Source organism: Nipponia nippon, unplaced genomic scaffold, assembly GCF_047370975.1.
Source record: "Nipponia nippon isolate SJK-2023a ecotype South Korea unplaced genomic scaffold, ASM4737097v1 scaffold_6, whole genome shotgun sequence".
NCBI lineage: Eukaryota > Metazoa > Chordata > Aves > Pelecaniformes > Threskiornithidae > Nipponia > Nipponia nippon.
Window position 1 is genome coordinate 47619628 of NW_028262380.1, and position 123020 is coordinate 47742647.

General features: G+C 39.0%; 4 protein-coding genes across 5 annotated transcripts; 2 read left to right on the forward strand and 2 right to left on the reverse strand.

The window, feature by feature from the left end:
• The first annotated feature begins 2038 nt into the window (after nt 1-2038).
• Nucleotides 2039-12891, forward strand: CTSO (cathepsin O). The gene is made up of 8 exons (XM_087736603.1): nt 2039-2497; nt 3764-3869; nt 5182-5315; nt 6540-6707; nt 7159-7280; nt 8508-8671; nt 9125-9217; nt 10922-12891. The coding sequence occupies exons 1-8, from the start codon at nt 2222-2224 to the stop codon at nt 10954-10956; spliced, it is 1098 nt and encodes a 365-aa protein (XP_087592729.1). The 5' UTR covers nt 2039-2221; the 3' UTR covers nt 10957-12891.
• Nucleotides 12892-13035: 144 nt separating this feature from the next.
• On the reverse strand, nt 13036-57402 carry TDO2 (tryptophan 2,3-dioxygenase). 2 transcript variants are annotated; one of them, XM_009474754.2, is made up of 13 exons: nt 25771-25956; nt 25446-25505; nt 24969-25074; nt 23737-23827; nt 22832-22902; nt 20930-21057; nt 19047-19233; nt 17567-17674; nt 16476-16587; nt 16294-16351; nt 15690-15769; nt 14991-15081; nt 13036-13772 (listed from the first exon to the last, which is right to left on the reverse strand). In XM_009474754.2, exons 2-13 carry the CDS (start codon nt 25478-25480, stop codon nt 13619-13621), a joined length of 1221 nt encoding a protein of 406 aa, XP_009473029.1. In that variant the 5' UTR covers nt 25481-25505; nt 25771-25956; the 3' UTR covers nt 13036-13618. The 2 variants fall into 2 exon arrangements, with proteins under 2 accessions (XP_009473029.1, XP_087592984.1); XM_087736858.1 differs by lacking the exons at nt 25446-25505; nt 25771-25956 and adding an exon at nt 57367-57402.
• ASIC5 (acid sensing ion channel subunit family member 5) lies at nt 39645-53555 on the forward strand. The gene is made up of 10 exons (XM_087736410.1): nt 39645-39729; nt 40706-41015; nt 43006-43237; nt 44384-44503; nt 45503-45652; nt 46218-46365; nt 47508-47564; nt 49689-49857; nt 52637-52728; nt 53356-53555. The coding sequence occupies exons 1-10, from the start codon at nt 39645-39647 to the stop codon at nt 53553-53555; spliced, it is 1563 nt and encodes a 520-aa protein (XP_087592536.1).
• Nucleotides 57403-72529: 15127 nt separating the features above from the next.
• Nucleotides 72530-118918, reverse strand: GUCY1B1 (guanylate cyclase 1 soluble subunit beta 1). The gene is made up of 14 exons (XM_087737231.1): nt 118835-118918; nt 118427-118500; nt 101355-101455; nt 100203-100321; nt 95088-95285; nt 86201-86431; nt 84651-84767; nt 83685-83818; nt 82690-82887; nt 80659-80896; nt 79665-79805; nt 78352-78506; nt 77908-78034; nt 72530-74540 (listed from the first exon to the last, which is right to left on the reverse strand). Exons 1-14 carry the CDS (start codon nt 118835-118837, stop codon nt 74517-74519), a joined length of 1860 nt encoding a protein of 619 aa, XP_087593357.1. The 5' UTR covers nt 118838-118918; the 3' UTR covers nt 72530-74516.
• Between the last annotated feature and the right edge of the window lie 4102 nt (nt 118919-123020).

Genomic DNA, 123020 nt, shown 5'->3' on the forward strand with positions numbered 1-123020 from the left:
CCATTCCACAGAAGGGGGAAGGCAAAGGCAGAGCTGGGTCACGATCCAGGTTTGTTCAACCCTGGACATGAGCTATTTGGTGTGATCAGTCCATAAACTTTTATTTATATTGCCAGGCTGTTCCTGAACCACCATGATTGTTTTATCATTAAAACTGCCACCATATGAGTGCCTTTAAACTGCCTCAACTTCTCAGTAATGACAGTACGTTAACTTCTCTCTTCACTACAGAAATATGTAGAACTCCAGCCTATAAAGCAGAAAAATGAGTTTTTCCTCCCATCAGTAAGAAAAGCTACCTGCATGATAAGCGTTCTGCAAATAAACACAAGTGCTCCTTTATCAGTGGGGTGGACAGGAGGGAACTGTTGTCATCTCATGACTAAAGCACTGGGTTTTGTTCTCTCTTCCCCTGACAGACAACAACTCTGGTACTGCAGTCTCACTCCAGAAAAGCTTTTTGCCATTGCTAGTTAGTAGCTCATTTAAAAAAAAAAAAAAAACAACAAAAACAAAAACAAAAAAACCTAGCAAATGCAGCATAAGCACTGCCAACAGGAAAATGCTTTTATTATTCTAGTTACAGAAAATAGCAAAAGGCCATTTTATGTGAGGGGGGAGAGGGTTAAATGCTTCTGTAACACAGAGGACTCCGGAGTGCTGCTGATAAAAATTATTTAAATCCTTCTCCAGTCACCAGTGGGGAGATGCCAGACATCAGTCAAGCACTCAAACTGCTGAAACTACCTGCCGCCTCCCCTCCCACCCCCCCAAAACTGGAGTCACCATCCCAGAGAGGAACGCTACAAAAAAGCCCAGCAAGCCCAGGCCCCAGAACTGGGGCGACTGGGCAGAGTGCGGCACGGCTCACCGAGCCACAGCCCAGCAGCCGGGCCGCCCTGAGCCACCCTCCACCCTCCTCAGCCATTAGTTTAACCCTTTGTCTTTTACTTTCCAAGTCTGTATATACCTACTGATCTAGAAATTAAAAATACATGGATCTGCTGCATTTCATACAGTATAATTTCTCTTTCAGACTTGTGTTATTGATAAAACGCTGCATGCCGCAAAAAAAAAAAAAAACAAACATGCACTGGCACAATTCTGCACCCCACCAAAGCACACACTCCGATACAAGTTTGCTGCTACACGACTCAGCAATGGTTGCAAAACTTCACACCCTGTAACTAAAAATTCCAGCCTGAGGAAAGCCTCACGTTTCCCAGACACAGCACTGCAAGGTTTGCTACCGGCACCACAGGACGGGGCACCTGTGCCTTCATGTTGTGGTAACAAGATAGCGAGGGGGAAACCACAGAGACAACTGAAGCATTGAGTAGGTGTAAACAAATATTCTACTTAGAAACATTGTGTAAAAACACCTGGTGATGGAAATTAACAAAAAGGACTGTGTTAGCTTATAGAGGCCTAATGAAGCTTTAAATGCCAAACACTAACCTGCTTGCTGGAGTCCCAGCACACGGCTAGTCTGTAAGGAAACCAATGAGCCACCTGCACACGCAGATTTCTCTCAAATACTTTCTTCTGGCATAACCTAATCGCACCGGACACCAGAGGCTGCAGACACCGACTGCGCAGCACAGGGTAGCTCTTCTCTCCCCACCAATGTCTTCTCTTGCTAAAACCTAAAAACTCTATTTCTGCTGCCCCCAAGAAGCAACTACACCTTCTCTTTCCTACTGACAGCCCAGTCTGCAGGTACCAACTAACTTTCCTCTCAGGGAAGGCCTGGCATTAACTTTTAACTTCATAGTTAACTGAGGGCTCAGCACCTCTTCTCCCCTCATTTGCAGCCCTGCGTGCCCCGCGGCGCATCTCCCACACGGAAAACACTGCCTGCAACATGGGCTTTTCCCAGGCGCTGCCGGGCACCCCGAAACACGGCGAGCAGGGCAGCCGGCGGCCAGCAGCAGCCGCGGCGGCCCGGCCCTGAGGGGCGGCGCGGGAGGCGCCACGGCCGGGCGGCCACCATTTCATGCCCCGCCTCGCCCCGCCCCGCCCCGCCCCGCCCGGCGGGGGCAGCCCAGCGGGGTGCCGGCCCCCCGCCCCGGCCTGCCCCCAGGCCAGCTGCAGGAGGGAGCGGGGGGCTGCCTCCGGGCAGGGGCTGGAAAGAAAGGAGGTTTCAGCCCCCTCTCCCCCACGAAAACAGCCCGGCCCGCAAGCTCCGCGCGGGAGGTGCGACCCCGGGCCCCACCCCGCCATGACATGGCGGCCAGGGGAGGGGCGGCGGCGGGGGACCCGGCAGGGAGCGGGCCCCGCTGCCCGCCGCGGCATGGCGCGACGCGTCCCTCGCCCCGGACTGTCGATGGGGGTGCTGGCGCTGGCGCTCCTCTGCTGCCTGCTGCGGGCGGGCAGCGCCGCCCTCCTGCCGCCCGCAGGCACCCGGTTTGGGGAGGAGGGCGGCGGCGGTGGTCCGGGCCGCCGTCCGTGGGACGGAGGCGGCCGGGAGAAAGAAGCGGCGGCGGCGGCCCTGCGGGTAAGTGTTCCTGCCCGCACTTACACTCGCGGTCCGCGCTACACAGCGGGCCTGCTGCTGCCGCGCCGGCTACGGGCTCCGCCGGAGGAGGAGGCGGGGTGGCGGCGTGCCGCTCTGCCGCTGCTGGCCCGGTGACTGGAGGAGGAGAGGTGGAGGAAAGTGGCACGGCGGAGCTCGTCAGCCCGGAGTACCGAAACCCGCTCCGGCATCCTTTGCTGTGTCGTTTTCCTCGGCTCTGCCTGCTCGGCTTCCCCTTAAGTTGCTGGGGTCGGGGAGTCGCTGCCTTTCTCCCCTTCGCCGTTTCTGACGGCAGGTGTCAGCCTCGGGCCGAGGAGCCTCGCACCCCGTGCCGGCCGCCGGGCGCGGCGGGAAGCGGCTTCCACCCGTCCCGCGCCTGGCGTCTCCGGCGGCACAGGGGCTCCTGTCAGAGCGGTGCCCCGGGGAAATGGGGCGACCGCGGGCTGTGGTGCCCCCCTTCCCGCGCCGTGCCTGGCGAGGGGGGCCTGGGGGGGCGGGCGGCTGCCAGCCTAACGGGGCAGTTACCGGGGCTTGGCCGTCGGTGGCCGCCTGTGGCGGTGGGAGCGCAGGTGGTGCTGCCCTGTGTCCCTCCCTGCGTGACAACCCAGCCTGCGCCGGCGGGCCGCGCCTGCCGAGGGGTGTGGGGCAGTCCTCCTAAACGCAGAAGGTGGCGTTAAGTTTTTTATTGTTTCCTGTTGAACTTTGTCGGCAGAAGAAGTTGGGGAGGGGGGTGTCAGATTGTCTTGCTTTCGTAGGTCAAAACCACGTTTTTCAGAGGTCTAGGATTCCGGATCATTTAAAGTTTATGGGTTTTAATGTCTTTAGGCCATTATACTGTTCTTTTGCTTTATAAGGACATAAAGCAAGACAGGGCTAACTCTTATCTGAAAACATTTTTACGTATCTCTGAACCACAAGGTTTGTTGTGCTGTCAAAGAAGGGCATCAGATGAGTTCGACACAATTTGTTCTCAGCTTGCCTGTTTTGTCTGTCTCATATCAGTTTTTTACCCTCTATGCACTTAAATGCTTTTTTGGTACCTTTTTTGGAGTTGAAATTAGTCTAATGGCTTTCAGATTGGTTTGATAGGAATCCACGATGAATCTGAGGTGCATCGGAGGTGAACAGCTATCTTGTCATCTGAGTTCATGTTTACTATTGCTAACCTTTTCTTTTTCTGCCCTTATGGTTTTGTCACTACTGCTAACTTAATAATGTCTACAATATTTTTTTTTTTTTTTCCTTCAGGAAAGCACTAAAAGAATTAGATTACTGAATTCATCATCAAAAGATAATACGACTGCTTTCTATGGAATAAATCAGTTTTCTCACCTGTTTCCTGAAGAGTTCAAAGGTACATTTTCTGGCTGTTGCTAATGTCTTTTCTGTTATTTTTCTTAATCTTTCCCAGAACCTTGTGTCTTTCACATTTACAGATTCTTCCAGTGCTGATAGTCAGCTAGTTTACAATGTGTGGTACCAAACTGTAAGTACTTCTGAAGGATACAACAATCCTCTTCATGTTTCTCTAGTCTTGCAAGGTTGAATTGCCCAGAGCCTGAATATGATTTAGTATACAGACCTTTCCTTGCTTTCCTTGCTTTCCTTGCTTTCCTTGCTTTCCTTGCTTTCCTTGCTTTCCTTGCTTTCCTTGCTTTCCTTGCTTTCCTTGCTTTCCTTGCTTTCCTTGCTTTCCTTCCTTTCCTTCCTTTCCTTCCTTTCCTTCCTTTCCTTCCTTTCCTTCCTTTCCTTCCTTTCCTTCCTTTCCTTCCTTTCCTTCCTTTCCTTCCTTTCCTTCCTTTCCTTCCTTTCCTTCCTTTCCTTCCTTTCCTTCCTTTCCTTCCTTTCCTTCCTTTCCTTCCTTTCCTTCCTTTCCTTCCTTTCCCTTTTTCTCCTCACTGACCCTTAAAGCCCTCTTCAGTTGCAACATTGGAAAACTGTTGTAACATTGGCAACGTTGTAAAATTGGAAAATACACAAGGTTCTTAAGTAGTCTAATTTCCTACTCCCTACCCTAAGACAAAATTGACTACAATCCAAACAATGCTTGAAGGTCCACGGCTGTACAATGAGAGCTATGACTTTCAGGAGCAATATGATGCACTTAATTTTTTTTACTAAGAAAATATGCCTGATACCTAACCTAATCTTCCTTTCTTGCTGTTGAAGTCTGCTGTTATATCTGCTATTCATTGGGGGATTTCACACCTTTTTTAATTTTAAATAATTAAGCAGCTTTTTTTTAGTGAAAAACTAGCAAGTTGCCTGTGTTTCAGAATTTTTGCATTATTCTGCTCTTATTTTTCCCTGTTTACCTGATTAAAATAAAGTAATATTTTTCCAGTAAGTAAAATGTTGTGAAAATTTTCAAACGAAACTTGTTTTATGGAATGGTTATTGATCAGCTTTAGTAAATCTTCATGCTTTGTACCCACATTGCCTACATGGAATATTTCTGTTCTTTCTAGAACTGTAGGAATATTTACATTCATTCTGGAGTATAATGATTATTTTAAAATACAAGAATTTTCTATGAATTTGAGAATGAGATGTAATCTCATGATTGTAACTACAGATCAAAGTTACCTCTATGGCTTCTAGTAAAACAGTTGTTTGTGGGGTTTTTTTAGTTAGTAGATTTATAGATGTTTGTATTCTGTGTTTAGCTATTTACTTAAGAAGCATACCTCACAAACTTCCCAGATACATAAAAGTGCCAAAGGGAAAGGAAAAACCTTTGCCAAAGAAGTTTGACTGGAGGGACAAGAAAGTCATTGCAGAAGTGAGAAATCAGCAAACAGTAAGTCCTGGTGTTTTCCTTTCCTGGTTCTCAAGCAGTGCTCAGAGTCAGTTCCAGCAGGTGCATCATAGAGCGCACTGAAGGTTTTGGAAGGGACCAGCACTGCCTCAAGATTCCTTGGAGTGCTGGCACAAGTATGGCCGGTTGAACATACACAAAATCACGCAGCATTTTATGCAAAGTGGGATTAGACTTAAAAGCATGAGATGTAAAAGTTGTGCATTTAGAAATTGTGCAGTTATAAACTGTGTGTAATACATTTTTTTGATCTAGTAACTAAATCTGCAAATATTTCGCACCATGTGTGTTTTGCATTTTTCTGAAGAGACTGAGGTAAGTTCAGTACCTGACCTCATTCCTCCATTTCACCTGGGTGGGTATAGATCCTTTGCTGCTGTTTTCTCTCACAATTGCATGCCCTTGGCTGGTCAAGACCCGTATCTTTACTGTTGAACACCTCAGGGGTTGCATTCATGATAGGAAGATAACCAGACCCCACACGATTAGAGTTTATCCCAAAGTGGTTATGATCACTGGTAAGAAACAAACAAGCTGTTAAATCCCCAATGTCTTTCCTTTCTGTGCTTCACATAGTGTAGCCTGGACCTTGCCTAAAGAATAAATTCTGCTTCCTATTTTAAATGCCACAGTTTAAAGAGCCTAGAACTGCAGTACAGATTCTGTTACTGTCTAAGAATTTTTCTATTACGTTTAATTTCAGTTTACTGTTTCTTAAAATGTAATCTCACATATTTCTATAAAATTTGTCCGACTGTAGAAAGTTGTAGACTCTCTCAAGTGCATCCTTTTCAAAAACTTACTAACTAATGTGGTTAAAAAATAATTTCATCCTGAGCCCAAATCCTTCTTTAGGAAAATAGATATCTCACAGTAAAAACCATCCTCAGACCTATCTTAAAGGGCAAAAATTAATCAGGAGGGAATCCTTAAATAAGACAACCACAATGCAGGAATCCTTAAAATAAGACATCCATAATGCATTTCTAGCTTTCAGAGAGCAGTACAGGGGAAAAAAACAGTTCAATATTCTAAATGGCTGATTAAATTTCTTTATTATTGCCTTAAAAACAAAGTTCAAGGATGATGTAGTAAATGAAGAGCATTAGAAGACCCTTTTGACTTTTTTTTCTTTTCATATCAGGCTTCAAAAACAAAGCTGACTTTTTTTTTTTTCTCCCCTGTTTCCCCTTCTCTTTGTACCAGTGTGGAGGCTGCTGGGCTTTCAGCGTTGTGGGTGGTATAGAGTCTGCCTATGCAATTAAAGGAAATAACCTGGAAGAACTCAGCGTACAGCAGGTTATTGACTGTTCATACAATAATTACGGCTGCAGCGGGGGATCCACTGTTAGTGCTTTGAGCTGGCTGAACCAGGTTTGAAACTTTTAATAAATCTCGAACTGTTCCTTAGCTTTCACATTGACATTCTTTTTTACTGAGAAAAAGTGATGGGGAAGGTGGAGTGTACAGCTCATCTGATATTTTTTTTTTTTTTTTGTATGTGTATATGGTCATTCATTAAATGAATGCATAGTCTCTGTCTTGAAATTGATGAGATTGCTCATGAGGCTTGTTTAAACCAGAGATACCTTTTAAATTTGGTCATTTATTTAAACACTTCTGAATCCCTTCTGCAGCTTTCTCTGCCAACAGGGAAACTGGAGATAGTAAATATCTTATTTCCCAACATGACATTCCTATTTCTAATCTCACCATGAACACACTGAATTTTGAGTGAGTTCTGTGGTCAGTTTCAATGTCTGTTTTGATCTGCATAGTGTTAAAGTCAAATGCATTAAATTCTTATTCATTTATCTTCTTGCAGACAAAAGTAAAACTTGTGAGAGATTCAGAATACAGTTTTAAAGCTCAGACAGGACTGTGCCATTATTTTGATCACTCAGATTTTGGAGTTTCAATAACAGGATTTGCTGCATATGACTTCAGGTAGCTACTATTGATTCTTTTTATTTGCTGTACTTTTCCTTCTGTGTTCACTAACTGTGGAGTAAGCTAGAGCCAATAGTGCATTGACCAGCCAAAGGTTATGAGGTTGATTGCATCAGTTCTGTAGCTGTGTACTGGATAAGAATTAATACGTAACATTTTTTAGGGTTATGGCTTGCCACAGTGAATCCACTCAACCTTACCATCACTAAGCTTGTTCAAATTAGAAAGCTTAAGTCAGTGTCTTGAAATTAGGTCTTTTTAGTTGGCTGTGTTTAAATTGGAACATTGAGTCAGTTACAATTTTAAATACGAGCTAAGTGAACATTACATTGCTTAAGTATCAGAAATGGTAAATCCTACCAATAATTGGAATTTGTTGAAAAATTTAGGAAGTATTCAGTTACTTCAGTATTCATCCATCTACATACCCACCCGCATCCTCCTCCCGTCCATGACTTAGCAAACAGTGCTGTCAACTGAATTTTGTAAAGGCAACTGGTAGCTTTTTAGGTTTCTGTACTAAGAAAGTTTTTTTCTAATATTTATCAGTACCATGCAGCTGCATGCTGAACTTCAAGACAAGAAATATAATTTTGACTAGGAATTGAATTACTGCCAGATATAAGTAACTAAAATCAATTATAGCTTTGCCAGTCTGTATTTGCCAAATTTAGTTATTGCACATACCATGCAGTGATAAAGATTTCCCGTTCCAGTATATGACATAAGTAAAACTGTATGAGAATGCTCATGGTAATGTCTGATAGTGATAATATCCTGTGTTTTGATATGTTTGAGATACATACTTTAGTGTATTATTATGTATGATATAAGAGGTACTTCTGCATGTTTAAAAAGCTAATGGGAAATAATAATATAGACTAATGGTTTGTCCAAAGGTGGTTTTTAATTGAGTGATGTATAAAAGGTACATAGTGCTCACCATTGCCCACTAACTTGACCCAGAAACCTGCTTCATTTTAATAGCACCATATCTTTGGATCTGCACCTTTCCTGTAGTCTATGTGCCCTATATTTTTATTACTGTGTTGTAGCAGATGAAATCCATATTTATTGATGTATGTTGCATGGTGTGTAGAACTCATAGGAAACAGCTGAATTATTTGATTTTTAAAATGTACTTAACAAGTAGATTACTACCTCTCAAATTGCTTTAGTGTGCTAACTTAAGTCACTCAGCACTATCACTCACTTCTTTCACAGTGGCCAGGAAGAAGAAATGATGAGGATGCTTGTTAACTGGGGCCCTTTGGCAGTAACAGTGGATGCGGTTAGCTGGCAGGATTATCTTGGTGGGATCATACAGTATCACTGCTCCAGTGGAAGAGCAAATCATGCTGTTCTAATCACTGGTTTTGACAGAACAGGTGTGTTTCCATCAACTGAACTTCAACCCAGTAGGTTTTGTGGTTTTTTTCTTACTTGCAGCTTGCCTCCTGTGGGGCAGGTGATTAAAATCCAGATCTGGGTGTTGTGTTGAGAACTGTTTGGTGTCACATCAGTTCTGAAAGCACAGTCTGATCCCAGGAGAAATACTCTTCTTGTCTGTGCTCCTTCAGCTCTGTGGGACTTCATGTCCTTGTAAAGTCACAAACACGACTATATGTGTCTTTATGCTAGTAGAGGATATATCCATTTTATTCAGCACTGAACGATTAACTGTCTTCTATGTGAACAGCAGTAGGTTTCACTGTACTATATCGTCAAACCGTCATAAACTATGACATGTTAAAACGGTAATTAACTCTGTAGAGTGTTAGAAGTTTTTTATGCTTTCCACATCTCATGTTGTCTCTTGTTTACGAAAATGTCTCTTCCAGGTAGTATCCCTTACTGGATTGTACAGAACTCTTGGGGGTCTACATGGGGAATAGATGGCTATGTTCGTGTTAAGATAGGCGGCAATGTCTGTGGTAAGTCTGACAAAAAATAATTAAAGTGGTAAAGGCCACATGCTGGGCTATGTTTCTCCATGTAAGTAAAGCGATATAAATGGGATCCTCAGAGAGGAAATAAAAATCATTGCTCTGTTTTAAAAGAGGTTAGATGAGTCCAGGTGGAAAAATAAAGAAAGTGGTTGCCAGTTCAGCCAAGCCATATAGTTGAATGGTTGAAAAACACTATGCAAAGGTAAAGCTATATAAGGCATAACAAATAAAGAGCTATTGTACCTTACCATGTAGAGGTAATGGCATTGTAAAGTGTACAGTCGTGTATCGTGGTTCTAGGTGAGTGCCATCGCTATACTCAGTGTAGGTAAAACAGCTGCTGTCCTTGTCTGGTGGATGCAATTATCTCTGTGCTCAGTTCAGAAAACAGTATGAAACATGGATCTGCCTGTGCCTTGGAACTGTGTACCCTGCTTTTGGCTTTTCCGGTAGGGTAGAGGTATATACTTTCATTGCTAGTTCCATCTTGCCTTCTTACCATTTACGTGAGATTTTTCTTGGTGTTTGAGGCGGTTTTGTAGTGTTAAATACCCAGTTTCTTCTGGGTTGCTGGATATGGAGGTAAGGCAGGGGAAGCTCCTGTTGACCAGCAAAGATTGCTGAGCCAAATTGCTGGGACTGGACTATTAGATAGTAAGTCAGTCTTGTGTGTCCCTTGACTTTTTGTGTTACGTTAACACTGTAGGTCTTCTGTTGGCTTTCCCTTCCATGTATGTTTCACAGCATCTCTCACAGTCATTGTAAAAGGTGTTAGATGATGTAAATCATCTGCAAATAAGAATAGACAACATTCAGTTTGCCTGCACTCGGAAAAGATCAGGACAATGTATCCAATCTTAACTTTTCCAAGTTGCTGAAGCTTTTGTTCTTATTGTTGTTGTATAAACAAATTCTTTGGAAAGAGAAATTTAGAAGTAGTGATAATTAAAGCAAGTCAATTATAGAAGTGGTCAGGAAGAACAGCTGTGTTATTTTCAAAAAGCAGGATCTTTCACATTTTCTGTAGCGTGTCACACGAGAACAATCCAGCGAAGGCCAGTAGTTGTTCTGTTTCCCCCACGGATGTTTTCTTCTGATTTAGAGGTCCTCTGACACCATTTTTGAGGGTATAAGAGCCATCACCCTTTGATACCTTTACAGGCTGTAGTCAGACTTTGCTATTCGGGCTTGAAGGAGTACAACAATGCAAAAAGAATTGAGCACGAACAAAAGCCTGGTTTGCTCTGTGTTTGTGTGTGTATCAGCATTCAAAAATGTGTTTTGTAATGGCATTTGTGATCTCTAGTCTCTTGGTGAGCTTTCAGAGCTACATAGCTTCATATTGTCTATCCATTGCTAATGAATATGATTAAAAGGGAAGAGGATATCAAGGTCTAGATTGCTTTTCAGCACCCAGATTGGACCAATGCTGCATCCTTGAGGATCTAAAGTTTTGAACATGAAAGCAAAGGAAGGAGGAGTGTAGAGCACAGCTATAAATAGTGTCAGACAATGAAGAAATAAAAAGGTTGCAGCTGATTCCCTGCCCACCCCCAGCCCCAGCAGTTCACCTACTGTTGTGGCGTGGAGGAGAGAGGGCATTGTATGAATGTGAATTCTGGGAAATTATTTCTGGCAAGTCTCCACTCCCAGTATTTATTAAAATTTTTTTTTTTGTTTCATTTGTAGGTATAGCAGATACAGTTTCATCAGTATTTGTTTGACGCATACTGGCCGAAGACCACAATTATCGTTTGGATAATAGCTTGGCACACACTTTATGTGAAGATTTACTTCAAAGCAACATTTTCTAACATAAGAATTGACTGTAAGGGCAATTCCTGCTTTTAGGCACTGCAGGAATGGGTTGGCTGGAGTTTTTAAAAGTCTTTTTATTTGGAATGCGTGTTGCGTATCAAATCCCTCATGGAATAAGAAGACTTGGAATCAACTGCAGAATATGCAAAAAGAAGTTACAAAGGTGGACTGAAGCTGTGAATGTGAACTCTCTCCAGGTGCTGAATACTACTTCATAAAAAAAAAAAATCTTACAAGGAAAAAAGTGATGAAAAATGATAAGGAATTTGGATCAAATAATCAATAGTATGACAGAATATAATCAAAATGCTCTGAATATAAGAAGAACCATGATTAGGTCTGCTTTTATTGGGTGGGGAGGAGGGGCAGTTGGAAGAAAATATTCTCTCTGTTTTGCTTTGATACCTGTCTTGGCTTTTCTAGCACCTCTGACGACACACACACTTTGTCTTCCTCCTGTTTGTGAAAACCTACTTTTTCTCTACAGCTAGAATAATAGAAGAAGGAAGTAGAGAGTCAAAGTTGTTTTCCTGAGCACCCACTGTCTCTGAAGTGCTGCGGTCCTTCAACTTCAGTCTTCAGACCTTTGTTGGGTAAATACAACTTCAGAGCTCTTCAGAGCAGGGAGTGTGTTTTGGAAAGTGCCTGGAATATCAGAGTCTTCTGGATTAATTTGTTAGATGGAGAGAAAAGTAAGAAGTAACTGTATTTATTTAGACAAACCGAGGCAGTTCTAGTGGTTTAACATCCTGTGTCCTGGCAGGACGTATGCGTTTGCAAATCAGCCTTTCCGTGCTTTGAGAGCTGTGTCAGTTCCATGCCTTCTCTCTTCTCTACTTCACAACGAACAGTGAAGCCAGTTGCAAAGCAGAAATTGAAAAACTTGCTTATTATAGAAAAAATTGTGAAGGTGGGGGTTGTTAATATATGTATTTGCCACCTTTAGAAAGTCAGCAATTGCAGAATACTCCAAATAGAGTGGATGTTAAATCTCCCTACATTAATTGAATTCATAGGTGGGACTTCCTGAGAATTAAAAGGTGGCTCCAGCTTTGCTGACCTGTAAAACTGCACTTGCAGGCAAGTGTAACTGGAATTCACAACCAAACGTGTCATCCTAAAACGCTCTGAATCTTTCATCTGGAATGCTTTACCTGTAATCTTTTATGAAGCACTACTATGAAAAGTATTGAAGCAGTTCTGTAATTTTTGCACTCAATTACTGTACCATGTTAATAGATCAGTGTATTATTATCTTTTTATGACAAATGCAATCATAATTGTCAATTGTAAGCATCGTCATCTTAGTCCTTCTACTTCTAAGTGTTAATATTTAAAATGAAAGGAAGATCAAGTGCTACGTTTCACTATTTCAGGTTTTGCTACTGACTGAATTTACTGGCCGAAAGCTTCAGATTAACAAAAGGGGAAGTCTTCTGTAGTCTTAGAGTCTTCTGTAGCATGGCCTGCCCTTAGCAGTTTACAAACAACAAATAGCACACTTCGTAACTGGAAAACAATAGCTAAAGTTCCTAATTGCCACTGAGAAGAGTAATGTTGTTGTAGTAGTGTCAAACACAGGCAGGCCACCGGTGTTTTTGAGGTGGTACTACCAGGTGTAAGTACTTAAAGCGCTAAGATACAGAGCAAATCAGCAGAAATTCAGGCCTACAGCATATGTGTATTTCCAAGGGAAGCATTTAAAAAGACGAGAGTCCATCTAATGAGAAGACAATGCAGCTTCATCAATGTGCTATGGCCAAATTTGCCTTGCTTTTATTATGTATCAATTTTATTGTTATTTCAATGATATTTTGAATAAAAAAAACACTTTAAATGCCTGTGATAATGTTGTTTGAACTTTATGCTTGCTTTAGAAGAAGTCTTAACAAAAGAAGAGCTTTAATACTGCTTTATTTGAAGTGCAAAGTAAGTACTTATTTATACTTGCTATTCTTAGTAAATATTTCTACTGAAGGGATTTACATGCATGTGTAACAACACATAGATAGCAACATTATTCTTGATGTATGTAAAAGTTCAAGAGGCTGGGGTGTCTATAGATTCAGGACTTAATAGTTTTTTAAATCTAGCTTTTGAAACTTTTAACCCAGAATTCCTGTTGAAATTCCACTAGAGCTCAGAAACTAATGCTCTTCTGAAGGTGATGAGACTAATTACATCCTCAACTAGAAGTAGTAAATTACTAACAGCCATTAGCCAAACAAACAAATACAAAAATATGTACAAATGATCATGATAATTCTGTATAATTTGCTCCCTCTCTCTAGGTGTAGGTTTTAAGAAGCCAACTAAGAGTTAAATTGGTCATTGAGTTGAATTGGGGTATCCTTTTAGTCTTTATATAGGCTAACTTGATACAGATTATTTTTTCTACAAACAATTAAGTTTCTTCCATAAACCGATCACACTATTCACATAGCTGTCATACATAAATACATATTTACACACCCACACTGCATGAGAATAGCTGTTGTATTTGAGGGATAGCACCACTCGAGGTGAAAGTCCTGAAGTTCTTTACAGCAACCAGTCTAGAAAGGCAAGCTAGTCAGAGTCGTCGCTGCTAAAGTAGGAGCTGTCACAGTATTCTGCCGTATAAAGGAATTTATGAATGTTTGGGTTCATCTTTGGTATCCAGTGTCTTGGCACTAGAAACGTTGAAAGATTGAACAAATCCACAAACACCTTGTATCTGTCGCTGAAAAAGACAATCAGGAGCAATTAATACTGCCATATTGGCATAGAAGGCCATAATTTCAAAACCCTCAGGAATCATTCCATCTCTTTTATGTATTTAATAAGGTTTCTGCACTAACCCTCCTCCTGAATATTCCAGAGTAAGAACCCAATCCTAGCTGTTTCTAGGGCACAGCAGATTAGACTTAAAACGGAAACATGGTTGCTATAGTCACATCTTTCTTCTGAAAACGCAAAGTATGTAGGCTATAATCTCCAGACCTCCACTATTGTGGTAGATAAAAAGTAGCATTTATCTAGGAATAACGTTAACCTGGAATTAAGGAAGAGTGAGAAGACTTGCTGCAAAAGACAGTGAACGTGTAATCTTTGAATTCAGTCTAACCGTCTGCTTTCTATTCCACCCTCTGTTAACGATGGCTGTCATGGGAATCGTTGCGCCCAGCCATACATGGCAGCTACCAGCTACCAGTTTCTCTTTGAAAACAAACCTCAAGGATGGCCCTCTTGGAAGAATCTGTTTTAAATATCCTTGTGCTTTTTGACATAATGTGGTTCAGGACTATCAGGACATAGTGGCAGCTAAAAATCTTGAATTGTCTAACTAGCTGAATCCACAAATTTGGTGTAAAAAAAAAGCTCTTCCTGTTCATCAGAGAGTTCTGTGCTCAGGCCCCAACTGTCCTTTTTAAATTCCTTTTCTGCTTCATCCAACAGCATGTTTCTGATTGTTGCTTGCACAGCTTGAGAGTATTAATTACTATCACCTTTAGGAAAATACTCCACCCTAAATGGAAGTACCTTAGGTTATCCGATTAGCAGTCATGCTGAGGAATAAAGGAACTACTGCCATCAGTTGCACAGTAGACAGGACTCACTTCCAGCCTGTATCACCTCCTTAACTTGGCCTAGCTTGCACACAAACGATGCAGGATTAATATTATCGCTATTACAGTAAGGCCTACATCCCTTGACTGAGAATTATAAATGGCACTTTGCATGAGCGATGAAAAGAAGTTCTTTTTGCCCCCAAAGGCTTGGAATCTATATATGTCAACCTGATGAGTAAATGTTCAACAGCCAGGAGGAAATGCTAGAGTCCCAAAAGAGAAACAACGGCCCTCTGGCCTCCAACGAGCTGTCTGAAATCTGTCTCCAGGCAGTACAGTGTCTACAAACTGCATTATTGCAGGTAATGGGGGAAATGCGTTATTCTTACCTCACTGTGGAGCGCAAATACTGGTAGCCTGACGAGCCTCCGGTGCCCGACTTGCTGCCAATCATTCTGTGCACCATGCAGACGTGGTTATCTAAGTAATACAAAAGAAGGACATGGCATGTGTTCAGTGTTAGGATATAACCAAAGGGTCACATCAAGGTGCCTTCAGTGAAATATTAAAGATCATACAGAGGTCTTTACAGGGATACAGAACTACTAGGTCTTCAGCAATGCAGGAGTTAATTACGCCACTCTTCAGTCAACTAATATAAAATTATTGTTAATACAGACTGAATACACTAATTATTATACATTGTTATGCTCTGTTAATACAGAATTAATACATTCATTTATGGATGTCTAGATAGGGAAGGAGCAGAAGGAATGTTTGCACATGAAGAGTTGTCACAATGTTTTGGCAGACATGGGAAAATATATACCTGTCCCTTAAATAAAATTGTTCACCTAACTGAAAGCATGTCGTAGAAGTGATAGCTATACCTATGTATCTAACGATCACAGAAGCAGCTGGTCATCTTTTCTCTTGGCTGCAATTCATGGAATCATAGAATCATTAAGGTTGAATGAACTGAGAAGCTCAATTCTAAAACTCCGGGTATAACTTGTCTAAAAGAGGGTGAAACAGAACAGTTTACTTGCATCTAAAAGAAAGTGTCACAGTCAAAAAGTGAAACTCACATCTCCATTTGGTCATGAGCACATCGATATCCATAAGGGAGGTAAGAAGTTGAAAGGGAACCTGAAAACGAGGCTCCTCCCTTGGAAAATGAAAGAGAAGATGGTGAGACCTCTTATGATACGCTGTATTTTTCAAAGTATCACTTCACCAATGCATAACAGTGACAATGTGTATTTTTCCAGAATTGGTATTGAAATGTCAGTAGATATTCTAACATATGCTTCTGCCATGTAAGTCTCGATCTGTGCCTCTTCCCTCATATTTGGAAAAATACTCTAAATCTTTCTAGGACACTTTGTAGAACAGTTGGAACAAGACATTTGCTAGTTCAATCTGAGGAGCAGCATCTGGTCAGACACGAACTGGCTGCCCGGAGAGGCTGTGTAATCTCCATCCTTGAAGATGCTCAAAACTCAACTGGACACAGCCATGAGCAGCCTAATCTGACCTTCACATTAGATCTAACTAACCTGGGTTTTCACGGAGGATTGGACTAGATTGCTTTCCAAGGCCTGTTCCAACCTAAATAAACCTGTGCTGCTGTCCTTAACCTTCACCCCTCCTCCTGCCAGTAAGCATTAAAGATCTATCTTCTAACGTTACCTGTAGAAGTAGATCATTAAGGCACCCTTCAGTGCTTTATAAGACAGTCGTCTTTCTCCTGCAAAATACAAGCGTCCTTAGTTTGTTACTGATTCTCCTGCAAACTTAATGCCATTATGTGACTATATGTATCATGTATAAAAAATTAAAAGTGCATATTGACATATATTAATACAATCTACCTTTACTAAGCAGGTGTTCATGGCGTTTTTCATCAAATAATGAAAGTAATGCATCTTTCTGTTTTTGGAATTCAGATAATAAGTCATCTTTTTCTTCTGATTCTGGTTTGGCCTTTGATAGTTAAAACAAAAACAGGTTTTAGAATTCAATAGGGAAAATTAAGCGCTTGAATAACCATAATGTAACTTCTATTTTCATCATAAATACTCTGTAAGTTTACATCTTAAATTTAAGAACTGTATTTTCAAACAAGGTAGATAAGTCACTGAGTCACTGTCCTTTAAAAAACACAATTACCACAAAATGTACAATTAAATAGCTGTCAACATAATTCAGATGAATGAATGTTCAAACAAACTGGCAGCTTATCACTTTTCTTTGGGACTAGAGGCCTTAAAAACACTTAATCTTCATTTGTTTGAAGTCTGATTATTATTTTTTTTTCTAAGGCAAAAAGATGACATCCTTGCACAGCTATGGGTAAGAAAATTGTAAATAAAAACCTTAGATAAGTTAGAAAGTTGTAAACAGAGATTCTCAGGAAATTTATTAATTCTTATGTTATGGTATTTTTTCCATTAAAAAATGTACTTAAAGCTACAGGTCTTATAATATTCGGGGATTTTCTTGTGCTTATTTGCAAGTGTAATTCAAATGATCACATAGCAGCAAATTGCGACATCCTGTTAAATAGAAATGGGCTGTTTATAGTGATGCTCCATACTCACAGCTCATGGGCCCAAGCTTTGTGGAGTTTTACTCTGAACTGTAGATGCGAGTACTAAACTAAAGGTGAAGTTGTTGTTTCAGTAAAATCAATTTCAACCCTTCCATTGATACCATCCCTTTCCTTTTGCAATCAAAATCATCCATGTATCACATGTTTTAAACCACCTTAGATGTCAAATTACAAACTTATTCAGATTTCCTGGAAGAGTTTGCAATTTTTTCTGCATCTTACAGGCAGAAGCTGCTGAAGGTTAAGTGAAGTGAGTGAGAAACTGTGACTGGGCCAAAAGTCAGATTTATGTCAGGATCTCATTTTGCCAGCTGTCGTTGCTTACAGCTAGATCAAAAGTACAGTATATACCTGCACCAAGGCAAATTCCTCTTCTAGACCTTTTAAAACATTCACTTCAAATTGTCCCCAGAAATCAAATTCTTCTGTGTTGAGTCCTGGAGTTCTTTCCAGCCATGCCTTTAATAATGATAATGATAATAATAATGATGATGATGATGATGATGATGATGATGATAATAATAATAATAATAATAATAATAATAATAATAATAATAATAATAATAATAATAATAATAATAATAATGTGTTCAAACATTAACAATGCAAGCACATTACCCTAGAATTACAAGTTATAGCAACATAAATTATACTGGTACAGTTGTTCTGGTTTAATATCCTGCAGAGGTGCTTATTGCTGGAGTAAGCACGTCCACGTGGAAGATTTATACCTGCATAATGGTGCTGTGCAAACACACCCACAGGTTCCAAGTTAAATGACCGGTGTTGGAAGACAAAAGCCGTCTCATTCTAAGAGTTATCTTTAAAACCAATGCTCTTGTAGGCACAGGAGAACAATCTGACTCCACATATATATATATAGCATAATTGTAAAGATAAATATCAGAAGGAAGATATAGAACCATCTACTTGTTCAATCAATTTTTATCATGTCAGACAGGCTGAATGCTGATCAAGCAGTCTGTCATTAGCTTACACAGAAATATGTGATAATACAAGACAAATGTACTTGGCACTTAGCAAAGCTTTCTCTTTGATTTCCTTTTAATAATGGGAATGAAATTAGGAGGGGAAAAAAATTAAGAATCTTTATGGTCAAACTCCCTTTAGAGATCACTTAATTTAGCTCCTCATCTAAAACATACAGGAGCATGAAGTCTTAACGAATGAAGAAAAGCTAAAGAAATTTCTTATATATTCTGTATCAGGTATCATTAGACAAATGGATAGGGCTATTAAGAGTGGATGCTTTTATTGAGGTTTATACTGCATTATTCTTTAGAAAGTTCTATTAATTTTGTGTATGAAAATGACAAGGGAGTTAGAGAAATTATTGTGAGTCATTCATAACTTTGAGACAAAGTCATTAAATCAAGGTAAGTGATAATGAAACATTTGTTAAACATCTTTTCTACATCTTTCCTCCTTTCCATTTCGGGTTGTCATTTTTCCTTTTCTTTTTTTTAACCTCTCTAATAGCCATCACTAACAGTGGAAGTACTTATGGTCATGAAAAACAATGCGAATTTAACAGTACATTTCTATTCTTAGCTCATACTTCCACAATGCAATTTACTGGTTTAACAGTCAGACTTTTCAGACAAGAGGAAATGCTGTGAAAAATCAATTGGTTTACTAATGACTAACTCTCTTTCATACAAAATTTGGTAAGAATCCAAAACACGACTGACTGGGAGATGGCCAGCATGCTTGCTTCTCTCAAGGAAGAAGAATTTGTCATTGACACTGGTGAAGGACATTCCTGGGAAATGGGGGAAAAAGAAGCAAGGTCTTGGACAGACATTGTTACCTCCACCAGTTGCAGTAGCGTTGGTTCTTGCTCTGATTTAAGCAGTAGTTCATAATCCTGTCCCTTGAAGTTGTCACGATAATGCCTTCTGTTATAGGGGACTCTCAGACTTTGGGGAACACCGATTTTATTCTCTAGCAAGCGAAACTGCAGGCTCTGAAAACCTGAGGCTGGGCTTAGGTAGTATCTTTGGGAACAAAAGAAAAGAAGATGCAAAAACACAGGATATTATTTTACAATGACAGGGTTCTCTGGTTCTCAACAAAATGAAAAAAAAAATACATATTTCACATTTGAAGAATATCAAATAGATATCTGAGCATTTTTATTGTGATTGCAGTTAAGAAAAAAAAAAGAAAAAAAAGAAAAAAAAAGAAAAAAAAGCTATTTTAATGCAACTATGCAATGTATATATAACATATTCTAATTTTCTAGCCATATATTGTTTGTGCATACACAGATATATACACACACTTATGTTTGTACTGTGTTTTAAGATGGCAGCTTTGCGTGTGTGATGTACAGGAGGAAACGTTAGTGAATATCATTTCCTTTCCAGACAGAATAAGCAGCTTCACCTCAAATAGCCATTACAAAAATTTCCACATCATTAAAGTGCCAACGAATGCATTTTAAATAGGCTTGTTATACAGAATAATTGCTATGTATACAATAGAATAATGTTCAGAAAAACATTTAGTGGGTTTCGTTTGAGGGATTCATTAATGGGATTCTTTCAGAGTTAAATAGCATGACCATGATGAAAAAAAAAAGATTAATAAAAGTAATCTGAAATCCCACACAGCTAGGTAATTGTAATGCACTTTGACTTGCAAATATAAGATTTGGCAGAAACAGATCATTGATTTGATCTCATGTTTGCTTATCAAGTGACAGTATGTTGTCGAAAAGCAGAAGCAAGCATGCATCAAAACAGATGATTAGCTCACGGATTTCCCCTGCTGTAGTATAATGCTAGACGACACAGATGTTTCAAACTTCCAAGAGAAGCAAAATTGTAGTTTCATGTGCTTTTTTGTTAGGGAACACTAAAAGACAGAAAGGAAAGGGTACTAAAACAATGCAGAAGCGGATGGGATGCTGGATGGCACCGAGGTCACAAGTCAGATGGGTCAGTGACACAAGCAGAACAAGAGCAGGAATGCAGACAGTGGATGAAGCTGTCACACGTGGTAGTGCAGTGGAAGGACCCAGCTGCAGTGAGGGAAGAGATAGAAATGCCATGGGAGAAGTGAGGCAAGCCAAGGGATCCCAAAGAAAGCCTGGGCAGAAGGCAGAAGAGTTACCAACCACTGGCCCAGCAATACATTGAGCAGCTACTGGAGAGCAGAAGTTACTGGGGAGAAAGAAGAAGAGACAGCAATGCTTCCTTCAGCCACAAGCCTCCAGCACTGCAGACCCACTGAAAACACGAAGCAAAGAAACACTATGCAAACCAAGACAGCTGAAATATCTACTTGAGAATCTACAGAAAGCGCATTTCTCTCACCCAAGCACTTCTATGAGTTGCCATAGAATACAGCTGCAACTGCGCCTGGTAAGTTTCAAGTAAATTCTTAATGGAACCATGAGCTATTTCTATTGTTTTAACTTTTTAATCTGAAACCATTCAGGACCACCACACATAAACATCAACAATTAACTTGTAGTTCTTGGCAGAGCACGTTGGACTCACACTCACGCTCAACTTCTTAATTGACCCTTGTGCTCTAATGTCGCGGTCGCCTCTCTAAGGTATGCTCTCCCCTTGCTGAATGATGCATGTAACACAAGCTGCCAGGGCACATGCAAAATTCACAATCAGTTCTAAGGATGGGAATTACCAGCTCGTGGACTACTGTGGAGGAATAGTATGCATTTACCTGAAATCAAAGAAGTCCAATGCAGTCATAGTTTCCAAAACTGAAAACTGTTCCACAAGTAATTTCAGAATCATTGAAATTCTGTTAATTCGAGTAATAACCTTCAGCATGTTCCTTTCATCTCTTACCTACAGAAAAAATAAAGTTCATAACCAGACAGAATGGTGTTCTCTTTATATCCTACCTATTTATTTTAGGTCTTGTCACTGTTGTGCATCGCTATAGTTCCAAAGTCCTTTCCATGTGAAACCCATAGCAGCAGAATCTCATATTGAACAGAGCGCCCTGTTTTTAACTAAAAACTGAAACTATAATTTTCAAAGATTGAAGTCTCTTTTTCTTTGACTGATGATACATTACAACTAGGCCAAACATATAGGATTTTTTTTTTCTCTTCTACATTTTTGACTGAAATAGAAGGCACCATAAGAAATTAAATTCTAGAACAAAATAATTCATATCATGATAATTTCCAATGATTACAATGTTATTTTAATGATATATGATATAATATGATAATTATATTATGTTTTCTATCATAATCACGTCTACAATCATTTCTATTATTGTGAAGGAACAAGTCAGAAGGCAGGTGTGGAAAGTACTTAAAAGCTGAGCAGCAGAATAATCCGAGAGGTACACGAGGAGAGCTCATCTAGAAAGACGTTCATCAGAGATGTGCATGAGCAAGCAGAGGAAAACAGAGAAAAGTGTGTGGGATAGGAAACAGAAAATATTAAATGGAAAACACAGAAGCTCTCTTCTGGCTAAGTTGGACACTTTGCCTGCAGAGGAGTCTGCTAAAATTCCTATTAGTTTCAATGGGATTAAACTTCTCTCTAAGACCTGGGCATGCAACCAGGAAATATCAAACTACAAAAATGAAAGATGACAACCATTTCCTTAATCGCCTGGCTGTGTACTTAACCTTAACATTGACATTTCAAATTCTGATTATAAGCAAAGTTTCATTTTTCACAAAAATAAATAAGGAAAAATTATTCTGCTTAATAACTGATTTTGATCACTTATAATTTGATATAATGTTCAACTAAAAAGCCAACAAAATTATGAATGTGGAGGACAACAGAGAACATTTTCATTGGACATTATGATAAAAAGGTTCCTTGTTTCAGTCTGGTCTAGTTTCATATTTTCTTTGTATACACATGTTCATTTCTCAAATTACATGCAGTCAGCCATTTTCTGTTGATGTAATACCAAGTCAGGAGTTTTCCTTTGTTATCTATTATTATGAGGTGTGTTTAGGTTTGGACAAATGTTTAAAGATGTTCAAAATATTCCTGTTACATTTGTAATTTTCAGAAATTCTCATATGATTGTACACTGTGCTTTTGATTATTGCTTTTCTATTGGATTTAATAATACACAACTACCAAAATGAGTTTTCCTTTCATATAGCACATATTGGATGGAAGAATATAGTATGTAAACTTCAAAAAATTGAATAAAGGCAGAAGTGACTTTTCAACATAAAAATACCCATGAGACCTCTGGGTTTCAGTTTTGCCTCTGAGTTTCAGTTTTGCCTCTGAGCATGCTTTTTCTGCAGTAGAATATTCCCAAGTTAAGTTTCTGCAGTTATCCAGTACTAGTAGGAGAGTATGGGAGCGTTTTGGCCACTGAAATTGCTCTTGGAGAGTGAGCTACGCAAAAGGCAGACTTCAGGGGGAAATAAGAGTTTGCTGATCAAATGTCTATACTATCAGGATATAAGTGCCACTCACCCAAATTTCATTGGATTGGTTTTTTTTTTTGATGCTGTTTTTAAAAACGAGCGCACATTGCTTTAGTAAACCCAAGTATATCAGGCTGGAAGGCAGGAGGCAAGAGTAAGAGAGGGCTGCATTTTCCCAAAATTAATATTTGCTTTTAACTTACGTGGCCATTTTGAAAGATCACCCGCACAGAGTCCATTTCCCACAGAATCTGCTTAAACCAAAGTTCATAAGCTACAACAAGAAAGGCATTGTTAGCATTAACTTCAACATTACTTTGTTTTTTCTTCATAGCATTGAAGAAGTAAAACTCTGACAATTTGATTTGAAATGAGTAGCCTACATTTACACTGCTGGTGTATAAAAAGATGCTGATACTCAACTGAATTTCCTGTTACAGTATGCTGTCCTTTACCTAAACTGTTACATGAAATCATCTAGCATCGAGAATGTTAACAGATTTTTTTACACATCAGATATTTGATGTACAGAATGTTCATTACAAAAGGGGGAAAGAGAAAATCTAGTTCTGATACTCCAATAAAAGCTAACCCCAGAGCTGCTTACAACCTTTATGTCATCTACATGTTTCCTGTCAATAACAGGAAAATATGCAGGCCAGTGCCTGCAAAACACGTGGATATTAGCAGTCAGGGAGCGCCTAACCAGTATGCTGGCTTCTAGACAGCCTCTAGATGGTTAAAATTGGATTGAAGTTTCAGAGAAGGCACAAGCCAACACACAAAGTTTGCCTACAATAAACTGCATAGCAGCCTATTACTCAGATGGGGAATGATTTTCACCACCTTAATTTCTCTAGAAACAGAACATCCAAATCTTGGTTTACCAAATCCAAAGGTTATACTTATGGCTTCATAAGCATAGAGTTGATTACAGCCTTACAGATGATATAGGGATAGATACAAATACGAATGCAGATAAAAGAGTAATTGTAGTGATTGTGTCTAAAATGAAAACAAATTGTGTATTGCATGTTTCAGCATTGCATAACTCCCTGTGGCAAAAATGCTGGTCTGAACCACCCCTGAACTCCTCCCAACCCCTTACCTTGATGCGTCACAATGAAAAGATGCTCATCATGGATTTTGTTTCCTTTCTTCTCACTCTGAAGTTCCTGAGCATTCAATATTTTGTTCAGCTTAAAAATAAAGATAAGATTGTTCTGTAAAGCTCTCAATTCTGCTATTAGCAATGGTAGTCCTACTGTGTAGGGCTAATATTTAAGGATAATATTAAAAAAAAAAAATATATATATAGGCCTCATATTCCAGGTTGTATGAGAAGTTAGACTAAATGGTCTCAGGTGTCACTTTTAGTTTTTAATTAAAAAAAAATCTTGCCTAAAATGGAATATTTTTCAAGTAATAAAGTTTGGAAAATCATTTTAAGGGTGTTTTTAATTATAAAAAAAGAGAAAACAAAATATGCAGCATGTTTTCCAGATCTTACATCTATACTGTTGTGTTCTGTGAAAACAGAGCTCCTATAGTAAAAATCTGTGTAATCATGCAATAACATCTGCACAAGAGCTCTGATTTGAGGCTGTGCTAGTTATTTCAGTTCTGGCATTACTATATTTTTTTTTTTTACTGAGTCAAATTTACAATCTAATCATAGTTGTTTAGAAAGAAATCTTTGCAAGATTCCATATAGTAGGTCAACAAATCAATCTTTTGTTCAAAAGCACAGAGTAATTCCACTCACTTTAGTTCATGCTGTCACCAAAAAAAAAAAAAGTCTGGATTCTTTTATTACTTATGGCATTTTATTTTTGCTTATTTCTTAATTACTTAGGGTTGTTGTGGTTTTTTGTGTGGTTTGTTTTTTTTTTTGTCCCCCCTAGTCATCATCCCACCCCCTAGATTTCTGCAATATATTTTTCCAGCCAAATATTCTGGGCTTTCATGCAATAATTCGGGGAAGTTGCACACGGCCTGCCGATGTGGAGAAATTGCCAAGTGGTGATTGTCAGGGCAAAGAAAGCCTTTTGTGGTGCACCACTTTACAGTTCAGGTTTACCAATATAAATAATTCCCGACCAAAACCCTCAAAATATCCAGCTTCCCTGCAGTTTGAGAAGCCATCCCACAGTCCCCCTGCATCATCCCAGTTGAGACAGGCACCTGTGCCCATGACTGCATGTGGAGAGTTCAGGTAGATGAAGGGCCCTTGGAGAACTGTCCTAGTGACTGGCTGACTGCTGGAGAAGCGTCAATCACAGGTCCCAGCTCAAGTCTTAAGAGTGACCAGGGCAGTAAACATGAAATCCTTAAACTTACTTGGAGGTAGTCTCCATAGACAAGTCCACCTTTGCTGGCTTTATTTATCCCTTCTTGTGATTTGTCATCTTTTTCATCTTCCAAAGATAGCTTGTTAAAATTAAATCTAAGAAGAAAATTAAGTAAATATATAAACTATTTAAAGAACTATGAATATACTTGCCTTTTTGCTAACAGATGTATCTACAATTCAAACAATGCTTTGTTTTGAGAAACTGAACCACTAAAGCAGGCTTTTGAGAAAAAGAGTACGCCTGAAATACCTCTTGTCACAGTAACAGCTGGCAGCATTACATCTAGTTCATCAAATAACAAGTGCTTGGACAAGTCCTTGTACAATCTCTTTTCCTTTAGCGATAGCTACAGCTGTCTATTTGTTGATAATCATTAATTCCTCTCTGAGCTTTCATATCTTACATTAATATTATATCATTTGAACAGACATTATGAAGCAAAACACAGGGACGAGGGACTCACAAGTAATTGTTCCCTTTGAAGGGGCATCCGTTCATGATTCCAGGATCCAAACTTGCTGAGCTGCACACCAGGGAATACACTCCGTTAGCGTTCCCAAATCTGCTGCAGCAGCCTTATATGTAACTGCCTTATCTCACCGCCTAGGCCAAGCCCCCAAATTCTCTTCCTTAGCCCTCAGCCCATCCCCGCTATTCAATAATTACAGAAACTATCACAGCACAAACGTCAATAAGTTCATGTGTTGTTGGCTTTCCAGTTTTTTTTTGTTTTGTTTGTTTTTGTTTTGTTTTTTTTCAATCAGTCAAAACAGGAATGGTTGGCATACTTGCTTTGTCCTATGGCACACGCTTTTTGTGCTTTTTACTGCAAGGTTTCCACCAGTTGCTTCTTTGGAGACCAAGGCTGGTGTAAGGGGTAAGTCAATGAGAGGTCTGCGTGTGAGTAAAAGACAATATTTAATAAATTAGGAATTGTTAAAGTAGCTTTTTAACTTGCAGCCCCTTCCACCAAGATATCAAGATACTTTTAAGTTTAAAAAATGAAACATATGGAAAAGGAAAGGGGAAGGGAAAGGAAGGAGAACACATTTCTATGGGAGACTAAATAATACTTGTAAGAGATTTCAGGTAATACACCTACTTTCAAAAAATGCACGCAGATTAAGTAAAAGAACTAAAAATAATTGTGTACATCTCATGCTATTTTCCAGTGGTTTAATTCATGACGATTTCTTAATTTTATTTCCTCTCACAAAAGTTTCACTCTCATTTATTGACAAATGTTACTCAATGCTATTTAATCGTCAGCTTAACACACAATGAAGAAACATGTAACTAGTGTGCACTTCTTTCCTGCCTGCCAGCCTTTTCTGAAAAAAAAGTTAATGCTCAGTTTTACTGCAAACAAAGCTACAGGGCCGCTGTGACCCCAGACCGCCTGCTCTCTGCAAGACTGACTCTGCTCAGTGGTGTCCATGTAGCGGTTTCGGCTGTTCTAGTCACCCATCACGTGGGTGATGGAATGTACGCCCTGCTCAGCCAGATGCTCTATGTCAGGCTATACAAATATTAGCTTAAAACTAAGCTGAGCCACAAGCAAAGTAGGACTCCACCGAGGCAACCCATCAAGCAAGGTCAAGGTGCTTCTTCCTTCATGATGTAAAACCTGACAGAGGAAAATAATTCTCTCACTACATACATCTACACATCTGCTCGGGATGCAGGCAAGTAGAGGTGAAAGTGAAGACTGTGCACTGGCATATACATCAGAAATTAAATGCTGAAAACTGCTTTTCACCATCCCATTTGCACTCAAACAGCTTGATTACACATATAACCATCTCTCACATCCACAGACCTCAAAGGCATGGACAAGGAAGGTTTATCTTGTCATTTCTATACACTTTCACCTGAAACATCCAGACTGAGCCTCCACAGTGAAATCAAACTTTGTTACCTTTTCTCATGGCACAAGCAAAGAAAGAGTGTGAACCTAGTAAAAATAAGGACAGTTGAAAAATATTGAACTCTTAACCTCACCAAAGAAGTTACTGTCTGTTTTCTTGTGCAGTTCTAGTTTCTTCTGTGCGACACAGAGAATAATAAACTTCCAGAGCAATGGTCTCTGACTTGCAACCTTTACATTGCCTACCCAGTAGGCGAAGGACTTTGAAGTATCAGAGCCCTTTTAAACTCTGTGCTTAACAAAACATTAACTCCCTATTTGGAAAGTAATGCTACCCTTAATCAGTTCAGGGTTACCAAACTCACTCGAAATCTAGCTGAGGATACTATCTGAACCAGGCACTAGACAAACTCCCCTTCTGATTCAGCAACAGACAAGCTTCAGTCAATTAAATAAATCAGCCAGACTACAACAATTTAGAAAGTTATTTCCAGTATTTCCAACATGTTCAAAATCTCTGTTTAGGGACCTCATAGCCGATTGGTCCCAAAGCACCTCCATCCTAAAAACAACCAGCCTAGTAACACTTGCGAAACTTGACAATCCACATGAAATGCATCCACTCCTCATTGCTCTTGCTTGATGACCATGTTCACTTTCTCCTGCTAAACCTTTTGTGCTGGTGCATTTAGAAAGCTTGGCTATCCCCAGGACCCCCCTGCTGAGAGAACATTCCCAAGTGTCTCCAAGTCCTTTATCACCCATATCTGCCTTTCCATCACTAGCAACCAAGAACCTTATGATATACCTGAGAGGATTCAAAAATATGATTCTCCAAATCATCAGAAAACTGCAAAGACATTGGACAAAAGAAACACAAGCAGTTTGTTTCAAGCCCACGCTTGGGCCACAAAAACATTCCTCTAACCATGTTTGTACAACATCATGCTTTGATTTAAAATAAGAAACAAAAATATTTTTTGCAGTGCTGTCAATACATGAAACACTATTATCAAAATATTCAGTCAGATCCTAGAAAAGCCCCAACAATTTAACAATTCCTTTCCATGGCAGAGATAATTAAAAATAAGTAAGCTGTTACTTCCATACACAATGCAGAATGAAGGTGGTAAGCTCAAGTTTTGTATTTTTATGAGAAGCAAAAAACAAGTATGTGTTTAAGAAAAAAAGACTACCTAGTGAATTAGTTTAAAAATGTTTTTATCATCTAAAATATATACTCTATACTTTGTATATACTTTGTAGAGCAAATACTATAGACTATATTCTTTGCATTAAATGCAAATCTGTGTTTACCAGGCAAAGTATATGAACTCTCTGATTTTGCACACAAACCAGAAATAATTTGCTCTCTCTTTTCTCTCTCTCATAGGTAACCCCAACTGAAAGAAATGTTCAATCTAAAATGTGCATAAATTCAATCAGTCTGATTTGATGCTGCAGTAATTTAAAAGTCCATGTTTCACTTTGAAAACTAGAAATGTTGGAAGTGGCTTCACGTTAACTTCTTGAGCAAAAGCCTTACCTCTCCCCTGCCCTGCCTCAAGAACAAGGAAGCAAAATGAGACCACTGTATTCATGTTTTATAGACAGAAGCAAAAACAAGTATGGGACTTAAAGTTGGTAGCTCCTACCTGCGTTGCATATCTAGCCAGGGCAAGCTCTATAGACTGACCGTTTCCTGAAAAGCTGGGTAATATTATGGATAATATTATCCTTGCAACCACTCATTTAAGGAAATTTAATCTCATGCTAGCTGAGTTCTGCTCTCGCAACATTCCGACTACAACAGACCTCAAATTATCCAAAATCAGTGGAAAAGAGAGGTCTTAATAAGGACTTGAAAACCCGTTGAAATAAAACCATAGACAATACAGAACTATCATTCATTCATCTTACTGTCTGCCTTCATCTGATCTCAGTAAGGCTTCACAAGTGTGTAATGAACTTGGTACTAAAAAAAAAAAAAAAGATTTAAAAAGTGACTTGTACTACCTGATTACGAAATTGTCTGTTGGCCGCGTATATGATAGCACAGCTTAGAAGAGCCCTCAGGTTTGGATCAGCTCAGAGCCTTAAACTCTGGCGTGGCTGCGGACACTCTTAGAAATAAATGTGCTTCTGCCATGCTGCTCAAATCTGGGGCTCACTGTAGGGACCTGATTTTGATTTGAGTGGTTTGAGTGGCCTTTATGCCCTGACAGAGATTTTACAGCTCCTTTGCCATCTCTTTATACTAGCATAATCATAAATGAGTCTTGATGAAAAAAAGACTTCCATGTGAATATATCTGAAAGCAAAACGTAACCTTAATTTTAATTGATGGTATTACTTTTTTCTCAAAATGCACCACCATTTTCCTTTTTCACCCTGAACACACAGAACCACTTAGAAGCAGACGTAACCACACACACAACTTGCTGTTCGTGCTGTGGATGACTGAGTAAGGCTATGAAAACCAAGCGTGTGTGTGTGCCCTTGAGCTTTTATTTAGTTATTTGTTTGTTTACTTTTAAAGTATGAAAGTCAGACAGAAAGACTTCTGTTCATCCCAGAAACATATCAGAGGACTCTAACCTTCAGCAGACAGTGAGAACGTTCTGTTTCGTGACTGGGCTGAATACAAGATAAACAGTGAAACATGGCAGGAAAAACTTGACAGCTTCCCAGAATTGCACTTTGTGGCCTTCAAACGAACTGTCGTGGCCTTCATGACCAAGCATGGGAATTGTTAAGCACCCTTCTTAATCCACCCTCATCCCCTTTCCGTTTACCTCCCCTTCCTCAGGTGGACATGGGGTGGCTGGGCTAGCTTTGCTCATCTCAGCTGCAACAGGGTTGCAGAGCAGAGAAAAACTGAACTGACTTGGACTGAGAGAAGTGATTCATATGGGCAAAAAGGGAGCCTCCCTCTAGCCTGGCCAAGGAGAGGTTTGATGTAAGCCAGAGGTGGTCTGTAGCATATTTTGTAGATAGAGCTGGAGCCAAGAGTCTGCATGTTCTTATTGTGTGGAGCTCTATGTCTGAAACATTAGTTTGATGAAGACAGGTAAGAATGACCTCCTATGTATTGTCATGAATCCAAAAAGAGTCTTCTCTCCTACTATATTAGAAGTGACCTGTTCACCCAAGCCAAATCTCAAATTATCCTACATGAAATCACTCATGAAGAAGAAAAAATGCACACACAAATGATTTGGACAGTGTCACCCATTCTTCTGCTCAAACTCTTATTCTGATTACAAAGTCATCACAGATCAATTTGTTTTTCCAATGTTCATTAACTTGAACAAGATCTCGGAGACCTTCTGGCTACAAACAAGTGACGCTTGAAGCGTCCCAACACTGTCGTCCCAGAATTACAGACTAGGAGTTATCCAGCACAGGTGGCTTCTACCTACGTAACAGTGGCTGCAGTGAGTTGGATAAAAGATCCAAAAGATCCACGCCATGCTGAAGAGTTTCTACTAGAAAGTAGCAGATGTCTTGGGAAGAGCTATTAGAACAAAACAAACAATCAAACATTTGAAACAAAAAACTAAAAAGCATGCTTACAGTTAGATAATTTCCCCGGTATATCCACCTAACTTTCCAATGTTGATAGTCCAGGACTTCCTAAGATACCCGTGTCCTTGCATTTGATAACACTTCTTCTGGAATCCACAGCCTGCAGCAATGAGTTCCGTAACTGAAGTGCATATCGTGTGAAAGAGTGCTAGTTTCAAACTTCCTGCCAAGTAATCAAGTAATTTTAATTTCCATTTGGTACTAAGTCATGGCTTATGAGAAATAACTGTACTATGCCTTTATAGTCCCAGTCACCCTTTTCTGCACTTGTGCAGATACTGTTGTGACCTTTTTGAGATGAAGCATTCAAAAGACAAAGGTCTTTTCGATGTATAGATGCGAGCATTGTTAGTTCCATAAAATTACAGTGATGAAAGAATTTCTCTCTTGGACAACAAACCCACAGCTATAATAGTGAAATGCAGTACGGCAGCTACTAGTAGGTTTTGGTTGACAAGGTACAACTCAAACTGCACAGGTGAAGCACCCAGTAGCCTAAGCCAGAACCTCACCGTGCTGGCTGCTACACAAGCACTGAACAAAAATCACTTACCCGCCAATTTCATAATATAACAAGAGACAGATAGGTGAATAAAGACACATAAAAGGAAGGTGAAGAGAAGAGAAATTTGGCACCAAAACATGTCTTCTGCTCAAATGAGTGCTTTGTGGTTTTCGAAACTGGACTTGCTACTTCACTAGCATTTGAAATTAACAGTTGGTTTTAAGAAAAATAAAATTTAGTGACTCAAGGCTAAAACAAACAAGCTTAAAGTTGATGCAATATTAATAATCCAATCAGACATTTGTACCTGGGGGAGGAACAGAGCTCAAAGTCTTGCAAACTACAAACAAAGAGAAGAGATAGTGCTGCAAGGATTTTATTTTTTTTTTAAATATTGTATTTGTTCTTAAACACAAAGAACTATGTCATCACTTCTCCGCATACCTTTAACTTCCATTTAAGTTTAACGCATCCCAGCACAGTCCCGCCCTGCTATCTATCATTTGTGGCTCAACAGAATGCAGCAGAATTTCATTCACATTGCACAGTATCTGACCCTGTTAATTCTGGTAACGAATCTCCTGCCCCAAGCTGTGCTTAAAAAGGAACTCTTCTTAGATTACCACCAGTTCCTCCTACACCTGTATTTTCTAAATATACAGCACTCATGCTGATTGTGCTTTCACAGGTTGTCTGTGAGCTGTACTCCAACGGTGAAGCTGCCTGTTCTCTGAATTGTCCCAGAGGAGCAATTTATCTTCCTCATGTTCTGACTGATAATTATTTCCCAAGTATGGAGAAAATGTTCTTTCACTGTTATTGCCAAAACTTCCTCCTTTCATCAACGAAATGTATCACTATCAGCCAAAACTATAAACTTAGGAAAAACAACATATCTTGAATACATGCCACAGAGTTGTCTCAAGGCAAACCCATCCTCTTTTAATGCCTTGCAGCCACACACTGCAAGGTGCAGTTCCTTAGTATAGGAAGGCTGTTGTTTTTTCCCCTCCTGAACACCTGAATCCTGGTTACCAGTCAGGTACAGTGAAGTAAAAATCTGGAGCTATAAGCTACTCCCATGCCTCCACATGGCTCAACATGTGCTGCAGTTTACTCCATGGTACAGTTGGCTAGCGAGTGCAAAGGGCTGGTTCAGGACAAACGCTGATAACAATTTGCTAATCTGATGCTATTCGGTATTATCATTAATGGCTTGGATGACACAACAGGTTGTATACTCCTTAAACTGACAAATGGGAACAGCCTGGAAGGTATAATAGCATGCTGGCAGATGGGGGCTAGAATTCAAAATTATCTTAATGCACTGAAATAAATAATGTGCAACTTCAGTGATGCAAAGAGCAGTACTTTTGATCCTTCAGCTGTGATAACCAAACTAGCAAATAAGAAATTCTTTGGAAATTATCTGGGTGTTTCTGTTTGTTATTCAAAAATAACACATTAAGCAACAAAAGGCAAAACTGTGAAAAGAGCAAATTTTGTACTGGAAATTGTAAATTGAAACTTTCTACACAGCATGGAAACCCTCCTTTCTATCCAGCATCAGGAGGAATTTGTCTGTTTTATTATGTCTTGGGCATCACTCTTCAAGAAAGATGAAGACCACTTGGAAAGGTCTCGGAAGAGAATGGCAAGAACAACGAATGTTTGATGTAGAAAATCATAGGCTTACTGTTCTCTCCATAAGAATAACTAACATCCCTTTTGGACTGAATTTTCTGAAAACACTGTCTGTGGCTGATTGATAGTTCAGTTGCATTTGGACTCTTAGATTCTTTTTGTAAAAAGCACTGCATGTAATTGTGTTTTGTCAGATGCCACTGGAAAGCTTTGTCTTTGCTGCAGCACGTCGTGTTCCTGATCAGACTGTACAGAACATCTAGGCAGTGGTCCGGAGGGAGCAGAAAAGAAGAAAGCTGAACGTGTCGGGAGTACAAAAAACACAATCACATGAGCTTCTCAGGCTGTAGCAAAGATACACAAGAGAATGGGTGACAGAAGTAAGGATCCCTGTATCTGCTACAGAAATGCAGGTGGAAAGTGTAGCAAAAGCACTTGCAATCTCTGAGATGAGACAGCACAGATAGCTTGAAAACACAACTGCCAGGAGGAGATAAAGGATACAGGAATGTCACATTGACTTAACCCTCCCTTGCAAGGGATTGTGAGTTCTTTCCCTCTTCAGTCCCAGGCTTAGTCAGCCTGCTTTCGCTTTACTCTTTAGCAGTGTAGAAGCTTGAGGTGTACCTCAGCCCAGCTCTTTTGTTTGCAAAGGACTCTGCAAAGAAGTCCCTGTCCCAAAGATCTCAAAAGCTCTCAAAGGCAGTGCAGCCAAAGATAGCACATGCCATTGCATGCCACAAAGCTGGCAGTGCTGCTTAACTACATGCTTCTGCTTACAGTCATCAGTGAAGCAGTTAACACTGTGACAGAAATGAGAAGGAAATGTTATCATTTAAAAAAAACAAACAAAAAAACAACCAAACAAAAAACCCCAAACAAACAACTTTTTGTCTGAGGGCAAATACTTCCAATAACCAAGGGGTGTGGTGGTGGAACAGGCTGCAGAGTTATAGGGAACAAAACACTTTATTCTTGATTTCTAACTGTATACCTCATAAAATGCAGTGGTAGCAGCTGGCAATCTGCTAAGTGACAGGATAAAGCGCATTCTGCATATATACAGTAGCTTGTTGCAGTTGATATATTTTTTCCGTAGAATTTTGTCTGTTCTAAATATGATGGCCCATTAAGAGAGATGGATAGAATTAGACTTGATCTGTATAACTAAGAGAAGATTGTGGGGGGAAAGTGATAAATACCTTTCCTTCAAAGGGAAGAGTAATAACCAATTTTCCATATACAAGGGAATGGGAAAAGGAGTAACCAGTTTAAATTATGGCAAGATAACACAGACATCAGAAAACAAAAAATAAAGAATTTTCTAGTATCTGTAGAGCAGTAGAAAATATTGATGAGAGCTTATAATTTCTCCAGTCATAGCTGATTCTGCCTCGATGCAGAAACAGACCCAATGAGTCCTCAAACTCGCTTTGAACTCCTCCTTCTGCAGCCCCCCGCCTCCATTGCTGAATCCACTGGCGTACCTGCTTTGAAGGAAGGAGCAATACAGATCCTCACATATACAATTGGTTACCATTTTCCACACATCCCAGCATTTGCCATGAAATAGCAATGACAATGCATTATAACAGTCCGGATGGTGGCCACTTCCTTTTTTTCTGCTCTGTTTTTTGGTTTTTTGCTAATATTTTTTGTATGAATTGAGTATAAGTATTTGCAGTCTGCTATATTAGCAAATGCATTACTTGCTCTGTCTTAAAAAGAGATAATATTTGAGATGCTTCTATTAAAAAAGAGAGCAAAGCAAAACATTATAAGAAGCATTAATGTCGATAAAGCACTTACAGAGCCTCATACAATGAGACAGAAGTTGGAAGGAAACACTTTGACATTTTCTGGGAAAAAAAAAGATGTCTAATGAAAGCTAAATATGCACCAAATACATATTTGAGTGTTTGTATGTATGTATTTTCTCTCAGCAGCCCATAAGAATTCCTACAAGACATTTTGCTGCAACTAGGGTATAAAGAAATAACTTTATCAGAAAAACATTATCTATTTGTCTCAGCAAATAGCTATGTTATGCTGGATGCAGCTTTTTTTTAAATTTAGCACCATAAGAGAAGAACTGAACAGCACTGAGGACTGACTTCAAATAACATTTTAAGTACAAAATTTACAATATGTATGAATACAAAAAGTCGTGACCATCTCTGTCATCGGTTGGTTTTCCTAACCTTTACCGCATTAAGTATCAGGGAACATGCTGTTTAGATAACCAGATACACGCTGCAAGGACTGAGCGGACAAACCAAGCTCCCTGTGACCAATTTATAATCTGAAAGCTATTTGTGCAAGCCATTTGGGAAAGATGAACAAATACAAGATGGTTGGTCTTCGCCCCCTAGTGTTTGCTTAAGAATTAAGTAAAACAACCATAAAAGAAAGAAAACTTTAAAAATTAATTTATTTTGTAAAACACAACCAGAGAACACAAGCCATGTTCGTCTGAAGTATTATATAAGCACAAAGACTCTTTGTAAGACATCAACTCACAGAATTTAAAAAAAACCCAACAAAACAGTATGATGAATTGTATTTGCTGTGTAGAGAGCAACTTACAGTTTGTACTTCTTAATCGCATGCACAGAGCAGTATAAAGGACCGACATAATTTGCTTTAAGAACTCAGGCAACTCAAGCAAGAAGTATTGTCTGAGTTCCATGAATTAGACTGGTTTGCACTAATAGGACTCAATGGATCTGCAAATAACTGCTCGGCAGTGCATTAGATGTGGCTGAGTTACATACAGATGTTGAAAAACAGTTTACTGTTAAGCACTTCACTGCTTGAGTGAACGCAAGTGCTGTGCAAAGCTTTCCTGAGCAGAGAGCCTCATCGGTGATGCAAAAGTGACAAACAGAGCCAGGATTTCCAAGAAGCTGAGTACAGAAATCTCCTGCTTGCCACACAGGAATGTCTAAATGGAGTTCAGCGCTTTACCTTGCAGCTCATAGCTTGAACAACACAGCCAGAAAACAGTCGGCAAACAACTGGACAGTGAGGCACTGAGGGACCAAGCTAATACACCTGATAACCCAAGAACACTGTGGGTAATCAACTGGACCACTACTAAGAGAGCGAAAGAAAGAAGCAGCAGCCATTCCCATCCCCTGCAGATCAGAGAGGGAATGTGAAGGGGTTTTTTATTATTATTATTTCCTAAAGCATTAATCAAGCACATCCCAGATTTGAATTTTCTAGTATTTCTTATTGCTTTTTATTAGATGCTTAGTTCTTTCCTTGAAACAAATTTCAAACAAGATCATACCGCACATCTAACACAAAAGCAGTCTCTGTCCTTTTTCATAAGGAGTTAATGGAATGATTGACTCCGCATGCGTTTCCATCCTCACCCACAGGGTCAGTTCTCAGGAATAACAGCTCATTTCTGCTAACACCCACAAGAACATGAAATCTGGAGCTGGTTATGAAGACTGCTGTTCAAAGTATGGATGAACTGCATCCTGCTGCTGGTGGGAACCTAGTGGCAGACATTTATTGCCCTCCAGAGCAGGAAGCGCTCCTTATCAACTTAAAGAGAATCTATTCAGTTCGGAACAGCACAGTATCTTAGTGAAGATAATTGGTCTTTCTAAAATAAAAGGAAAAAATACAAAAGAAATTTGCAAGGTGATACAACACAAAAGACAAGCCTGCACTTGTACTATTAGTATAATATGTACTTGAAATGTATATAAATATGCACATCTGATCCTGTCATAAAAATAATCTTCTCTTTTACATTGCAGACCATGTTATTTAAAGGCAAAACATAGCAACCCTGGCAGGTAAATTGCCCAGTGTTATGTGCCATCGAGTATCACCTCCCATTTAGTTTTCTATAAAAGCCATTACCTAGCAATGATCACAGTGATAAGGCAGCTTGTTATCCATTCCTTCCTTACTGAAATAAGCACAGCCTCATGGACCAGCTTGGGAGATTCATTCAATCAGATGCTAAAGGTATGTGACTAGACATATTAGAGTGCTTTACCAAGAGTTTTGTTACATTTTGGTAGTTTTTCTCAGGACTGACAAGCAAAATGAGAAAATCTGTCTCCTTTCTCTTGTAACCTTGTCCAAAAATAGCGGTAGTGTACATTTTCAAAATACAAAGAAGAAAGGAGAGGGGGAAAAAATCTTGTACAAAAAAAATTGTATGCTTAAGAAGTGAGGAAAAGTCTCTAGCTATTAGTACTTTATGTATTTAGAATAAAGCTAACACAGTTTTAACTAGGCAATTACTTCTCTGAATGATACCACACTTTAATGATTTTTAGATTAAGACAACGAGGAAATCACAAATCTATCTAGACTAACTAACCCTTGCACAGGGGCCACAGATAATTTTCCTGAAATACCTCCTTCCAGGTAAGAGCTCTGGCTGAAGATAAGCTATCTTTTAAAAAGCCATTTTTTTTAATGCATTCATTAATGAAAATCCAATCACAATTAAACATTGGGAATACAAAAATAAAAATGTTCTACCTTATTTCTGCTATGCAAGAGCTTAGCTTCCAGTTCTTCCCACTGGGTCCTGTTACATCTTTTTCCTCACTAGATCAAAGAGCCTATTATTATTATCTATCGGTTTCCTATACAAGTAGTTATAGATTGTGATCAATTACCTACTGACTGAAGTTAAAAAAAACCCTTTAAATTCAATTTACAGTGTTAACATTAAAGATACTGTGAATTTCTGAGGTTTTTATATAAGCTCATAATAGTATGTCCCTGGCCGTGTATCCCTGGTTATACATGCAGGGAAGTAATTTCTTCTTTAACAACATTGACTGGAAAATCAGATTTATCTGACTAACCATGATGGTTCTCGGGGCTTCTCCAGTAATCAGTGTTTCCTGAGGCAAAGCATCTGCAGCCCATCCCAAAGGTATGAGCTACCTTACTAGTTCTTACATGCATGTTCGATATTTGACTCCAAACATGCGGTTTGCTCCTGGACCTGGATTCCTCTCATTTAGTTACCTCCTTGCTTTTTTACTTATCCATCCTCTACTCTTTGGATCTTCTATAAATATTGGTTTTATTCACATCTTCGACAAAAGTATTTTTTATTGTAGTGCCTACATTAAATGTACTTTGTATTGCCACTAAAAGAACATAGCGCTCTCAAGACCTTATTGTCTAATATGTCTAAGGTCTTGCAAGACCTTACTGTGTATCTAGCAGCAGCTTGGATACTCTAACTCACTTACAGCAAGTTCAGCTGTGTTACTTACACAACCTTAGTCCCGATACACACAGCCTAAGTTTTGCACAGCATAGGATGAAGGGTTAATCAGTTATAATCTCACACCCACCCATTATTGTGGTGTATTATTTTACTATTCATTATCCGAGACCTGAAATAACCATTCTATTATTAATTATATATCACTGGAACGTACCTATTCCTCATAAACAGACCAAATTCCCAAATAAATTGCTAGTCCCAATTTACACATTTCATACTATTTTCCAATTCAACACATGAGAAATTTCATACTAGAAATTTACTGCTTGACCCTACATAGAGTAGTTAAAAATCTTATTTCTTTCTTTCTATTTTTTTTTAATTATAGCATTTTCTAATGAAATTTGAAAGTAGAGTAAGTATTCTTAAAGACACTCACCTAATAGTGCTAATTCCTCTGGTGAAAGACAGTAATGAAAGAAGCAGTATGATATTAGATAATCTTATGCATTAATAGCAAAACTTTCACAATCAGATAAAACATCATGTATACTTACTGTAGTAGCTATGCACAAGAGCTGAAATACAGTTTAGTTACATATTTGCATAGATTCTAAGTTACCCTTCTGCTGATTAAGCTAACTAGTGGTTTTTGATAGCAATGGACTTTTATAGAATCATAGAATCATTAAGGTTGGAAAAGACCCTTAAGATCATCGAGTCCAACTGTTAACCTATCACTGCCAAGTCCACCACTAAACCATGTTCTCAAGGACCTCATCTACCTGTCTTTTAAATACCTCCAGGGATGGGGACTCAACCACTTCCCTGAGCAGCCTGTTCCAATGCCTGACTACCTTTCGGTGATGAAGTTTTTCCTAATATCCAACCTAAACTTCCCCTGGCGCAGCTTGAGGTCGTTTCCTCTCATCCTATCGCTTGTTACTAGGGAGAAGAGACCGACCCCCATTATGTAGGGATATGCTATCATTCTCTTACTAGCACAGCATGTATAGGAGAAATAGACACACACAGCACTTTCCCTGGAGAAAAGGGTCTGACCTGCTTGTGGTCTCTTGTTGGAGTCTATAGGCAGCAGATACCAGGAATGTACTTTGCTGTTATTCGGGAACACACAGAGTGCTTGTCCCACTGCACACGCACTGGTGAGAGAGAAGCCTACAGCAAAACCAGAAATCCACTGCATTCCAGTGCGATGTACAAAAGCGCATATGGCTGAACAGCTTTGCAATGGGATCCAATAGTCACTAGAGCTAGGAGAGAAACTTTTGAACAGTTATCCAGCAGAAAACTGATGGATGATAAAAAGGGGTCACAGTAAATTATATCAGTATTGATCAAAGTTCTTACATAGATCCTTAAAGAACAATATAAAGAAAATTCTTTCCCTTCAGAAATATTTTGAAATTCAGCACCATCTGGGATTTCATTATCACAGTTCAGAGGCTGTGCAGAGACCAAAGCAACATCCCAGAGTGCTGATGTGGTCACGATAGCTTTGGCAGATGACTCTTACATCCCTTTGTTCCTTTGCCCAACTGTAGTAGCCTCACGTAAATCAGTCTTATAAAGGGTATATTCTCTTCCTACCACGCATGCCACACTATTAAATCTATTTTTTGATTAAAAAATGGAATTAGGGAAGCATTCAATTGATGTTAAACACTGATCTAAATAATATATTTTCAGATCCTAATTATTATTGTCTCACAAACTTTCTTTGATTCACTGTTCTTATGGACTTTCTTAATGACAGGATAAAGTAGCGGAGAACAATCTGTAAATGAAGCACTTTTTGCAAAAAACTGGTCCAGCTATGACTAGATACAGGAAAGGTCTTATTAAGTTTCCCTCATTTGGATGTTTTGAGAGAGAACACTCTGTTCAAATCCATGCTCAAAAGATCATTCAGCAACAACCATAAGAAAGTGACTACATTTCCAGGTATTGATTACATTCGTAACTGTTAGAGCTCTTAAGATTTAAAAATGGTTTGGTTTGGTTTTTTTAACATCAGTTTGTAGAAAACATGGGGTAAATGAAAACTAAAAACATTCTTTTTTCAAAGCTATGGAATCAGACAAGTATGAACCTACAAAAAAGAGAGTAGATTTCCTTTTCAACCTAGAATCATAGAATCGTTAAGGTCCGAAAAGACCATTAAGATCATCAAGTCCAACTGTTAACCTAACACTGCCAAGTCCACCACTAAACCATGTCCCTAAGCACCACGTCTACCTGTCTTTTGAATACCTCCGGGGATGGAGACTCAACCACTTCCCTGGGCAGCCTGTTCCAGTGCCTGACTGCCCTTTCAGTGAAGAAATTTTTCCTAATATCCAACCTAAACCTCCCTTGGTGTAGCTTGAGGCCGTTTTCTCTTGTCCTAGTAACCTGTAACCTTTCAAGTTTTACCCAGAAACTTTTAATAGGGAAAGAGTGAAATTCTCTTTCATATCATTCCATATCATGCCCTTTTTACCTTATTTCTCAGAGCAAGTATGAAGGACCAGGCCTTTAATAGGATGTTACTGTAAAAATCAGATGCTTAGCTTTTTACAGTAGGTTCACAGCATCCTATGGTTTTAGATCACTGAGGTATGTCAAAACCCAATCTCTTCCACAGAAGTGGAGCTATTCTTTTATATTAACGTGCTTAAAATATTGCAAGATACAGTCTGTTCTCAGGCAGCACTGAGCTCATCTCTTAGCACACAACTCTTTCATCCTCAGAAGCAAGTTCACTACTTAAAGAGAGAATTTACAATTAAAGAGAAATTTTACAACTGCTTTCCAATATCAAAATTATGTGGTTTCCTTTCTTAAGTGCCTTTTAAATGCTAATTTTAAAAATGTGTTTTCACTCTGTTCCATATTAAGGAATATTGGAAAAGATACGATTGTACTTAATCAAGAAACTGCTGCCACATTTGGAAGACAGAAGGAAGTACCATCAGGAGTTTGCCTCATCCACTTCATTTCACGGAGTGCATAATATTGTTCAAACGCAGAGCAAGACTCGCAAAGTGCTGTGGCTGTTAGTAGTCGCGGGCTGTCTTGCCATTGTTATTTGGCAAATCTGCAGTCGCTTCATCTACTACTTCAGCTGGCCAACCACAACTACAGTGGTAGTTCAGTATGTGGAAAATGTCAAATTCCCTGCTGTGACTTTTTGCAACTTGAACAGGTAAAAGTTGTTTGTTGTTTGCTCTTGAGAGGCAACACCTCTTTATCTGAAAGCAGTCAGGTTCCACAACTTGCTTGAGCAAATCACATCAAACAAGGAAAATATGGGTCTGAGGGGCACGTCTTCCATATCATCACATGAGATTTAAATGAAGAGGAAAATACAAGAAACAAGGAAAGGAGGTTGTTTTTTTAATCTTCCCCCTCTTTCAGATGAACAATTGCACTACAGACTTTTAAGTTTCAAAACATAAGTCGGAGTAGAAAAACCTCCCTGGTGCTGTTCTTCTATGTATGAGTGTTGCTTCTACAGGGTAACTAAGGGACAGTCATCAGTCACATCCAAGTTAAAAATAAAAGACAAGATTTGCAAATAGATTCAAATAGAAACCTCACACAAATGTAGAAATCTTACGCAAAGTAGATGATACTTTTTTTTCAGAGGTGCTCAGCCCTTACAGTTCCAGCTGAGGTCAGTGGGATTTGCAGGAAGGAAGCATTTGGTTTGCTTGGAAGTCATGTATCTGAGCAGGGACTTCACTACAGGTTTCCATTATTTGAAGATAAGATTCAGATGCAGCCACTTTGAAAATAATGTAACAAATCTACGGCCTGATTTTTAGAGCAAATATGTAATTTAGAAACAATTTTAGAAATACAGAAAGTTTACCCACATTGCTTCCTCAAGAATTGTAAGTTTTCTTATCTTCTACTTTTTGCTGTCAGAATCAGCCAGAAGTCCAAGTCTCAGATATCTGGAGCCATTCTGCCTCATTATGCCTCCTTCCCATTGCCCTGCATGAAGCCATCCTGGGTTATATTGCACAACATGCACTGTGGATAGAAGTCCCTCTTGATTACAGTGGGCTGTCTGTTATAAAAATGCTTCACTTCTTGTAACTATAGCGGCAGCACATTATAAGTAAATAGTCAGCTCCTGAGCATGGCAGTTGTCTGCCTAAGTGACAGTTTGCTGCCACATCCATCTGTTGTTCATGCTGTGCTTATCCTTCCCTCCTGTTTTTAGTAACCAGTTTTTCTGTTGGCAAGACAAAGAGGCACAGATCTACCTTTGCCTTTATTTTTTGACTCAGCTTCAGTTGTGAAGAGTTGTTCCTACCAAACTTCCATAAGTTGGGGCATTAAGATTTATTATACAAATACATTTGTATGTTTTATATAATATATATGTTTTGTATTATATTTTTAGGATACAATAGTATTACACAAAATGGCAATTCTAAAGAACACGGTATTGTAGTTTCATTTGTGTTTATTCTCTTTTCAAACTTATAACTGTTCTGCAAACCCTTACTTTACTTCAATAAAGGACTTCAATGATGTACATCAGGAAAGCACCTCCAACGCCTCATTATGTTTTTGAGATTTTTCAAGTGGATTCTAAGAGTAAGGATCACCCTTGGTTTACATCATCGTGTCACCAGCCACAGAGCTCGTGGGAAGGCAGACTGTCTCTACACTGGGGTGTAGTGCCTTAGTATAGCAGGTATATGAGATTACTGCAAATGCACTTAGAAATCAATTTTCTAAATGATGGAAGACAGGTTTTTTTAAAAGGAACAGCTCCTCCCAGCTAGTTTCCCACATGTAAATGCAATTGTTCAGCTTGTCATCAGTTCTACAGATCTGGTTGTTGGCTTATGCAGATGACTAATCTACTCCGGTGTTTTTGGGCCTGTTTTGTTTTTAATAAACAACGACACACAACAGAAATGCTTCCAATATGACTGACCAGAATAGCCATGGGAAGGTGTCCATCTTCTGTTTTCAGATATGGAAAATACCTTCCTAGAAATGTAGACTATATTGTTTATTCTTGTTGTAGAAATCAAAGTGCAACACGGTGGGCAAGAAACACTTTGAATTTGCAAGCAGACAATAAATCATGTCACAGATTTGGCAAGAGCAGCCTTGAGATCAGTCCTATAATTGCAGAACTCCAAGCAATTCTTTCTCTTTCTCACTGACAGGTTCCAAGCTCATGCAGTTAGCAACCTCAAAATAATTTTTTTAATTTGGAACATTGTGTCTGGAGTTCTCCAAAAATTTGTTATGGAAGATAAATATTCTCAAGAGCTAAATGATTTCCTTCTTGGGAACCGGAACTTCAGCATCCAAGAGTTTACAAGGAAAAATGGGTTTTATCTGAACAGCAGCACATTGCTAGAATGTGAATTTTTTGGAAAGCCGTGTTACCCACAGGTAAAGATGTTTATTCTACTAAAACAGTAGCATGGAGGGGAAGGGGATGTATTCTTACCACTCAACTTGAGACATCTAGCTTTGCCAGCTACTCCCCCCTGCTTTCCCTTTAGAGTCAGCCAACGGAGAAAAAAAGCCCTGCTCTAAATCACACTGAGGATTACGATTCTCCTATTGAGTGCAGAGACAGCCTGCTGGACTCCCTGAGCTGTAAAATGGGATTTCAGTCTAAATTGCGCTCTGCCTAGCGCCACTTCTGCACAGATAGCAGCCCTTGAAAGCTGTCATACCTCCAGGCTGTATCTAACAACCTTTTCCATAAATGGCCTATAACGAAGGTCAGTTTGAACGGAGTTTTTTGCATGACATGATTGCATAGTTTTGTTCTTGAGGTCAAGAATATAGACAGCCAGGGTATCTATATGCAGAGTCCACAGGAATTTTAAATAATGAGGTGAAAATAGCCCATCTTTGGGAATTTTGGACAACAGCCAAAGAATATGATCGTGCCATTTTTATGTCGATTCTTCCATAGAGCAATTCCCAACTTAAATAGAAAACATGAAAAGAAAAGTCAAGCCTATATTCTTTCAGATAATCTAACCTTTGGATGTGCTGTAGCTTCTAAAATTAGGCATTGGAGAGTCCTCTTAACTGAAAGACACTAGTGCTAATAACTAAAACTAAAGCAATGAGATGCAGTCATACTAAATTATGAGGTGGCTTTGGGAAAAAATGCAAATATTGTACTTTCATATGTAACACATCATTTAGTTTTGAAACAGTCTTCACTAAACATCTACTGGAAAAATTAAACAATTTGGTTTTGAATATATCGTTTCTATATAAAGTAACAGGTATAGAAAAACAACAGGACCTCATTAAATGATTCTGAGTAGCTCGTACGTATTAATAAACAATGTGAAATTTCTCCTTTAAACTACATTTTCTGTAGAAAAGGATGAAATCCTTCTGAATATTTCCATCAATTACCACTTTTCTGATTGTAATATTTAGCACTGCCTTTGGGGGGGAAAAAAAAAAAAACAAACACCCCAGTAGTCCATCTCTTGCATTGTAATTCACTCAGGAAACTTCAAGTGATCTTGCTTTCATTTTACTCTTCCCTATTTTCCTTTACTGAAGGATTTTGAACATGTTTTCACTGAATACGGAAACTGCTTTACTTTTAATCACAATGACCTTCCAGCAAGAAGAGTGAGTTTGTCTGGAAGAGGCTTACATTTGCTTTTTGATGTCCAACAGGTACAGCTATCCTAACGATTATAAACAATAAATCATGTAATAACTTACAGATGAGTAGAGGTGTTTGGGTTTGGGTTTGGTTTTTTGTTTGGTTGGTTTTACACAGACCTTCAGAATTTCATGCACAAAATTTTGTATCAAGACTATTTCTGAGTGTGAGGGTATTTTAAAGGAAAGATCTATTACAGATTTTAAAAGTCAGAATTAGTATTGACTGTGCCGGCTAAATGATTCTGAAAGCTGTGAGTGAGCGTGTGTGTGTGTGTGTAGATGTATACACACACATACACAGTTCACCTACAATTGAAACATGTCATCAGAGCAGTAATTTAATTTTATACAAGCACTTTGGGATGACATAATTTCATTTTAATAAAAGGCCCAGTAGTGAAGGTCATATGGTGCCAATTTCTAAGTAGTACTGAATTATTGTTGCAGCAGCTCTAAGTGCTCAATGCCAGCTAAGATCTGGTCTTTGCACTGTAAATAGTCTCTGACCTTATTAGAATTGTCTTTGACCAACAAAAAACCAGAAAACTCAGGGAATATCACCTTGTGAGATCACAGAAGAAAACTAAAATCTAGAGTGATAAATGACTTAGACATTCACTTTTGTTCTCTAGGAATTATGAGACAGGAGTGACAGGTTCTGGAGAGGGTAATGGAAAGTTTGCTGAAATGTGATGGGTAGTTGCAAGTAAAAGGAACGAATATCCAAGTTATGAGTAAATGTTTATCTATGCCTTCTTGCTTTTGAAACTGGGAGATGACAGAAGGAATTAAAAACATGCAAGTTTATAGTAATTGGAAAGAGACCCACAGAGGTAATCAACAAAAGGAAATTCGAGTCAGTTTGCTTCTATACTTTTCTGTAAATGGCCAAAAATGTGACTAGAGATACAAGACCAAATAAAAAAGCATAGTACCATTTTAAATGTAGCTAAAGCTTCAGATGGTAAGCAAAGCCAAAATGATTTTAAATAATTCTTTTTGTATCAGGAACAATTCACTGATGAACCTGCTCTTGGTTACACTGATGCTGGTATAACTTTTGTTATCCATTCACCCAAAGAGCTTCCACGCTTTGATGGTTTAGGTTTACTAACACCGGTTGGCATGCATGCACAGGTCGCAATCCGCCAGCTGAAGGTAAGGACTTTGTCCTTCAAGTGGAAATATTGGTCTTTACTGTCTCTAATTCTCTTCTGAAGCGTGACAATGAATTAGACATTTGGGAAGTTAAAATATTTATCATGCCAAAGCGACTCCTAAAAATAACATTTCCTCCAGACACAAACTCCTATTTTGGGGAGGGATGTCATTGGTCTTCATAATCTGTATTATTAAAGTCAGCCTTTCTTTCCTAACATCTTACAGTCTCACTGACATATAATGATACAAGGACACCACAGCATTTCCCCATCAACACATTCTGTTACCATTAAGGTTGTCTCAGATTACTAGTGGAATCCAAGTGGAGTGGACTACCCTTCTGCTCTAGGTTGTTTGATCAGGTCCTACTTTTGCTGTGAGAGAGAGAGGAGATGATTTTATAATCCCAAAAGTACAAACTGTAATTGCCTCCAATTAAATCAAAATGTTACTGCTTATGTCTTCAACAGGTTTCCTTCAGCACTTTAAAGTGTGAGAAAATAATATCTAAATTTAAAACAGAGACAAAAAAATTATATCTTCTGTTATTATTACCCTACAGTCAATTATCCAAGAATACCCATGGGGAGAGTGCAAGCCTGATATAAAGCTTCAGTACCACAAGATTTATAGTACTAATGGATGTTTGCAGGAATGCAAAGCCCAGTACATACAGGACCGGTGTGGCTGTTTGCCATTCATTCTTCCAGGTATTTCTCAGGAATATCATCATACCATACACTGATCATCTTGCTAGGAGATCTCACCTGTCATTGAACAGCAAAGGAGATGGGGCACATGCTTAAGGGATATCTACAGCTGGGATTAATTAAAATTATATAAATTTGTCTTTTTTTTTTTTTTTAATTCAGAGAAAACAAGCAAGATATCTGGTCAGCTCTAGACCTAGCATCTGGGTCATTGGCTATTCTTAGGATACAGACCAAAAAACTTGAAATAAAAGATTATGCCTCAGGGCTGTGAGACAAGTCTGTAGTCTTCTATCTGACTTCCTAAAGAGCTGGAACTGAATCCATAAGAAGTCATAGATTTTCACATGTTGCATGGAGCTATCTAATCAGCCCGAAACGCAGAGTACAGGTGTATGCTGTAATATTCCCCTCAAGCATCCAGGCAGCTTAATCACTCTAGAAATGTAAAGCAGTAACACTGAGCCCTGACCAGTCTCCTCCCTCCCACCTTTTCAGCATTAAAAGTAATGATAATACTGTCACCTCTCTCCAAAGCAAGAGCTGGAACCCAAATCTCTGCTCTCACAGCTCTTTTTTCACAATTAGCACACAAGAAAGCTACTGTCATTCCTGCACAATGTATTTTTAAATATCCCCAAGCAAGGCAGCATGTTTTCAGTAAGGGAGACCCATTAATGAGTAATCTCTAGCCTGTTTGTTTGACAACCTCTTGGAAAGGAGGCTGGCAACCTCCTGGAAACTCTCATGAAAAAGGGTTTGAGAAGGAAATTAAGTCTAGGTCTCCCATCTACACTACTTTGTTTTTTTTCATTTCCACTAGGAAAAAACAGAAATTCCTGGCTTTAGCAAGCTAACACAAAGAGTGAGTCACAAGCCTAAAGGCAGTTCTGGCTGGCACACATAATAAAGATATTTGCTCCAACAGCAAGCCTCCTGGCTTGGTCTGTTGTCTCTTCACTGTGTTCCCCTTTTGGTGTTGGTAAGTGCACTGTGCCCGACTGAATTGATTTCTCAGTTGTATAATGATAAACATGAAGTTGTGAGCAGGCTTTGATGACATTACATTTCAGTTTAGTACAAACAGAGCTAAGGGTTAGATTGTTAATTGAAGTTCCTAAAGTTTGTTATTTGTTTTTAAGGAAATGGAACAGAATGTGATTTGCTGAAGTTTTATAATTGTGTTTATCCAGCAGTCTGTAAGTAATAACTTTACATTTATATTTTCTAAGTCAATTCCAAATAGTAGACAATATCAATTAAAACAAAATACTGAAAGTAGTACTGAAATGGAGTACATCCCAGTCCATTTAATATTCTGAAAATAGAGACCAGACAGAGCATTAAATAGATACTAATTAAAAAAAATAACAATTCATGTTAGTAATCAGAAATAGTTTAAAATGGAAGAATGTTCAATTAATCTGTTTTCCATTATCAAGCCTCTGGCTTGCATTTTTGCATCTTCATGGTATTATCCTCCTAGCTCCAATGTTGTATTCTTTTTGTTTGTGACAGAAAAGCGAACAGCACAGTAATAACAGGTTTGTTTATTGATAGAAAATATAATTCAAAATCACGGGACTTCAAGGTTTTATCTTTTCAAAAGTAAAATGAATTGTATATTTTCAAAGTGTTGCAAATACAATTCATTCCCATAAGCAAATAGTCTGCACACAGTAGATATAAAATTTGTAAGTCACTACAACAGACTTTCTGGAAAATGGCAATCTGAAAAGTAACTGGTCATGAACTTTAGAAAGCCTCCTTTTTAATTGTTTTGGATTCTGCTATGTAATGTGACTCTCCCTTCCCAAAGGGATGGATGATTAAGATCCCAAGTAGATTAACAAGTTTTGGAGGCCCTGTGTGGGGGTTTATTCCTGGTTTGATCAGGTGTGTGCAACATTCAGGCAAGATCTACTATTATGAACAATGACTACTTCTTTTTCCTGTGGCTCTTTTGAAATAGATTCCACTAAGTTCACATTCATATATAGTCATGATCTTTGATAGCCTGTTATGGTGGAAATACTTATATTATTTTACTTAATGGATATTCTGTGACCAAGTTTCAAAGAAACCACTGAGAAATAAACAAAAATGACCCCTAAGTCCTATCAAGGATGGGTAGGACTCAGAGCTGGACCCCCGAAGGAACTGGCATCACAGTACTTTACACAGTGAACCTGGCTTGTAGGTGTCTGGTCCCCAGGACCCCAAGTTAGGTTCTAAGTCTCCTTTTACAGTGCAGGAGAGGTTAGACATCTGATAACAAAATATCCAATGACAGCACACTGACCCAGTATCTGCGGGACCTACCGTTGGTGAGAGCATTTATTTTAGGAACTCTAAAGGCCAGCTAGCCAGAATGAAATTCACAACACCAGCATCCCTGGAGAGTACCTCAAATCATCAACTAACAGGCTGAGATATCTCCTCCCGTGCAGTTTGCAAAAGCGAGAAGCCCACACGCAGAGGGAACGGACACAATGGCCGCCACCACACCAGGACAAATAGAGCGTCACAAGCAGGAGGTTATGGCAGAGTACCAGATGGCTTTGGGTGATCGTTTATGCTTTAGGAAATATTTATGCCTTACCATTTTTCTTCTACATGAATTTTCTCCAGCTTCCCCAGATTTCTGTAACGATTTCTTTCTCTTAGAGCCTCATCAGAGGAATGGTTCCCCACTTTCATGAGCAGCCAGACCTGCAGAATTTTGTGACTTCTCTTTGGTATTTGAAGAAACAAAGCTCTCCCTAAGCCCTCTTAGATGTCTTAAGCCCAATTATCAAATGGCAGGCAGGGGTTAAGGTAAAGTGAACCTAGCTTACCAAGATTTTTATGTAGTTATCAGATGATAGTAAGCTACAATGGGCATTGCTCCGGAAGCTGTTTCTGTGCACTGAAATGAGCTAGGCAGACATCAAGACCAAGGATTATATACCTAAGTATGTAATCAGAAAGCTAGCACAGAACATGAAGAGTCTTCTGTTGTCCTCCTGTTTAACTGTGGATGAGAAATAATATGCACATAAAGCCCTAATGGAGGCAGAAAGACTTACAGGTGCTGAATTTCTTTGGAAAAAGTGACCAAAAAAAAAAATCTCCACCCTTATTATTGTGCACCACTTTCCCAAATGCCAGTTGCAAATACTTATTTGTTGCTTCAGAACTGATACGTATCCACTTTTCTCAGGATAACTAACCCATATATTTATCAAAGTCAGTTAAAGGTAATTTTGTAAATTTTAAAAAAAGTTTTTAAACTGCGTGCTTTTTCAGAAATATTATGTCATTTCTTTCTCCTGAAATTTCAGATGATATAGAGATAAAAGGATTATGTACAGTAGGAACTCACAATTCCACTTGCCCTGCCCCATGTGAAGAAACAGATTATCCTACTACTGTCACTTATTCACGTTTTGGAGGAGAAAAAGCCATAAAATACTTTTCTGCAAAACTGAAGAAAAGTCCAGAATACATCAGGTAATCTTGCTTAACACCTTGTCTAATGAAGAAATTATCAATTACTTTTAAGTGTGCTAACAGAGAGTATTATGTAAATATGGCCTCTTAAAAAGATATTTTTATGTGTGGTATTAATGTTGTCCGTGAGATAAAATAAGATTTATACATATTCATATATATAAAATATACTTAGATACATCTAAGATTTGCAGATAACATAAAATAGATACTGCAATTAAACAGTAATGTTCTCAATTACCTTCTGTGTCATTAATCTCTTATAACAAAGTTTTTTGATCACTTTTGCAATTAAGGATAAAGAAAGGGCACGGTTGTCAAACCTATCCACAGTCCACATGAGCAATCCATCCAACAGAGAAGACAAATCTTCACCCTTCCACAACTGAAGTCAATGAACAAACGAAATAGATGCTATATAAAGTTGTTCTCCTTTCTCTCAACCCCTTCCCAAAGGAAGCTTCATAAGCACTGAAGAGCTAGGTTTTATTGCAGCAATAATGTCACAAGTTTAATAATCTTTTCTACTGTTAGTAGAATTCACTAATACTGTTTATATTATAATAATTTAGAAAATATTTGGTACAATATTAATTCTCATGAGGTAGCAGAAGAGTGAAATAGCATAGTTCTATCTGTGTGACTGAAAACACTACACAGCAAAAGAAAGTAGGTCCGTACCCAAAAGAAGACTTTCTAGTGAGAAAACATGTCTCAACAGTATTGACTACACCTTTTATCCAGGAAATGGTGTTAGAACTTACACTATGCACAGAGCTGTGTCGCTCAGTAGTAGCGCTGAGCTGACATAATCTGCATACTTCTAAATTCATAGAAGAGAGATCCTTATACTTTAATAATGCATATGTACCTTACTGTTACAATATAATAACTTGATGCCAGATTTCCCTGCAAATACAAGCATTATATATCCAAAACCAGAGTATTTCCAGATTTTTTTGCTAGAAAGATATAATCTAGTTGTCAAAGAGCATTAAATACAGTTTTATAGACTGAATTGACTCTTGCTCACAGATGTAGATGTCAGCAGTACAAATAAGTACTAAGACAGGTGCTACATGAACTCATAGTATCCATAACATCAAAATATGTTTATAAATAACTAAATATAAATAGAAATAAAATATTTATAAATAAATTTGGCTAATGAAATACCTATGAGTATTTCGTTGTTTCAGTGACTGCAATTTTCTCACTCCTGAAGCCATCAATCTGCAAATGCTTGCATATGTTTATACGTGAACAGGAACTATATGAATCATAGAATAGTTTGGGTTGGAGGGCACCTTTAAAGGTCATCTAGTCCACTCCCCCTGCAATGAGCAAGGACATCTCCAACTAGATCAGGTTGCTCAGAGCCCAGTCCAGCCCAACCCTGAATGTTTCCAGGGATGGGGCATCTACCACCTCTCCAGGAAACCTGTTCCAGTGTTTCACCACCCTCCTCAGAAAAAAGGTCTTCCTTACATCCAGTCTGAATCTACCCTCTTTTAGTTTAAAACCATTACCCCTTGTCCTATTGCTACAGACCCTATTAAAACGTCTGTCCCCAATGATTATGAAAATTAAACCTGTTGTTACATGTAAAAGATATTAATCTTTGAGGATGTTTTATCTTTGTTGATTATTTTATTGTCTGTAAACATTATGCACAACCCAGTAATTATTCAATTAAGCAAGTGAAAATACGGAACATTCCACTGTTACCAAGCCTTAACCAATAGGAATCCTGCCCATGTATTAACAAGTGCATATTCTGAACTATAAAACGTAGAGTTCTATTGATTTCTGAAGATGTAAGAAGGGAAAAGTTAAATATTTATTGGATACTCTTGCTAGCAACTCCATGACAATGGTAAGAAGTCTTATTAATAGAAGCAATGAGAAAAAGATTCTTTTTATTACTCAGTGCTACCTGAATTTTAGAATTATCACCTAAAGAGATAGAAATGATTATTTTGTACAGCAAACACTATTTTCATGAATATTGTTAATGAGCTCATTATCACTGTCAACCTAAAAATCTGTAGCTGTTCACACTTCTGAAGAATAATTGCTACTTTTATTCTTAAAGGTCACAACATTATGTGTGCAATCAGTTTTTGTGTCTGTTTTATTCCACAACTGTTATCCTTATATCCTATTTCGGAGGTAGGCAGAATCTTTCTGTAGACATGATATCATAAAGATGAGCTCTTTACTCACACTGAATCATTCCACAGGTCTTGCTTCAACTGAGGTTTACCTACTCTTCCGCTTTTGCAGCAGGCAAGAATATAATTAGGTAAGCGAGGCTATTAGCAGAGGACAGAACTAAACATTTGATATAGGACGAGGGCTCTTCTGCACAAACATGCTCATTGAAATAAGCGCAATTAAATATGCAGTTGCACATGATTAAGAGTGGTAGACTACACTTCCAAGCACTGTATCCACCATAGGTCAGGATGCTTGACACTTCCACTGAAGCTTACCTCTGTAACCCTTAAAAAGCACGAGTCTATCTCACAGTACAGATCTAGAGTTACTTTTTCAACATAGGCTGAAGATCTACTCCTCCGATAAGCTCCTGTTATGACTGTTGTTATCAGGACACTTTTTCTTCTTCAGTCATCTAACTCATTTTGGTAACACTCGCCTAATTGTTCTTTAAAAGACACCATCACTCTCCCTGAACTTGATCCATGCTGATAAATGTTGGTAAAAATGAACAGCACTCCTGACTGTCTCAAGTAATACTGTATGTATTTGTCATTAGGCAGAACCTTGTGCGTATTGACATTAAATATCATGATCTGAGCTACAAAATAACACAGCAGCAGAAGGCCTTGACTATATCCGAGTTGCTTGGTAAGTGAATGCTTAATACTTATTTATTGCTGATTAATAATTAATCTAAAAATAATAAAAAAAAAACCACACAAACCTGGTTTTTTTATTCCCTCCCCTCCCGAGTCATAGCCTATGTTGTCTTCTAAACAAAAAGCAATACCTTTTCTATTATAATAGTAATAATCACATCTGCCTCACGGTCATTTTTTATACTGTCTCCTGTCATTCCATTAAAGAACCTGCAGTATGGACAGCAGCTGAGAGTAAGAATTAAGTTTGGCACTAGTTTACGGCTATATCACACGCAGGACTGTAAGAATAGTGAAGTTTACGGTATCTGGAGAGGAGAGGGAGAATGTGGGGAGGAGAAGCAAGAGAACGGTTAAAAAGGCATAGAAGCAGGAAATATTTTAAGTATCTGTTTCACAGTAGGATGTGTTGTGTTGTACTTGTTTTTATCTAGAATTTTAAGAAACACATTAGTCTTCTCCAATAAACATTCTTAAGAATATTAATTCTGTTTTCTTAAAGTGATGGATTATGTATATTGAATTTATTTAACACTTGAACCCGGCAAGGTTTTCTTTGCTTGCTAGACTAAACCAAATGCTTAGGATGACATATGTTTATTTCCTTCTATTACAGCTGATGTAGGTGGCCAGCTTGGATTGTTTTGTGGTGCCAGTATGATTACAATCATAGAACTGCTCGAGTATATTTTTACTAACTTTTGTTGGATGTGCATCTTTCTTCTATTGAAAGCTCCTGAAATGCCTCAGTGGAACAACCCATCCCAGAACCAACCAACACACAGGGAAAAAGAGAAGGGAATACAAGAATGTTAGTGGCTTGTAGAAGCACAAAACTAATTCTTTCTGCAACTTCCCTTCCTTTTTAAGATACTAAGGAGACAGTAATATTTTGCATTGCTCCCCTCCCTGCACTCCTTACTCTTCCGGCTTCTTTTATTGCCTAGAGCTATTTAACTGTGCTAAATAACTTTGGAAAGTCTCACTTTCTTTCTCATGTAAAGAAAAATGTAATCTTTACCTCAAATTTTATTTTAAAGAATTACCAATTTTTTTTAAATAGCATAGCAAGTGATATTGACATACAATGCAATTTAGCATTTCTGGCCCAGTTCTTATCTTCCATATTTTGAATGAGGAGAAATAATATGCATGCCAAATTAACACACACAAGTTTCTTAATCACCATAAAGGTGGAGCATTACTATGCTGAAAAAGCAGATGCCTTATTAACGACAAAGTCTTTGCTAGTAGGTTACCACTGTTACATGTTCCAGTGAAGGATGTTGTAGCTTTGCCTATCAGAATTAGGAGCGTGCTTCTACAGTGTATTACCTGTTTGTCTGAAACGCATCAAAAAAATAAATCTCATGAGTCTGCCAACTACTATAGAGAACCAGAGGGCATCTGAGTGGATGGCAAGTGGGCAAACATAGGCCAAGTTCAGTGTTTAATGTCATGAAAGATGATAATAAAGACTAAAGGCTTCATCTGAGTCTTACTAAAAATCAGTGAGAGTACGATTTTTGTGGCTTTGGTGCTGAATCGGGCTTCCAGAACGTTTATTCCTTTAAAAGTGTTCAGAAAAGCTTCTGTGCTTTCCTACATCTGTGTGGGCCTCTAGAGCAGTGGTGGTTTAGTCTTATGTTTTTATTTAATCACCAAAGTCTTCTCTAAACTTCCAAATACGTGTAATACTGTAGTATAAATAGACACTCTTCCTCTCCACCCCTCCCCACACATTAAAGCTCATAGAACAAGAAGTGTGCACTGGAAGGGGGTGTTGTGTTCTTTCTAAGTAAGTACAACATCTTAGTAAACAGCATAATAATTTTAAAATGTGAGAGTTAATAGGATAGGATAATTTCACTTTATACAACAAATTTATACAGTGTACCGTTAATACATTCCTTTCTCTAGAATAGGTTTCTGAATACAGTTCTGAACAAATCCATGCTTGCCCTTGATAGTCTCCTGCCAGAGTCTATCAATCAATCAGAGCTTTTGATGCATTTGGAGGTGCCAAACAGAGCCTGGATGGAAACCCTTTAGGAGAGGTAGACACAAAACAGTCTTGTACAAGATGCACCCAAGACTAATTTTAAGACTACACTATAAAGGATTATTCTGATTTGAAGCACTGGCTTCTGTTCAATTAACTACATATAATAGTAACAGATAACTGTTTATTTGAAAACTTGTTGTCTAGACTTCAGACTAGCACCGTATAGACTTTGCTAATCAAAAGATTTTTACATTAGAAAGCTCACAAAGGCTACAACATTATACCTTCTGAACCACTGCTCCCCAGTCGGTGCCTGGGCTCTGCAGCGCTCAGACTGTCCAGGAGCACGCCTCTGCGCTCTTAAGGAATGTCAGTTCGGCACCTGAAACTCCAAGTGAGCAATCAGCCATAGCCATGCTCTATAATTCACACTATTCTTCCATACCATCCGCTCAAATTCAGGGACTAATAATAAATTACTTTCTACAAAGGAAGTAGTAAATGTACTTACTAAGCAACCAAGTCCCTAAGGTTGGATATAAAGTAATGAAAATGCTACCATTTGGCCATCATTGGCAACAGCTTCCCTTCAACATAAGCCCTAGGATAAGCAATTCAGGAAACACAGGAAATGTTTTTGCTTCCTAGAAAGAGATGCCTTGATTTTACTTCTCAGTAATTGTAGGCCTGAGAGACCTTAAGGTTAACTTAAAGATTTTTGCTCCATTCTTTTTTATTGGTCATTTCTGCTGGGACTCCCCCCCCCATTACCAAGCACACGCACACTTGGAACAGTGGCCGTACAAAAAGGTCTGTCTAAGCCCACTGTCTGGGGTGTGTATTGGCCAATGCAGAGGAAGAATGGGAAGAACAGAGCAAATATGACTGCTATATTTCTCTGAAGATTTCTCCCAGCCTCAAATAATTTGTAGCTGTGAAATTCTTGAGCCAAAAGAAATTATGGTTTTGGAAGTAGGAATCAGGTATTATCTGGCTTCTGCATAAAAAGAAAAGCAGGGGAAAGATTAAATATAGTGACCTAGCACACCTTGTATTTCAGAGATCAAAGTGTTTTGTAGCTATCAATCACATTTTTTTTTGTTTGCTTCTACTAATAAGGGCTAAATAAAAGAAAATTAGTATTGTAAGGAGTAAATGAAACTGGCATTGTTTCCGCTATGCCAAAACTTCAAGTGAAATGAAGCACAGAACATGCTAAAGAATTAGGAAAAAAAGCCAGTTGTCAGAAAGGGAAGACACTTGCATCTTCACTTAGTTTAACAAGACTAAAATGACTTGCTGACTCCACTGACTTTGGACAAGGACAGCTGAAATCACTGCTTGGTTACAGATTCTTCTAACATATGTGGCAGAAGGAGCTCTGAAGAAAGCACAAAGACTGGTGTTTTGCCCAAGGTCAAGTGACAGACTCAGATTTTTTTTTTTCACCAATGGCTTGTGATGAGATTACATAAAGCAATTGATTCCCCATCACATCTAAATATAGCAAGTGTGCTGTGCAGCAGAGAAGTAAGGGTGCTTTTGTATTTTGATGTATGATTACCATTCTATTAAGGCAAGAGAATTTTTAAAAAGTTTTAAGAAAATATTTGGCTTTACTGGATAGGTAAAGATGACATATCTCTAAGGCCAGCAGAAGCAAGGGATTTTAACAGTTTGATCAGATCATCTCCCAATTTAGCATTACTTTGCTGCTTATTTGTTCGCTTTTCCTTTTCACAAGTGTACGTCCATGCTCCAAGTACAGATATCAGCAAGCTTTTCCCATGCTAATTGTTTGATTCTAAAATGTTAATCCTAACAATGAAATTAGTGACATGATTGGGAAAGGCCCCTTGGGCTCCTTCCAAATCTTTGTCTGATGCGCACAAAGAGATGCGACACAGAATTTTGTAGCTAGAAACACGTCAGCCTGAAGATGACACCCTCCAACTGGCCCAAAGTAGTAAGTGTTGCACAACAAATGAAATAAAGATGGGACATATTTTTAAATGCATTCTGCAGAAGTCATTAAACTTTATTTAACACTGTGGAGAATATCACGCTGTTACATGCAACATTTTCTGAAGACTGAAGGCAATTAGGTTGTGTGGATAACGACCTGTGTTTGACTGCTCTGGATTTTATGTCTGTAGAGTATTGTTGCATTCTTTTATGCATTGTATTCATTTTCACACCCTTGGGAAGCAGATCAGAGTGTCAAAGTAGCTCCTGGTACAAGGAAGACAGCTTTATAATCTTATCAGACAGAGAACCTGCCATGATAGATTGGGGTGGAGGAAGGCTGGAGATTGTTAAAGACTTGCATCACATCTTTTGACAAGTTTCTTTAGCTCATTTCCTTTCTTCTTCTAAGGTGTTTCACAATACTACTATTGCAATGTATGTGGCAGACATCTCTAAAGGAGTGCCAGAAAGTAGGGATTTATTCAAGCAGAAATTGCAATTTTGGCCAAATAACTCAGGAAACAGGTCTGGCAATTGCTTGTTTTGCAAAGCAAAATGAACACAGAACGGCCCATACAAGAGAAGGATTTGGATCAGACTTTTATGCAGTAGATTAATTCATTGCACCGTCTCACCAGTAGATGCCCTACTTACCTTAGGCTTCTGTTCACAAGCTTTCTCATCCATGGAGTTAATTTCTCAGCATCTATTATGGAATTACTCAGTATAACTTCAGTCAGATTATTTCCCTCTGATTAATGATGTATGAGCTGGGGAAATATTTCAAAGGAGTTAGCCTGAACTAAGTGACAGCATCTTCGCTGCACAATGTTTAGATTAATTTCTGAGGTAAACAAACAAAAATATACAGTCATCCCCATTCTGCATCAAAACAAGCAGATCAAAGTATCTCTTAAGGAGCTTACACAAGCCAGCTGATCTACTGTTGCTCAAGAAAGTGTTGGTTAAGGTAAAATAAGAATCTCCTTAATACTCACCAATTCTTTAAGCTGAAACTATACAAGGAAAAAAGGAATTACCCTATACAATAACTCAAGTTTGAAGGTAGTTAGGTGTGTCTACCCTCCAGCCCTAATACAAGCATTTGCACTGTGTGTGAATCTGGTGCTGGCAAAACTTCAGGAAAGCAGTCTTCCTTTCCCATGTAGTACCCCAGGGCAGCATGATACAGCCCCTTGGTTTCTTATGGCTCCTTTCCAGTTTAGTGCTGCTCTGGGGTTCTTCCTCTAGGAAGTGTGTCATTTCGCAGTGTGAAGCCTGGTTAAGCGCATATCTAGTTTTGCCTTGCTAATTGTGGTGTTTGCTTTCAAAGAAATGGCCCTGAGCCTTGGAAAATTTAGTAATACTTCCAGTACACTTCAGGGTCCTTGATGAAAAGGTTTGCAGTCCACCTCATAATTGTTAGGATTTCTGCTTACTTTGTGACACTTTCAAAGCTACTCTCAGCCTAGGCAGTTGTTTTGACTTAAGTGATGAACACCTAGATTAATACAGGTTATGTCCCTCATGGATCTCAATCTAAGCTCAGCATTGCGTTCCCTTATCTACTTCCACCTATTTAAGACTTGGCAAATAGGCATTCAAGGCAGGATTGATGATTACATATTTGACCATTGCTGATGTATCCGTCAAATACTTAAAGGCTTCATTTTAAACGGCAAATCAACTGAAGATAAGAAATAGGAAGCGTTACAAGAAAGAAGACTTTCATACACAAGCTGTGAAAAATGTGGGCTTCTCAGGGCTGCAAACATGCAAACACTGTTCATTAAAAACAAAAATTTGCTTCTGGTGTTGTTCAGTTCAACCCATATGCCTCCCACAACAATGACTCAATTCTTAGTGTAGTTTCGATAACTGATACTCCCAATAACTTTAGCTAAGAATTTTAATATAACATCTTTTCCTGGGGTAACCACCAGGTTTTCTTTGGCAGCTACTGCACAAAGACTTATTTAGAAAGCCTGCTGTGACTTCTGGCTAATAGGACTAGCCCTGGTGCCCCAGAATATTTTCTTGTTGGGCACCTGGCCTGCTACATTTGTAACCCTGAATGAATTCTTAACATTTCTAGCCACCGTCTGTAGGATGAATATTACTTGTTACAGACTTGATCCAGAGTTCAGTGGAAATTTTCCAACCTAAATGCCGAACAACTTCAGACCATGCCTGTGTAAACTTACAGTTCACTTACAGATTGTGCATGCTCTAGTCTGGAAGTGTTACATCACATCTTGATCTTTTCCTGCAGTCTGAATAAATGGAATTTTTTGGGGTTGTTTGAGTTCAAACTTCTGAGCAATGTATGAATAAAAATGGCAAACACCACCCCATATGAAACAAACCAGATATGAGAAAAAAACCAACTATTTAACTAGAGAAACATCACAAAATGTCTGTTTTAAGACTAATTGTAAGAAACTCTTCACTGTTGAAACATGAAAATCTAGCAAATAGCAACAAGTAGTAACAGTTTTGGGGTTTTTTTGCTAAGAGACCTACATAATTCTAAAAATATCTAAGTGAAACAAAGAAAAAAAAAAAGTAGCATTGTGCAGTACACCACCATATTTTAGAGAATTAATTTTTTGTGAAGAGTAAGTTGCTAGTTGTTCTTTATTTTCCAGTATCCTGGTTCAGATGCGGACTCCACTGTGTGGAGTACTTCACAAAACATGGCCCCTGTTCCAAAGGTCCTTCAACCTTAGAAAGCTGTAAAGCATCTGTCTTGTCCCTCAATTCAAAGCACTGAATTCAAAGTGCCGAAGTGTTTTGGGATAACACTTTAAATGGACAGATAGGGAAGTGGGGTACGTAGGCAATGGCTATTACCTGTCCCCTCATTCCTACTGCTCGCAAAGAAAGCTTAAATGTCTTAACATAAAACGAATAGCCTAAATAGCGAGCTGAGAACAGCAACAGCACTGCCCTAGCAATGGGCATGACTCCTCGAGCCTCCCTGGCTAAGGGGGACGTTATGCACCTGGTGTGTGAGGAAGGGGGGGAGAGCAGTGGTTCTGAATCGTGTCGCACAGCCCAGCTTCCCGCCACCCACTCGTTTTGATAACGGCTTTGAGTTTGCTCCAGCAAATATTCACCTACATAAGCTCTGCTGAGGACACTAGCAAATACTGGATTATGAGGTTTATATTTAAATTTTGAGACAATCTATTCGTTCTTTATTGTTGATACATGACTGAATTCTCTCTAGCTGCCAGTTTCTGCATATCCCATGAGAAGTTTTCAGTACAATAAGCCGACAAGAAAGTTTTGGCAGAAAATTCTGTCTGGAAATCAAGAATACTATAAGCAAATTAATAACTATATTCAATCCCAAACATGCATCCAATAGGGGAAATGATCTTTTGGGGGAAGCAAAAGGGGTAGTTTCCAACAGAAGAACAGAGTATTTCTTGTGACACTTCCGATGAGAGGTAGGGTTCATATCTCTGAGGAAAATCAGAAGGGCTGAGGATCCAAACAGTTCCTGTGCTATGGAAAACCCTAGACATTTGCCTTCTTTCTTAACCTCTGTGTCTTTCATAACACCAAACAGGAAATATACCTTCTAAATGCTGAACCTGCTACTGAGCTCGCACTCAGCAATGGTGGTAGGCTCCATTCATTAACCCTTACAGGAGCTCCCATCACACTCTCACAGTTTAAAGTCAACAAATATATTTCAGAACTCAGCTGCATAATTCTGACATAGTTCCCTCAACAGAGCAAAGAATATAAACACGTCCACAAACTGATCAGTCATTTACATGATTTCAAGAGCAGCCCTAGGGTGCCCTGTAAGGAAAACATGCAACTGTCTCTTATCAATATGGATTTCATTAACAACAAAATCCTATGCAATAGTGGTTAAAGCTGGCCAAATTCTGGAGGGTTACAGCAAGGATAAAATTTGACTACTTTTTTTTTTTTTTTTTTTCTCCAATCTCCCTGTCTGGATTTATAAACACTAAGTTACCCAAAGGCTCTCTACCTTCAAATAATCAGCTGAAAGAGGTTAAGGGTTAGTTTTTGAGATTGTTCAGCAATCAGCCATCAGGACAGAATGGCTGTCTTGCTGAGAAAGCTACAAGAGGAATGGATTTATATCATGTATTCTGACTGCATGCATTTGGCGATGTATGACTAACAACAGATTAACAAAATAAAGCATATACAGGATTTGTTAATTAAAATGAATGCATAGTTCACATGCATCAACAGATGAATATTTGCCCTAAGGAGCATGAAGGACAGCAGAACAGACAACAGATGCCAGGCAGCTGTCAGACTCATAAAACAAAACAACAAATTTCTGTGGCCATACTTACAGAACTGGTTAGTGCCCAACTTCTGTCCCTCTTTTTCTTGTTAAAAGTGAAAAAACAGCAACATTGCTTTGTACTGTTTCTTTGCATGCTGATGGGAAGAAAGTCCTCAGCAGGGACCAGAGCCCCCAGCACCTTGCATGCCAGTCTCCCTTGCCCAGGTCCCCTGCACCCACAGAGCCACGCTCCCTCTGCTACAGGGCAAGGCAGGTGCATCCCACATGCTGATGCTCATGCAAGTGCCCAGACAACAAGAGGTACTCAAGTGAGGCCTAATGCTCATAAAGCATCGTCTCCTTTGTCCTGCAGCCTCCTGATTATCTGTTCCACCTGCCCCTGTAGGGTGGAAACAGGCATCAATGAAAAAGCCATAGCAATTCTTAAAGCTATTCCCTGACTGAGCCCTGTGCTGGTGGGTGGGGGCTGTTCCTTTCATCACCTGATTTCCTGCTCAGGTCCCTATTCCCTGATTGCTACTAAATTTTTTTGCACCAAGCCATGCACTGATAGAATACACCCACTTGCATATCAGCCAGAAGAAAACTGCTCTTTGTTCTTCCATGGGCAGGAAGTATTCCAGCATGTGTTTGTTGTTTAGGAGCAGGAGACGTTCCAACCTGACCCAGCTACTGCAGTTAGTAATGCTAATGACTTACGGATGTTTTCAAGTGCAGTGAGCAAGTAAAACAATTCTGATAAATGCAACCCAAAGTTCATATCTGTGTTATTGAGATGCATAGGAGAGAAAGGGAATTGTTGAAGAAACAGATGAGGGAAAGAGGCAAAGACTCTTTAACATCAGTCCATCCAGTTTATCCACATCCTCATAATTAAAGGTTGTGCAGTAGTTTGAAGATGGTAGAACTGTAGAACAGAACAGAAGCATCAGACTTAGGGGCTTCTGGCATACTCCAGGTATGAGCAACAGTCTGGAAATAATATGATACTAATTTTTCTTTTTTTGCAAGTATTTTCAATCCTGTCTCCAATTCAGAGACACCCTCAGTCTTAATAGAACTTTTTCTCTATATTCACCAGAGGGCTGTGGTCAAAACGAACATAAGGCACAGAAACAGATGTGTAAAATGGACTACCCTGTGTTGGTCAGCAGAAACTGGAAACTCCTAGCAGAGAAGTGAGCACTCCACAACAGAAGCCACTCCTGAAGTGCTGACGAGCTCTTTCAAACAACTAATTCCATTAACAGACCAGATAAATGCATCATGGTAATGCCCTAATAAAACATTGTCTTGCAGCAGTGTTGCAGTTGCCACAAGTCTCCAGGTTCATAGGGGCAATAAAATAAGCCACTATGAAAGCAGAAACGACACAAAAAAAACGTTTCTCTGAGAAACTATCCATGAACTATGAAATTAAATGTTTAGAAAGATGTGGTCATATAGTATCTTTGGCTTCTAAGTCTTAAACAATTAAAACAATTATCTCTTAAAATAGGATCTGCTCTGTAACAAGTTTTGGTTGCTTCTAGGACACTTCTTCCAAGAGCTCCCTGTAAAGGTAGTTACGGGAATACCGTGTGCTGCTTGGGAAAACTTTAACTCATTTGTCTTGAATTGGGGTTGTTACATAACACTGTTGTTACATAATCCTTACCAAAAAAGTTACCAAAGATCAATGGCATTTTAACCATGTCTTATGTAAATACTGGAATATTTTATCTCCATTTAAAATGGTAGGTTATGTCACATCCTTTTACACATGACAGCTGTTACAATGCAAAGTACCAACACATCCATCAGAGGCAAAACATCTGGTTTGTGTATTCCTGAAGTAAAATGTAATGAACCACATGACGTATGTTTTCTAAATAACCTTAATACCACCAGTATTAGATGAACCAACCACAAACATTAAACTGACATCTGAAGTCCAAAGCAGAGTTAGTCAAGAAGGGAAAGGCTTGTGATTTTCTCGGGGGTGGCAGGGACAGGCAGGGGTAAGATGAGAATTCAGCACTTCGTAAAAACGAAGCCAATGAACCAAAAGGCTGCACAGTGTCCCTCGACAGGTATGCAGCATGGTTTGGGGACCATTCCCCAGGAATAAAGTTCAAGTGAAAATTGAGGTTGGGCCTCTCACAGAGGTAGAGATCTGATTGTTAAACCAGCACTTTTGTCCAGATAGCCTCTCTTTTCAGCCTTATAAAATGAGCAATGGAAATTAATATATCTAATTCTGTATTGTGACAAATCATTATGTGTTGAAGGAAGCAATTGCTATCAAAAATACATATTTTCCTATAAAAAAATGACCTTTCTTTTCTTCCAGTGCCCAAAGCAAAGCAGCAGTTATTTCCATGGTCTTCCTTAGGAGGAGAATTGAGTACCTCAGGAAAGCAAGTTCTTCCAACAGCTGCTGAATTTAGATTTTGCAGTTTGTATGCTACTCTTGCTACTCCATGCAAGAGTGTACAGTACCCAAATGGGTGCACAGTCAAAGGCGCCTGTTTGGTCCATGGTTAATTCCTCATCTTTTAAACAGGAGTACTGCAGGCACAGCAGAGAGCTAACTGCCTGCTAGTCAGGAGAAAGACAACAACAACTACCAAGGTGACCCTGTGCTGCTTCTCTAGCACATACTTGCAAGATCCTGCTACCTCCAACCAAAAGCAAACCTCCACCACCCAAAGGTAAGCCCCTTCCTTGCCTCCAGGCTGGTGACCAGCTGCTTCTCTGTACCCTTTTGCCAGGATGACAACAACAGGGGAGGTTGACAAGACCCTGGAGGTGCACAGTCCTGCAGCCACAGAGAGCTCTTTGCCCCTTCCGTCTGGCAGCAGACTCTGCCCTGTGATTGCAGATTAGACTTCTGGGTGTTCCTTCTGGGTGTCCCTTCTGGGTGTCTATGCAGTGCTGGGACAGAAACACCAGCATCAGGTCACCTCCTGAGGGCCTTACTCACCACCTGCTCATGAATCCATGCCTCCACAGGCACTGTCCTTGTTCAAAAAGGGAAGTGACATAGTGTGCCGTCTGTGCATGTCACTGACCCCATGGAGGTCAACATACTGAAGCTGCACACTTGCTAGGTAGGTACGATTTCCTGCACCTCCCTTCTCCTTTTCCAAGTGAGGGTTTATCAAGGTTAAGCCATTTGGAGAGTAGGGGAGGAAAGGTAATTGAGCATTCGCAGCCAGAGCCACACTGTATGCAGGTTGCCTTTGATTAATTTTGCCTTTTCTTCCTTCTCATTCCTGCAAAACGTCTGCAGTCTTATGAACTATCTCCAGCCATGACCTATCTGTGGAAGTGAATTATCCCTACGGTCTGTGTGTTTGTTTAATCCAGAATTTACTGGCTGCCTTCAATGAGAGTTTTGCCTGGGTATTCGTTGCAACCTCTTGCATCCTGTACCACAGCTAACAGGACTGCAGTCCCTGCTCTCGGTGGAGGTGACGGCCCAAGACAATGGCACTCAGCCAGAAGGATGCAGAAAGACAACCTCCACCTCACAGGAACACTGTGCAATGTGTTTGCATTCATGTCATGGCCTAACAAACATAAATTAACTGAGCACCAAACACACAGCCTGTCAATTAGCTCCTCTTTTCCAGGGGAAGCTTTATCTCCTAATCATGTATAAACAGATAATAAACATTAAAGCACAATAGGGTAAAACTATCCAGTTCACAGTACCTTCTTCTACAGACTTCAATTTGAAAAAACCCAAACAAAACAGATACATTTCTTCTTCAGGCAGCACATGTTCCACCCTTGGATGACCTGTTTGAGACTGTTAATGTCTTTTTTGCTGGGGTCATGGCAATGCAAGGCCCTACTGTTACTTTTTCCCAATGTTTTATAGCATGTGATACTTTCCCTTTAACCAGTTTTGAGAAAAATGTCTCTTCCTGCTAAAAATTAATGAACAACAAAAAGAGAAGCCCGGACTAGTTGAGCAAATACCTCAACAAAATGTTTCTGACAATGTTGTGGTGCTTCAGTAGATGGCGTCCACTGCCAGGCTGAGGGCGGATCCAGCAGAGCCAGCACAGGTCTGGAGAGCTGCAGGTCGTGGCTTTGGGGACAAAAGTCTCATACCCTTTGCAAGACTAACACAAGTTCAGCAACCCATCTCATCACCTCCCTTTAAGTTTCAACTGAGAGAAGCTAGGATTTCCTTTTCTACAGTGTGTTCCTCCATCCTGTTTCGTTATGATTTTACAAAGTGAATTGAAATTGTTTTTCAGATGGACAGTATTTTACCCAGGTGGTATTACAGTGGGACATGCAGGTACCCCTCAGGCGGGCTCACATGCAAAGCAACCACTACAGCTTTATCTTGTGAGCCTTGCAGAGCTTTCAAAACCTGACACAACAGTCTAATACGATATCCTTTTTGTTTTCTTCAAGACTGTTATAACATTCTACATAGATTGTAGCAACAGGGGGAGAAAATATTAGCACCCTGCAGCCTTTAATTAGAAAACATAACATCATCTGACACAGAACAGGCTCTTCCATTAGACAAGAAGGAACATAAAAAACGGGGACTGGCAGCTGTGCCAGTGAAGAGCTACCCAGTCAGATTTATTGGTTGGCTACTGCGTAATCTCCCATGTTGCAGCAGCAATTCATTTTGTAGGTCCTTTCTGAACAATTTATTGGAGAGTTTTTAGCCTGTTGAGCCAGAAATGAAGAAAGCATAATGAAAGAACATGAATCAGTGGCTTTTTAAAGTGTTGGGTTCATTTTGGCTCTTTTTGATAGGTTATGGCACTCAGTCAGAGAGTAATGTTTCCTACTGTTGCAGTGCCATGTTGCCAGGAAAAATGCGGTCGAAAGATAAGGAAGTATCATAGTTCATAGAATCACAGAATCATTTAGGTTGGAAAAGACCCTTAAGATCATCAAGTCTAACCATTAACCTAGCACTGCCAAGTCCACCACTAAACCATGTCCCTAAGCACCACGTCTACCCGTCTTTTAAATACCTCCAGGGATGGGGACTCAACCACTTCCCTGGGCAGCCTGGTCCAATGCTGGACAACCCTTTTGGTGAAAAAGTTTTTCCTAATATCCAACATAAACCTCCCCTGGTACAACTTGAGGCTGTTTCCTCTTGTCCTACCGCTTGCTACTTGGGAGAAGAGACCAACACCCACCTCGCTACAACCTCCTTTCAGGTAGTTGTAGAGAGTGATAAGGTCTCTCCTCAGCCTCCTTTTCTCCAGGCTAAACAACCCCAGTTCCCTCAGCCGCTCCTCATAAGACTTGAGCTCTAGACCCTTCACCAGCTTCCTGGCCCTTCTTTGGACACACTCCAGCACCTCAATGTCCTTCTTGTAGTGAAGGGCCCAAAACTGAACACAGTACTCGAGATGCGGCCTCACCACTGCCGAGTACAGGGGGACAACTGCTTCCCTAGTCCTGCTGGCCACACTATTCCTGGTACAAGCCAGGATGCTATTGGCCTTCTTGGCCACCTGGGCACACTACCAGCTCATATTCAGCCAGCCGTTGACCAACACCCCAGGTCCTTTTCCGCCAGGCAGCTCTCCAGCCATTCCTCCCCAAGCCTGTAGCATTGCATGGGGTTGTTGTGGCCCAAGTGCAGGACCCAACACTTCACCTTGTTGAACCTCATACAGCTGGCCTCTTTCCATTGATCCAGCCTGCCCAGGTCCCTCTGTAGGGCCTTCCTGCCCTCCAGCAGATCAACACTCCCGCCCAACTTGGTCTCATCTGCAAACTTACTGAGGGTGCACTCAATCCCCTCATCCAGATCATTAATAAAGATATTAAACAGAAGTGGCCCCAATACTGAGCCCTGGGAAACACCACTTGTGACTGGCTGCCAACGGGATTTAACTCCATTCACCACAACTCTTTGGGCCCGGCCGTCCAGCCAGTTTTTAACTGAGCGAACTATATGCCTGTCCAAGCCATGAGCAGCCAGTTTCTCCAGGAGAATGCTGTGGGAAACGGTGTCAAAGGCTTTACTAAAGTCCAGGTAGACAACATCCACAGCCTTTCCCTCATCCACTAAGTGGGTCACCTTGTCATAGAAAGTGAACAGGCTAGTCAAGCAGGACCTGCCTTTCATAAACCCACGCTGACTGGGCCCAGTCCCCTGGTTGTCCCATATGTGCCGCATGATGACACTCAGGATGATCTGCTCCATAACCTTCCCTGGCACCGAGGTCAGGCTGACAGGCTTGTAGTTCCCTGGATCCTCCTTCCGGCCCTTCTTGTAGATGGGTGTCACATTTGCTAACTTCCAGTCAACTGGAAAATTAGTTAAAATGTAACATACCTGGGAATGCAAGAGACAATGGAGATGATTCTCTCCAACTGTAGTGCTGTGTTTTCCAACTGAAAATAAAAGGCAACATTTACCCACAGATACCATAGTGGGAAAATGAATCATGCCCAATAATGAGAGTAAGCAAGAAACCTGTCCTAGGACAAGTACTTCATAAATAAATGTTGACTTTTTCTTGGCATCTTCATGATAAAACAATAATTAATTGTAGCTTAAGAAAATACTGACATCTCCACTTTACAATATATGTACACCAAACCTTAAATTTACACAGTATGAGACGCAGACGAGAAAACAATGTTCGTTTGCAATCTGAGACACTCTTTGATCATTGTAGTTGGAGCTCAGGTGTTCCCCTCCTGTCCCTCGCTGTACTGTTCTCTGCTAATAATTGTGCTCCTAAGATTGCTCATACATTTTATGTTAAACAGAAAAGAAGGCCTGCAGGTAGAAGACCAGAGAGTAATCACCCAGACCCCACACAGTGCCTTCATCAGGATTACTGCAGTGTTACTCTACTTGTTTTATAGGCTTCATGAGTATCATCTTTTTCCCTGGATACAGGCCCAAGCAGTAAGGAAAGAAGAAAGGTGGCCAACACAGAAGTTGGAGTGTGAGATATACTTATTTATTTATTTATTTATTTATTTATTTATTTATTAAACCTGAGGGGCGCGATGATGTGGGAAAGGAAGGCTTTGTGAAAAGGCATATATCTTCACTTTGTGGGCAAGTTTCTTATCCTCTAGATCATTACATAATTGCCCACAAGCACACCTATAACGTGACAGAAGGCAAGGCTGTTAAATCTCTGAATGATTCACTATGCCTTCTGTGGATAAAGGATACTTAATCTTCAATCTCCTAATACAGGTTGTTTGAAAATCAGATTGTTTCTGAACACATTGCATATGAAAATTGCCCTTTATTAAGTTGACTTGCACAAAATATCTGAAAATAACGGGACATAACCTCTTTCCAGGATCCTTACACAGAGTGTTTAGGACTTGTGAGAAACAGATGTGCATTTCTTCACACTTAGTACATTGCGTATTTCAGTGAGATTTATGAAGGTATTTTGATTTTTCACACAGTTCATTACAACACTACTTTCATAGTGACATCGGGGCTGAAGCCAGCAATACTGAACTGAAACGGTTTTATTTCTCATCTGAAAACTATGGCCATGTAGGTTTTGTGTGGTTTTTTTTGTTTGGTTTTTATTTTTAAACAAAAGCTCAAGGACTATTGACTTAATTGGTCATCAGTTCAGGATTATGATTAACACCAGCTAGGAACTATGAACACTTTCAGTCTTTTGTCTGCACTCAGCTAAGTTCTGTCATTTTAAACAAAAGTCAGTTGTTTGAGCACTAGACAAGATACCACACTGCAAAATCAGTTTTGGAAGGCTAGAATGACCCTGAGAACCTGCAGTATAAAAAACCACACAGGCTTCATGCCAGAGGTGTCCAGCACTTGAACGGATAAAAACAAACGTGTGCTAGCATTGGCTGACTGCTGCAAGGTCACAGACCCTCATCACACAAAATCGCTTCCCGTGAGAGTACAATTGTGCTGTACCGTAAAATTTGTACTAGGTGCTTTATATATATTGAAATCCCCATAATCATCTCTGCAAAAAAAACAATAACAAAGGCAATGTCAATCTGACTGCTGGATATCTGGAATAGTCTGGAACAAAACCTTTATAACAGAGAACACACATCTTCATCCCAGAATAATAATCACAAAATTGTTTTCACATTCCCTGGATGTCGTTATCTCCAAAACAGTCACATAGGCAGAAAGACCCATCGACCATTAGATGAAAATGAACACTAGCCTTTTCCTGCTAATAACAAACAAAGAGTGAATTGGTGGAGACAGCATGTATTGTTGCAGTTTTCCCACAACTGTCACCCAAAGCCAGCCAAAAGTCTGAAGAACAATAGAGAAAAAAAATAGTGCCTTGTATGTGCAGCTATAGATTGGAGAATGGAACCACTTTTTTTTCTTTGCAGTTAGATTAGCCTGGCTCTGTTTACTGGCTTATTACTTGCTCCCCTCTCATTGTCAGGTAGGTGCATGGAATGACAACAATTTCAGACTCTCACCCAGGAAAGAAAGGATCTTGTTAATTGAAAAATATTAACACAGACACTCTGTGTGTCCCTGGCACTCAAATAAAACAGGACTAAAAGTCCAGTAATGTCCCTTTACTTGGAGATGATAAGCCAACAGAGTGAGTGACAGAATTAATTTACAATAGCCCATAAGCTCCTATTTGTACCACTATGCTGACTGCCTGATGACTGTCTGGAGAACATGAGTACCAAATTCTCTTCCAGTCCTCATACAGCTAGAACATGATGACCCAACATTTTTTTTTCTTTTTTAATATATGATGGCTCTGGAAATGCACTGAATAACCATTTTACAGTTTCTGACAATACATCTATAGTGTTAACCTGTCTACATGGTGAATGAAAAACACATTAGGATACCGATGCCTCAGCCCTCGCTGTGGCTCCATGGAGATAGATGTTACTGTCAAGGCTATCAAAGTTTCAGAGTACAAGTGTGTATTGCAGTGCACAGCTTGGCTGCAGCACACTCAAATGTTTATTAGCTTTAGATTTTGCTGGAGTTTTGCTCAAATAAAAGGTTCTGGGGCCTCAAGCTCCACCCAGCTCTTATTCATATCAGATGCTAGCATATCCCTTCCTTTTTCCTTCTTGTGCATATGATTGTCTTTCAAGTGTGAGGTTGTAACTGGTCAGATACGTTTTGTACTACCGCTTACATTGAACATTGTAATATATATATTATATATATGTATATAAGAGCTAAATTAACTTTTCTGGGTGCTAATAAACCGTTGCTGCCAATGATGCCTAAAAACATGCAGTTCCTCTAAAAACAAACAAACAAACAAACAAAAAAAACAACCAACCAAACAAAATATAGCCCAATAGCAGCAGGGTGAATTAACAGTCTTCTGGGCAACAGTTTTTATTACTGTACCTAGGTCTAAGACACATACTGCCGTCTCCTGTTCCTACAAACCTGTAGTGAAGGTAAACAAAAAGTCCCCAGATCCTGCAGAATTTAAGTGTGCATTCAGCTGGACTTAGTGGATAGTCCCAAGAGAAATCACAGCAATAAGGATAAGGCCACTACTTTCATGAATAATGCATCTCTCTCTTACATCATCAAATTTGGGGGCAAGGGAGAGACACTATACCTGTAAGATCATTACAGATAAGCTGGTGCTGCATACAGAAGGGAAAAGAATTGAACTACGAGCTGTGCAATAGCTTGTGATATCAACCACAGAGATCAGAGCTGGAGCCCTGACATTCAGTCTTCTGCTCTAGCTGCTGACTTGTTCGCACTTTCCAGCTACATCCCAATTATGACATCCGTAGATGTGTTTGCCAGAATGGCAAAGTTTGCAAGCCCACACTCTCCTAAAAGAAAACGGAGTTCTGCTTGTGTAGCTTATTGTTTGGTCTGTCCCATGTGTAACTTTTCAGAAACGTATATGGAGTTAAAAGCAGCACTATTCCACCCGTGACCTTCCCACTTAGTGACATTTCAAGATAGTTTTCAAGCTACTGGGGAGAGACTTTTTAGTAGGGCCAGTAGCGATAAGACAAGGAGTAATGGTTTTAAACTAGAAGAGGGTACATTCAGACTGGATATAAGGAAGAAATTTTTTACAATGAGGGTGGTGAAACACTGGAACGGGTTGCCCAGAGAGGCGGTAGATGCCCCATCCTTGGAAACATTCAAGGCCAGGCTGGATGGGGCTCTGAGCAACCTCATTTGGTTGTAGATGTCCCTGCCAATTTGCAGGGGGGATGGACTAGATGACTTTTAAAAGTCCCTTCCATCCCAAAGCATTCTATGATTCTATGATTCTATGAGTCTATTCTTATTTATAAAGCCTTTCTAGTTCCCTAACCACAGCAGTACAACATTTTAATTTCTTTTTGTAAGTGAAAAATGCAAGAATAACGGTTGTGATAATACTATAAATACATATCCAAATGAGTGTCTCATTCATTGTTTATCATTCTGTTTTTTCCCCAAAAATTATCAAACATGAAATTATGTTCCCAGTTTGTTCCCGCTGAGGACTGGATTTACAGTTTTTACCTTATGGCATACAAACATAAACAAAAATTGACTGCAGAAGGCTCATAACTTGTAACATCCCAACAGAGCCTGTAAGAAGTGTATTGGTGATTAAAAAGTAAATATAGTCATAATACATCCTTCTTACTATGCTAGAATTGATAATACTTTTGCTAAAAAAGTAAACACACATATTTGCCTACCCATATAAATTTAAAAAAATTAAGTTTTGATAGAATTCCACATGGGGAAGGTCAATGAAAAGATCAGCATCTAAAAATATGGGCCATATTATCAAATAGCCTCATTGGTTGTGGAAGTCTTTATAATGTAACTTCGAAAGATTGACAGTATGTGCTTAATAAGCTTGCTTCAAAATTTAGTGAAACCAGTGAGAGTCCTTCTGCTGTTTTTCAAGCCCTGTATTAGGAAAACAAGGGAGTATATTATCCAACAATGCAGCCTTGCATTATGGAAGCCAACTGCAGTACCAACTTTAAGATAGCCGTAGAGTAGCAGAGTCCCCTGCACGGCCACAGCCTTAGTTAATAACACCACAGAAACCCAAATTCTTTTGCGTATCTGAATTCAAAGGAAAGCATACGATCCAAAAGGTTACAAACAGCTAAGCATCCCATAATTTGCAATTTCATTGCTGCTTTCCCCTTTCTTCTGTTTAAACTTTTTTACAAAAAATACTAAAATAAAACAGATGCATTTGTAAACGCCTTTGAAAGAGACCTCGGTTTCAGCTAGAGAGCTTCTATTGAAAAAGTAAAAGACTGTAGTTAAATAAAAGAGGCAACAGAGCACACATAAAAGAACTAAATACCTGCAGAAGTTTTTAACTGTTATCTGAGAGTAATATTTAACCAAAGTGTGAATTTAGTAGCTGAATGTGGCATTTAAGTGAAGACCAGTTTTAGTAATAAAAGTGGTTAAGTGCTTAAATCGTACTGGTTTCTTTGAGATAAAAGCTCTTGTATGAACACAATATATAAGCTATTATTCTAGTGCTTTAAGAAATCGGTTATGTTACAGAGTAGCTTAATAGGAGCTTTAATACTTTGAAATTATTAAGAAGGTAAAATATAAACTCCAAGGATTATCTGAGATTTCTGACATGCCATCTTCCATCAGCTTGAAGTGTAATACAGAAACATCAGTTACTTTACATCCATTTGCATGAATTATGTCAATGCACAACCACAGCCGTCACAAATCCCATGTCTTTAGGAGTCACCATTAAAGTTTTGGTAAGCTTGATCAACTGTTGCTGCTGCGTATCTATTAGAGCGAGGGTAGTCTCTCACGGAGTGCTGGGATGCATTGCTGTCCAACAGTGAGATGATGAAAGGGAATCTATGTGTATTCCTCTCTTCATTTCCCATTCCTAAAGCTTTGGTTGGTGATGTCCATCCTGCTCAAAGTGGACGGCTAATAGGTTTTGATTGTTAAATATTGTCCAAGAGTTTCAAAGGAATGTATGCATTTTTGTGACCTCGTCTACTATTTTTGGAGCATTTATCTACACATTTTGAACACTACTTTAATCTGAGGATGTGATCCATTAACCTGAATGTGGCAGACTCCTGGACATTTGCAAACAGGGGAACAACAACTTGATAAATTATTTAAACTTGGACTTCAAATTATGGAATGGAGAACATACTTGTTTTGTATCAAACAATAAAATACAGCTTTCACTAAAAAGAAAATCCCAAAATTTCTCAGTGGAAAAAATAATTTATTGCAATTTCTTTTGCACGTTAACATGAAACATTTATACATACATATTCTGTGCTGATAAGGTATACTAGATATAGACAATTTTTATACACAAATTGCACTACCCTATTTTATAATGCAAATATTCAGAAATTATCAGTCAGATAAGAATGGATATTATTCACATAAAAATGTGCTGTGTGTTGAAGTTATGGAAGGTCTACGCATCTGAAACTTTGTCCACTTTTACTAATTGTATCAGCTGATAAAAGACACTATGCCCCCTTACAAGCTTTACATCCCTTAATTATGTCATGATGCCTAGAATATTATCAGGTCCTCCCAAGGAATAAAATAAGATCATTTCTGAAAATTAGAGAGACCAAACCAAAAGGCAACCATGACAACCATGTCCCGGCAGCATGCCTCTCAATTCTGGGGGCTCCGTCGGAAAAGAATCAAAGCACTACAAGTGGTCTGAAATTGTCCAGCAATCTATTATTAACATGACAACTTAATTTAGTTAATATAAATCAATGAGAAATACATTGCAAGTGAACAGCATTTCAGTAGAAGTACATTGGCACATGCTCCAAATGGCAGTATCAGACAAACAACTGCCCCCTTTCAATACAGAAAACGTTTACATAGTGTCTACAAAGGGAAAATGCAGGATGATCTCAAAAGAGGAACCTTTTTCTAACCAGGAATTTACAGTGCATCAAGTGTTATTCACAAAATGGATGGGAAGCATGGTAATAGCAGAACTAAATCTGATAAACAACATTTATACAATAATTTTCATAATGCTTCTTTAGGTATTATTTTTAAAAATAGTTCTTTTGGTTCACTGTTCTGCCCAACAGCTGAAATACCTATCTTTCCAGAAATGTCAGAGATTCACGTAACCACTATACTTCAGAGATGAAGATGAAGATGTGAAGCATCAATTGAAGTGGTTAGTTGTGGCGTGCATGCTACAAAATTTTATTCAATATTATCTTGGTGGTAGGAAGGGCCACATGACTGACGTGCAAAAATGCATATCAAAAAAAGGAAAGCTTGAAATACATGCTCATAGCAGAGAGATAACAATACCAAACCTTAAGAAAAAAAAATAGCAAGCGAGCCTGGAGAAAAATGGTGAGTATGATTTCAGGAGCAGGGCAAAAGACAATGGTACGGCACATGGGAATGGGAGATAGGACGTGAAATAACATCCATAACTCAACCTTACTGCCTGGCACCCTATTTGGAGTCAGTATTGCACCCTATCCAGCGTCCTCTTCCTCTTCGCTCAGCTCAGAAAGCATCTGGCTTTGTTTCCTTGAGTGCATGCAAGTAGAATTTGAGACGTAAGGGATTTTCTTTGAAGCAACAACATGGTGGGTCAATGCAGTGACAAAACACATTTTACAACTTGCAACCAATATCAGTAAATAATAAAAATAATAAAACAGCATAGGTAATGCACGTATTTCTTTTGTATGTGTTGTATGTGGGAACGTAACAATTCCTACATTCCCTGATGAACTACCAGTTCTGATTGAGATACTTTAACTTGTTCCCATCAGTAATGTGGGGACAGGGCAGAAGAGAAAGATATTTGAAAGTGGGGAACGGCGGAAATTGCAGTCAGACACCTGAGGCGCTCTGCAAGCTTTACTTTTTACAACAAATCTGTTTCTCAAGACAGAAGCTGCAGCTGAACCTCTGTTAAAATAATAATGATGGTAATAACTAATCTTATAACATGCAAACAAGCGGATGCAAAATGAGTAATTGGTCATAGCTGCTTTTGTTCTATGCATATTTCTGATGCAATTCTGGTTTTTGCTGTAATGGTATCATGGAAGAGAGATCTGAAGTGGAAAAAAGTAAAGGAGCAGCACTCCAGACCAACACCGATTCTTGTAAATCAAGTTTTTCTCAGAAGTAACAACTGCTCTTGGCAACTGATATTAGAGATGCCAACTTAGGAACCAAGTCTGAGGTATGCTGAGCTGCTCCAACCCTATCATTTTCTACAGGTCTGGCAGAGGGACAGCTTATTTTAAGCCTTGGTTTCACATCTCTATGCCAGCTCTAAGTATTTCGTCCTCTTTCTTCACCATATATAAATTACTGGGCTTCAGGGTAAAATATTATGCTGATAGATTTGCAAATGCTGAGCTAATCACTTTCTAAGGGATATAATGAAAAGGAGAATATATCACTACTGTGAATTTATCCTAGATTTAAAGATATTGGAGGTAGAAAACTTTACAGTAAAAGAATGATCAGCAGAAATATCTTCAGGACGACTTAAGAAATATTTTCATGTTTACTTCTATAAGCCACTTCTTGCAATATTCTGGAGTGACCTTTCAGGAAATTTACCATATAGTTTCTGAATATATGTTAACATGCTGTATTTATTGTTATGAACAGTCCCCCTGAAACAGCACTGCACATGATAATACATTAGCACGTGTATGTGTTTGAAAGGTTAGAGAGAAAGAGATTCTGAAAAGAAAACCAAAACTACACCCTTGCCTAAAGCAAAGCCATTACTCTAAGGTAATCAAACATAAAAAATGGTTATCCAATTTCCGCTTTTGGATTACAACTATTCTGTACAGCCTATAAAGTGCCAGAAATAACATGAAGAGTACCTTCACAAAAAAAACAGAAACTGCAAACAGTTCAGAAAATCTTAAAGGAGTAAAACTCAGTGCATCTTTTTGTTTATGGACAGATGAAATTGTGCAGGGAGTGAGAAAGAATGAAAAGATCAGAGGATTATATTCTTTCACTTTTCAAAATCACCTCTGACAAAATGATTACCAGTTCCAATCACCACGTGAATGTATCTTTCTAATCTCCTGTTCTCCCAAACTTACTACAGTTTAGAAGAGACACCTGTGATGGGAGAAGTCCTTCTATCTTTAAGAATTACATGTATATCTGAATTTTCAGAATTAACAAGAACTGACAAAAATTAGAGAGACTTTTTGAGTGTGCTTAAACTGTGAGTCTTAAGTGCTCCTGAAAATCAGGCTGACAGTGTTTTTCTGTCAGGTTGATTCCTGCCCCATGTATCCCTCTACAAAGCTTGATTACTAGATAATAGTATCAGCAAGTACCTCTCAGGACTGCTGTGAGGATTAACAAAACCAACTGTTGCACAAGATCTCTAAAAGGAAACTGCAATATTTAAAATTCTAAATTATATGAACCCTATATTCACATTCAACACATGTGAGGCTGAAACAAGGAAAATACCCACCTGACTCAGTACCTCTCTGAAATTTTACATTTAAAATTATTATGTGCCCTGCTACAAATGATAGGACATAATTTATGATGCAGAAAAAAGTGAAAGGTGTTTAATTAAAATGCATTTTAAATACAACTATAGATTTGAAAGAATGGTAGTCATGTGAAATTATAGTTAATCTTGATATAGAATAAAAACAGAAAAGTATTATCAAAAGTGGCACCCAGAATATTATTGCAAGTAATATATATTAAAATACAGACTTCAGCAGAGTTAAAGTACCGCTCTCTCCTAAAGTTTAATACTGAGAGTTAATACTGGAAGTTAACATTAAAAAGTCAGTATTCATATACTTGGGTACCAGTGGTAATAAATCTGGATTAGATCTCCTAAAGAGCCCAAACAGTTTAACAGCCTAAATTTCATTTTCAGAAGCACGTGAGTATTCAGACGCATAATGAATTTACTGTGACTTACAGGAATTATTTCAGCTAACTGATGACTTCCATTATTTTAGTCAAGTGTATTTTTAACATCAAACACATTAGCTTAAAACTCCGTCTTTTTGCATTACTTCAGGACAAAAATCAAGCTATGTAAATAACTTTTACCCTTTCTTTCTCCCTGCTGGCAATGGTGGAATGTACACACCTGCTCAGGTACAGCAAATCAGCTGGCATACTGTCACCTGATTAAGTGTCTAAGCTTGTAGCACACTTATGACTCTAGATCTCATTGGCTTTTAATGAGACTTTGGTTAATATGTGCCCAGACTTCTGAGGCATAAGCTTAAAGACCACTCAGTGCTTGAAGAGCTTTACCCTACATCATTTTGAGAAGAGGATTTAGGCTCATATGTCATTTAGAAGAAATAGTTTTCACCCCGTATATTTCTAAAGCAAGACCTCTATCATGCAACAGTGTCTGAACAAGGAGATCCACCTGGGGTTAACAGACCACCATATACATCAGGTGTGAACCTGCCTCCAGGTAGTTGCTGGACTGTTGCCTAAATATTTGAAGGCACATTTATTCACTCACTGTAAGAAAGCAAATGGTGAATTTTGAAGTGCTGATAACCAGACATGTCAGCTAAACAGAAATGGACATTATATTGCAAAATCTAGTACAGTGGAGAAATTCGTAAGAAGAGGGAAATATAAATATTTAAAAACTTGGCATTCTCTCACGGACTTTTTAAAATACAAAAGTATTCTTTCAGGGACTGCACAAACTGCAAAGACAAATAACCAACGACTTTAATGTGCTGTCAAGATAGTGAATGCATTAATGAAATAGTGTTGTACAAAACTCTTCATTTTTTCTAGGGAACATTTAGTTTTGAAAATGCAAATGGATCTCAGAGGTTTAGATTAAATTTGTCATGTTTATGCCTTGTTTAAAAAAAAAAAATTACACATCGGTTAGTCATACCTCTGTCTCTGTACTCTTTCTGGACAAAAACCAAACCTGCATTGGTTCTTTTTTACCCTTCATAGAAACTGGACCCCTGTACTCCAGGTGGAACTGAGGATCTGAATTTTCTGGTGTCATAAGACACCTGAAATTGAAAGAGAAAACATGTAAATGTATGTATTATGCATACACACCACACACTATATAAAATATTAAACATGCTACAGACATGAGAGCAAATTAACAAATGAGTCAAATCTATCTCTAGATCATTACTGTATTTGCATACCAGTAACAGTATATCATAATGCAGTCTGCCATACGGTTGCGTGAGAACTCATGTACTTAAATAATGTGTTACAGGAGTCCTGTCACTTTCAACTCCAAAGACACTTTGATGTTATGCTGACAAAGTGATTTCTTTTAAGATGTCAACACCAATAAAAACACCGCATCACTTACCTGTAAGTATATTCAGAGACATTGATCTTTCCCTTTTCTCCAGTAGTTTCTGTTCTGCTTGTTAGATTGACGGTATTTCCAAAGAGACAGTAACGTGGCATCCTTTGGCCTATGACACCTGTGACTACCTCACCAGTATGGATTCCTATTGTTATCTTTAGGGAGAAAAAATAAAGTTTGAATATTCAAAATCAACATAACTAATCTGATGTTTTTGACTAAATACAGGCATTATGCCATTTCTATCTACCAGAGTTTATTTTTTCAATGTGCCACTCCTGCTTCTTCAAAGCCTTGCATTTTGTGTTTTGTGTCACTTTTTTTTATTGTAGTGCAGTGTCATGTCTCTGCCTCCCACATGAAAGAACAAACTCCGTATTTTTCCAGCATGCACCATGCCATTCTGCTCTCATATACTGTGAAATTAAAAAAGTGGAAAGAGAGGCATACTCTGCAGGTCTGTGTTTAATGAGTGCCCAGAAGATGCAGAAATGCATGATGTAGGTCAAGAAAAAAAGATGTTTCTCAGAGGAAACATCATGGTATTTTGCATTTAAAAGCTCAAGAGATAGGACAGGGGTTTGGAGAAGCTCATTCTTATAGCACATTACAGTTATTTTACAGCCCCAGATCAAACCTTCTCACTTCTTTGCCCAGTGACAAAGTGAAGTACGCAGATCTATGCCAGGTGTTAGACCCGTAACATTAATGTAAATAGAAATACACATCACAGTCATTATTTATTTTGCTCTCACAGCCTTCTGATGAGAATAGGTCAATGCAGCCTCCCCAGTTCTGTATTAACGCCACAACATCTTCATAAAATTCCACAATAAGTGACCTTCCACTAATATACATTGTTGCCAGTAATCATTGCCATAACTGCCTATGGAACTGTACTTTTCTTTTTAATGCAGTATTTTCTCATGCTGACGTGAGGATCTGAAGCATGATCAAAAATATCAGTGAGGGAATATTATTATTCTGTTCATTGAGACGAAGAAGACCCAACAAAATGTACTTGATGCACAATGGGCATTTGATGATTAGATTGAAATGATCGGAAAACAGACATAAATGATGCGGACCTATTTTAGTCCTTTAAAAGGTTAAGGACAATAATTGGATTTTAAGGTCTGGGAACTGCACATGTCACATCTACATGCGACTCTTCATATTATTTGTAGATATCAGTCTCAAAATCTAACAATAACAAAGCTTGCATGGGCTGGGACTTGAGCATTATCATATTTCAAAGCATTATCATCATATCAAAGAATGGGCTCTTCATTCAAGCCCACACATTTACTAACCTGTACAGGCTCACCATCTACTTGAACTTGGCCTGCTATTTCCATCATATCCAATGCCAGGTGGCAGATAGATCGTGCATGATGAATGCAAGGCTCTGGTAGACCACTCACTGTCATATACTTGTCCCCAACTGTTTCCACCTATCAAGATATGTATTTTTCAATTACTTTATTATCATGGGCTTTAGAGGACTAGAATGGACGTAGTGCTTCCTTCAAGACTGCTTGTCCTTTCAAACAGTTTCCCTTCACTTTCATTCAAATCACCCTAATTCCTGTCATCTCTGCTTGTTATTGAAAAGAAATTATTGTATGCCCACAATGTAACAAATTAAAATAACACTGTGATTGTGTGAACTTGAGCCTCTCTTTTGAGGTCTTCTGAATTCCTGTAGAAACTGAGCACTATGTTTATTTTGACTCACACCCTTGATTCACTTGGTACAGGGCATAAAATTGATTTCTAGTAAAAGCTAGGAATGAATATTATACATATAAACACACAAGCATACACATGTACATATATATGGGAGATACAGATCTCTCTCTCTCTCTACCTATCTACCTGCTACTAGCCACATCTGCAACTACACCTCATTCCTAATGAAGGAATGAAATTCACATTGAATAACTGAATAATAAGTTATACTTTACAACCAGGAGACCCAGGTATATGACTGAAAAACTTAAAGCACAGGGTCAGCAAAACCACAAACTCCTTGTGTAAGTGTTCATATCTGCTAAACGTGGAAGTAGATTTACATATCCACCTAATGGGTGACTGTGCAGAAATCCTGCTGAGAACTAAGCCCTTTATGTTCCTTCACACATTTAGAGATAAACGACATACTCTTCTTTAGTTATGCAGTATCAGGTAACACAGCTCAAAGACTGAGAACGTAACTATTTTTTTAAAAAAGCCTAAAATCCAAAGGATGGAAAAGAGTGACATTATTGAAAAGTCATAGATTAAATACTTTGAAAACCTGCTTACCTTATAAACAAATGGATTCCTTCGTGAATCAGTCAGAATATCAAATCTCGTGTAAAGATCATTTAAAAGATTAACAATCTTCATGGCTCCCTCTCCAGAGGCATGTTTACTACAGAAGGTATTGAATCCAACAATGCCACTGAAAAGAATGGTCACATTGTCGTACCGCTTAGCTGGAACAGGACGCTTGTGTCTCAGCTCATTTGCCACTGATGGTGGTAGAACAGAGTACAGTAATCTAAACGTGTAAGAAAAGAAAGGCATAAGCAAAACAGAAAGCATATGGAGAAAGGTCTTTACATCAGCACTCTTCAAATATTAACTTAGTACCTCCCATAGGGTTTATAACATACTCGCATCATCAAAGAGCAATATAAAAGATGTTTACTGAAGAATATGTTATTTGGGAAACAGGAACTGATCTACATCAACATACCTAAAGCCATGACACTTCAAATACACATCAATACATCTAAACTACCAACAAAATGAGGCATATATTACTAATTCTTCTAACATGATCTGTTAATAGTGTCTTGGATCATTTTTGCTTATTGCTTAAGCATTTCTGCCATATCCTCAGCTCATATAATCTGATTTTGCTCACAGAACCATAAAAACTGCAAAACAGGCCATGAAGAGATCAAACAGTTTTCCACCTTTGATCAATTCATGCATTGCTAAATGCTTCCTCTTCTGCTGAGAATGCTGCTTTTAGGGTTTATTGCATGGTTTTTTTTTTTAATTAATAGTCCATATGACATATTAATGCTTGTTCATACTACATATTAGGCAAATAAAATCCAAATCACACACAGACCTTCACCCTACTCTCATGTGTATTCCTTCAACTTTCTAACTGCCATCTTAAGGTATATTTCCCTCCTTACACAGCTAGTGGGCAAGCTGAAGATCTCTGACTGTTTCACAAATCTTGAGCATCATTTTGCTCACAGCCTCCTGCACAAACCCTCATTAGCTGCAGTTTTGGCAAGTTCACTACTGCATAAATTATAATTAGTGAATACTTTTGGCACATAATATAGTAACTGCCACTGTCTGTTCCAGTCGCTGCCAAGAAGGCTAGAATTCCTCAAGATAAAATGACTTTATAAAGCAAGTCAACAGGAATGAACAGAAAAAGTATTTTTTAGGCTTCTTTTCTCTCTGACTCTTCCATCCATCCCTTTCAAGTCTTTTTACAATAATTTCTATTACTCTGCTACAGAAAAAAATATCTGCCAATAGAATTCATAGCTCAACAAATGTTAATGCTACTACTAAACAAGTATAATCCACGAGACATTCTTCTAATACAGAGATGAGAACTATGTTTTATAAATGAAGAGTCAATCATCAGTCCCACAATGCTTGTCACATAAACTTTTGTTTAATTTACCTGCCAGTAGTCCTTGAGCTGAGCTGCCATAGACTAATGCTATGAATTTGATTTTATAGTTACATGTAGAAATCCAAATCCATTTCTACAGGCAACTATAAAATCAAATTCATAGCATTAGCCTATTGCAAAACTTTACCTTTACATAGACTGTTTTCAAGGCTTATAAGGTATGTTTTTCTGTTCTATTAACCTGTGAGCACAGCAGTCCAGAAAGACAAAGCGGTCTACACCTGGTTTACAGAACTCTGTCAAACAGTAGCATTTGGGCATTCATCAAATTCATCTTGGCTACAGGGACTGCATATAAGAAAGTTTGCAAAACTACTGTTTTAGGTAATTCACAAAGCAAAAAGGATTGTCAGTTCACTTCTCATAACTTCCCTTATCAGGAACGGAGCCATCAAAACACCTGTGCATGTAACAGCCTAGACTGCAGATGACATTTGACAATCTAAATAAAGAAATACCTTGTGAGGCATTAAAGTAAAATGTTCCTTCTTGCCTCTAAAATTATCAGCCCTGAATATCTCTTATATTCCTTCCAAGATTCTGTTATTTTTTGAAGAAGATAGCTATAAATAATATATTGCTGTGACTGTTTCAGCTCAAAATCAGGATTTGGTTCTTACGTGTCTGTCTTCTTCTTTTCATCTTCCAGTGCACGCAGTGTGTGCTGCAGTCTGTCAGTGAGGATCTCAAGCTCTTGAGTCAGTTTATATTCCTCTCTGAACTGCTCTCCCAAAAGAACCAGATCACGGGTAGCATCATGCAATGGAATATCACTCAGATATAAACCTCTTCTGGTTAAATCATCTAAGTTCATCACACTGCAATGTGGAGAAATATATAATAATATGGGTATGATTAAACTTGCCAAAGGAGCATTTAAAACTCAAATAAATAGCAGAGGCTGCTGAATGCAGAAGAAAAATTATGCTTCTGAATGTGTGATGACCTGTACAACATACCCCTTCTACGAAATACCTTATTTGTGTTCATTCATGTTAACACAGGGGTCTTGATTTTTGCATTTAAATACAGAATTCTCATTGACGAAGTCCATGAACATATCAAATGGACATACTTCAGTGCACAAATAAAAGCGAGATTATGCTGTCGTAGCCTCTTCCCTTTGTGTCTTCATCCACTCTCTTCCTTTTACATGAGATTAACGTATCATAACTGTAATCTGATGTGTTCGCTCAACATGCTCTTAGCTAAAGAAGCTCTCCATTCAATCCCCCATTCCAACCACTTCTTTATAATCATCGCTGCTCTATTACCTTAAAACTACTGCAAAAATATATGAATCCACATAGGAAACCAAATCATTGTGACATTTCTTAGCACTCTCAGAGTAAGATACAAAGGACAAAACTTGCCAAAAATCATGGAATCATGAGGAATTCCCATTTGTAAAAACTGGGCCAGAGCATCCCAATGTTTATATTGAATTATCTAATAATCAGTCAAGTTCTGATGTTTAAATGCTCCTCCCTCTTTTAGTATAAACACATAAAAATCAATGAAATTAATATTTAACCAATTAATCTCTGTAGTGTTCTTAAAATTAGTAATTGTAAAACGAAAATCAATATTATAGAACTCTTAAGGTTTAAAGTACCTTGGTGAACAAAGAAAGAGAATACTGTCTGCTTCAGGCAAGTAGATCATTTGCCCTTTCAGGCGTAAGCAGCTGATTTCTGTGCCAGTCAGTTCATCTTCACACTCCAGCTTTTCCACATCCAACAGCCCCTCCTGGTCATGAAAAGTCACAATTACATAAGGGCAATGGTACGTGTTATGCACCAGGCCACATATGTAAGTGCCTTCACTGTGAAGGCAGTCAGAATGTTTGGAACAGAGTTACAGCAAACTTTAAAACCCAATTAATTTCTTATTTGAACACCATACACTATCCCTATTTTAAATTTGTGATTTGCTGCCTCAAAGATATAAAGTATGGTATCTTTCTTTATGTTCATGTTCATAACTTCTTGTTTTCTTCTGCGTTATTTCTTAACAATAGTTTGACAAAAGTATTGCCTATTCTATGAAGTTCTATCTGTGCCTGGGAGCATCTCCAAGAAATCTTGTTGGTTTCTCTCAGGTACAGTTTTCTATAAATAAACAGACTCCTTGACATAGTAGATGATACTCTACATGCTGCCTTCATTCATATCACCCACCTCCTCTCCTGCTCTCTCTAGAGAAAAAGACACAGAACTGTATGAACGTATGGGCCCAAGCAAGAACACATTTCATATTTGTCTCCCATATTCTTATGAAGCAAAAGTAAATGTAATTGCCTCTCTACATTTACTTTGGTACAATGCCATATAATGGGTTGGCCCCTTGCAAAGAAAGCATCAGACAGTATATGTACTTCACCATTCCTATAAAGCGTTCTGCTTAACAGCTACACATGAATTCACACCTGTGACTTTTTCTTGGCTCAAGACTCAAAAGGGACTGAACATACTCCTGTGCAAAGAATTTTCTCTGAAGACTTTGGAGCTTTCAGCACTTCTTCTTGTCTCTCCAAAGCATACTTACTTAAAGAAAAGCCAGGTGAATATTCTGTAGTTACCTTGGTCCTCAGTACAAAGACTGTATTGATATGTGAGAGGATCCCATGGAAACTAATATCAATATGAGGTCGGACCAAGGAGAAAACTGACAACAGACTGCAATTTCCTGGCTGCAGCTAGAATAAAAAAATAATAAAAAAAAGATTGTTATGTTTTATAATAAAAATATACATGGACTAATTCTATTCGATTTGCTTAGATAACAATACTGAATGGAAGAGAATATATACTTCATGCATTTCTCCACTAAAACACAGGGTTTTTAAATTAAGGATTTTACATCAGAAGTATATTCACTTCAAAGTGCAATTCTAGTCTGCCAGATGACTTTGTAAAATTGTGTTAGACTATCACATTCGTTATCTGTCAAACTGTTCCCACTCTACAGTAAAAAAAGCTTTCCAATGTTTTCCTCCTAAGTGACCTCCTTCAAACTGCCTTTTCAATAAGCTATGTTCTCTAAAGTATCAGCTCTAACAGGATTCTGATAGCCATCCTCAGTAGGCTGAATAGTTAGTTATAGCTGTTCAGTGAATGTCCTTGGGAAAAATCTGGCAGAGCTACTTACATAGCTCTTCTTTCATATCTTTCTGCAAAATTCAGAGAGAAATCACCAAAAACAAATTGCAGGAGAAAGCAAATAACATAAAATTGCATTTTAAAAGTATGCCAATGATTCAGAAACAACATGGTATGTGCAACATTAGCCTACATAACTGCAAAGATCATTTGATGATTCCATCATCTTACCTTTTGCTTCTCTCATATTACTGCTTTTACCTGTTGCTTATTTTTAGAAACAGTGTCAGCTCTTTCAGGCAAGAACTGAGGTATCCTATTCATATACAGAATACGTAAGATTAAATGGACCTCTGAGTACTCTTTTACTGTAAATAATCAGAGGAAATTGCAGCAGCTGCATTCAGTTCAGAACACACATACATATCTCTCTCAAACATAGTTTGGTTCATCTTAGTTAATACTGATGCTTTTGATGCACAAGCCAAGAAAGTATACCACAATTTCTGTTATTCTGCTCTTCAGTTATTGTGCATCTCCCAGCTTAAGTATTTGAAGGCATTACTGTCAAGTAACATATATACAGACTATATACCTGCTGCTACACTATACAGTAGTATGGGCAAGACCATTTCCTGAACTCCAGGCCAAGTTGCACTGACTGTCTCACATCCACTTTAAAGAGTTATCTGCCATTTTAATAGCAAATGTATCTTGGAGTGAGCTACAAGAAAGAATCGGGTATCAAGCTAACACCTGAATTGTAGGGTGATGAGGTTTTCTCTGCTCAAGCTTATTCTCTTACTGCACATGGACATGATCATAAGGAACAGAGTTGTTGTAGAATTAGGGCTATTTTCACAGTCCTTTTTCAAACAAGAGGAGCACAATGTAGTAAATACTATACAGTTACACAGGAATGCCATTTAGACAGAGAATCCTAAATCTATCGTATTATTTTTCAAATAAACCTGTAAAGCATCTAGCATTAGGAATCTCTATGATTATTCATGCATGAGAATCATCTAACCTGTGGAAGGACTCTGTAGATAGCATTGCCACACTGCGTGACCACCAGATCTCTGTCAAATATTATGTGGAAAGGAAAGGCCTTGCAGAAAGTATAGGGACTGATGCGAGACTCTTGGGTACCATTTTCTTCAAATCTGTCAAGGTCTTCATAGTAGTCCTCTTCTTTAGACTCTTTCTCTTCAATTAAAAACTGAATGTGGTCACATTCCTCATTTCTTTGTTGAATAACCTAGAAAAATGAAAGAAAAAATGAAAAACTGAAAACTTTGCTACTCATTAATAACTGGAATGCTACTATGAAGACAGAAGTACATTTAGAGCAGAAAGATGAATTCAAGAATGATTTTTGTATCTTGAAAAATATTATATTCTAATAAGTATTTCTGATTTTAGAGCCTTTATAATTCCAGGTGAATAACTATGCCCTTGCTTAGCCACAGTTGCCCTTTGCACGAACAACATACTGAGGATCACTCAAATACAATTTATAAAGTCTGAGTGAAATGCACATCCTGAAATCAGGGGTCAAGGCTCAAGTTATGCTTGCTTTTACTGGTACTTGCCAGAAAACAGGACTCTCCCCTCCCCTTGAATGAACATGTGGCAAATTTGAATTACACAGCCCACTTGAATCCTTATTTTGATGAAAGCTTTTTGCGAGGTCTGTAACACAACAGCAAACAGTGCTGACCAGAGGATGAGCATGTCACAGTCAGCCAGAAAGGCAGATGGAGCAGATGTTTGAATATACAGTCCTTACACATTCAAGCAGTGATGACTGCAAGATCAGGACCAACAGATAAGACTAAAAGCAATGACAATCTTCTCCAAGCTGCATTCCATATTAAATGAAATCACAGCAAAACCAGAGTCATCTGCATCAGTCAAGTCTCAAATAAGTGTCTTGAATATAGCATTTCAAACTTCAGTAAAGTTACTCAAAGTTAGTAAAAAATATGAAATTAATAGGGATTATTTTGTTTGCAGTGAGAGTCATGTATTGCAGTATAATTAAAGCTAATAACTAATAGAATAACATAACTTACCTTGAGAGGCCAAATTCATCTCTTCTCAAGCCTAATTAGATTTAATGACTGGAAGAGAACAATTCTATTTACACAGCATTGTTTAGCAGCAACTTTCTGGAACATGCTGCACCTGATTCTACTTTCATGTAAAGTCTAATCCTAAAGCCACTGAAGCAAAAAAAGACTTCTTAAAATCTCTAATGCACCCTGATTCTGCCCTTTACACATAGTATAACCACAGAGATTAACAGTTACAATATGAAAACAGAATGGATATGCACAAACACTGCACTTGATCCCTAAGATGTTTAGTTTACTAAATACTTCTCTACAACTGTCATCCATGCTACTTGACTGGTTGGGGAGTGCTGATTCCTTTATTTGTACCTACACAAATGGAAGAGTGTAAAACAGCAGAACAATATTTTATTGCTTAATGATGCTTAGTTTAAGAAGGGAGTGTTCCTTGATCTCCTATTTGACCATTCATTTAAAGGAAAGAGAGGCTTTTCTGGCGGACAGTTCAGAGCAGGAGCCTGATTTAGGTGCTCTATACTATGATGTGCTGCATTAGTCTTCTCTTTCTATTGCATACATAAGTAACTGAGAGAAAGATCAGCCTACTAAATTTACCAGCTAATGCAGGTACTTAAAGTTGGATGTATGAACAAGTTCAAATGTTAATGATGATAAAATCTAATTTCCTTAAGAAACTCTGCTGGTAATCCATATGGCAGCGTGTGGCAGAGAAGTGGGAAATTACAAGGTAATAATAGGTAAGCCTCAGAAAGAATATGTGGTGGTCATTTGAGGAAAACAACTTCTGTGAGTTCGTCTAGGAAAATGGAACATAGTAGATGGAGAGCTAGTTTTCCTCTGAATTCAGGGTTTAAAGGTTCTCCATGTCTTCCTCTTTTTTTAAATCATTATCTCTGAAATTGTAAGAGACTATGGCCATACTGAGGATTGATAGAATGCAGTTAGTGTCTTAGTTCTTACTTTCTATCACTCATACACACTCCCACAGGTTTTATTTTATTCTTACTATTTTTGCGGCCAGGGACAGCTGAGATTATACACAATAACCTTTTTCAAATTGTGTAGAATTATCACTAGAAATGATCTATGCTTCCAGGTCATTTCCAGTCTTGGATCTTACTTCAAAGAGTTGCTCTTGCCACAACTGGAAAAAAAAATGCGTACTTTGGATGAAAAGCTTCTTCATTCAGCAAAGCAGTCCTAAAATTGATTTTTAAAGATCTAATAATTTTTAAGGAAATGTTCATATTAACAGCACTTCACTTTCCAGAGATATTATCACCTAATGGCCATCTTAGACACTGCACACTAGTATTCTGTTATCAACCTGCACCTGTAACTTATAGGTTTTTTCCTGCTACCATGCAGCACCTAATGGATTTTTCTTAACCTCCTGTTTTCTTCCATTTATTAGAAATGAATGATGAATCAATAAAAAAACCTCAAGTGTTGGTTAAAAAAAACCCCACCTATAAAAACAGAAGTGCTACATGCTTCAAGATGTCTAGCTAAGACACGACCCTCCACAGATCCTACAAGCTTACGCAGCGATGAAGTCGGTCATCACACACGATGTGCTATTTTGGTAACCTTTATAGATTAGAACTGTGTCAGTAACAGTGCAAAGCTGCAAATTTCCCAGGCATCTTCAAGTTCATTTGCAACACTATTTTTGACCAGACTCGAGGGCATCTAGAAATGCTGGCTGTACCAGTGCCTCACATTAGTGCAGCAAATGAACAACAGGCCAAACACATGGAAATGCGTCAGATCTACAAGACAGCCACAGTGCCAGCTGCACACTCCTTTTAAGCCTGATATGCTGTGGACATGGCTGGTTTACTGAATTTGATTCTGGTCATCCATGCCCAGAGCCTTATTAACAGAAGCTACAATCATACCCCTCCCCAGGCTAAGAAAGCTACTGATTCATCCTTAAATAACTTCTCATTGGATATGTAATTTCATGATGTCTTTTCTGCTCACATCATTTATGCACTATCTAATCTTCCTATCTCATGATTTCATCCACCTTGTGAGCAAATTTAAAATGAGCACTTCTGGCCATTAACATAAGATGTTAAATTCTGTCCCTTCACACTTGTACCTCCAGATCCAATCTAACTGTCCAGATACTTACCTGGCATAAAGACCTGCCCTAGATACTCTTCAGTAAGCTTAACTAGAATAGAACTTATCTCTTGTTTCATTTTGCAAGCGAAGTTTGCAAGCCACAGAATTTCACTATCATTTAAATATTGTTGAAGAAGCCTCTGTTAAATGCTTGACAAATAAAAGTTCAGTGACAGAAGCAACAAAGCCAGGAATCAAGTCTAATTCTTCCTCCCCCTGCGGTCTTAGCTGGTGAAGTGACATCAGTTCACCACGTCTAAGAGCTCAATCACCATAGTAACTGCAGCTAAAAACTGAAGGGAAAAATCACTCTCTTGGTTTCAAAGAGAATATATAACATCTAACTGCTAACCCGCCTGTGCTTTCCAGAAGATGTATTTTCAGAGTTTGTCCTTGCTTAGCCAAGTGAAAAGTCACACCAATATTTCAGGGAAGGACAATTCAGAGAATAGTTATTCTAAAATGACTTTGTGGTTTAATGTATTTGGTGAGCTTCACAGAAGATAATAAATCAAGCAGTATCACTGCAATACAGCATGTATAACGAACACATGCTATCTATCTGTTAAACTTTCACTGATGTATCTACAAGACAAGACTCAATTCTATACATATGAGCATGGCCCCACGACACACTCGTATCTCAGCATGGGGGAGGCACAGAATGCCCTTGGACAGGGATCTTTTTCCATCAGATTGTGAAGATTAACACAAAGTCAGGTTTTTGACATTTAAAGGTCAATACAGGATGAAATTCTTGATCTCTTCTGATCAAAACCAACTATGCAATGCTTCTTGACAAATTTCACTGCAGCTGTTTCAGGGTAATCCTGAGGCAAAGCAGTTCACTGTGAAAATGGTACCACTCTTAGCTTTGCACACCCAAATTTAAAACTGTGGAGGTGTCTCCACCTGGCAGCTGGTTTCAAGGCAGAGACTCTCCCTGCACTGAACCTCTGAGCCTGGAGCTAGTGAAGTTTCCTGCTGTCCTTGTATCAGAATTAGAGGCTGATTATGCTCCACGATTGACTTATCTTCATACACAGCTAGCATTTTAATGTATGGATCAGTACTGCTTGTCCTCCATAACAACTACCTAAGTGGTTTTTAGGTTAGCTCTCCAGCTGGTTACATTCTGGCTTTGTTTTTTTATATTGCCATTAGTAATGAGACAGTCAGAAATTACTGTCTTGTCAAGGATTTCCCCTTGCCTTTTCTCACTTGATATTGTAAACCATTGAAAAGAAAGATTTTGATATTCTGCTCTCAGATAATAACAGAACTGCGTAAGTCTGTTTTCCTAACAGATTTTTGTGCTTTGTAGGATTGCACAACATTCTTCGTTGAGCCATACCATTTGTAGCCTTGAGGGAATCTGTCCTGACTTCACCTTCACAGGTCACCCTCATTTATACACAAACAACCTCTGACAAGTGAAGCAAGAGAAGTCATAGCCAGAAGGCTGCTAACAGAGATCCCAGGCCAAAGCTGGTGACCAGCACCATGACGATTTTCAGTTCTCATACTGAGACTGGCAGAACTTAAATATTCTTAATGTGTTCTCAAAGTCAGCAACAATTCTTGGGACAATACCTGCTGCAAAAATTATATAGTCTTTGCTCTATTTAGCTAAAAATGGATTGCCATATCAGGAAAGATAAGGCAAATTGGATTGGAACTAATTAATCAATTAATGTCAACTTAGGCTTTCCTGAACTATCCAACTGGAATTGTGAATCCAAGTTAAAAAAAAAAAAAAAGCCTTCCTTTCAGTGCTAACAGTATTTAACAGAGACAAACTGAGACCTTTTATTTTTTTTCTTGCCTTCAGCATACACATATCCTAGGTGTTAAAAGAAAAGGTACATTTCCTGAAGGACACCATTCTGGAAAAAGAAAGCCCTACTGTATTTCAGAAGAACATGTGTGTGTGTGTGTGTGTGTGTATATATATGTGTATGTAAGTATATATAAAATAGTTCTGTGTGAAACTGCAGAAAGGTGATAAAATTAAACACTTTTTTTTTTTCCACTTAGCTATTTCTCCACCCAAAGAAATAATTTGGGACAAAAGATGAACAATGTGTTTTTCTCAATATTTATTTTTCCTCTTGTGATCATGAGACTTCTCAGGTTTTCTCTGCAGGTTGAGGGAGGTGATCCTTCCCCTCTACTCAGCACTGCAGAGGCCACACCTGGAGTGCTGTGTCCAGTTGTGGGCTCCTCAATACAAGAGAGAGATGGAGCAACTGGAGAGAGTCCAGTGAGGGGCCACTAAGATGATTAAGCCACTGGAGCATCTCTCATAAGAGATGAGATAGCTGGCTTGGAGAAAAGAAGGCTCGGGAGGATCTTATCCATGTGTACAAATAGCTGAAGGGAGGGTGCACAGAGGATGGAGCCAGGCTCTTTTCAGTGGTGTCTGGTGCCAGGACCAGAGGCAATGGGCACAAACTGAAACACAGGAGATGCTGTCTGAACATCTGGAAACGCTTTTCCACTGTGAGGGGGACTGAGCACTGGCACCAATTGTCCAAAGAGTTTGCAGAGTCTCCATCCTTAGAGAGAGCTGAAAGCTGTCTGAACGTGGACCAGAGCAACTGGCTCTAGGTGGCCCTGCTTGAGCAGCAGCGGTTGGACAAAATGACCTCCAGAGGTCCCTTCCAACCTCTGCCATTCTGTGATTCTGTGTCAACCACGAAACAAAATCTAACCACTTAATACAAACAGTATTATTGTAAACAATTAAGATCTGCTACCACCTTCACAGAAACTGGTAATATGTAAGACAAATACAAGCAAAATTTCATGAAAATACAGACTTAGAAGCATGCATTCTCTCAAACAGATTTATGTAAGCATTTCTTCTAAATAGCCGGAGAAGGAAAGTTGATAATAAAGTATTAAACATCAAATTGCAGATATCAACTTTACACTAATATAAAGAGAACTGCAGAACTTACTAAACCAGTCGTGTGTTGGATTGTTATCTAAATGCTTTGGATAAAGAGATTTGGAAGGACAACTCGGGAATCAGCTCTGTTCTTGCAAATTGGAAGGGAACTCCCATAATAACATGAGAAACTTAGGGCTAGGCACTGAGGCTCTTATCAGTTAAAAAAAATTCTTCCTTAAGCAAAATTCTAGCTAAAGTCCAAACCAAAAATTTTACAGAAGAGGCATTGATTGGTCCACAAAAACTGAGGGGATGAAAAGCAACTCCATTGTCTTTCTGTGCTGTGCTATTTCAAACAATGCATTACTAAGTCTGAAACATGAAAGCATTGATTTACTAAATTATGAGGCAAGGGATCGAGATGAAAGAAGTTGGTAAATTTTTTTCTCCTGTTCTCATTTTTTGAACAGTGTAAAACTAGCCAGGTACCACAGTGGCAGACTTACTCTGCTTGAAAACCCTCACTCTGTACCATTAATGATGAATAGTTGACCTGTGCAGTAATGGAGGGAGACTTTCATTGTCTGTGTGGATAATCTGCAAATTTTGTCACTCTCACCTTACAGAAACAAGTAGCTGATTATTCTCTGCTTATCTACCACTGAAGTTTGTGAGTAACTGCGGAGTAAAGCACTATTTAACGTCATTGAAGGTGTCAAAAGCTAGGCTTTATTAACCAGCAGAGACAAGAAAAAGTTCAGGGTTGAGGGCATATGACTTTCTAATAGGGACAAGGGAAAAAACAGGGTAACAGACAAAACAAAATACAGACAATATGCGCTTTCTTCAGTTTAGAGGTAATACTAATTTTTAGGCACCTATGTGCTTTTGGCTCAGACGGTCTGGAAGAATAGTTTGGATTTAAATTAAACTTTGTGCTCACTTACAACAGGTTTGACCAATACTATTACATTTCTATTTAATTACAGTACAACAAAAAAATTTCCAGAAAAGCCTAACAACATCAAATGAAAATGAGAAGTAAATTTAGAACCAATATTTAAAACTCTTCGGAACATATAATATTTGTAAGAAGTCCTAGATGGATATCAGTACTGTCTAGTACAATCTTCTCAGCAAAGTAACATTCAGATTGAGGACATAGTTTGCCAAAAGTTTGTTCTGGTAGCTGCTTTGCACAACCCAGATTTCTCCTCTGTCCCGCTGATCACTTTTTCCTCTGCATGACCCTTCAACTATGCTGGCAGAACTCTCTCTGAGAGACAGAACACCAAACCACATAAAGGAACAGATGTGTGTAAAAATAACCCAGAAGAAAAACCTGTTATTTTGAACCCAGTTCATTTCCTCAGTCTAGTTTATTTTATAGCTTCACAACAGCTGGAGAGACACAGCTGAAGAAGCTGTCGTAGGACAAGCTTGAGCAGTAAGAGAAGGGGGACTGTGTAAGCTGCCTGTGCTACCAAAAGAAATGCCTGTCAAGCAACAGCTTCAGCACTCTTGCAGCCAACTTTCCAACATGGTCCTCCTTGTCTGTTTCAACACTTTGAATAAACAGGGACCTAAGAAGAAGATTGTTTTGATTCTGTTGCATCCTTCCTATCTGATTACTAACACCTGCTGTAAAAGTTTGTACTATGGGTTTCTACAAAGTATAAACAAGGACATCAAGTATATCACCATCACTATACAGAACTAGCCATTCACTATAAACGTGAGCTAGCTTATAACAAGAGACCTAAAAGGCAAATAGTCTGACACTTTTGTCATTGGGTTCCTTGTAAATCTCTTATCTGAGCAAGGCCATGTTTTTGTGATACACTCATGAAACTAGAACGGATTTTCTGAGCAAGAATACAATGAAATTGTGCTAGAAATGTAATAACACTAGGAAATAGTTAAAAGAGGGAAAAAAAAAAGGAATGCTTGCTCTACCTGCTTAGGTTCTTTTCTACTTGATGAAAAGTATTTTATATCAGTTGCAATATTTCTAACACCAAAAATCTTTTATTTGCTGTTCTTCCCCAGATATATCTGCACCTTGGATCAAGCTCTGATTTTATACCATTACATATGCAAGGCCTGATCAATTAAATCTTTCTGTTGCTCTGTATGAACACAAAGCAGAAGCCTCTTTCCCATTTCACAAGTGACTTTGCACACGTGACATTATGTAAACTCTGTGTCTGAGGAACATTTTTCCACCTCTGGGGCTGTAGGTGTATATCCAGCCACACTCCCACACAATGGTAGTATGAGACCTACAAACACATCTTGATTCTGGGACAGACCTGGCATGCAGGCTGGGAGGAAAGCACTCTGCTTGCCAGCCAGGCCTCATCAACACACATCAGCCTCACAGTCTGCACATAGATGAAGAATCTAGGACACAGAGACAAAATGTCCGTGTTCTCACAGAACACAGTAGACAGTAAGAAATATATGCCAAATATAAAATAAAGTGGAAAACAGCACACCAAATAACCCAGTAACTAATTTCTGTACATGTCATTTCCTTCTTTGAATAAGGGGTATATTGTTCTGAACTGTTCCCGACTGGGTCTGTTTGCAAATTAGTGCTGGCCTTCTCAGCACGTCTGACCTGTCCTTAAAACAACACAAATGATGATGGCTCTTCCTGAGTCAATACTGATGCCACTGCCTCATAGAGGACAGCAAATGATTGTTTGCCATCACTTCACTTTTGATTTTCTTGATTTTGTCCTAATGGCATAAACTTCCAATGTGTACATCCCTTCAGACATTACCTTCATATCTATTTCTGTACCGTGGATCTGTTGAGCTACTGTTTTGATGATTCCAATGACAATGTCCTGGAGCCCTTCTCTTTCTGAATAGTAATGCAGAATGAGTCCCTTCCCCTTCTCCGCATCAGTGCATCTAAAGGAAGGGGCTCGCATACCCGGGTAAATAGTGGCAAGGTGGTCATGCAAAGCATCCAGGTTCTGGAAGAAGAAATTAAAAACATGATTATAAGTCATTCACTTATTAGTTCTGAAAAAAGTAAGTACATATTCTGTCTAATCTGAAAATTTCCTTTCTCCTACTGCTCACACTCCCTGTGCATTAATTTGCCTTATTGTTTGTAGAACTGTCATCATAGCAGGCTTTTCAGGTAGCTCATGATGTTCTCTCCGTCTACTGTGGCAATATTTGGACAATGAATGGCATCAAAATTAGCACTATTAAAAATTACTCCAGATAGTAAGAATTCATGCTTGACTATGCTGTATTTTGAAACTCACCGATGAATAAATAGCTCATGTGTTTCTCAATCCTGTACCCCAACCATTTTCATCCCTTCTGAATTCTAGTCCCTATAATCTCCTCTTCATATGTGAATTTATGTGTCAGATACAAATACGCATGTCTGAACAAACATGAATCTTCTTCCTTATTCTCAATGAAACAGGCTAGTTCTGACACCATAACGGTCAACCCAAGTCTACAGGGCCTGACAAAGTCTCAAATTTTGAAGTAAAGATTTAAATGATTAAATCATTAAATCAACCTCAAATACACACTTTCTTTGAGAATAATTGAAAAAATCCACAGAATTCATAGAACATACCACAGCTGCTGTAATAATGTTTCAGAACAGGCTATTAAAGAAAGGGAAGAGATCTTCTATTTTTCCAGCTGATGTCCTGGACATCTTACGCATTTAACTTTAAATTTTGAACAGACAAATTGCTATCTGGAGAGGAAAGCTAAATGATAAATTTATAGGCATATCTAATAAGGACATTAAAAAGAACGACGAGATCAAAGTCACACTTAGAACACAATGCTAGCTCCGACTTTGGTTATGAAGCAATTACCAAGGCTCCAGTTTGCTATTTACTGTATATTTAACACAGAAAGAGCAACCTAGAGCAACCTTGCTGGATAGTGTTGCAACCCACATAATTATTTACCTATGTTGTAAAATTCATACAACTCCTTTACATCTGAAGTCCACAACACTACTGCATATTTTAAATGTTGTTCTCCCACCCCCTACAGGCAACTGGTAGCACCAGGCTTTGCATGTTGTTTTCTGTCAGCACAAGAAGTGAGATGAAAATATTTTCAAATGTGCTGTCTGGGCCATTCTCCACCTTTCACGAGCATCTGTCAATCATCAAATTTGTGGAAGCATACAGAACTTGATTTCATGTGAGCTGTGAAGTGCTCCAACAGCTGCCTCTTCTCCTGGGAGGCCTCCAGAGGAAACGAGACTCTTAGAAATGAATTCTGTAGCATGCACTCAGCCTGGAACTTCCTCCTTCAGTTTTTTATCAAATTCATGTTGTTGTTGCTATATTAACACCTCCAAATTAAAACCTGAAGAGGCAACAATCCGGGAGTCAATTCATTCCAGCTGTTAGTGGGCATTCAATTGCAAAAAGTATAAAGCTTGAAGGCAAACTCTGCCAGAACTTTGCAGGGTTCAAGACGATGAAATTGGAAGAGACTGCTTTGAAAGAGTGTGGATGAGAAGAGAGCAAGAGAGCTGACTGGCTCTGAGGGAGTGCCCCACAATCTCCTTAATCAGATGCAGAACTGCTCTTTCAGTACACATGCCTCAGAAAGAGATGGGATATATCGACCTTTTGGAAAAAAACTCTTAAGGAGATACATGGGAAAAGATGATAATCTTCCAGTTACACAGTCACCAACACCTGAGGAATTTCAAAAGGAGTTTGCTATGGGAAATGGCCAATGTCAAGGACAGAATTTTTATAAGATGGTTGTCTAATTATTAACATTTAAGTCCGGCACAAGTGTTGCTAACAAATGGCAGTAGTCCACCCTTCTACAAGACCCCATTACTGACTTTGTCCAAGCAGTGTCACAGGCAAGCCCATGTGATATGCCCTTCAGTCTTGACTTTCTAATCATCTAGAGTGGGGGGACTCTCCCCAGGATGTACTGCAGCTGCTTTCCAGTCCCCAATGTGTCTTTTCTCCCTATGCATACAGATTATGGGGCGAGCAAAGAGCTTATTGTATTAGGAACCTTGCTACAACACATAGTCAAGAAGCAGCAGAGAGGTGCTTCCAGACCAAGGAGCTGAAATCACTCCCAGATCCTGCCATTTGGACACTGTCATTGTCACTCCCACTCCTATTTTTTGTTCTGTTTGATCCATTCTAAATTGACCTTGCAGCTTCTGGAAGAACAAATCTGTCTTTTTTTCTAGTTTGTTCACTTGCTGTGGGCCAGAGGTGCAGTCAGGTACAGATAATAATAGGTTAAGCTCTCTCCCTGAACTGTTGGCTCCTAGACTGCTCAGATGTATGCCAGAGCTTGCGCCGGGGCCAGAGACATGAATTCTAGAGCTTTGTAGAGCAGTGATCAGCCCCATGGTGAAACACAAAGGGATCTCCAAGCGGGAACATGCAGTGATACTAAATCGGGCACATCCTGGCCTGTCTAAAAGCAAAAGAGTTGTGATTGGCACCTGAAATACAAAGTTATGCTGTTCAGCTCTGTGTGGTACAGAGCATCTGGAAACTTCTCTAAGAGGAATTAGTCCCCTGAAATTTATTGCACTGCAATTGTGAACAACTAAATGGCCATGTAAATGATTCCCTAAATGAGAGAACTTACCACTACTTCAATGTTTGATTCGCATTCAGTAGAAAGCTACCGAACATAACATAAAAGCACACTTGGGGTTTCTTAGGAGGTACCTCTTTTCACACTGCTTCTCTTTAACAGTGTCTTTCAATATGATTTGCATTTTTCCAGGCCTGTGTTTTTCATAGAAAGTATAAATATTAGATTTAGTTGTGCTATCTTTTTCCTCTTTCATGAAGCTTGAAGTACCTGTGTTTCATCTACGAATAAACTAAATTTTGTCAGAGATGTCAAGGGAAACAGAACATAAATGAGAGATTTCTTTTCAGATGTTTTAAAAAGCTGCAGCCCTCAATTATTTTGCATATCCTGGACTCAGTACAGATTTCAAGAAGCACCTTTTGGAACTCTATTATGTATTTTAAGAATTTGACAAAAGTTCAGCACATTAAAACCAATCTGCACCTATTTTTGTAATAGGTATATAAATTAGTTTCCTGACCTAATCTGACTGCTGCAAGATGCAAAAATAATAAATCACAGATAACGTTGATTTTCCATCATAATAAAAAGCTAAAAAGTACACTTCTGGCACAGCTACTAACACACTAGGCCTGTTAAAATTTACAGAAGTATACAATAGCCAATGTAATCTGTAAACACTGAAATTCAAACAAAGCAGCTTAAAATACTGTCATCAGAATATAAATGTAAGCTGTTCATGCTTTTATAGAGGTTTGGCGTGCACTACAAACATCTCCAGTCTTTTCATCATCACACATAGTAAGGAATGGAAAGAGAAGTATACTATATGAAAAAGGGGATGAGGAAAGGAATAGGGAAGGACTGGCCCATCCATGTGTACCCAAAGTGATGGAGCAACGGGCCAGCTACACCTTTTTTTAACTCCTCCCCTACTCTCGCTCAACCCTAAGTGCAACTTCAGCACGAGTCATCCTTAAGAATTACATTTATCTGAAGGCTTGCTTTGTGGGCAGCCTGTGAATGAAGCTAAGAAATATCAAGGATGTCACATCCCATAGACAGACAGTGGTATACAGATCACACATGGTATGCACATGTTGGAGCAGACACATCCCCTGCCTGTCTGCCCAGCAATTACAGTCCATGGGATTTGTACAAGAAATGTGGGTTGACTACATCTAGGATGCTCTGGAATAATCCAAATTTTGGGGCAGGTAGCGAGTAAATTACAGGAGTAAATTTTCTAGCAATCCAGCAAACTATGCACTCTGCTCTTTCCACTTATTATCACTGGAGAGATTTTAAGGCAACAGATGACAAGAGGCTGATAAATTTCCAGTGAAAATCAATAGAGATTCAACACTCAGCTTTTGGGCAATCTCCCGTGAAATCTTAATCACGTCAGTGTTTTTAAACTCATTACAGCACATAGTTCTCTCCAAGAGTGATATATATCACAAATCTTAAATCCAAAGTGTATTTTTGAAGGGAACAATTTTCAGGTGACAAAAAAGGGAAGCCCATTTTTTCTAGAAATCACACTTTAGAGAAGTCACTACATTTCTTCCATGATACTGAAAAATTGTTTTCATTTTGTTTTGTTTTACAGTGCAGTATCATGCTGTTCTGCAGTTAGGAAAGCATAAAAATTAACTTAAACACTGGTGCTCTATCCCACCCTCAGTTCACGGATGAAGGATTATGTCTTAGAGATAAGCTGTGTATGAGCACCAGCTCTGTACATAATGTACAATAAGAAATAACCAGTATCTACAACTAGTCAAAGAGAACTTAGGAGAAGAAATATCCTACATATCTGATGACCACATTTTGTTAGTATAAACAAGGTGAGTCTTTTTACTTAACACACATGGACAATTTGAATTGGTGGGTTTTTTCATGTCTCTCATACTCCATACGTTTGTTACATACGAAAACTCCTGTTAAAAACTTTTTTTTGGAATTTCAAATGAAATTTCAGATTTATGAATGCCTCCGCAACCCCAGCTTACATGCCTTTTCACTACTTTTTTATGAAATCGAACAGTCAAAATGCTATGGGAAAATTATTACTCTATCAGGTAACTGAATAATATATTAACCGAGAGGGAAAGAGAACAACAATGCCAAAACTGCTGAGCAGTGGAAAGCTCTATAGAATACAAATACCAAGGAACAAAGTTTTCAGACACCTCTCCACAAATAACTGGAAGATTATACAGCACAGCCTATATCTCCAAATCTTTTTCTAATCTGTTGACTAGACCATACTTCTGTCTGGTATCCAAAATAATTTGGCACAAAATTCTTACCTGCAAAAACTCTCTGACATTTGAGCCCAAGACACGTAGAATTGTATCATAACCGGATTCTTGACAAAACACAAAAAACATCTTCCCAAACATTTGAAGAATTTCCCCGGCATTTAGATCTAGTTAAAACAGGAAAATATGATTCAGTCCAAACACTGCATTTCATGCATTTTGCTTAATACTTTAGTCTCATATTCATAGATAAGAAAGACAGTACCTAAACTCTACCCAGATCCAGCAGGTCAAGAATATGAGGAAAAACAAGATTTTGGGTCCACACGGCAAATAATGGGTATTCAATACAGGAATTTCATTTGGATTTACCAATTACCATTATGACTTTGCTGCATTGTGCATTTCACGCATGTATAGCATTTTAGATTTTGATGCAGATGATAGGAAATAATTACTTGAAAATAAAGGAACTCAGTTGTTAGTAGTGCTCACCTCAGGGGAGTTACTTCTGGTTTACAATAGCATGAAACCACATCAGCTGCTCCAATTCAACATAACTACTAGAGTCATCATAGTCTTATGAGTTCTTGGCTAGTTACTGATTCAGAACAAATTCATACCGCACTTGGGTGTGCAGATAAAATAATACTGATGGGCATAATTCTACCTTTGAAATTCCAGACCAGAGCTGCAATGACTGAAAATGAATGGGACCCGAATCAATGGCAGATATGAAATGAAATGTGCCCATGCCACAAACATTTCTGTTAACTGAGCATGCTTGTTCAGCAGAGCGATCAAGGACTCATTCACGGGCTGCTCTTGCAGCAGTGGTTGAAACCTGGGTGTATTGGCAAGGTAGCTACAGCGGTATATTGTTACTTCATGACTGCTTGTAATACTGACCGTGCTCTGTGGATGAGGTATATTACTGCAGTTTAAGGCATACCTATGACTTGGAATACTTTGGAAGTAATAAAAATCACCTCAAGTAATAAAAGTAATAGAATTATCTTAGATGAATAAAAAAAAAAAATCTTTTCTTCTGAGATTTTTACAAAATTCCCTCTTTGACCAATACCCTGTTTTCACTTCCTCTGTGCTAAATCCTGTTTCTCTCTGCTACATGGATTTTGGGGGGGGGGGGTGTTATCTTTTATGTGATAACTGGGCAAAGAAGATATCTGTATTACTTACTGAGGACTTTGCTTGCAGCTGCAACCAGATCATAGGTTTTGGAATCATCGTAAATTATTCTGACAAGAAACTGCCCTTCTTCATCCAGCTGTGCCTCCTTCCTAAAAAGAACATAGAACAAAATCTTTTTGGTTGAGGGAGAAGCACCATATCGATAAATCAATTATATATTGCTTGGTATTAATCTTTTAAATAAAGTAAGTTTGTAGGTTCTACCTTTAAGAAGCTACTTAGGATAGAAAATTAGAAATAAATCTGTTCCATATCTCAGAGTCATTAAGGTACAATATAAATATTTCAGACCACCTGTGTTCCAAGAATAATAATTAGCTGTGAGAAAATAAACACAATTTTTCAGTACAGAGCCTCACAAAGAAGTTGCTGAACTAATAAGGACAGAATTTATATTTTAAAATAGGGGAATATCAATAATCCAGCCCAAGATGGGCTCTTTAAACACTTTTTAAGCAAGTGGTTTCGTTCCTTCCAATTTTGATTACACTTTATTTACAAAAGGCATGGGATGTTTTTAACAACCATTTGCATATATCTTCAAAGAGGAATCTAAAATCCAGATGTAGGTACCTAATCAAACACCTTTTTTCCAGAATTCTGCACAGACCCAGCAGATAGAAATAAAAAAAAGGATTCTAAGATTTTGTAAGGCCTTGTTCTCGCATTGCACATCAGTTCTTCATGAGTAAAGTGTCACCACTTAACTAAAGCACAATAAAAATATACATTTCTTCACTAAAGGAAACAATTCTCAACTCCAGGTTTAAGACAAGACTCATGCATATGTCACATGCACACTCACTCCTGCTGCTAAGTAAAAAACCAAAACAAAATGACTCCTTTGTTTTTCAGGATCATTTGTTATTCTCTTCAGCTTGAACATTGAGTCAGCAGCTTGTCCAAAAGGCAGCACAACTCTGTAGGCTGTTTTTTTTTTCCCTGAGGAAAACAAGTCAATATCCCTAGGCAATGAACTGCTGTGCCTTCCAAGCCTTGTATTTGACACAAGTGAGTTGCTAGGGAGGGCCCACAAGAGTCTTCCTCCCTGTTGTACCCCATGTGCTTAACACAGGAGCCAGGCCACTGGTGTTGCAGTGGTGGCTGAGTCCCAGCTCTCTGGAGGAGGACAAGGAGCACCTTCGTGGGCAGGCAGACACCAGGACCCTGAAGGGCCAGCTGCCCCGTGTGGCTGGTCCTGCTGTGCAGAGTGTGCCAATGGACATGGCCGTGACTCTGTCCTGTTGCAAGTGCAAGTCGCATTCTGTGTTTGCTCCTCATTCCCTGGCATGTTCTCCTTCAGCAGAGAGAGGGGGACGTGCAGGGGGCAGACTGTGGTCTCCAACGAAGCCATGCTTTGTTTGTTGAAGTCCTCATCTGGCAAAGGGGCACAGCCTCCTTTCTCAGTATAGTTTTTATAATAGCTGTTCACCTTCTGTGATCTCGCCTACAATGACTCTCTATAAAGACAATGTGCTTTGCAGAAATAGTGACAAAAGAGGAGACATTTGTAGGTACTCATGCTCTAATTTATGTGCTTAGAATGTATTTTGGCTCAGCAAAACTAATATGATCATGGCATCGCTAGTATCTTTGCAGGTGGAGGGTCACGGCTACCTCATTAAAAAGACAAGATCCCCTTTCATCTAAACGCAGATCTATGCTGCAGAACACTTCAGAAAGACAAAAGAAAGGCAAAGAGGTAGGAAAGCCTAGAAGAGAATGACTGAATCACACCTTCTTATGTCACAGCAAAAAAACAAAAAAATTAGCACAGGGAGTTGTTCTTCAGAAAAAGCCTTAGAATTAGAAAAAATATCAAAAAGGCAGACAATGAGGTAGTTTTTTATAAAAAACCAAGCATATGTCATGCAAATCAAGACATTCATCATCTCAGGACTGGAATAATTATTTTTCTAACATACAAATGAAAGAGAACCATGAGTAAAAAATTATTTACTAGTATCATGCTAATGAAGGGCTTTTACCAGCCTAGGACAGAAATGCTACTTGAGATAAGGCTGAAACATACAGTGTAAGAGCCAATATTTCTAACTGCTCTAAATTTCTAATGGTCATCAGAGGAATTATAAACCTATAAAATAAATAAACCTATAAATCTATTATGTAAAATCCTACATCCTCTTTTACATCAAAATCTTTGTCTCCATCATCATAACGTGATCAACCATCAATCAAAACAAGAGTCTTTGACTGAAACTTAGATTCTAATTTTCTAGAGCTGGCATAATTCATTTTAAAAATGAAATAATACAAAATAATAATGCCTGCACAACAATTCAAGCATTTACAGTTGTAGTGGAATTATCCAGCCATACAAACAGAAACATTTTCTGTGTTACACAAGGCGGAGAGAGGTCTGAGAATTAAGTACTCTTGTTCATCTTAAAACTGCTAGATGGCAAATGGTACTGCTGATACAGCCTGATTCCAATCTCATATGGTAGTACTGTATTTACCTAAATGAAATTACTTGTAATTTAATCCTCCAATTAGTAATCATCAGTCTTTGATAAACTGTTATCAATGGAAGTCTGGAACCGTTATTTTCTTTTTCCTCTTCATCTTCCTTTAATCTTGCTCATCACATTCTTACTGCTGATCAAAAATTATACATTGGTTTTATATTTCAAAAATATATCTACTTTTTAAAATTAATTAATGAACTGCTACTTGACATATACATTTTTATACTCACTCTATGAATAGGCATAATGAGCTTAAAACAAGCTAAGCAATTTTCCCAAAGTAATATGACAAGGCTATAGGGGAGGTAAGACCAAATATCCTATATAATTCTACATAAAAGGAACATAATCCTCTATTCAATGGCATGAGAAACATTAATAAACTTAATGGTGTGGGTTTTTTCTTAAACTCTTCGGGAACTTCCCAAAAGGAGTAAAAGAACAGACAGTAGCAAGCAGGACAAAACTGGCTTCAAGAGTGTTTTCAGAGATACAAAAAGATACAGTATTACCTTTTTTAAATCATCAATTACAATAATTTATTCATTACTTGAAGAAACTGTGTATTTATACAGAAGCAAGCAGAAATGGTATGCGTACACACAGTCCCCTAAAACACTCTTATTTTCATACTCCAAAATAGTACTTCTGGTCTTCTTCCCCAACCATTCTCTAAAAACTTCTGATCAGCCTGCAGGATATCAGGTCTCACTGATTCCTGAAAACAGCTCCCATGCCACATATTCCCTCTTTTCCTAAGCAGGAGGAGAGCTGGAGTTACTGATGGGAAACATTGTCTTGAAGCATATGAGGTTAGTCAGGGACAAGAAGGTAGAGTTTATATTTCCTAAGCACTGAACTGAAATTAATATGAGAAAAGAAAACCATCTTGATTCTTTGATTCTCACAACATGATATGTAACTGGAAGTCAGATACAGTTTGGAGGGAAGTTTGCAAAGGGTGAACAAACTTTCCCACATCTCTGAAACACACTGTGATTTCTTTTAGTTTCTCTGATCTCAGCCAAACCACAAAAGATAACATACACATCTGGAAAAGCAATGAACATCCTCAAAAATACTGCATACTTGCACAATCCAGTAGACACAGTTTTTGTGTGTGAGAATTTCCCTGTTAAAAATTGACCCAGTTTGATGATGCCAGTATCTCTTTCAAAACTTCTTACATTTCTTTCCAATTACATTGGCTGCAACTTTTCCTGTTTCCTTCTCTGCACCAAGCCAGAGAAGGCTTTTTTCTTATTTTAATTGTCTTTAGTTTACTTTGTCAAAGTTTTTTCTTCAACAGCTGAGGTTCTCTGAGCCACCACTTTTTCAAATCACCATTGGTTATTAAAATGCCTATTCCATTTAGATTATTTTAGCTATCTTGTTTTTCTCCAGTTTTCTCTAGATGCTTTGGATCACTCGGCAGCCATCTTCTCTGTAGCCTTAATGATGTATTTCCCATTAAAATAACTTTATTGATGAAGTTAAACAAAAAATAGTTCCATTAGCACTCACATCTGCATTCCTTGGATATAATTTTCTGGGGTGAAATTCCCTGCTAGAGCCTTAGAAGGCTTCACTCTGCCTCAGTATTAGCAGTCTTACCGTGCATTCCAGCAGTACAGGAAAAGGACCCAGTGCTTGTACTGCAGGCTTATATTCCAAAACAAAAAAAAATGTCCTGTCTTTTAGTTATTTTTATTTTCAAAAGACAGAGAAAAATACATTAAAAAAATGTAATCCAACAAAAGCCAATCTCATTTGGGGAAATTTTTTCTAGAAAATTTGTCAAATTAAATATTTACTCCTGCACGGGATTACACTCCTTGCTCAAAACCATATGGGCAACAATCTCTTTGCTTGTCCTGCAAATATGGCAAATCCCATGACAGTCTCTGATCTAAACCTGTGTCAAAAGATAAACTGCCTTTTTAAAGTCTGTTCTTGAAAATTATTATATTCCAGAACTTTTTTTTTTCCTTGCCAGGATAATTCCCTCTCCATACCTCTGTTCCCTGTTGCGCTGGTACATCCCAATCATTTAGCTAGATGCTGAGCTGAAATATAATTCAGTTAGATATTTGTTCTTCTGGATTATTTTTCTGCTGGATGGATTTCCCTGTCTGCTTCATCACCTGGTCACAGAAGTGGGTGTGCATACAGAATAATGTGTAGCCAGACGAAGTGACTGAGGACAGCATAGGAGGTTCAGTGAAGTCAGCTGAAGCCTTTCCCCTGCCTCCAGTGAGCTGCGTGTGCAGCTTCTGAAGCCTTCCTGACTCCCTCAGTAATCTGACAGTCGTGAGAACTTCCAAAAGTCTTTCTCTCTGAAGAATTTGATTAGCCTTAAGACTGCATGTGATGGGAAATGCTGCTGTAAGCTTATCCAAAATGGCCAATGCAATATGAAAACACTCCTATTTTTACAGACGCACTTGTCCTTCAGCAAGTCTACAGAATTGCAGGTCATCTAAAAAACTTGTATGGGAGAGCATATCAGCACCAGAGAGGCTGATCATGATGTGACCACCAGCACTCTAGGAAACAGGACAAAGTCATTGAAATGTTCATTCAGGTGAATGGGCAAACCCTAAATTGTTTCCTCATGGCTGCAGTTTTCTCACCTAATTACCTGACCGCCTGCCTGGTCTATCAAACCTGCCTGCATTTACACTATAGAACTAGTTCTACAACAAGGGTGATATGAAGAAATACATGATAGCGTTGTGAAAACTCTTATAACTAATACTAAAAATGAGGCTGCTTTGTTAGCTTTGCGGAGCTGCTGTGGTTGGCTGTCCATCAACAGCAATTCCTCCAGTGTGACATAGCTGTTTTTAACTCCATAATCTACGAGTACCATGTATGAAAACAAACCTGCCTGTGTGGAACAACAAGGTATGGCTACAAACCTGAGTATGTGAACTTTAAAAGAGCAGAAGGCTGCAACTGTATCAAAACAGTTTCCCTCTCTCTCCTGGCTGACAAATGGTTCATGAGCCGGGATTAGAACTGCAATGCATGCTTAGATGCAAAGAATTTACATTTGGCTGACCATATTTCACAGAATACTTCATAATCCATAGTTTTATGAAAAACTGTGGCATTTTCCTTGAAATATTTTGCTGCAGTCTTTATTCCCAGTTTTTTACCAGATAAAAATATGGGAGTAAATTAGCATAGCTCTAATGTTTTCTGCAGACTGCAGTGTTTGATCACAAAGGCATTAACAGCAATAACATGTTGGTGGCTTTCTTAAGGGCTTGACTGGAAATAAGCCAAAAGCAACAAGCTCTGGCAAATCCACTAATTCTTTAGTGAAGTAGCAGCACTACAGTAGCAAACTTTTATATGGCCTTTCTTTCAAAATAACTTCTAAGTCAAATAGAACAGAATTTACAATTAATGTCTCATTTACATTTCTGGAGACAAAAGAAGAATGTGCTTTGCTCCTCAGAAGTTTACATTCAAAACTTTAAAAAAATCCAGGATTTTAATGCTCTTGCCCAAACTGACTCCTGTTGTCAGCACACGGGATGTGATACTTCATGGTTCAAAACTTACATCCTATGTTATGCCTGTCCTAACTGCTACAGTCTGGCAGCCCTTTTTATTTACTCTAGGCTAATTTTGAATGATTACACAGAGCTATTCAAATTGTGGGAAACAAAGATTCCAGCCCAGACTTTTCTAAAATGCCTTTGTTTTTCTCCAGAATGTTTATATTATCCAGGTTAATGTGAGGAAGTTTACTTGGGGAAAAAAGAACCTTTAACCATTGTACCATGGAAAATAAAACAGCTATACAGAAACCATTTTTCATGTACAGGTTTGACCTTGAAATTAATGGAAAAATTCCTATTGAGTAGATCAAAGCAGGATCAAATCTTAAAGCAGCCTTTCCTCCATCAGTCATGCTAACACCCCCCAAACTGCTGTTGGTCTAGCGGCACAGAATAGCGTTACAGGTGATACTACGCGTGTACAATGGGCCTTTTGAAAATCTTTCCCATTGTGAAACTAGTTTAGTATTTGAAAACACACTACTAGTGTTCAAAGGTAATGTTAATAATTCACAGAGATGGATGAAATGTTAAGTGTGGAGAAACATTCTGACAAAAACCATTCTTAAAATCAGAACAGACCTTGCACTGCAAATTTCTAAACCACAGATTGCACACATTTTTATTTCACATAGTGGAAATATTTTCTCTGTTTTGATGTAGTAAGGATTTCTTCTGCCATCTTTAGAGAGTTTACAGACAACATAGTTGGAGAAGATGCCACATCAGTTTGGTCTTATTTACGTAGCCCATTCTGCACAAAGTGGGTTTTAATGTGGTTTTGCAGTCAGATTGCAGCATTTAAAGGGAATTTGAATAAATCATAATCAAGAAGAAGGTTGCTGCTGTCAGAACTTTTTTATTCACGTGAAGTAGCACTTGCTATCCTGTCTCTGTAGTCAGTCATAAAGCTGGAATTAGAAAAAACAATTCTTACAGAAAAAGAACCCCTCCCATTACAGAACTTTGCATGCAGTAAATATTGAGAAAATGTAATAGATACAAACAGGAAAAAAAGATGGCACAAGACTGCATGGAACAATTACTTTGTATCCTGAAGACGCACAGGCTTCTCCGTGATACAACAACATTATTATTTAGAAGCTGTTGGTGTCACTTTAACACATCATCTAGTGTCCCAAACACACAACTGGATCTCTTCCTATCAAAACTCCAGTCTAAAGTGCATGCCCTGGGTGTGTCACCTTGAACACACCACAACAACAGCTAGTTCCAAGACCACCTCTAGGACTTCTTCCATGATAGGTATTGTTTCTGTTGGGACTTTTGCCACCATTGTGCTTAACTGTTCTTGGTGTACCACGGATGGAAAAAGTGCTCATTAAATTGAAGAGACCAGTCAAAACAATCTTAATGACAAAATAACACTACTGCGCTTGGAAACCCAGCATGGTTCTGATCTCACCGATCGCAGCATGTCAAGCTTAATTCCGTTCCAAGAGTAACACTATTAAACAGAATTACATGTGTCAGAACTAAAGATGGTATCAGTGAAACCAGAATCATCGTCTTTGCATCTCTTTTACGTTAAAATGGCAAACTCACTGCTCATTATATTACTTTACAGATGGTTTGTGTTTTCAAAATGCTTCTCATCTTTCTTCCATGTATTTTGCAAAGATGCTTTGCTAAAAAATATTAAAAATATTGAACGACTTTTCTCACTCCTTCCAAAAGGGAAAAAAAGAAAATAGACTTATACATGTTGTGGATGGTCCAGAGATATTTTAAAACACCCAGCTGGGAAAAGCATAAATTATATTAAGTTACAAGATTAAATAAAAATGGGAATCTGTCCAGGAAAATGACGTTCCGGGTAAAGTAAATAGGTGTATTTATAGACTTCAGAGCTCTGAGCTATTTCCCAGTTTTACAGGCTGGATATGAGAGTGTTTAATGTAGGTTTTCAAAACAAGATAATCTTAGAAGATATGGTTAACAAATGTACGAGTTCTTTGCTACTACTCCAAATCCTAAAAATATTATTAAAAATATAAAGCTAGTATTATTTTTCTTCCTTTTGCATGAGTGGACTAAAAGGAATGGTATTTACAAAATACTCTTTTAAGCATTTCATTTATAAGAGTGAGTGATATAACACCTGGTATCCTGACAACTCTAAAAGCACTTCCCAATTCTGGAAAAAACGAAAAGTACCTAAGAGATACTGCAAGAACACTCACACCATGTTTCACAACACGCCCCTATTTCCTTTTAGCCAAGTCTTTCCCAGACGAATTAAAGAATTTGGCATCCATACAGTTTGAACTCCTGACCTCCAGGCAGGTCCTTCCGCTGTGAGGAACTGAAGGAGCAGGAAGTGTAGTGTCCTGACCCTACAAATCTTGTGAATAGTAACCTCCAGACCCATGAAGAACTATCTGTTCAGCATCAGTTTTAAGAAAACTTAAAAAAATACTGCTTAGGACTTCAGAATACTATGAAATAAAGACTTAGAAACATAACAATAAATGTTCCTACTTAATGCCACTTCCTGGATAAACACTCATTAATATTAAGAGGTGTATGGATTAAAAAATTAATCTGTTTCCTTTCACCATTAATGGCTTTCCAAAGTCTCTTTCTGACATCTATTTATAAGTAATCTGTATTTTTTTCAAAATTGTTATGAGATTGATTGAACAGAACACTCCATCTTCAACATCGGGTAAACCCCCACGGTGCTAAGGAGGCAATGAAAAATCAGTTTTCATGTTTTTTCACAGACCACTGCAATTAATCAAACTGAGTCCTACATGACCCAAAATAAGTATGGACTTCCAATCTAAAACTCTAGTGAATAGTCTATTTTTTCATCAGTGCTCATGGTGAGAAGGCAATTAAGATAATTAACACAGTATGTCTGCAATGTTTTTGAGCATGGAAGAATCAGTAACTTTAGGTAAACCGTAAAGCAAGCATTCTTTATAATAAATTAGTTGTGGGCTGGGGAAGGGAAATACCGAGCAAGCTCACAGCAGTTCAACAAAGCAGGAGAGATTATTCACACAGGACTGATTACCACCACTGCAATATACAGCTATACATGCCTATGTGGTAAAATCCATAACCCACTCGTTAGCCACCTTAACTCTACAGTTCCTGGGAAGAGAAGTACCTAAGAAAGGAACAGGAAAGCCAGCAATTCGATGGGAGAAATCCCAAAGGCATTAATAGATTAAAAAAAAAAAAAATTGAAGTTCTGGGCACATCCAAACCTACACTTAGATGTTTAAAAGGAGTTAGGCACCAAGGTTGTCTTGCAAATCAGCCCTTGTTGAGAAATACCACAAATAACTGGAAGGCTTTTCACTCACTTCAACTACACGTAGTAACTAACTGAAACGCCACACCTCACATTTTGTACAGATCTTTGATTCTTATCGCCTGTTTAGTTTGCATTTTTATTGCCCAGGCCACATTGTGGTTACGTAGGCATAATATGCACACTCACACACACATATACATACACACATTTATATGCATATGTATCTACCTATACAAATATAGTCTCGCCAAAAACTTTACGTTCTAAGCTGACGATTACCCATCTTCTCTCCTAGCAGAAATGACACTGTTAACACTGTAGACAGATTGGTATAGACTATGGTACTGTTTTACATGCTTTTTAAATAGGGTTGCCCTATATAGAGAGAACCTACGGTCAGCTGAAAACTTAGGAACGACATCTTCCAGAATTATTATGAAGAAATAAAACGAGTGTCTCATAAAGAGCCATAAGCATTTGATGAGCGTTTTTTTGTTGTTTTGTGAAAACAGGAAAGATGGACTCAGGTACCACTCGTAGCAACATTAGTGAAGTTTGCTCCAAGCCACATTTCCCTGCCTCTCCCTGAGCCTGCACTACGCAACCTACCAGTCACACCCACGAGCCCACAGACCTGTTCCTGTTCCTCCAGGCTACCAGTGCTTTCAGTACTGAGGCTAGATCCTACTTAGTTAATGCACAACTACTCTGTATTTTATTTTATCCCATTCATTGATATATAAACTCAGGCTTGATTTACAGCATAGTTTTCAAATCCAGCTCTGAAAACAGAATTATTTGTTTCTAACAAGCCTTCCTGTGGAACTGATCCCTATACTATTTGCATGCACAAGCATTAATTAGCTCTCCAACAAGCTCGTGAGGCCAATTATATCATTTCCATTTTAAATGGGCAAGACTACCACAGATCAAATAAATTTCATTAATTTTGGATGCCCAGGTTGAGACAAGTGGACCTGGTTTTGCTCACTTTTTGTGCTCAAAACACAGCATTCATGGACTTCACGTGCCATCAGCATCAGACCTACAAATTACCTGAGTTCCAGCACCTCTTAAGAGCTTACTGTTGCAACTTGTAACAACAGTCTTCCATTACAGTTTTTGTGCATAATTTTCTAGGCTTCTGAAAAGGGAAACCATAGTATAGTACGAATTATTATTACATCTAAACATTACGCTAAGCAATAGTAATAGGCCAAAACCTTGATTTTTACAGGATTCGTCCACAAATGTAAACTGTGTTTTGCCATACCAGTAAGCAGAAAAAAACAACTTTGACAAGGTGACATTCTGAACTCAGCATATAGACACAAGAAGTCAAGTGCCTTTATTCTGCAGCTATAAAAGGTTTTCAATTATTTGCTTTATTTAAGAAGCATAAAAATGGACAGGTTTTGCAATGCCAGAAATTCCCAGGAAACAATGTGAGTATAAAAAAAATCCGATTTTGTCACCTGTAAAAAAACTGTAATACATACCCTTAAAGGCAGAGTTGAGTAGGTTTTCTATTATAGGATTGGATTGGATTGGCAGTATTAAGTTTACGGCTGGACTCGATGATCTTAAAGGTCTTTTCCAACCTAAATGATTCTATGCTTCTATGATTTTATATTATTTACTATTTTGGAATATAACTGCAAATAAAATTAATCAGAATATCACATCATGTCAATGAGTTCATAAGTATCCAAACTCTAGTGAAAGTCAGTGGAGGACATTTTTAAATGCATAAATGAATAAAAGCATCTACCTCTCCTGACTTAACTAGCCAACCTGCAACAACACTGATGTACCTAACTGCTAGGAATGCCTTGGAAAATTTACCCAATAAACATGTATTCTTAAATCACCTACATTTTACTGCAAAAGCCACACTGAGTAACTAAGTCTGACCTATGTTAACCTTTACCAATATGATGCAGAAGTTTCGGTGTCTGTTTAGTTTTCTAAAGGCAAATGATAGCCCTACAGTTTATTCCACTCCCCCAAATTGTACAGTTTTCTACCACTTCAGTTGAACCCAATTTGAAACTGAGGAGAGGAGCTTTTCTCTTACATTGCACCAGGATAATTTCTCAACCCTGCATGTTTCACCGTTTTAACCATAACAGGAGAGTTACAGAAAACAAATTCTGATGAGTCAACTAGTGTGGAGCCTTGGTAGGTGATAATGTGTGAAGTCTGGGGGAGAACAACAAAAATGTCTTTCCTCATAGCACAAGTGATTGATTGACTTTCGCTCTTCCTTTGTGTGCACTTCCAGACCACTGGGTCCATGTAAAGTTTGTGCTACCCAGCAGGCTCCCTGGACCTTGAGCCTTGGCATTTAAGAGCATGTGTGGGCAGCACACGCCAGCCTAACCCACAAAAGGAGGACAAAAAAAGGCAAAGGCAGGATGATGCCTTAATTCTACACTAAGCATAGAGCACCAGGAAAATAAGATGCTTTCTGCATCCCATGCTAAGGTACAGCCAGCAAAGGATACATGGCTCTTGGGCCACAAAATGCCTATTCTGCTACTGCGGAAGTTTCAACACAGACCTTATTTTCTAAAATCAATAAAAAAGTGGTTTGACCTCTAGGTAGTTACTTTTTGCAAACACAAACTTTTCAACTTCTGTTCTAGTTTTTCCATGCTCATCAGGCTACACATGGTTTTGTGCAGACTTCTACCATAGAAACGGAAAGAAGATGAAGACTGCAGTTGACTAGTTGTGCCATTTCACTTCCCAAAACCAGATCTTTCATGTACCTCTGTGTGGGAAAAATATTAATTTATTCTACAGTCTTGTGATGAAGCATTTTAATGTGTTTTTTAATACGATATTTGAGTTCTCTTTCCTTTTCTTGGCAACATATTTGAAAGTGCCACAGTTTGAGCATCTAACCTGGCCTAAATTCAGATTTAGGAGCCCGTGGGAAAACCTTGTATTCATTTAATCAAACACAGAGGGATACTGTTGGGAAACACAGGATAAATGACTGTGTACATATTCCCTGCTAACAACAGGGCCCTAGCTCCCACATATTGTCCTGAAGCTGTTTCAAGAAGACATCCTTTTTTGTTACACAATTAAACCTTTAGAGCTGCTGAATGGAGTGCTCAGAATTTCACATATATTGGCTGTTCAGCTCAGCCAGATGTAACACCTGTTGCAGAAGAGCTCACATTTTATCATGATAGAAGCCCCTTTTAAAAATGTATAACCACACAATTTAAATGTGATGTCCACCACAAAAACATACCACAGAAGACAGAATTTCATAAGTCTTAGATTTTATATATTTTTTAATGTGGTTAATCTCTCTGTTTCATTTTGGACAGGCACATAGACAGTAATTCCACACACACTACTTACTATCACGTTCACACACTACCATATCACCCAGCACTACAAATCTGGCCTTGATCAGACATGAGCACATAACTGCATGTATGTGAGAATGGTGAGGCCTGACAATTTTTAGTTTATGTCAGCTAGTGTTTATGTTGGCTGCAGAGGAACTGAAGATATCTAATGCCAAGGGAATCTTGAGAACCATCTTTTCAAGCCATTGCAATTGTGGTCACACGATCTGAAATAGCCCTCTGGATATAACAATGACAAAATAAGATATTTGAGAGAGGTTTTCTCTTAAGCAGGGAAGGGACAAATCAAAAGTGTCTTCCCAGAAAAAACGTGGTTAACAGCTTTAAGTAACAGTTTATTTACTAAGAAAATAACTGTTTGCAGAATTAGTGGAGTGCTGATCAAAGAAGCGTGTCTCCATGCATTCCAGGTCCTAAATCCCTCCTTCCAAGGACTGAAGGAGTGAACTACAATGAAAAGTGTACATGCAGCTTACAACTGCCAGTAAGCAAAAGAAATTATTTTGCTGATTCATCTTCACTTTCCACTAACAAAAATCTGCTACTGCAGAATTCAGCTGCAGAAGGACTCTATCAAGTGGCTCTCGCTCCCCCCCCTTACTGAGTTTTGCTAAATCCCTCTAATGCTTCTAGGGCTTCATCACAAAAAAACTGAGCCCAAATTATCAATTCTATGAGTGGTAGCCAGAGAAAAACTAAGAAGAAACAAATTTTTGAGACTCTGCCATTGAGAAAATGAATAAAGGGTCCATATATCACGATTACCTTTCATTGATCATATGCCAGCTTTTTTCATCTTATTTTGAATTCAACCTATTTGGGATCAACAACGGTGGTTCAGAAACAGATGGCTTTGAATTGTTTTGGGTTTTAAGCATTTTAATTCTAGTTCTTTAGTAAAACCAAGCCATATTTCCATTGAGCCGACAAAATTGATATTCAGTAAAATTTCAGAGTATATACCATAATTTTTCCATGCGCTTAGTGCCTCATTGTAAAGGTTGCCTGATGTGTAAAAAAAAAGTCTGTTGTTTAGTTATGCTCTGTTTTAAAAGTGGATGGAAAAAACATAGAGTCTAGCTTTCCCAATAATTCCACGCTGGGACATTTAAAAACATCAGTATGTATCTTTTTCAGATAGACCATGGTTTCACAAGCACGTTGAAAAATTAATGAAATAGCAGAAACAGAGACTTGAAATCATCACTCTGACTCAGTTAACAGTAAGCGATGGTAGTGAAAACACCACTCTCATAAGAGCATTAAATTCAACTACCTGGTCTCCCAATTTCTATATTTAAGAATTTCATTCAGTGTCACTTTTGACTGAAGAAGGTACAGGAGACAAGAGTTTTCACGCTTCTGATGGAGCATACCCTTTCAATTCAGTATTTAACTTTTCTGAATGTAATTTTTTTTTAAGAATGACCTGTTTTCATTACTTCAGTTTATTCAGTTCTATGTTTTCTTTTCACTTCTATCAATATTAAGTACAAATTCACCCACTGGCATTTGAGAATCACTCAGTAATCACAACCCACCACGCTGCAATGCTGATTCACAGCTTCTGCAGTGACTTCAGGGAGAAGAAAACAGCAATATGTGATCAGCTCAACATAAAAAAATAAAAGGCTTAGATGTCAAATTTTGTAATGAGCTACCCAGAGGCCTCTCTGCTTCACAGAAACACCTAAGTTGTTGCAAATTCAACCATATTAGCAGTGCAAAGTTCCTCTCTTTTTTTTTTTAACAGCCAAAGTCTGTTGACTTCAACAACTACTCCTCCAATTCAACCATCAGTGATCGAACTGATTCAACCCAGCATGCCACAACACCGGTCTATATCTTTCCTTTGTTTCCTAAATGATTAACAGTTCTAACAAAGCCTTTGCAAGAAGTCTGTATTTGCTTACATAAGGTAAAACATCTAACCTCTTCCACAACATCTCTATAAGCGTACCACAGGGCCTTAAAGTACCTAAACCAACAAGCATTCAGTGGCTATCAGTTGACTCTGTACCATCCCCTAAACCAGCACAACCACTATACTCCATTCCAGTGAGATATATAGGGGTTTGTTTGCTGGATTCTAAACTCCAGGATACACAATTTTTAAGATAAACCCTGCTGAATAAATACCCTGTTGCAAACACCTTTTGCGTAAGAAGCTATGGCAGCTGTCTCATATATGTTGGCTCTTTCTTGCAGATCATGTTCCATTCTTCTGTTTGGGTGGTGGTGTGGTACAGTTTCCTTCCAGAAAGCCATCTTCTCTGTGAATTAAAAGCAGAGCCTAGCTGTTAGGCTGCTACAAGACAGAAATGTTTCTCAGCTGAAAGACAGAAACGGGATGTAGCAGCTCCCTGAATTTTCACAGCTGACCTTTAGCAAAATATTTCGTATCTTTCTGTTAAATTTCGCCAAAGCATTAAATGAGTAATACTCCTCATAGGCTTTAGTTATCTTCAGTATTCTATTAGGCATGTGTAAAGTCTTAGAGATAGGACGCATCAGGAATTATGACCAAGTTCTGACAGTCTGCAGCATGATCTTGTACTAAAGATGAAACTGTTTATCTTCTCAGATGGATCAATCTTAAATACAAATTCTATTCAGTGGGTAACCTGGACAAAAGTGAACCATAATACTCAAAAGCATCTTGGTAAGGGATGGCATGCCAGCAAAGAGTGAACATTCTTTATTGTATTTTATACATATTTTTCTATAATTTTCATGGAAAATGATGTGTGTATCACTGTTTTTTACTAAGTCTCTTAACTTACATGTGTCATATAAAACCAGTATCAAACCATAAGAATTCAAAATCGATCAGTGTGTTTAGATAAGGTATGTAAGAAAAATAAACTTCTGTAGCTCACAACTTAAAGCATAAAACTGTGTGGCATTCACTGAAGACTCATCTACGCAATCCATAGAACTGCATTTGCAAAGAGTAACTTATAGACTGTCAGGGATCACTGGAACAGTGAATGTCTGCTGAACCAGAACTGTGGACTCTCCATCTTTGGTGATTTTAAAGGCTCAGCTAGACAAAAGTCATAGCCCGTAACAGTCCTGGTTGGAACAGAGACTGGACTAGATGACCTCCAGAGGTCCATTCCAACCAACATTTCTATGATTCTCTGATTTCATGGTACTGTGTAAGATTACCACATTCTCGATGAATGGATTATTGAAAAAAAAGTGTCACGGTCACAAAAATCTCACAGTCAAGAGCAGTCCTTAACTCCAAAAATTGTATTAGGACAGTGGCAAGACAGCTACATTGACATATTAAAATTAGCACAAAATAAATGGGAGAGAGGAGTACAGAAGAAGGTGTCCAGTAGAAAGAAGACCACTTTCTCCAAGCTGGATAATCTACTTCTCCCTCAAAACATGCAATATCAAGAGATCATATTAAACCCCTTCTTCTAACTACACAGTTACCTGAAGCCTCACAAAGTAAGTTTACAACTCTGTAAGCATTTATGTGTTTTTAAAAATATTTCTTGTAGTTTTGCCCAAATATCAATACTACCATATTTATGGTAAATAGAGTTTTGTTTCCACTACCCATTTCAAACTTTTTGTGCAATCTCACAATTCATCAAAAATTTAAAGTGAAGACAGTCATCTCCTTGAAAAAATGCTACCCTGACAGACAAGCAAGGGTTGGGCACAGGAAATCAGGCTCAAGAGAAGAAAGCCAGAAATCATTCTTATATGTACCTTCTTATACATGTTTCTCTATAGCAGTGACTTTTTTTAATTTCAAGCTGAGTACATGACCAAAACCTCACACTAGTTTTACACAGAGTTTACTAGCTAAAAACTGTATTTCAGTTCCTTCAGGAATGCAAAGAGATGTAACTGTTGCATGGTTCGTCTGGTGGTCTGACTCAAGGAAGGGCTTTTGCAGTTTCTGGGATGTTTTGCCTGCCCATTACTTCTGCCACATGCTTTGTATAACGCAGGGAACCGCAGGGATCAATGTCATCTCCGCTGCGGCTCCTGGCGATCAGTAAAGACGGAACAAGGCGGGTCTTTGCGGCGTTAAGAAAGGCCCCGAGCAGGCAAGAAACGCGGCAAGAACCGTGCTGGTCTCGTCACAGCTGAAGGCCACCTCCTGGGGACCGCCGCCGGCCAGCACACCTCCATACAGACCAGCCGGTACCGGAGAGCCGCGCGGGGCGGCAAACGGAGCGCGCTGGTACCCCCGCGGGCTGCCGGCCCCGGGCGCCGGCCCAGCCCGTCCCCGCGACGGGGCGGAGGGACACGGGCACGGGCACGGGCACGGGCACGGGCACGCACTTACTTGATGTCCTCCCAGACGGCGGGGCCGTAGTTGCGGATGACGAGCAGCTCCAGGGCGTGATTGACGAAGCCGTACTGCGGGGCAGGGCGAGGCGGCGGCACGGTCAGGCACCGGGCGGGGGAGTCCCTTCCGCCGCCCCGCAGCATCCCACCGCACCCCACCCCACTCCTCCCCTCCCACCCCGGTGCCGGTCACCCCGGGTGGAAGCAACCTCTCCCAAACACCCCACCACCTCCCCCCAAAACAAAGGGCTGGGCCCCGGCTCCCCTCACGGTTCCCTCTTCCCAAGCGGATTCAGCCTCTTCCCTCCCACCACGGCCCCGGGCAAACCAGACCGGACGGGACCGGACCAGCCGTCCTCCGTCAGCCCCGGTCTCCTGGGTAGGGAAGGTGCCTGGCGGAGCTCACCATGGTGCCACCGCCACCCCGCCGCCGCCGCCGCCGCCGCGGAGCAGATCGGTCCCGATCGCCTCACCACCTCCCCCGGACGCCACCGCCCCGAGTGGCATCCGCCGACAGCCAATGGCGAGCGCGGCCGCTACTCTAGTATCCAATGGCGGGCGCGGCCGCCGCGCTCTCCTCCAATCAGAGACGGAGGCGGGACTGCGGGTGGCAGGGGGATGCGGCGGCGCGGCGGGGGCTGGGCGCGTGGAAGCGGGAGCGGCGGGCGCGGGGGCCGCGGGCGGGCGCGGGGCCGCGGGCAGGCGCCGTCCGCGGAGCGGCCCGGGACGCCGCTGCCTGCGCCCATGCGGGGAGCTGAGGGCGGGGGCCGAGCCGGGCCGGGCCGGCTGCCCTGGTGGCTAGGTGGGTTCCCTATGCGCGCTGCCAGCTCTGCGGCTCGCCCTGCTCCTCCTCAGGTGCTGAGGCGGCGGCGGTCGGCGGGATAACGGTGTTCGCTGTCGCCCCAGGCCGGCGTGTGTGGGAGAGGGAAGGAGGGACAGGCCTAGGAAATGCATACATCCCGCTCGGGCTTATTTTCCGCGACGCTCGCCTCAGCGGGGAACCCCTCGAACTTCTGTCTTACAGTTTCCTACGCATCACAAAAGGATTTTCCAAATGCTTTTCTCCAGCTGGAGCTGTTGGGACTCGCCTGACACTGAGTCGGAAGATTAGTCCAGGTGCCTGGCAGGTTCCTAGTGGTTAGGTAGGTATGTGTAGGGCAACGTATGCACTGGTGTCAGTGCCATTTGCAGCGGTTGCCTTCGCAGGAACAGAAGTGCTTCCTCAGTTGTTCCATATCCCAATGCAACCACTTAGCTTTTAGGAAGATAAACGCCCCCTAAAAAGCAAAGAATCTGAGGGGCAAAATGATGACAGACATTTCTGTGAATTCCTTTTTCAAAGGCTAGTGAAGTGAAAAGCATAATAATGAGTGCTTTCAGTAATGTTTTTTTTGTGTTGTTGAGTCCTCGTCCGTAGCCAACGTGAATAAACACTGCATTGTATCAGTAAACTGCTGCATACGGATTCTCAAAGGGTTCTCCAAGTAAGGTATGACCCTTACAACAGGAGTTTTTGAGCAGAGGATTGCTGACAACATGCCAAGGGCAGTTCAGAAATAACACGCTGTCATCATATGTTATGATATACATGAAACAAAAAAGATAGTGCACCACTTGAAAAACGCACTTAAAGCCCTTTGCACCATCTAAAGACCTGGCCTTAGCATACGAAATAAAAATCCTAAGGAAGCTACTGATTTTTTTTTTGCTTGCTTAAAAAGAATCAAAATATATTCAAGGGATAATGAGATTATCTAGGAGGATTATAGGATGAATACTTGATGGGCTACTCCTGTAGTAGCTCTTGGGCAGAGACCTTTGATACATGAAGTCAGCAGAGCCATAGATGCTAATCGATCCAGATGGATTGTAGATGTAAGTAAAATTGGACAAGTTCAGTCCTTACTAAGACAGTGCAAAATCAGTTTAAAATTTGAACTGTTCACATACTTAATGAAAAAAAGTTTAAAAAAGAAAAAAAAGATGGAGTATGTGTGTTGGAACTTCCATGTAAGTTAACAAATGACAGCATTTAAAATCTTTTGAAATCTCATTTATTGCTTGGTGAACTTTTGAATCTGTGTTAAAATCTGTTAAAATTGCTAGTAAGTGAGGAGACAAATTACGGGTGGGTAGCCATTAGAAATCTGGCAAATGTCATCTCAGTAGGCATTCCAAGAACAGTAGAGGAAAAAGCAGAGACCTGCTTTTAGGTCACGTAGGCATAATAATCAATTCTACTTAGTTTAACACATTTCAAATCTCTGGGAAAACCGATTGTAGATTTTTTGAAGGATGACCAAGAACAAAAGTTTCAATATAACCAGTTAAAACCATACAAATAATAGGCTAATTTTGAAGGGAGGAGAGAAAATTTTTAGAAAAAACAGCCAAACTACTGGTTGAAGATATCTGTGTAGAAAACCAAACAAAAAACTGAAGATATGCAAATCTCTAAGAATCTCTTCAATCTCCAGGAAACTGGCAACAGAGGTGATGTAATAAATCATGCTGCTGTAGCCAGACAAAAGGCTATGTTTCCTTATAGCTGAGGAGGGTCAGCTTGTCACCAATTAACTAGGATTTGAGTATATGAGGTCACCATCTACTTTTCCTATTCGGTAGGAAGGAAGTTTTGGGAAAATGGGGAAACGTATCATACAATACAAATGTTGTAGTTGCATGCAGTTTGTAATCTTTGTGTGCCTGCTGTTGGTAGTGAGTCTACACTACTGTAAGATCTAAGACAACATGTGGGAGTTTTGCCCTCTGATGTTGTGTAGTCTTCCTCTTCACACACCTACAAAATAGTTTTGAGGATACAAAATGTCAAGGAAGTCCTGACAGCACATCCCAGGCAGGAAGCAAGAAGACTGGATTGGGAATCAGTGTTAACAACATCCCCATTCTTCCTAAGATTCAAGGGAATCCACTTGCTCAGTCTGTATATGGGGTAAACCCTCATGCTCATAAAATGATACTAGAGAGATTACACAAAATTCTTTTTGGATATGGTTTTCGGAAAGTAGATAATCCTGGCAATTTTGTGTACCTGAGTAAAAGTGCTGATATCTGCAAAGGTCGAAATTGCTTTAGACAATTGTGAAATTGCCTTTCTTCTGATTTGGTTCAGGCTTGGTAGCTTGCATTTGCAGGCTATTCTTGCAATTAAGCCATTGTAATACAAGTGGAAGTTCTAGCATCTGAGATTTGTAAAATGTGAACTGAAAACAGCACAGGCAGAGTTAAAGCAGACAATGATTGATTTAGTTTTCTAAAACAGGGATCCTGTTTTAAAAGTTTGGAAGATGCTGAATTAAAGAATTCAACCAAGTGATTTGCTGAGAGGGACCAGCTTCCAGTCCAGATGCTTGCTGAATCAAGACTAACTGGTAGGTCTTAGGCAAGATTTGGTTTCAGCTGAAGGAAAGGCTTTAGGTGAACAAGATAAAGTACGTGTCAGACTAAGCTGTTAATACTGGGCTGTATTTTCAAGGCCCAACCCTGTCAGTATCAGGACTGTTAGGTCACATATATTACGCACATCACGCAACCATTTGGACTGTATCTGATGCACTTCCATAAAGCCTGCAGCTTATTCACTATAGCACGTAATCTCATGCACTAGGTACAGCTCGTGACCTGCTGCCCAGCTGATTTTTGGTATTCAGGAGTGGGAGGGTAACTGTGGCACTAGCCACAACTCGGACCTGCTTGGGATGGAATGCTGGCACAAAAGGAGCCTTTTAGAAAGTGTTTTCTGTAACTGAAATCCTACAAGGGAGCGTCTCCACTTTGTGTCCCCCTGAACGTTTCTCAGGAGGTGTCTCCTGCACTGGCCATCAGAAAGCCAAGAGTTGCAGTCAGTGATTACAGGAGAAAAACAACTGCTGTACATTTTAAGTGGTGGTATACATGTTTTTTTCCTGTTTTGAGATGTTAACGCCATCTGGAAATTCTTGTTGAGATCCATGAAAGCAAAAAGTAGCATAGGATCCTTTTATACTGTATGAAAGGGCAGTTGCTGAGATAGTAACTTTGGGAAGACCACTAGCTCGCCAACAACATCTACATTCAGTTCAATATGGTTTGTGTTAATACACAAGCACTATAAACCAAAATATTTTAATAAGTTGCATTTTTTACTTTGGACTTTGTTGTTACAGTTTATATTGCTACCATAATCCTGAATAAAAATGCTGCCTTATATGGTATTGCTGGATTTCACTTACTGAAGATGGAGTTACTTTACTGACATCAAACTGAATTATGGGTATTTTCTAGTTAGGTGTTTCAAATCATAATGGTCTGAGACTTGGCATTTGGGATTGTCATAATAATACTTCTCAGGTGCAGAAATATGCTCTTTTTTTTTAAGATCACTTCAGCAAGATTCATTATTTCTACTGTACCACTACACACTATTTCACTATACCATTACATTCATTTTCCAATACTGGTATTGACAAGCTATGACTGAAACAGCCCCCAACATGTCAATGCTGTTCTGTACTGCAATAACCTGTGTAGATTTGAGAAACTCTGTGGGCTCTGTTGCATCCTCCTGTAAGAGGAATGCAATCTTAGCAGTG

Excerpts from the sequence above, each read along its gene's own strand:
- CTSO (XM_087736603.1), top strand. The coding sequence starts at position 2,222 with ATGACATGGCGGCCAGGGGAGGGGCGGCGGCGGGGGACCCGGCAGGGA. Across the intron at positions 3,870-5,181 it reads GTTTCCTGAAGAGTTCAAAG|CTATTTACTTAAGAAGCATA; the intron begins GTACATTTTCTG and ends TTCTGTGTTTAG. Across the intron at positions 7,281-8,507 it reads TTTGCTGCATATGACTTCAG|TGGCCAGGAAGAAGAAATGA; the intron begins GTAGCTACTATT and ends CTTCTTTCACAG.
- TDO2 (XM_009474754.2), bottom strand. The coding sequence starts at position 25,480 with ATGAACGGATGCCCCTTCAAAGGGAACAATTACTT. Across the intron at positions 16,352-16,475 it reads TGAACACCTGCTTAGTAAAG|GAGAAAGACGACTGTCTTAT; the intron begins GTAGATTGTATT and ends TGTATTTTGCAG. Across the intron at positions 13,773-14,990 it reads TATTTGCGCTCCACAGTGAG|CGACAGATACAAGGTGTTTG; the intron begins GTAAGAATAACG and ends TGTCTTTTTCAG.
- ASIC5 (XM_087736410.1), top strand. The coding sequence starts at position 39,645 with ATGACTAGATACAGGAAAGGTCTTATTAAGTTTCCCTCATTTGGATGT. Across the intron at positions 39,730-40,705 it reads TGTTCAAATCCATGCTCAAA|AAGGAATATTGGAAAAGATA; the intron begins AGATCATTCAGC and ends CTGTTCCATATT. Across the intron at positions 41,016-43,005 it reads ACTTTTTGCAACTTGAACAG|GTTCCAAGCTCATGCAGTTA; the intron begins GTAAAAGTTGTT and ends TCTCACTGACAG.
- GUCY1B1 (XM_087737231.1), bottom strand. Across the intron at positions 78,507-79,664 it reads TAGATGGTGAGCCTGTACAG|ATAACAATAGGAATCCATAC; the intron begins GTTAGTAAATGT and ends TTCTCCCTAAAG. Across the intron at positions 74,541-77,907 it reads GAAAGAGTACAGAGACAGAG|GAAACAAAGCCAGATGCTTT; the intron begins GTATGACTAACC and ends CATGCACTCAAG.